The 113,681-nt window shown below is 43.5% G+C and overlaps 7 protein-coding genes across 7 annotated transcripts in view; 5 read left to right on the top strand and 2 right to left on the bottom strand.

Moving 5' to 3' along the window:
• Positions 1-10,329: 10,329 nt before the first annotated feature.
• On the top strand, positions 10,330-14,886 carry LOC139644934 (phospholipid hydroperoxide glutathione peroxidase-like). Its single transcript, XM_071520472.1, has 7 exons — positions 10,330-10,426; positions 11,520-11,614; positions 11,988-12,132; positions 12,686-12,837; positions 13,629-13,653; positions 13,795-13,854; positions 14,333-14,886. The coding sequence occupies exons 1-7, from the start codon at positions 10,361-10,363 to the stop codon at positions 14,363-14,365; spliced, it is 576 nt and encodes a 191-aa protein (XP_071376573.1). The 5' UTR covers positions 10,330-10,360; the 3' UTR covers positions 14,366-14,886.
• A 951-nt stretch (positions 14,887-15,837) lies between these two features.
• LOC139644945 (phosphatidylinositol 4-phosphate 5-kinase type-1 gamma-like) lies at positions 15,838-38,221 on the top strand. The gene is made up of 17 exons (XM_071520484.1): positions 15,838-15,931; positions 19,941-19,969; positions 20,164-20,253; positions 20,548-20,678; positions 20,801-20,918; positions 22,747-22,899; positions 23,518-23,817; positions 24,441-24,646; positions 24,786-24,869; positions 25,883-25,931; positions 26,287-26,371; positions 26,537-26,716; positions 27,857-28,013; positions 28,182-28,250; positions 28,354-28,903; positions 31,369-31,484; positions 38,155-38,221. Exons 1-17 carry the CDS (start codon positions 15,838-15,840, stop codon positions 38,219-38,221), a joined length of 2,478 nt encoding a protein of 825 aa, XP_071376585.1.
• Positions 38,222-40,715: 2,494 nt separating this feature from the next.
• On the bottom strand, positions 40,716-60,968 carry LOC139644939 (ephrin type-A receptor 4-A-like). Its single transcript, XM_071520476.1, is given in 21 exon segments — positions 40,716-40,840; positions 41,005-41,190; positions 41,626-41,813; positions 42,725-42,901; positions 43,195-43,404; positions 43,668-43,729; positions 44,121-44,306; positions 44,394-44,507; positions 44,799-44,857; positions 45,669-45,780; positions 45,901-46,060; positions 46,204-46,328; positions 47,562-47,757; positions 47,950-48,095; positions 48,911-48,934; positions 48,937-49,065; positions 56,229-56,583; positions 56,992-57,102; positions 57,413-57,610; positions 60,046-60,113; positions 60,875-60,968. Coding segments are annotated over 21 exon segments (3,018 nt in total). The 3' UTR covers positions 40,716-40,722.
• An 8,082-nt stretch (positions 60,969-69,050) lies between these two features.
• Positions 69,051-70,754, top strand: ccl20l (C-C motif chemokine 20-like). Its single transcript, XM_071520495.1, has 4 exons — positions 69,051-69,145; positions 69,383-69,500; positions 69,818-69,895; positions 70,021-70,754. The coding sequence occupies exons 1-4, from the start codon at positions 69,064-69,066 to the stop codon at positions 70,154-70,156; spliced, it is 414 nt and encodes a 137-aa protein (XP_071376596.1). The 5' UTR covers positions 69,051-69,063; the 3' UTR covers positions 70,157-70,754.
• A 7,661-nt stretch (positions 70,755-78,415) lies between these two features.
• On the top strand, positions 78,416-79,840 carry LOC139644951 (C-C motif chemokine 2-like). The gene is made up of 3 exons (XM_071520497.1): positions 78,416-78,612; positions 78,754-78,862; positions 79,414-79,840. The coding sequence occupies exons 1-3, from the start codon at positions 78,546-78,548 to the stop codon at positions 79,589-79,591; spliced, it is 354 nt and encodes a 117-aa protein (XP_071376598.1). The 5' UTR covers positions 78,416-78,545; the 3' UTR covers positions 79,592-79,840.
• Positions 79,841-85,133: 5,293 nt separating this feature from the next.
• On the bottom strand, positions 85,134-86,474 carry LOC139644938 (eotaxin-like). Its single transcript, XM_071520475.1, has 3 exons — positions 86,191-86,474; positions 85,906-86,020; positions 85,134-85,661 (listed from the first exon to the last, which is right to left on the bottom strand). Exons 1-3 carry the CDS (start codon positions 86,255-86,257, stop codon positions 85,394-85,396), a joined length of 450 nt encoding a protein of 149 aa, XP_071376576.1. The 5' UTR covers positions 86,258-86,474; the 3' UTR covers positions 85,134-85,393.
• Positions 86,475-103,521: 17,047 nt separating this feature from the next.
• epha4b (eph receptor A4b) overlaps positions 103,522-113,681 on the top strand; it is a 76,609-nt gene continuing 66,449 nt past the window's right edge. The window contains 1 exon segment of the mRNA XM_071520474.1: positions 103,522-103,636. Within this exon segment, the coding sequence (XP_071376575.1) occupies positions 103,522-103,636 (115 nt within the window).

Genomic DNA, 113,681 nt, shown 5'->3' with positions numbered 1-113,681 from the left:
TATGGATTGGTGTGGATTTGGAGCCCCTGACTGTGATTCTGATTGGAGATGCCTTTGAGTATAATAAATATATTGGGAAAAAAAAACAAAAAACACAGAGACATATAAGGAAGGCTACCCAAAGGACTGGAAGTTCCAGCATATTTGTGTTTTGGCGGTGTACAAAGGCAACCTAGTGTGAGTCCAGCTCCTCCACTCCATCCTCACCATGCTTATCAAACACGCCCAACTTTCCAGTCGAGGACACCCTACACCACCTGTTCCATAGTATGAAAGTCATCCAATGGGCCATTGAGTTAAGGACAAACCACCGATCAGAGTCTCAACTTATTGTTGAAAACGCTAGACTGATCTCAGACATGGGGCTCTCTGGAGTTTGACGCCATGGTGGAAAAAGTAAGATTCCAATATACTAATTTGAATTTTTCATTAGAAACAGTTTTTATATAGTCTCATATTTCTGTTAATTGGAATTGTGTTAACTCTGTTTGTTATTTCTAGTTCAAACCATCTGATTTCACGTTCATCCATATTGTTCATCTCGTGTCACTGAATAAATGAGCGAAAATCTCTTCAGCTTCATCCACTCTCCAGTGTTTTAATCAGCACTCCCACCAGGGTAGCAGGATCCATACAATCCACATATCACAAAGTTGCCAATGTTTTTATAGGTCCCACAGCATGCCGTCTGCTGACAAGAAGTTCATCCTCATCCGTCTGCCCAGTGAGGAGTTGGATGATGATTTACAGAGGGCTATCAAGTTACTGGTAGACAAAGCTCCTGGGGTGAAAGATGATTCAACTTCCCATTTGTTGCTTTCAAAAGGATGGATGCTGCACTGATCAATGAGCATTGCTGTAGCCATTGCAACAATCACACAACTAGAAACCACAAAAACAAGCTGGTGTTTCAGCTTGGGTACAAAGTCTGTACAGAAGAATTGTTATCCACAACGGGGAGAAGGTGGACAGAGAGGATGAGGAGGGGAGGGAGGAGAGGCATGGCTTTTTTATGGATAAGGACAAACTGCACCTCTGCAATGGAGAGATTTTCTTCATCAGAGAGGACAGGACGGTGGAGGGGTTTCTGGCTCTGCCGGGAGGCATTCACGCAGGAAGAGCTATCTGACTCTGGATGAAGGCGATGAACGCCTGCTAACGGCGGGCTACGGAGAACTGCAGAGGGAGTGCAGGCTGCAGCATGCCTGGGCTAGGACCATCCACACCTTCCAGGGCTCGGAGAACGACATCATCGCCTATGTTTTGGGAGACGGCAGTGCCTAGACCTGGAAGCTTTTCTACACAGCTGTAACTCGGGCTAAGAAGTGTGTCTATGTGGTGGCTAAGCAAAAAGGCATTGCATCGGCCATTAAGACGCGTGAAGTCCCATGCAACACCAGACTGAGAGGCCTGGTCAAGGAACTGCTGGTGAAGCCCTGTACTGCAGGACAGGAGCCTGGCAGTCAGCCCAGCAGCAGCCAAACCCAGCCGAACATGGCATACGAGACGGCCTCGTGCTTTAGGCAGTCCACCTCTCTGTCCTCACAAACCCGCAGCAGATCCCAAACATCCTGCACCCACTCCACACTACTACTACCCAAGAACTTGTGGAAGGCTGAGGGGGTTAAGGAGGAGGACGTTACAGACTCATCCCTCATGGACGACCTGGCTTTCAGTCAGGCGTACTCCTGGTTGCCCGTGGACAGTTCTGAGGAGGTGAAGTGGAGGAGAAACAGCTGAACGGTGCTGCAGCGTCACCCTGCAGCAAAAGGGCGTTCTCTACTGAGGGCCTGGAAACCCCACGCACAACACAACAGCTTTGGATAATGTCAGTCTAGCAGAAAAGATCACAGAGTCGTACCATTCACCACTTGGCTATTCAAGCCTGCAGCATTTCTTCCTTCATACTTCCCAAGGCAAGAGACTCTTTGAAGGCCAGAATTACCCTCTGAGCAAATGTTAGTCATTCAGAACTGCTGCACTGCTCCATGTTGTGGAGTGTGTATTTGCTGTGTTGTCAAAATCCAGTTCCAAATAGCTCATGTTTTTTGCTAATTATGTTTGTTAACTAACATCAACCCTCTGCATCTATAACAGTGAATGTGTTGTAGGGTTGGGTGACATACAACATTAATATCACAATTATCAATAAAGAAATTGTTTTGATAGATATATAACCATATCTGTTAGAGGGATTGTTCAACACAGTAAAACATGTACATTTTCTTATTTAGTATCACTCTTGAGTTATATGTTCATCATCATCATCATGTTTAACATTCAATAACTATAATAACATTGAGCTTTTGGCTGTTGCAAAAAAAAAAAAAAAAACTTCCTCAATATCACAAAGGTTTTTACAGTTGCAAACTATTACACCAATAAAGAAATCATGCACTTAATAGCAATGGAAACACATTTGTAAACTAAATAATGACATAGGCATGGTGTGATTGTCCCTGCGAATGCTTCAGTTTCATTGAACCATGGAGCTGCATCCTGAATTCAAAATGGTTTCAACAAAATATCCCATGATGATGTTTTTAGAACTTTTTGCAAATTAATTTAAAGTTAAATACACAAATATCACATTGTATTCAACCGCCTGAGTCAATATTTTAAAGCACATTTGACAGAAATCACAGCTTTGAGTCTGCATGGATAAATCTGTATCAGCTTGTCATATCAGGATTTGGGGATTTTCTCCCATTCTCCCTTGCAGATTTGCTCAAGCTGTTCCAGCTGGGTGGGGAGCATCTATCCCCGCCCCGCTTTAAACACTTCCCAACAGCTGTGCCTCCTCACAATTCTGTGTCTGAACAGCTATCTTCAAGTCATTCCACAGATTGTCAATAGGATTCAAGTCAGGGCTTTGGCTTAGTCACTCAAGGTCTTTTGCATTCATGTTCTGAGGCCATTCCCGTGTTGATTTGGCTGTATGCTTAGGGTCATTGTCCTGTTGGAATATAAATTGCTGTCCCAATCTAAATGTCTTTGGCAGTCTGAAGCAGGTTCTCCTCAAGTATTTGCTCATATCTGGCTCCATTTATTTTTACCCCCCCCCCCCTCCCCAGCATGAAGCTCCCCCCACCATGCTTCACAGTAGGGATGGTGTTACGTGGCTGATGAGCTGTGCCGGCTTTCTTCCAGACATAGCACTTTGAATTATGGCTGAAGAGTTCAGTTCATCAGACCACATAATCTTTGCCTCATGCTCTCAGTCTTTCACTGCCTTTTTGCAAACTCCAAGCGTGCTGTCACTGAAGTGCTGCACTGACTCTTGTCCTTCCAGTGCAGCCAAGGCACTCTGTTGTTCTGTCAGAGTGGTTTTTAGATTCTTGGTCACCTCGTTGATTGGTTGCTCTACGCTGAATCTTGGCAGTTCCATATTTTTTCAATTTTTTAATCATGGAGCCTACTGTGCTCGTGTGAACTCCCAACCAGGGTGGGAAATTAACACCCGCCACCTGGGGGGTTTTGAGCAGTGGCTGCTAAATTTGTAAGGTCCACGAGCTGCTATCTGGCAGGTGAACAAAGTTTTCCCAAATGGGGGGGAAAAAAACACCAGGTGGCAGATCCTGCAAAGCGTGCTTCCACAGTGACGCTTGCACTGCCCTCTGTTTACTGTATATGCGGTGTGCCTTCATCTCATGGCCACTCCCACGCACCCTTATTTTTGTCATATTGTCAATATTATCTGCTTTAGTGTTCTATCATTGTTAACATACTTGAATAAAAATGTGAACTATAGCCTATAACATCCGGCTTATTTTTTCATATTTATCCTTTTAAGGCAACTTTCAAAGTTGACCCCTCCTCCCTGCGGTTGCCAGAACAGTAAAAAACAGTAAAAAAAAAATGAAGAGAGAGTGACTGTGGGGTTGGATTTCACCCGTTGGTGAGTATTGAAGAAGAGGAATGTTATGAAGAGCAACGTGGAGTTGCTCTGTTTTCTGTTGGACAGGTAGGTGCCGGCTTATCATCTTTTCTACTACAAAGAAGCTACGTGCTGCCAGCTCACGATACACACTCTGACCAGAACTCCAGTTACTCAGTTTTAGAGTTCAGGACCCCTACCATAGCCATCATGGCTTCTAGATATTAAAATGATTCAGCAGTGGTTAATTAATGGTAAAGTTTCTGCTGTGACGCACACTGTGATCTGTGAGACCAGTACACAGACATTTGTTTTGTAAATTATGTCCAATCAACTGAATCTCCAATCAAGACTCCAATCAAACTATAGAGACATCTCAATAACATTCAAAGGCATTTGGAGGAACTTTAACTCAGTTTGGAGTGTCTCTGCAAAGGGAATGAATACTTGACTCAAAACAGTTGAGCTTTTCACCCACGGCGCATGTGTTCAATTCTACACACTGAAGCACTGCGACACGGTTAAATTACCTAATTCCACTGTTACTTAAATACCACAAGGTAATAACTTTACCGAGTTTGTAGGGCAGCAGAAGACGTGTTAATATTTACGAATCCTGTTACTAACACAGGTGAGTTTGGAGCAAATTGTGGAATGTTAAATTTCACTTAGTTTTCACAATGAATTTGCCTGGGTTCTTGTGTGTAGATCACTGACATAATTTAATCCATTTTTAATCCACTACAACATGTGGAACATGGGGGTTGAATAATTTCCGATGGTACTATAGAATGTGCCCATCATGGTTGTATGGCCATTTGTCGGCCATACAACCATGCATTATAATAGTGCCTTTCTTTGTTTTCATCTTGATGAAAGCAGACATGCCCAACATTTGCTGTCACTCAAGAACTCAAAGAACAGCCTGCCCAATAATAATCAAATAATGGAAAAATACCAAATTTGCATTTTACTTTCTGTGACATATCAAAACTTTGCATAACATTCGCCGTGTGATAGAAACATAGCTTATGTAAAGGCACATTAAAAAACATTTCCTGCGAAAGAGGAGAAGCTTGCAAGTTCATTTTCACTACACTGTGGGATATCAATTAGGTTTTCAGACAGCATCTTTGGAAAGATGTTGCTTGGTGAACATCATAAGGTACGTATCCCACCAAAAGACTGTGGGGTGGGGGTGAGGTTGTTTATTCTTAAAGGCTCAAAGGGTTACAATATCATGGTTGACAGCAGGTTTGGCACTGGCACCTATTATTACATGTCTTTGAAGAGAAATTGATTTTGGGGATGGATTTAAGAGATATGGGTGCAGGATGCAGTCTGTGGGCTGCCAATTGCCTGACAGAAAAAGTGGCAGAATAACTGTCCTGATGGTTTGAAGACATGGCATGTATGCCTGGCCTTTTCTTGTGTGGATACTTTCTCAAAGAAGATGGGGGGATAAGGAGGCTGATCTGGACTATTGAGATGCAGCCATGAGAAACAGACTGGAGAATCTGTTGCCTTGCCAACCGATCCCCTCGGAGAGTGTGAGGGTTAAAATGTAAAAGAGTCTCTGCCAATGCAAATATAGGTTGCCATCTGTTTTCATTACAGTTCTTTGTCACATACTCTAAAACATGTAACAAAGTACTGTATGGTGGTGTAGGTGTTCAAATCAGTAGCCTTTGGCAGCATAATCTTGCTTTGATTTTTGATGCGAGAGTAATAGGCATAGCTGGAGAATAATGACAAAACCATCCGTTTCCTTCTCAAGCGAATGGGATACGATAACAAGAAAAGTCATGTAGGCTCTCCCATATCATTACAGGTATAACATATTTATTATTGGCACCCTAAGAATTAAACAAATCAATGTGTGTGTCCACACTGAGGACACATAGGAGCCTTTTAAGACCCAAACACCTTCAAATTATATAATAATAGTAATATAATTTTTTCAGTAGAATCTTGGTGATCTAGGAATTGAAGTTTATGTTAATGTTGCACTTGTTGCGAGTCACTCTACATAAAAGCATCAGCTATTGTAAATGCCTGAAATGTAAAACATAGAAATTCAATGCGTGCAATCAAGTCATGTGTTACACCAGCATAATCAGCAAGTGTAATTACATATCCTACAATGAATGTTAGCTCCCAATGGTCAAACCCAGATGGTACCAATTGTAACTCTACCTTCAAGTACTCTCTTTCCCAATTTCTGAGAAATTGGGCAAAGTTTTGTGGTCAACTTGTAACTGTAATTCTGTCTCAGACTATTCCTCTCCAGTTGAGCCAGCAGAGATATGGCCAAGGCAAGAAGACAGCAAACTTGTTGCTTAGGAACAGTGAGAAATAACCCTAACTTTTCTTGAAGCATCTGATCTTATCTCCCAGGGTGCGGGTAGTTGTTTCTGTGTGTGTGTGTGTGTGTGTGTGTTGCAGGGGGGGGTGGATTCAGGTTTAACAGAGGTTGTTTCTAGGCAACATGTTCACTGTTTTTTATTACATGAAAGTTGTTTGTTTTTCTGTTTTCCCATCTTTTTCTATTCATTATGGCCTGCCTTTTCATTAGTGCCATTCCTCCTCATTTAAACCGAACTAACTGATTCTCTGGTTTATGACCCAGGAAAACTCTTCGATGAACAAATGACAATAATAAAGAATGATTTATGCCTTCATAAACAGACCAAGAATCACAGACATTTCTTTAGTTTTACAGCATATGGAGCAGCATATACAGTTATATCCAAGATATTATTGCAGCACCACAATGATGTGGATGCACTTTGTTGCTGTGGGAAAAATAAATCTGTTCAATATGACAATGTAATATTAATCAATTAGTGTTGCTTTATGTGTTTGTCCTTGAGTAATTTAGCAACACTCTACACTAATAACTGCTGAGTGGAAAAACACCAAACACCTATTGTTTCACGCAGATATACAGCAAACGGAACAGTAACTAATTTACATGGTCTCTACATGTCTACACACACACACTCACACACACACACCACCAATTGTGCTGATGTCTTTTTAAGTAGAACCTCCTTGATTAAAGTTTTAATTGGCTGTGCGAGGTGTTTAATTAGTGGCTTTGAACTGGGTGTTTCTAGTGGAAGCCTGTGGCAGACTTTCTGTCTTGTCATACCCTAATTAAAAGCCTCCTTCCACCAAAGATGTGACCTCCACACCACCTAAACACAAACAGTTTCTGTGCCTGTGTGTGTCGTGTGCATGTGTGTGCGTTACATGGCAGACAACCGCTGCTTCCACCAACAGAGAGGGCTGCATGCAATCTCCTGTTAATTACCACCGACAGTCATCTGCCCTCGTAACCCATAACAGCACAGTACAGTATGGCACGTGTTTGATCAAATCACCCACCTATTTATAAGTCACAGTGACAATGGGGTCCCATGACACAATGCTGCGATGAACAAGCCCATGTGAGTCAAAGGTCCCATCTGGCACATACTGAGCTTCAGGGACACTTGATAGATTCCACTGAAATAAAATGTGACATTCTGCTTGACATTGAGACATTCAAAAATCTCTTCTTTCATAAAATTTTTAAAAATAAAATGGCAAGTAAATGAATAAAAAGGGAACTAGAAAACAAAAAAGCTAAAAGACAGCTCATACTTGTCTCAGTATATTTTAAAATGTCTGAAAAACCTTTGTAAGACATGTATTGTTCTAAATCTTCAATAGCGGGTGTTGATCTATTACATGAAATGTTCTAGAAATATCTTTTTATAAATATTGTAATGCTTTACAAATGTACACATCATAGAGTGTTCATAAAGAGTTGAACAGTTACAAGCATATTTAAACACCTCTAACTTAGTTTCACTGTTGATTAGAAAACCTAATGAAGCCTGGAAGCGAAACACATTCTCACATTGTTTGCTCCAATATTGACTTTTGCTCACTGAGTGAAATACTAAAGATATGAAAATAGTGAAATAAGTCTGAGGCATCTCAGTATGCATAAGAATGCTCTCATTGGTGTAGATAATTCTTCCTGTTCTCACCAGCAACTCGGACAAGCACCATCATCTACATTCTATAGTATATACACATTTTTATATATTTTGAGACATTTTTGATTGTTTAGTTTAGACCTGAAGTAAACCTTACACCATAGTGAGGGTGTCAATCTTTGTGTGCCAACTTCATAAACAAAACTGAAGTCCATGGCCCGATTTCGACCATAGCAATGACAAGGACAAAGACACTATATGGTTTTGAATAAGCTGGTATGTGAACAAAGGCTTGGCCAAAATCATCAGTTTGCACATCAAATAGTCCAAGACTGGAACAACTCAAACCTGCAGATCCCAAACTCACGTAAACCTTCGCAGGATGAGGTCTAGGATCAAGAGCCCTGGACTGAGATGTCTCTCTCTGTCACTGAGCTGAGCTTCCTCTTGCTGTCACACAAACACACAGCCTGTTAATCAGTTTGCCTTTGCAACCTCACAAGTGAATCGGCAACATCCACATTACCTAGAAACCATAAAGACTGAGCTGTGACACAGACAACTGATATAGATTTGAGCCATGGAAGGGGCAACTAAGAAGCCAGTCACTCAAAGTTCTTACAGTTCAATATGAGATCAGCTGCCTGAGGAAGAGCTTTGAGCTTGAAACATAGCTGCATGTACGTATATAAGCCTTTTCTGTGTTCGTCCCTTGCTCACTTATGTGCTTTTGTTCACTGGTGTGCTTATATGTACAATTAATCAATTTTAACTTTTTGCATTCAAGATTCCTGTCTTTCTGTTTATCTGTTTATATTTTATAATCTGTTTATATTTTGTATTTATCTTTGGTCTATGTTGAAGACCTTCCCCACTGTTTTTTATGTGGATATGAGATTTATCCTGGCCAGTATACTGTATTTTATTCAGACATTCATTTTTTTTTTTTTTTTGCATCAGGTAAGCAGCAGTTTATCCTACAATTAGACAGCGCCCTCTTTTGGAAGAACGATGAAACTGCATCTTTGAATATACCTTGTTAACTGGCCACTCTTATTTGAAGGCTTGGGCCACCCGCCAGAGGTTGAATTAATCTATATCTCAAAACTAACTAAAAAAAACCTAGTTATCCTCATCTCTGATCCCTAGTCTGCTTCAAGTATGCATTTACGTGAGGGTAATGCGTGTGTGTGTGTATCTACTGAACAAGTCTGTAGGTAATGTAAGCAGGGCCTACTTTTCCATTGTAATTAATGAAAGATCAGCGCCAGCGCTTTTTTCACAGGTCTTTGGTGGACACAGGGCCTTAATGTATGTAAAATAAGTCAAAATTGATGTGCAATTGGATGTCACATGCTTCTTAGGTGTGTGTGTGTGTGTGTGTGTGTGTGTGTGTGTGTGTGTGTGTGTGTGAGTGATATAGGCCTAAATGTTGTCTAACAGCCTTGAAGCATAATCCCACCACACGTCTTGATTGACTTGAGACTTGCCTCTAGTGACTTGTGTCTAAAACACATCAGTCCCCATGAATATTTGCATGGAAATTTGCATGAAAATTTGCATGGCGGCATGAAAATTCAATTCAGAGTTCCAAACTTTTGGTATTGGCTGATAAAGTACCGATGCAATCCATTACTTTTACTGAACAACATAGGCCAATTAGTTTGTGTTCATTAGACAAAAATGATTGAGATGTAATCTGGGTGAAAAAGTTGCTTTGGTTTGATTTCTGCTATGTTAAATGTGGCTTTATCATATTTCAGTCATGGGGAAACTGTCAGGTACCAATAGCAATTCCTTATATTTCAGAGAAGCGCAGTCTCAGATCAGCAGATCTTTTTACTGTTCCAAAGGCCAGATTAAAAACTAAAGGTGATGGAGCCTTTATAATCAGAACTCATGCCAGTATCATGACACAACTGTAATGAAGAAGCAAGTTATTAACCTAATATGTATACATAGGCACTGTGTTAGCGGAGTGTGAATGTATGCGTGTGTATGTGACTAGAAACGTTATTCCTTCGATTTCAAGATTGAATGCACTGGCAGGCAAGGATGAATTGTATCCTATGTTGCTCGTAAAGGTACTTACATTAACCTTCCCCTAAATTATTGTTGAACTACGTGTAGGCTTCCTCCTCGTCATCTATTGTAGCTTAGCAAATGCGTAATGTTAATTACCGTGCACTACGGTTACGGTGTAGGAGACTGGCCATTCATTTTCAACTTCCGTACACAACAAGCGGACAAGGACCCATATGGGTGTCTTTGTATTGCCAGTAGCGTTATTCTTGATCAATAAATAAAACCATAACATTTTCGTGAATGATACTCGGACTGTATTGAAAATGTTAGCCAAAAAATTAACATGTACCACACTGTTAGATTTTTGATTTACACAGCAATCACCGGTGAGTGATTTCAGATGCGTCTGTTGCAGCGAAGCCCTCAGTGGGCGGGTTTAATCACGTGACGTCACACGCCGGTGGTCGCTATGTGGCTCTGGAGGCCGACAGTGTTGTTTGGGTTGTTAGGGAGCAAAGGAGTCGTCAGAAGCATGGTGAGCATTTATCGAATGATAATATATATCTGCCTGTGTTTGTATGAAGTGGACAGTAATATTAATGTGTTAACTGAGGCCAGAATTATGAACGGCAGCCAGGTCAAACTTAGGACTCCTATTTTTAAATGCAGTGCAACGTGCAAATCGGTCCGATGTCGAATCAACTAGTTAGTGCTGCAGTCCCGTTAGCTAGCAAGGCACGTCACTGTGTCTGTGAAAGTACAAGACATAGGTCCAAGAAGAGAGAAATATCTTTCTTTTTAATCCAACGGTACTCTCTTCCAGTTAGACTAGTCTGCTGAGTCATGCTTGCTGAGTCACGCTTGTTCGGATATTGAATGCAAGTTGCTGCAATTCTTATTTATGAATGCGTACTTGCAAAGTGATTGCTGCACTGACGTTAGCTGAACTGTAACGGTGATGTTAGTTAAGGGAGCAAGCTAGTTGATAAATCATCGTTATAATTTATGGGCCAGCAGGCCTATCGAGCCCAACTCCAGGAATACAACAACATACCAGCACCTCTTAATCAAGGAGGTTCTATATTAACGTACTGGCCATAACTTCAGCTTCGTCTAGCCATATACCGTTAGATCACGATTTCAAAGTGTGTGTGTTTGTATGTGTGAGAGAGAAATCACTTGATTTCCTCTTTCCTATGCAATACGGAAGCGGCCCCATTCATTTGCCAACAATCTTAACTGTTAGATCTTCGATGTTCATTGTTTGCAATCTCCAGATTTTCCCTGCTTGGGATAAGACAGTCAGGTGCACTAACCGTGACTTTGCCAGTCCAAACCTGTCCAAACCACCGGTGATGGAAACATCATACAGAACAGAACTAGCAGCAAGATCAAGTGAAGGAAATTAATGGGGACACAAGTAAATAGGGCAAAGTGTTGTTTCACTTCCCTTGTTTCACCTCCTCTGAATCTTACTCAGATCTTTATTATGGTTGCACAAGGTTTTCCCCTTTGGTTTGCTTTCATGGACTTTACCCCTGATTAACCTGTACCATCTGATCTCTTTTTTTGGTTTCTCTTTCTCTTTCTCACACACGCATACACTTTTCATTCTTTCTTCTATGCAGTGTGCTCAGGTGGGAGATTGGCAGAGTGCCAAGTCAATCTACGAGTTCTCTGCTAAGGACATTGATGGCAATGAGGTGTCTCTTGAGAAATACAGGTAAAACACAGGCAGGAAGGCTAGCTGTGTCTCATAGTTATATAGTTATATCACCATAGATTCTCACTGTTATCTGTCCCTTCCATGCTGTTATCTTCCGTGCAGAGTAAGTAACAACAACATCCTCAGAGTGAAGAATCTCTATCAATCTTTCTATCAGCAACAGCAGTCATCCTCAGCATAACATAATATCATGTATCCCTATGCTTTAAACAATTGCGTCTTAATAATCAGTGACTTTACATAGAGATTAACAGAGCAGAGAGTAGAACATTTCACACAGCCAACAGACTTCACACATTTGGGATCAGTAGTTGGGGAAAATTATTTCCTCACTTTAACCTCTGTTTTTCTTTTTTTTTTCCTCTGCCAGAGGCTTTGTGTGTATCATCACTAATGTAGCCTCTAAATGAGGAAAGACCAGGGTAAACTACACTCAGCTAGAGGGAATGCACGCCTCCTATGCTGAGAAAGGTTTACGCATCCTGGCCTTCCCCTGCAACCAGTTTGGGGGACAGGTAAGGAATACCTTTTTATAATAACACAGTGGCTTCTATGCAAATAACAAATCTTTTTGTCATTTACACTGATCAAATGTCACAAGAATGTTGTCAGACCACTCTGACCCTTGAACTGTTTACTGTTGGTTGCTCGTCTTAAACCTCAGTTATCTTAAATAGAAGGCATTCCTTTGTGCAATGCAATGTTGTAACCTATTGTGTGCAGTGCAGCATTTTTGACCATAAGGTGAAAAGCTCAGGCAGGAGGGAGTAATTTGATTAATGTCCTGTTTTTGCACATTTCAAATTACATTGATTTGGTTAAAAGTGCTACAAGCCTGCTCCCCAGGTTCATATTTGAAATATGCAAATTATTTTGTACCTGGATAGTCTTTCAAGTATTTATACAAGTGCAAAAAGCCTTAGCAAATCTTTCGGCAGTATGGGCCTCTGAAACACAAGAAATAGTTCATACTGTCAGCTTTTCGACAGCTTTGACATGGTGTACCTTTATTAATACCTTTATTTCCAATTTTCTAACTTGGATTTGTCCCATCTCTCTGTCATGCAGGAGCCAGGCACTGATGCAGAGATTAAAGAGTTTGCCAAAGGTTTCAATGCAGAGTTTGACCTCTTCAGCAAGATTGAGGTGAACGGAGACAATGCTCACCCTCTCTGGAAGTGGATGAAGGCACAACCCAAGGGCAAGGGAACTCTGGGAAAGTAAGTTATTCTCCTCCTCCCACTGTTGTCTACTTACAAGAAGGCACATGACATTGCATATGTCAAATGAGTAAGGGCCAATGAAGGAACTGCACAAAAACTGACATGAGTCACTAAAAGGATGATTTTCTTTTGGGTTGTAGAGTAGCCTAACCATTCAGGCCCTGTGCTCTATATCATGAGAAGCAATTTTGTTTCCACCTCACCTCACCTCATGTTCCCCCATTGCAATATATCTGTCAGAAGTTTAATTGTTTTCCTTGCAAAAGCAGCAGGAAGCAGTCAGCTCAGAATGAATGTGCCTTTAACGGCAGGCATACCCCATACACCATAATCATGCGCTCTCGCTCCCTAGCAACAAAGTTAAGAGCAGTGGCACACATGCAATTTCGTATGCAAAATTAAGCAATGTGGTTGAAATACGTTTCAGAACAGTGCTGCCCAGAGGATGCCAAGTGCAAATCATCATGACTTCAGTTGTTGTGTTTAGAAACCAATATGAATACATTAAATTTTCAGTGTAGTATTTTAGAGTCCCGTTAGCCTGCTGGGGGTTCTCTTCGGCTGGCAGGCTGCCGGGGCTGGACTATGGTAGAGGAAACCCTGTAGTGGCAAGGCTGCACCTTTTTGTAATGGTTGTTACTCCATCCTCTTAAACCATTTTCTCCCTCTTTGTTTGCCCCATGCCTGGGGGGAGACTGTAAAATGTCATAACAGCTGACAGTAAATTTGTTTTAAAGTCATTGCAGTCTCAGTGGTTTGTGTTCTGATGAGCTTTCCTCTCTCCACAGTAACATCAAATGGAACTTCACAAAGGTAACTCGCTAGTATAGTTGGTATCATTACTTTTTAGATCCATCTCCATTCAGATGTGTTTAAGACTCGCTAAATGATCGTTCTGCTACAACTGTATGTGGAATTCATGTGCTAATGATTTGTTGTTTTATTCCCCTGCAGTTTCTCATAAATAGAGAAGGACTGGTAGTGAAGAGATACGGCCCAACAGATGATCCCAGTGTGAGTATCATTCATAGTCTGTTTGATAACATTTCTACTTGAAGCAAAATATTGTCCTTTACTTAGCTTGAGCCTTCCAGATGATGCTGGTGGATATGGATAGTAGTTTCTTCTTTAAAACATCACTCATCTGGTGGTGTCATTGACCATACGAGTATTAAAGTTGTAATGCTGCACTTCTCATTGGAGAGGCTGACCCCTAGGGGTTTATTCAGGAAACTTGCTCATTGTTGCATGCTCATGTGTCTCGATTTATGTTGCTATGGAGAACGATAAGAATAAAAAACTGTATACATTCCAAAGCTTGAAATTGTGCTATATAAATAAATAAATAAACTTGACCTTGAAATGTGTTTACATGACGCCACATTGATCCTCTGTTGTGTATGAGCAGAGTTGGGCCTCTGTCCATGGTGCTGCAACGGAGCAATTCTCAGTCCTCCATTGTTGTCTAACTCCTGTTTATTTCTCCCTGCAGGTGGTGGAGAAGGACCTGCCCACATACCTGTAATACTGCTGTTTCTCATGTGCTTGTCTGACCCCTGACCTCTCCTATGGACTGCTGGGTATTGGTGGGTGTGTCTGGACCAGTGACGGCCTGTCTGTAAACCCACCTGTGGGGAGGGCAGGCCTGATGATCCCTAGCGTGCAACTAACCCCCAGAACCACCCACACAGTACCCTGCATGAACATAGGAGCGGACGCCTGCCAGACATGGTCACTAGTCATCCAGAGCAGAGACCCTCACAGCTTATTGTCAGATACTCAGCCATCCCTTTCCTAATAATAATGAATGCCATGTAATCCTTTCTGAATGTGTTCCTCAATGTTCAGTCACAATTTGTCAATGTGTAAACAGGCATGAATTTGCTGTAGTGACACAGGCTGCCATAGCTTTCCCATCTTTCTCAAATGTAATGCTACTGATAATATTATTTGCACTGAACTTATCATAGACCCATTCTGCTGTCTGAAGTTCATGTTTCTCCTTTTTCATTTGATGAAGTTAGAAAATAAATTGTCTCCTACATGTGTATGAGTTTGTCAATTTGTATGTGCTTATTAAACCTAACCTGAGCCATGGTAATGGTAACCTGTTGGCGATCTTTTATATTATTGTAGTAGCCTATTATGTTGTGCATGGATTACGGATCATGCAGTTCAGTTTGAACCACAGCATGATTAGTGTTCGGTGGTAACGTGTTGTTCTGTAATGCGTTACAGTTACTTTCCCCAGTAACTAGTAGTGTGCCCCATTAGGTAACAGCAGTAGGTAATATTACAGGTACTAATAAAAAAAATCGTTACTGTTAGCATCTCCTCTAAATATGAGGTTGAAGTTAAATTATCCCAAAGCTATATCCCATATAACCCGATTCAATTTTATCATAGCGTTCGTACTCTCATATAGTTTAGAAAAGGTTTACTTGCTGTGAATGCAAGTATTCTCACTACTTAAAAGGATGGCAAGACATATACAGTCTTTACCCTGATCATTACCACAGAAGCACAGAGAAGAGCAACTGGGTTACCCAAATTACTCATACAATCGCCAATTTGGGGTGTGTAACGTAAAAGTATTACAAAAATAATAAAGTGTCACGGATTGCTTCTCCAATGGAATAATAAATAGGGCTCAAAGTAATGACATTACGTATGAAATGCACAGTGTAGCGAGTATAAGTTACTTTTTGAGTAACGAGGCCAACATGATGATGCTGTAGCGGCAGGCGCATATCCGTCCGTGCGTGAGAATGACGCACCGCAGCTGAGATGAAGCACCGCTGGCTCTGGACGTGACTGACACGGCCCGCTACACACAACGACAAATACAGATCCGGAAAATTATGTAGTCGGCAATTCGATTCTAATGTTCAAGCAGTTGACATGAGAAGGAGTCCAAATCGTGTCCACGCGCATACCACCGCATCGGATTCTCATTGACGAAGGACACGGCTGCGCGTCGTCGTCGGGAACCGGGAGATGGACGAGACGACTGCGGTAACCGGGGAGGGCGGGAGACCGAGCGAGGCAGCGGCCGCCGGCCTCTCTCTACAGCTGGACCTGGGGGACACCGGTTCGTATGCATTCCCTCCTGTAACAGCTGCTTTAATTTATTTCTGGACAACGACAAATGGTCGCATCGTGTTATCATTTGAAGCCCAGTTGCCAATGACAGCAGGTGCATTGGGGATAGGAAGTTGGGACCAAGTGGCCAATACTATCTGAAAGGTGAACCTTGATGAATCAAGATCGGCAAGACAGGCTTATGATCATAGCCTCTGTATGTGACAGGTCAGGGTTTGTCGTTAGTCGTGTTCATCATAAATACACACGTGGCACATACACACACACACACACACACACACACACACACAGAAAAGGCTAGACTATATGGCGAAACAGAGATTTAGTGTTAGGATTTTAAAGATATTTTGCCACTGAGGCAGAGTGAAGAGTGTAGTCAGAGAAACCTAAGCTGTGCAAATGAATAATGAATAGCTGGATTAGATAACAACAGTGTCAAGATTCAAGTCACTACTGCTCTGTTGTAAATGGCCTACAGTGTCAGTCAGCTCACCACAGGCTGGCACAAAAACAAGGTGCACATTTGGGAGGCGTTATAGACACCCAAGCAGCTAACTAGAGTCCCCACAACAACTGATTTATTGCTCTGACACAGAGACTAGCTGTTGTGGGATATGCTATGATGGCTGCATCAACTGCACCTCATTTGTACCCACATCATCAGCAGCAGCTGCCTATATGCAAACCCCCTCACACACTGGGCTGCCCATTAGCCACTATAATCATCTTATCAGCACACACACACACACACACACACACACACACACATGCTATAGTGGTAGCTGGCATCTGCTCCACTCTTCAATCTCCATCCCTCTTCATATTTCTTTCCGTCTCCCTCTTTACCTCCCTCTTCCCTACTAAATCTGAAGAGTGCTTTATGTAATCTGATATGGCATTATAACATAAACCAGACACGAAGCCCCGGTGGGTATCAGCAACTCAAAGCATTGCTGTGAATGTCATGGCTACAAATGCGATGGGACACGCGTGACATGTTTATATTTATTTCGTTCTTCAGGAAATTCTGTCCAGACTTAGAGTTACAATAAGAGGTACGAGGCAGATGTTGCCCTCATCTTTGAGTGCTATAATCTCTCTAATATAGAGAGTGGTGTTGTAGCTCCAACAAGTTGTCTTTGCGTGTGTGTGTGTGTGTGTGTGTGTGTGTGTGTGTGTGTGTGTGTGTGTGTGTGCGCACGCATACATGTGTGCAGCTCCACTGGATGATTGTGCACAGATTATCAGATGTATCCAGAGGCTGGTGGCATTGTACTTGTGTGTGTGTGGAGAGAGTGAAACCTTTCCATTCTCGGGGCACCAGGAGCGTCTTCTCTTCTGTTTAGTGTCATATTAATGTCACAGCAACAGGCCGCCATTTTCTCAGCTGACAAGGGAGAGGTCTAATCCTCTTTACTCTGACACACACACACACACACACGCACACACACACACACACAGGCCTCCAGGCATACTTCTCCTAACACTGAGACGATTACTAGAATGTACGTTCCAATGAAACGTTCAGGAAATGTACAGTAAACTCTACAGTGTTACTACACTAACACAGTCACATATGATGTTCAAAACAAATGGGCCTGAAGCCTCTTATAGACCAACATGTAGTAACCAGACAGTGACAGCTACAGTGAGGGTGTCCTGTTGTTGTCTGCAGCTCATTGGCACATTATTCTGGCCTGACCCTAATCCTACCGGCACTGTTTGTTTGTGCGGTCGACCCAGGATGCTCCTCATTGTTCTGCCTGATAGGCTTCGATGCAGCATTAATCTGCAGGTTACAGGTGTACAAAAGAATCAGAGAAAGCAATGTCATTTTCAGGGTCCACTCACCTTTGTTGATGCACTTGCACCTTTGAGTTTGTCACTCTGCATTTGTGTTAATAAATTGATTATTTTGGCTAGATTTTTGTTCAGCTAATTTTTTGCAGTGTGCGGAATAAGTCTGACTTTTTTACTTTTTACTTCACCTGAATTTGTTCCATGCATCCACAACAACATCAGAGCACAACGACATTCTTATATATTTTTCACCTCACCTTTGGCAATTTTCATTCATTCAGGCAGAAGGAATACAGAGGGGGAGCCGGAGTAGGGGAGGCACAGGACAGAAAGCTCTGGTGGGATTTGAGCCTTAGTCAGCAGCGGCCTTAACTGCATGACTATCCTGCCACACTAATGTCGGGGTTTTTAATCAAACATGCTGCATATCCATTTGGATTTTTGACAATTCACACTGACTCATGTATTTTGTTCACTTAATCTACTGAATGTGTACAAATAGCCTTCATAAAAGTACCATCTAATATGACTACTCTTGCATTGTTGTGGCACTCAAACTGCCAGTTTTGTTCTATTTTCAATTGTCAGAATGAACAAATAATGATATGGAACCAGTCATCTGGGACACGAAAAGAAGAAAAACCGCTACCATTTGCCTATTCAATTCAATATTACATTTGTTATTAAATCAAATAGGTCAGTGTTTCTTAACCCAGTCCTCAAGTACCTCTAGTCTTGCACAACTGATTCAGTTAAGTCATAAGAAAGTGTGGCCCTTAACTGAATCAGGTGTGCAAGAGTTAACACTGCAGGATAGGGGGGGTACTTAAGGACTGGGTTGAAAAACACTGAAATAGGTTATGTGGCCACTGTACTACTAATAAAATATAGATGCATGACAGAGGGACTCTACAATGTATGGAGTACTACTACTGTGTGAAGTGTTTTCTGTTGTGCTTCAGAAACAGCAACATCTGCTGTGTGTTGTACTTGAGCATGGCTTAAAAATATATTATCCCTGCTCTGTCAGTGGCAGCATCCCTTATCCTCACCCTCAGATGACCTGGAGATTAGTATGACAATGTAAGACAAGTAGTCTTTGAACAGTCTTTGAAGACAAGTAGTATTGTGAATTGTATGGTTTGCCTCTTCTCTCTCTCTCTCTGTCTCTCCCCCTCACCTTCTCCATCCACTTCACCTTCCTTAATGCTCTCTCGTTCTCTTTTAGTCCAGTTGCATCCTTAGTGTCAGTGGCGCCTCCTAATCCTCATTTGTGATTGGCTGCTGATGATTGTCTTGAGGCATCAGCCAATGGCAGCTCGACCAGATTAGGGCGGAAGTCAATCCAATAGAGTTTCACCTTGTAAAAAAACAAATCTGGCTGCTCCAGGAATAGAAAACATTGACTGCACCTCACAGCAGTCTGTGATTGCTGATTCTCAGATTTTGGTTTCTCCTGGTATTTACTTCTTTTTTTTTCTTTTGCTGGATTATCAAAAAATTAGTAACCTGCAGACACTGAAGCCTTCTGCAGGTGAGTGAACCTCCAAGCCAGTTGGGATGAACTTGATGAAGTTATCATATGTGTGGATAAATAAAGTTGCTGGATGTAGAATGAGATGGTTCTTCGTTTCAAATAAATCTGTATGTAGTTAATTTTACATCCTTTTTAGTTGAGTGATGAATTAAATATGCATGATATTGACTTTATACATCGTACCTTTATAACAACATATAGGTTGTTGGTTTGCAGCTTCTACGTTTGTCATGGTGCTGGTTTCCTTGCGAGGTATCCCTTGATAGTCGTTCATGATATCTATGCAGGTTTCCTCTGACTCTAATAATCTGAACCACAGATTGTGGGACCATGAAGTAGGACTGGCACATCGGGGCACCTGCAGAACAAATCAGGGGATCCCATTTGTAACTAGGGATAATTTTTACCCCAATAAATGTAGCAGAAGATGAGAGATACTTGTATCAGTTAGCCTGCTGTTGAGGATAGTAGTCTGTGCCTATGCAGACCTGTTTCATACTTGACCTACCATGGCTCAAACCTGCGTGGTTAATGCCCACCAAGATGGCATTCCTTGCTAAATCATAAATTGCTACGTCACACTAAATGATGTGCTGATGAATACTCCTCTCAACCTGTCTGTTTCTCATATGTCTACTCTTCTTTCTCTGGCTGTCCACAGATCCAGCCAAGAGGGCTCAGATAACAGAGGTGAGAGGCTTCTTCACAGTATACACCTCTCTCTCTCTCTCTTTCTCCATCTCTATCTCTCCCTCTTTGTGTGTGTGTGTGTGTATATAGGTTTGCCTGTACAGAATCTTTCCATATATCCTTGTAAGGGACAACACCCGCACATATATCACACACATATTTGCTTTTTTCCCCTCTCTCTCTCCCTTTGCCAGATGCCGTCCCCATTCGGAGTGGGCGCAGCCCATGAGAAGAAGATCGGCCACAGGAGAGTGGACGCCTCTGGAGAGACAACATACAAGAAGGTAGGCTTTTTCTTCTTCTTCCTGTTCTCTCTCTCTCTCTCTCTCTCTCTCTCTCTCTCTCTCTCCCTCCCTCCTTCAGTTTCCTCCCTTTCTCAGTGTCTGAGCCCCATTCATCCCCATCTCTCTCTCCTTCCCCTTGGATCTCTTTTTTTTCTCATTTGTTGTCTACCCTCCCATCTCCCCCACATCTCCTATTTTTTCTCCTCGAATCCAGTGTGTATATATGCATCTTAAGCACTGTTTGTAGGTCTGCTTGGCCTCACAATTGTCCTTTTCTCTGCTTGCCCCCTCTAGACCACATCCTCTGCCTTGAAAGGGGCCATCCAGCTGGGTATTGGATACACTGTTGGCAACCTCAGCTCCAAGCCTGAGCGAGATGTGCTGATGCAGGACTTCTACGTGGTCGAAAGCATCTTCTTCCCCAGGTGTGTTTGTGTGAATGCGCGTTTTTGTTTATGTGTATATGCATCGTGTATAGGCAGCATCTAATATAATCTCTCTCCCTCTTTCTGGACCCTTGCTCTTGACCCCACCTTGCTCCCTGCAGTGAGGGCAGCAACCTCACTCCAGCCCACCACTACCCAGACTTCAGGTTTAAAACCTACGCCCCTGTTGCCTTCCGCTACTTCCGAGAGCTTTTTGGGATCCGACCGGATGACTACCTGGTGAGATATATATTTTAATATATAGTTATATCAGTATATTATATTATATATTATATATTATATATCAGTTGCTCCAGAAGATCTCATAGTATTAGTTAGCACCCTATTAATTTGTTGTAATTATCCTGAACGGGTCAATACCTTCCAATTCAAAAACAGCTAGAATGCTGTTAATCGCTTAATGGAACTAGAGCCTATAAGACATCGTTTGGGGCAATGTAGGTGGGCCCAATTGTGTTGACATTATGCTGTGGAAATACACAGAGATCTGACTAACAATTGGACACTTTTTTGTTTTGTTTCACTCGGTTGTTATAATTCATTTGATGGGATAGTAGTGTAGCAGATACTATATGTAGCAGATACTATATGATGATAGTACTACATGGGCTAAATATAGATTTGTATGAAGGGATGAAGTTCCCTCTGACTGATCATCCTGTGGGGTTATCAAGGAAAACCTGATCCCCTGCCACATCCACGTTCTGCTGCTCTGAGGATAAGCATTAAACACCCACACATATATACACACACTCACACAGACAAAGACAAGCATGCACACACAGATACACATGAAATTATTACTGCACATGTCTTCACATATCTCGCATGCAAGGGTGCGCACACACACAGACACACACAGACACACACACACACACACACACACACACACACAGACATACAGTGCACTCAGTCACACGTTTAAGCTCACATTCTACCTGTGCCAGATGGAGATTAGTGGACTAAACCTTTCTTTTTTAAGCTCCAAGTGATGGCAGCAGACAGTCTCAGTCAGAGGGCTGACTGTGTTTTCGTTGGCTGTGTGTGGCTGGGTGTGGTGTGTGGGTGGGTGTGTGGGTGTGAGTGGGTGTCCGCACGTGTGTCCGCACATGTGTGTCTCTGTCTGTTGCTTGTTTGTGTGTGTGTGTGTGTGTGTGTGTGTGTGTGTGTGCATTCGATTGACTAAGCTGTAAGAATTATTATAGTATTAATAGTATTAATTAATACTATGTTATACTAATCCAACACAAGAGATGTGCACTTGTCATACTCATACATACATCATGAATGGACATGCAAAATCATTATCATACTCTGAGTTGATCTCAACAATTAGGAAGCGTCTGTATCGGTCCACTTTACAGAGAGTTATTCTTACACTTGTAAAAGCATATGCCCTTTAACCCACATTTCACAACACAAAATAGTAATGTAACCTCCATTAACACTGCAGGGTGTAAGTGCAGTAATGCACAATTTACTCTCCTAGATTTCTAAATCATTCCGCCCAACCACCCCTACGATGTCTATCCGTAGCCAGTAGTATACACACATACAGTAATAAGTAATCAAACTCTTTTATTGCAGTGTAGTGCAGGCATCATCAAAAATGATTGTTTTTGATTGTAGAGTCCCTTTTACTGCTGATGAGCATGTGAGTGGGCATGTATTATTGGCTTGACCATTTGGTAACTCTATTGGAGATTCTATTGGAGCCAACATTTTGAGACTATACGATATTAGCCTGTACTGTCTATGAAGTGTTAACAGTATTCTAAAGCCTTAGCATGCACCACAGCAAAGTACAAAAATACAGAATGCACTACTCATTATAAAATTGTAATTTCAAAAAGCCTCTTTGCCAAAAGGTCAGACTATTCCTTTAAGACTGGTTCACTTGTTATAGTTCCTCTGATGTTCTATATAAAGAATCTTTTGTGATTTTGGGTCAAGTTTTTATTTTGTAGGATATGTGTCAGTGATCCCTGTGTATGATACTAAACTGGTTTAAATGTTAAAATAGGTTCTTCTGTGTCTCTGTGTCTAGTATTCTCTATGTAACGAGCCATTGATTGAGTTGTCAAATCCGGGGGCAAGCGGCTCCATATTCTATGTGACCTGTGATGACGAGTTCATCATCAAAACTGTCCAGCACAAGGAGGCTGAGTTTCTGCAGAAACTACTTCCTGGATACTATATGGTGAGTCAAATCAAGCCCCTCCCTCATCAGAATAATCTCAGTAACTTTGGGAAACTAGTTATTGCAGAAGCCCCATTTTTACTCCATGCACAGCAAATATTTAATTTCTACGGAATTAATTTTCATCCTTTGGAAAATGCAAGGAGTCATAATCCAGTTGATTGAAAGACAGATTTTGTAATACAATGTGCCCATTCAGAGACTTGAGAAACATTAGGCTGCAGTCGGGTGCCTGCATGTGTATTTGTGTGAGAGCAAGACAGTGTTTTAAGCTACTGGTCATTCTCATCCTCTTTATCCGACCCCCTGTTGTTGACTCTGGTCAGCAGTGACGCTAGCCAGTAGCTTTGTGCTAGACAAAAGGAGAGAGGTTGTGCCTGGCCACGACCCGCGCTAAGCACTCCTTAACAGGTTAAGCATGCACATGATAGGGACAGGCGGGCCGAGGCCTGCAGGTGAGTCACGCTGTCTGGCAGGTGAACGGGACTGGGGCCAAGTTACTGATAGCCCTGCAAGCAGAAATACCCTACAAGTCTTATTATCAATCATTATACAGTACCTTTTCCACCTTCACCTCTTCCTCTCCTCCCTGCCTCCTCTACTTCTGCCTCTCTCCAGAACTTGAACCAGAACCCCCGGACTTTACTGCCAAAGTTCTTTGGCCTCTACTGCGTCCAGTCTGGGGGCAAGAACATCAGGATTGTTGTGATGAACAATGTTTTGCCCCGCGCCGTACGCATGCACCTCAAGTTCGACCTGAAGGGCTCCACCTACAAGAGGCGAGCGTCCAAGAAGGAGAGGGAGAAGTCCAGGCCCACCTTTAAAGACCTGGACTTCCTGAACGATGTTCCTGAAGGTCTCAATCTGGACCAGGACACATACAGCGCCCTGGTCAAAACCCTGCAGAGAGACTGTCTGGTGAGAGAGAGAAGGGGGGTAGGGATGGAGGAATGGAATGGGAAGAGATGAGGAGAGGGTGAGGTTGGGAATAGAGGGGGCTAGTTTAGACTAGGGATATCTTTGGAATTGCAATTTATTGTTTTTTTCTTCACCTAAAACTTGTCTTATTGTGTGAAAAAGTGTCCATACTTGTCCCCATTTTTAAATGCAAAGCACCTCATGGATCCAGAAAGTAACTCATTCACATATTAGCCTATGTTCCCCTAGTGTGGTACTGTGTGTCCTTGTTCATAGAAATAGCTTGTTAGCACAGTTTGCATTTCTTATTTTAACAAAGCGGCACGGCTGGTAAATAAATAGAATAACTGTGATACAAGCGGACCAGATATTGCTTTCAGGCTATCTAGAAAGACTGATGAGAGAGAAAAGGGCAAGGAGAAAGCGATTGAAAGATAAAATAAGGGAGTAGAGGAATGTAGGGAAGGTAGGAGTAGGGAGTGGATTGGAAAGATGTGAGCATGTGTTATGCTTATGCTAAATGCTAACCCGGCTGGAAAATAAATTCCACACATAAAAATGTTGTGACTTTCTGGTCAGTGTAGAAAATGTCTTGAAAAAATCATGTATGTGTTGCGTGCCAGGTCCTGGAGAGTTTTAAGATCATGGACTACAGTTTGCTGCTCGGGGTCCACAACCAGACCCAGGCGGAGAGAGACCAGCAGGCCCAGGGTTCACCTGCAGTGGGAGACGAGAAGAAGCCTGCAGCCCAGAGAGCCTTGTACTCCACTGCCATGGAGTCTATACAGGGAGGCTCCACATGCAGGGACACACTGGACCACGATGACACGTAAGTCACACACACAGCAACGTATTCATGTACACAGACACATGCATACACACACACACACACACACACACACACCATTTCATGATGTATGCTCAGCAGATCATTAAATTAAAGTCACACCTTCTTCCTCTGTGTCCAGTATGGGTGGTATTCCAGCCGTGGGTGGCAAAGGAGAGCGCCTCCTGCTGTTCATTGGAATCATTGACATCCTACAGTCCTACAGGTACACATCACTGTTGGCTTTACAGGTGCTATAAAGGTATAGCATTTTAATATCAAATCAACACTGCATCAATTATGAAACATTGATATAATTACTATAAACAAACGAGACCATCGCAGAGAAGATTGCAGCCTCTACCAGCCTAAGCTTTCAGAGTTTCTCACAATGCCAGATGGCAGAATCAGTGAAAGGCCGATGGAAAAATCACTTCCAACATGTTTATCCTCTTTAATAAACCGAGGCCAAGTAGCAGCATCCTCGGCCTGAAGAAACAGGGTTTATGGGACATGTGGTCTTAATTTTGAGAAACACAAGCACTAAAAATACCAATGGCCAGTTGCATATACAAAGGTATCACAATTTATTTTACTAATTATATATTAGTGTTTAATAATGCTACACGTAGCACCTTTAACACCTACTAACCCAGTGGTTCTCAACCTTTTTGGCTCGTGACCCCTTAAAACACAGTGATGCCTACTTGCAACCCCCCCATTTCAGGCTGCATATGCAGAGTGATAAATAGTTCAGCCTTTTCTCTTTTCAGGTGTTGCTTCATTTGATTGTCAGAGGAAGCCTAGAGGCTGAAAACTAATCAGTATTTCACGAGAAAAGTAAAAAAGAATTGCGAAAAATCTGAAAAAATTGACATGATAATAAATTTGTATAGTAGATATAGTAGAACATATTAAGTGACAGGTTTAAATGCACAAAAAATGTATTTTCTCACACTGGCATCAGATCTTCTATCAGAAAGGAGGAAAAAGTAATTCAGACACAAATTGAAATAAATATACAGCCATAGGAGACACATAACCTCTATTTTCACAGCAAGTGTGGCTATAGAGAGATGTGAGAGGCCTATCATAAAATCTGATCTTTTGAATCAGATCTATTAATCATGCCAAAATGACAAGTGGAGCCATAGCTACTGATCCCACCCTCTCTTGCCCGCTAATAACAATGAGTCATTGAATGAGTTGAATGAAATCATTTAATTTCTTGTCTGACAGGATGATTAAGAAACTGGAGCACTCGTGGAAGTCCCTCATCCATGACGGAGTGAGTAGCTTTCACATAATTGATAAAAGTCTGTCCAAGCAAACCACACCTAGTTAAGCCAGATCAGAATGAGCTGAGCTGTTTCATAGCGGTTTGGTCATGCGTGTGTGAAGTTACAGAAACTGTTTGGGCAGGACATTCAGTCAGCATCTGATAGGCGCTGTGAAAAGGCCTCTGCTGCTCCTACCGCTCTCTGCTGCTCTGCTTACAGTTGAATAATTCAGCAAACACGCATCAATGAGTCATGCTTTCTGTCTCTCTCTCTCTATCTTGCCCTCTTTGTTGCTCTGACTCTTCACATGTCTCTTTTCCTCTGTTCTCTCTTTGTTTTCTCTTTTTCTCTCTTTTCTCTCAGGACACAGTGTCGGTTCACAGACCTGGTTTCTACGCTGAAAGGTTCTACAAATTCTGCAGCTCCACTGTGTTCAGGAAGAGTTGCTGTGAGTTTACACATGAGCATGAGCCACACTCTCATACGTTACGCTCGATAACAACAATATTAATGAAGGAATTTTTTTGTTTTCTTTTGTATTAATTATCATGACATCTTACTTTTTTTTGAATGAGCGTACTAGTAACCTGTCCTCTGCCCTCTGCACTCACAGCACTGCGGTCGTCTCCGTCTAAGAGGGGGCGAGGGGCTCTGTCCATGTCCAAGAACAGTGGTCCTGGAGCAGGCTCGTCGGGCGGCCAGCGTCCCTCAGTGAGTGACGAGAGGCAGGAAAACCTGGACAACTTGGAGAACTTACGAGGAGCTCGTGGCTTCCCCATGCTGGAGGACGACGGTACGACTTCTTGTAAACTCCGTTACACTAGACTGTATTCGAGATGAAATGAGGCGATATATCCAGGAAAAAATTCCCCACAGGGATCATTAAAGGTTCTCCTGATTTCATAGCAAGTGAAAATGGCACGCTCAACTTATTAAGCTAACCTTGTTATTATTTAACCTGGCACCCTACTAGATTTGGCTGTTTGGAGTTGACTGTGCCATTTTCATTTTCTATGAGGTGATGAGGAGCATGACAGCTCGAAATGTCACTTAGTGGTATTAATAAAATAGACCTCTGGGAGCTATACAGTGTGCAGACTCCATCTACTATGTCCTGTTTTCTGTCTGGCACCTGTTGACATACAGGATGTGCCTGTTTTTCACTCGTTCTCCATGAAATGAGGTGCACCTTTAATGATCCCTGTGGGGAAATTGCATTGTTGTGGCAGCAGAATCAAAGTAAAAAAAACAACAAATCAAGACTAGATATAGATAGATATAGCAGAACAGGAAGAGAGCAAGGTGTTCACACCAATACAATAAATAAAGGTGCTATAATACATGCAATAAAGGCAAAGAGGATAAGCAGCATCCTTGCCTTGCTACCAAAACTTTTACAGATACAAGGGCAGTCAACCAGTACACAGATATACAGTTCAGTTCAAGGTCATATGTGCAGGGTGTGCAAAAGCAAATGTTCATCATTTACAGTTACTGTCTGTATCTCCAAAATGTCAACTTTTCAGGAACTAAGAAAAACAGCCTTGTTTTAGCTTGATCACAATGCATTTCTGACTTTAGCCTTTGAATTTTCTTTTGGTTTCATAAGCCCAAGAGGTCGGAGAATTTTCTCAACCCTCTGAGGAGCTTGTAATCCTTCAACTGAAGTGAAAACATGAAAATCACCAAAATTGGAGTTACATGGTTTTCACAGGACAACAGCGATATGAGGTGTATAGGTGTATAGTCCAGCTGAGCGTAGAAGCAGGACAGTAGTATGCTCCATGGTACAAACACTGATACTTTCTGTTGCTCAGATATTTTACTATGACTGATTCTGTTAAAGCACCGCATTTCCTCATCTTGCCACATCACGCATCACATTTCAGACCTCACAATCTATTTATATCTGTCATTTTATTATGCTAATCAGGGAGAGAGCTGCCCTGCACGCCTCCTTCCTTTGAAGATGCCACCACAGTATCCATCGCTACCACCCTCTCCTCCAACAACTCCTTACCCACCACCCCCTTCGACACGCCGGAGCACCCACGCTACAGGAGGCAAATGCACTCCCCAAGTGTGGTCAGGTGAGCATCATCATCTGAATATGCAGTGTCATATCCAATCAGTACAAAGACATAAAGACACAAAGCAGCATTGCATTCACTCACCAAATAGCTTCTGCTGCTTCTCACCATAACGCTCTTTCCTTGCCTTGCTGATGTCACATCCTGTGTTGTCCCATGTGCTTCCAGGTCACAACAGGAGGTAGTTGAGGTGCATGAGGAAAAGCAGGAGACCATTACAGTGGAGGTGGAGCTCAGGTATACACACACACACACACACACACACACACACACACACATAGCATCCATAGCTCCCTGTGTGACAGTGTTTTGACAGCGTCTCTTCTCTTGCTTCTCACAGTAAAGTCCCAAAGAGCACGGAGCTCACACAGATGACAGAAGTGACGTCGTCCACCTCGTCCTCTGCCATCCCTTCATCCTCCCCTCCCTCTATTGGTCCACCCTCAGCACATGCCTCCTCCACCCTTCCTCCTTCCTCCGTCTCTGCCGCTCCCAGCGCTCCCTCGTCCGGCCAACCGCCCTCCACCCTTCCTTCATCCGTCCATCCGTCCGCTGATCCCTTCACTTCTGCCGCAGCTGCCCAGTCCTCCACTCTTTCCTCTCCGATCCCTCGTTCGGCCCCTCCATCCTCCACTCGTCATTCTTCAATAACTCCTTCCGCTCTAAAAACCTCCACTCTCCCTCCCGCCTCAGCATTTACTCCCATCCGCCCCGCGGCTCCTCACTCCTCCGCCCTCAGCTCCTCTCACCTGCCCTCCACCCCTCCCTCCTCCCTCCCACCGAGCCCCCAGGTGCCCCGGCAAGCGTCGCACACACCGTCCAATCAGCTGTCTGTGTCCAGCAGCCACAACTCCTTGGATGGGGAGGTGCAGGTTTCCGACATCTACTTTGTAAGTCTCTCCCACTGTTGTGTGGGGTTTTTTGTTTTTTTGAGGATTTTGAAACTGAGATAATAGGCCTGTTTCGCATGACTGAACCAAACCAAACTGAGCTGTAAAGTGAACTGCCTCCAGCCTGGGGACACACTAGAAGACTTTTAAGGTCCTGACCGCTTTTGAAAACACTTTGCATCATACACATAACAACGGATTTCACAGATTTTGTTGTCTTTCAGTCGTGCTCACGGTCACACTAGACAATCAGGCAAGGACGGGGTTTCACACATTTAACAACATTTAACGACTTTTGTCAAATAAGCCCCGTCCTGATAATTTTATATTATCGGGGCAGCTCAGATCAGTCTGCAAGTCGATTGGGATGGTTGATATTGAATCTGTGGACTCCTCACACAACCAGATCATCTTTGCAGACCCTCTGACCCAACCAAGCCTCGGAGCAGGGTTTCCTCTCCTGATTTTCTGGCTGGCCAAATATGGTGTTAATCGGCCCAATAATCCTCTAGTGTGCCCCCAGCCTCACTCAGATAAACTCATTGAAACCTTAAAAAATCCCTCATGAAAATCAACCTTCATGACTGCTAACTGTTTCATTAAGGATCTAATATGTGAACAGCACCATGCATTTTTTTTATTTTATTATTGGGTCAGTACAGTTCAGGCATCGTTTGGCACTGTTGTTTTAATGTCAGTCCTCTTCCAGAGAGTAAAGATGCTTTTTCCTCTCTCTGTTTTTGTCCGGCTTACTGGGTCTCTTCCAGTGGCCCAGTCAGGACAGCGTGGTAGAGTTATGAGGGTGAGGGGGGGAGGGTGTGTGTTGGAGTGTGCATGTAATATGGGGTGCTTTCACTGACCAAAATGTATTTTCTTTCTGGAGCACGAGGCTGTCACCAGTCATAGTTCATGCTTTTGAATGTATCAGCAATACATCGGGGTTGTGTGTCCTGCACAGCATGATGTGTGTGCATACAGTATTTATATCTGTCAATCTGCATTCATGCACCCTGTCATCATCATCTCCATAAAACTGCATAGTTCTCATCTGATTTATTTTGTGTGAATCATTTTATATTTTACATAATGTCATTCATTCTCCATTCTTTTCCTTATTCTTTCCTTGTTTTCTCTCTCCTCCATCATACCCCTCCTAATGCCTTCCCCTCATCTTTCTCCCCTATTGTCATTTCCCTTCAACTCTCTCCATGCCCACCCTTCTCCTGTGCACATATTATATGCGTATGTGTGTGCATCTGTGTGTGTGTGTGTGTGTGTCCATCCATCAGTATGCAGATGGCAGATATTGGGTGTACTCTCCAGTTCTTGGCCGCCGTAAGCTAAACTCTAGCTCAAGTTACAATGTAAGTCACCACCATGGTAGTGAGAGTCATTTGTCATGCTAGGAGATGTTCGTTTCCATGTACCATCGCACTCCTGGTAGCTGCTCCATTTTGGGATTGCCACAAGCACAGCGGCTTATGGACCTTCAAAAGTCATGTCAGTACAGTAGAACACAGACACCATGCTTTTCACATGACTTTGTGTTTAAGTCTACACAAAAGCACTGCAAATTCAAACTGTAACTTTTGAAGGGCCATGACTACATGCATTTTAGCGGAGCATGCAGCTACCAATAAAGGGAAAATGGAAAATGTTTGAGCGTCTTGGACCTGCACTTATCAGGAGCACACTGCAGCTTGCACTGGCTTTGTGCTCCTAGTGATGAGTTCCCTCCAGCTTACGGCCCGTAGCACTCGGGTATAATTAGTTCTGAGAGCTGACGAGCTGATTAGTGTTGTCGTGCCTGGCTGGAATGAAATCTCTCTGAGTGACATTGACAACCTCCTGTTTATTAAAGCTGCACTAGGCAAGATTTTGATGTAAAATGACACCTTTCTTATCAGCGTAAACCACAAAGTGGGGCTGCAGTAGAGAGGAGCGTCCCACCCCCCTTAATTGAGACCCTGTAGATTTGCCCCATTTCAGGCAAATTAAATTCTGATGCGCGCACTAGAATTTCAGAATTGCTCACCAGAAGTGTACACAACTTCTTAAAAGTGTACACAAATGCAAAAGTGAAATATAAACTGAACTTAACATCAGATCTTTTGCCTCTCTCGTCCCTTTGGTTTCCTTTGGTATAAAGCATCACAGACTGTCTGGGTTGGTAAACATGAGCGTGCTGTGTGCAGTTTATTGACGTCACGTTACATGATTTCTGAGTGTTGAAGTTCGGATTTTTCAAACAGTTACCTCTCAATGCTATTTGGAGCCACCAATGTGCAAAATTGCGTAATGCAGCTTTAAACTGTCCAATGTTTGGGGAATGTCTTTATACATGTGCCTCTCCTCTCCTCTCCTCCTCCTCCTCCTCCTCTTCTCCTCTCCTCTCCTCTCCTCTCCTCCTCCTCTCCTCTCCTCTTGTGCTGCTGCCCTCTGCTGGCTGTGTTTGGTAACAGCAGACTCAGGAGGATCGGAGCTGGGTGTACTCTCCTCTACACGGCGGCTCAGAGTCCAGAAGGAGCTTGGATGGGGAGAGTGAGACAGTATGTACACACTTCATTCATGCTTTATCTAGGTGCTGCATTCATGTCATAATATCACACGAAAGAGAAGGGTAGATACCTGCATTTTCTCTTACGGTGTATTCTCTCTCTCTCTCTCTCTCTCTCTCTCTCTTTCCTCCAGCAGTAACTTGTCAGTGGGAATGGAAGTGATGGGTGGAGCCAGAGCCTGACTCTGCACTGATAAGCTCTGACGTATCATAAAGCCACCAGGACACTATGAAGTTTTGATCTTTATTGCCGGTTGTCCAAGCTGCATGTGGAGGCTTGCTTTGCCAACTGTGAGGGAGACCAACGAAAAACACACATGCAGGAACAAGTATATAAGCATACAAACATACATGCGCAGACACACACTTGTTATCTAAATAGTATGCAAAAAAAAAAAAGACATTCAGCTTCAATTCCTGGAGTTTGTGACTACCATCAGGAAGAGAAATAAACTAAAATCACATACAATCAGCTAAGGTAGAAGGAGTGGCACTGTGGCTGGTTTTGTTGTGCTGTGGAACGTGCTCCTCCTCTGTTTTGGCGTCCCAAAGCCATGTCCTGTCACCAATATCATGTTCTGAATATTCTTTTCTTGTCTCTTGGTGAGCAAGCTTTGGTCTTTTAGTTAAAAAACAACAAAAAAAAAACAGTCAGGTGTTGTTGCAGTCGTCCTGCCTGGAGCGGAGGTTTCATAGTGTTTCCATATAGTGTTCATGGGTGAGTAAGTCACGCTACACTGTACCAGCTCTGGCTATGCAATATGGACAAACATGTTACCTTGATTTCCCTCCTTGACTAATGCTCAACTACTTTAGCATTGATTCATGTATTTATTTTTATTAACTTTTCAAAAAGGGGGGCGGGGGCATGTCTTTTCACAAAATCTAAAATGTATATAATTTTATTTTTAGCACTTTAACAATGTACATCCAGCTGAGGTCTTTTGAAACTGTACATGTTTTGTTATCTTTCATCTTGCTTTCATCCATTGTTTGAAATTGCAGTCAGTTGATGTCTTTGTGTGTTATGTATGCACAGTATTCTCTCAGTGATCTGTTTTTTTTCAGTAGTGTCTGGTGGTCCACTTAAGAAACTTTGATCTGACAATGTATGTTTGTGTTCATAATGCCTTACTGACTCACTCATTTTCAAAATTGTTTTTGGATCACGCAGAATGAAGAAGAAAATAAATAAGAGATACATATATACATTTTTTTTCCCATTTATATGCAAATATTTTGTGAATAAATACAGAATCTTTGAATCAGAGTCAAAACAATAGGAGCCATGCAATTACACCTTTTCAGGATTTAGGAAGACAGGGGAGATATTTAAAAAAAAAAAGTGAATCTAATTATGTTTTGTAAATTGTAGATAAAGTGTGTGTGTGTGTGTGTGCTTACACTCATGCATGTAAGTCTGTATGTGCCCGTATGTCTCTGTGTGTGCATGTGAGTGTTTGCATGTGTATGAATGTGTAGTTGAGAGACACGTAAATGTTACAAATAATGTTTTTTTTTTGTTTTGTTTTTGTCCTGCCTAATTGTCAAAAGTGTAAATTCCATATGTTGTTATAGGCCGTGAAATTCTGCTACCAGCTATAAGCATGTTGGCTGTGTGAGAACTATGAAATATGCACATCCCCGCTGTCTGTACTGGCACTGGGACAATCATGAATAAACAAAATAAAATAAAGAAATGAACTAAAGGAAATAACAGTTTTATGTACAGAAAGTCAGAAAAGAGATCTACATACAGTACTTGCTATAACCACATCTTCCTTCTTCCATACATGGGAATACTTGTTGCAACAAGATTTACCATAGACTTCGCTGTCTTTGTTGAGCACTGCTGTGACATATTACTGTAATATTTGTGTCTGCTGAAATCAATATGCCTGTTTGTAGGCAACAGTGTTTATAGCTCATCACTGTGTAAAAGAAAATAAAGATTATGTTGTGTAAAAAAAAAAAAGATTTTGGTGGATTTACTTTACATATTTTTCATAAAATGTGTAGCTTTCACACACCAGCAGCAAAGCACAAGATCAGCCCTCTCACCTGGTTGAATAATAAACTTGTATTTGCATAATCAGGCCACTAGATGGCAACAGAATATCTCAGAAATAAAGTGTTTAAATTCTGCTACAGCTTGATTGAAATCTCAATTTAAAATCTTGAATACCAGAAGCTTCAAGACTCTATAAGTGCACTGGCATATTAGATTTCATGAAGGCACATCCTTATATATGAGCTCCCTGTTGGGCCATAATTCATTTTGGTCTGTTCTTTGTAAAGATCACATCGTGTCAAAAGCCTCCATTGGCCCTTCTCTCACCCCTCCACATCTCACTGACATTCTAACACCCATAACCATCATGGTATGAATTCTTCATGTCTTCACAGAAAGAGGGAGAAGAGTTTATATGCTCCGGTGCTAAAATAAACCGTCAGACATGGATCAATATGGCTTCAACCGAAGCAGTCCTTCGGGAAGTTGGTTGAGTATCTGCGGTAAAACAAGCTCTCTCTCTCTCTCTCTCTCTCTATATATATATATATATATATATACACTGCATATCTCTCTATCTCTCTCTCACACACGCACACATGCAGACAGAGAGAAACCAGAGAACAAAAATCAAAGATGAAATATGAAATATATGGGAAAGTACAATAGAAACTACGCAAGGAATTATCCTCAGAAAGATGTTATCGGTATAGGTGAGAGAATACATGCAGTGTGTTTCATGAGCCCACCTGCAAAAAATGACAGTGAGCATAGTGTGTGTTCACCTGTGTGTGTGTGTGTGTGTGTGTGTGTGCGTGTGTGTGTGTGCCCTTGTGTGTTAAGTGTATGTGTAAGACAGTGTTGCGAATGTCACTCAGGGTGACAAGTCAGCCATGTCGGGCCATGATGGAATGTGTGATGGACAAGGATCAGCAGCCACCTGGCCAATTGTCCTGGAATGAAATTGTCCCTCTCCTTCTTCCCTCCTTCCCCTCCCCATCCCCCCCACCCTCCCACCACACACACACACACACACACACACACGCACACACACACGCACACATACACACACACAGCTCTCTCGCACTGACTGTGTGGAGTTTGCATGTTCTCTCCGTTTTCACGTGGGTTTCCTCTCACAGTCAAAAGACATGCAAGTCAGATGGACTCGAGACTCTAAATTGCCCATAGGTATGAATGGGAATGTGAGTGTCTGTCTATCTGTGTTAGCCCTGCAATGCACCGGCAACCTGGCCTGGCTGTCTCCCTGCTTTCCTCCCAATGCATGCTGGGATAGGCTTCAGCAGCGGCCTGTGACCCTAAATAGGAATAAGCGGGTAGAGAAAATGAATGAATGATGGAAAATAACAACTGTCAAAGGGAACAATATTATTACGGCTATCAGAAAATACAGCTTAACACAAAGTAAATAAGAAGAAAATATACTTATCATAGTAAAAGTATTCTAAAATCCTCTCTTTCAAAGGATTTCAGAGCTTGAACTTAAAGAAAAATGATGGTGCACCGGCATCTGTACCTGGGGTGAAATGGGCCGTCACAAAGCCGAGCTTTCATCTGCAGGAAACATAAACAAATGCCTTTGTTCTTTCAAAGGAGACAGGGGAGAAAAGCAACACAAACAGGGAGAGTGTGCAGTGTGTGTGTGTGTGTGTGTGTGTGTGTAAAGGACAGAGAGTGAAAGAGAGGGAAGGAGAGAGAGAGAGAGAGAGAGAGGACGGGGGAGAGGGAGAGGGAGAGAGAGATCAAAGCAGGGGGTATGTTTTTGAATTTCTGTGTGGGAGTTAAAGCCTCACCTACCCAGAATGCCTTGCCTCAGCCCTTGCAGCCCACTCAGGTTTTTCAGGAGCATCGCCGCTCTTTGGAGCCGGCGTATTCCGATATCACCCCTCCACCAGTCATCTCCAGCTATTCTCAGAACATCTTGAAACATTACAACAAGCCTAGCATGGTGGTGTGCTGAGGAAAAAGTCTACAAAACACGAGCAGAGTCTCTAAAACCTGTTTACTTGGATCCGAGCCCATCCCCCGCTTCTCCCAATCTAGTGAAAGGGATCGAAGTGCCTCTCTTTAACGGGGTGTGAGAAGCTGTGAGCAGATGCCTGCCTGTCCGCACAGCGAGAGCGCCGTGCCCTCTCACACACACACATGAAACGCTGTGAAAGTCTCTGCGTTGCCTTGTCAGTGTCTTAAGGCAGTGTTTATCTTTGGCCGGCTGGAGAAAACAAAGCCATCGATTTCTAATCCTAATCCCCTTGCACTGCTTCTCTCCTATTGATCATCTATCCATCCTTAATGAGATGGAGGGATAGAGGGATGGAGGGCTGATGAAGGGCAAAACTCTCCTTGCCAGCCTGCTGGCGCCTTTTTCCTCCATCCGTCTCTCTTAAATCTCCCTCTCTCTCTCGCTTGTGGGGCTTTTTTGCTAACTTGATGTTCTCTATAGAGGTATGGAAAATGAATGCCGCCTGCTGCTTTTGTAGAGGTTCATCAAAACCTGCAGGCTTTCATCGCGGTGCAGAGCTGTGGAGGAGCTCTCATGCGTTTTGGTATCCCCGTCTGTGTCGTGTGAGCCTGGATATTGAAATTGGATGACTTGGATGCTTGCGCAAAACACACACACGCACACATAGACAGCGAGGGTGTATTGAGTTTCAGTCAAAACACCAGTAATGGTAGTTCTTTCTGTGTGGTACCATGTCTCAGAGTCGGCGATATTCAGTGATAATTACCCATTTCCCCCTCGGCTCTGCTTATGTAGAATCTACCCGTCATTCTCTTATCCACCTGATCTTAAGAAAATATTATTGAAGCTGTGGAGTTAGATTTTCCTCTCTAGTGGGTAATTGTGCATAATGGTCAACTCTGTGCTGTCTGCTCTGTGTCTGATGCAGAGTTTGGTGCTCATATTAAGTGAACTCTGTCGGGGAAGGGATGCCTTGACAGTAGAGCTTCACTTTGTTATTTTGTTCACCTCTAAGTTGTGGTGAAAAAGTATCTCCTTATGTCTTTCAGTTCCCCCAAAACAGCTTGTTAGCACTGTTTGCATTTTTGGCTGAAGGCTCATATCCCAAATGAATTACAGTACAATGAGTCAGCAGGTAGGGATTCAATGTCTCGATCAAGGACATTTTGACAGGACGCACTGGCTGGCACAAGGATCCAAGTCTCTGCAGTCTGTCAGACCTCTAGGCCAGCTTGCCGACATTCTTACTTGGAACTGAAGGGCTATGAAATTCTCCACTTTCCTCTATAGGCTTGTTTACATGTGTTGGTTTTGACATGGAAGACCAGATTCCCATTCTAATCCTCATGGCAATCAGTGAAGGGATGGTGCATGAATGCCGGATAATCTTGATAATCCTTTAGTCCCTCAATACTGTGGGTACGATTTGTGTCTGGTGAAGAAAAATAACTAAGTATAATTCGATATGTCAAGTCAAATTCTCCATCACCAACCTGTGACACTTTCCTCTATTTCCTCCTGTAGTTTTGGTTATGACATGGAAGACCAGATTCCTATGCACTCATAATCTTCATGGCAATCAATGGAGGGAAGGTGCTTGGTGATCCTATTCCTCAATACTGTGACCACGGTACGGTTTGTATGTTGTGGGGGGTGGGATGGAAAAATTTTGTCAACTGACGATGACCCTTTGACAGACACAATAGCAAAAACTGAACTGGATTGCGAGTAGAAGAGGATGGAGTCGGAAAAGCCTGCTGGTGAGGTTGGAGGCTCTGAGATGGTGTCTGAGTTGTTTGTGAACAGACTAGTAGGATTAATGTTAATCACAGTGGTATTCCCCTTGGGATCATGGGTCAACAATGAAGGAGACGTGGGAGGTCCAGTGACCACACCCCCGCTCCTTAGTGACCTCTGAGTCCAACCCGCAGACAACCTGGAATCTTACTGTTAGAGGTAAAGAAACGTAGAAGTAAAGAAACAAGGAAATTTCAATGAAACCAAACCGTGTATGACAGAAAAACAGTTTGTTTTGCTGAACTTTGAGGAGGCAGAGTGTGTGCACCCGTATCTGGAGTTGGGATAAAATTGGATGCTTTTGGATATAATGCATGTCACTGCAAAAATGCCACCCTGGGGTGTTTCTCCCTAAGTGTGTGATAATGGCTGCAGCAGAAGTCATTAATAGCAGGCTAATGTGTGTCAGATGCTACCTGTCCAGCAGCAGCAGCAGCAGCAGCAGGGGAGAGGGAGCCAGGACACGAGTGACTGGCCAGCATAATGAGAGGGACATGGCCTGCCAACTTGGGCAGCTGCTTCTCTAGAGGGACTGGAGATGTGTGTGTGCGTGTGTGTGCGTGTGTGTGCGTGTGTGTGTGTGTGTGTTTGTCTCTCCTCTCATTTTCGCTTTGCTTCTCTTCTCTGTTTTTCTCCTATGCAGAATTTAGAAATGCAGCCACACAAACACATACAAACACACACACACACACACACACACACACACACACACACGCACACACACACACACGCACACACATACAGGCCAACCTCGTCAGGGTTACCGTGGGAATGCCTGTGGCATTATGTCAGTCATTGAGGTGATGCCTTTAATCCTGAAACAAATTTAGACTTTGTGTTGTGTGTCTCAGGGTGTGTGTGAGTGAGCGTGCTCGCGTAAACCCCAATCTCACACCCATTAGAGTACGGCTGGCCGCGCAGCAAAGACACCCCACTGCCACTCCCACATGGAAGAGCCGGCAGGATTAGCTAGCTCTATAACCGCCCTAATCTGGGGACAAAAACCCACAATCGCCTCCCACTGAGACGCCGAGACAGAGAAAGATTCAATTTGAGCTGCCCTCCTCAATATAACAAGAGTGTCTTTTAGGGTTAAAACCACCACTGCTCAGTCTGGAATGAATCGATGTGGATTCAGCCCTAAACTGTGTCCTTTTTCATCCGTGTGATCGATCACTTTCCTTTCATCCGAAGTTGAAACACCTACAGGCAGTGCTCTGTGGTGGTGAATGGGAACGGAAGAGCTTGTCGTGACACTAAGTCTAGGTATTTATCAAAGGTCTCGCGGTGTAGAGCTGTGCTGCATGTGGATGTTCTTTGGTGAGAGGGGAGACAAGCAGCGTGCCAAACACAGTTACAGGATCAACCATTCATAAAAGACTACTGCTATGGCCTATCTCTACCACCCAGTCCTCCTAAGCACTGCAGTGTGTATATGTGCATGTGTGTGTGTGTGTCTGTGTGTGTTTGTGTGTGTGTGTATTCACATAATAAAATCACACAACAGTGTCATGCCATGGTGGGTGCAGAGTGTGCATGTGTGCAGTTATTTCCCACAGGGACAGATAGCCTACCACCCCGATGATATGATCTGTCATTTCCAGTAGAGTTCAGTGTGATGCATCATCACAAAAAAGTTATCTGCTAAATGTAGTGCCAGTGCCTCCCTCTACCACCAAATAGTCTCATTATTTGACAGAAGCTGCCTGTTTTATTGCCCCAAGCCTGGCCAAGTCTTTCCCTCTCTTCTCCTCTCTCTCTCCCTTCCTCCCCCTCACTCTCTCTTTTTTTTCTCAGGCTCTGTCTTTCTGTCTCTCTCTCTCTCTCTTACTCAGAGGCATCCGCCTCATTAACCACCATCAGCATTTTGTCTGCTGTGTGTGATTTGGATGCATTGGAAGAGAGGCAGGGGGTTGTGTGTGTGCACGTGTGTGTGTGTCTCTGTGTGTGTGCGCGCGTGTGTGTGTGTACATGTTGTGTGTATGTGTGCAATATAACTCTCATTAGGCTAGAAAAAACATTGACATTTTTGCCAGAATCCAGATCATGTTTTCTCCTCCTTTATGTATCAAAGGCTTCCTCCAATCAACTCCCCAGTGTGTGTGTGTGTGTGTGTGTGTGTGTGTGTGTGTAGATATGTGTGTGGTAGTGTACTTGGAGACAGATGTTTGCTGATTAGACAAGTTCCCACTGCCAGCTCAGCCCAATTCACCCCTGACAAAAAAACATGACGGAACACAGACGCTCATGGTGACACCCGCCCCCAACTCTCCTTTTCTCTTTTTTATTTCAAGCTCTCTTTCTCCCTCCATTTTTTCTCTCCTACTCTTTCTTTCTTCTCTCTTAGTCTCTCTCTTTCACACACACAGAGGAACCCAATACCGTGTGATTGTGGCAGCAGTATTTCAGCTGGGTGTTCTTCTGGAGTTGTTTTCCTCGTTACAGGCACCTCTGACTGAGTCTGAAGTTTCACAGAGAGCGCATTATTCTGCCAAACTCACAAATGATGAACCTTAAAGCGCTCAGGGCTTCACTTGATACTCTTTCTACATTTCAACCACACAAGTCCCATTCAAACAAGATTAAAACTTGCATACATGGCTGGGTTTTGGCATTTATTGCAATGCAATATGGCAATCATTACAATTTCTCCTCAGTGTTTCTATTTTACAATTTTACAAACTAGATAAAAAAAAGACCATAAATAAACGAAATGCTTCATGTACCTACTTCTTAACATCAGACGAGACATATGCAATAGACACAGATGGACAACACTCTAATCTAAATGTCTAATTCAACAGAAATAAGAACAAGCCATACAATAAAAAAAAATCATAATAAAAACGACAACAAACAAATCATACAAATTGTTAGTATGATCTTCCAAAATTAAACTAGTAAGAGCTCGGAATGATACATTCTGTCTGGCTCCTCCCACTCTCTCTAGTCACTTTGCATATTCAAAATATTCAAAGATAGCTAATGCCTTGACAAGGGAGATACCATGTTGTGCGCATTCACATTGTGCACACACCACACACACACACACACACACACACACACACGCACACACACAAACAAACAAAACCACATTTTATCATTTTTCAAGTCAAGCCCAAAGCAGCAAAAGAAAACGTCGGAAGCCATTCTGCTTATGCACAGCCTTACACGTCAGCCTTCAAAAAACAGATAATAAAAGAATGAAAAACAGAAATGGATAAGAGGATGAGGCTTCAGCCCAAGCCTTCAGTAGCTTATGCTATCTGGGTCCACTTCCAGATCATAGTTCTACAAAACTCCGCGGGGTGGAAGTTTACAAAAGTGCTGCTTTTCTCTCTCTCTTCTTTTCACTTTCTATTCATTTTTTTCCTTCCACTCCTTGTGTCCACTTTTGAAAAGTCCCTCTAAAGTGCATGGATGAGGTAAATGAAATTCCTCTTAAAATAGGTTTGTATCCCTTCTCTTGTTCAGACGGGAACCATTCTGTCCTGTATGTGTTGCATCTGGGCCAACATTTCATGCTGCACACTGGCAATAATTATGTCCTGGTGTGGCAGTGTGATGATTCCAATCCTGTCCATCTCCCTGTGGGCACAGAGACAAAGAGATAAGGTCAAATACTCAACAAGCCACAACAAGCAGTATTTTAATAGGGGAATGTGCCACTGGTTTACAAAACAGAGACTTCAGATTGTGTAAATGCCACGGTGATTTTGATTGTAATTTTTTTCCCCAGTAGGAAAACTCACTGGTGTGTGAGGGCCAGTAGGCTGTCGAGGCTGGTGTATCCCGCCGCTGCCAGGGTGTCTCTGTACCTCTCCATCCCTATGGCCTGCAGCCACTCGCAAACCGACCACTCTGGCACACACACCTCCGGTACCACCGACACACACACCTCCGAACCCACTCCTGACTCCAGCATAGTGGGCGTGGGTCTGGAGAGGGGAGAGTGAGAGAGAAAGTTAGAGTTAGAGGAGAACTTAAATAGAAGTGTGAAATTATAGTTGAACAAACATTGTGCAGTGGCATATACTGATGAGAATGAGGAAAATCTCCTTAAGTGAGTCTTTACTTTTATGAGGTTAAGATTTAGATTATTTTAGGGTTAGGGCTTGGTTTTAGGTTAAGGTTAGGATTAGGGTTAGGTTAGGTTATGGGTAAAAATTAGGGTTACGGAATGAATGTATTCAATGGAAGGTCCTCAAAAGTATAGTAAAACAAACCTGTAGCTGTGTAAGTATGCCTATGTATGCGTGCATGTGGGTGGGTATGTGTTGCTATGTAACTATGTCTGTCTTAGTGGGTGGATATGTGAGTGTTTGTGTGTGTATTTCTATGGAGATTATCTGTATGTATATGCATGTGTCTACCTGTCCCCTCCTGTCCTGCGCAGAGTCCCGGGGTTGCGGATGAGTTTATCCAGCATGTTGAGTATCTGGCTGAAGGTGGGTCTCTCTGCTCTGTCCCTCTCCCAGCAGTCCAACATGAGCTGGTGCAGCACCATGGGACAGTCCATTGGAGCAGGCAGACGGTAGCCCTCCTCTATCGCTTTGATCACCTACAAGAGGGGGACAGATGTAGCGGAGAGGGGTAGAGTGGTTAGTAAAGTACATTTGCACTTCTTAAACAAAATGTGTCGGAGTCTGATGGGTCTGCACCGTGCAAGAGATATCATATTTTCAATAGGCTTGGTTCAAAGGCCACAGTTTTCTGGTCTGAAAAAGGTGTAACTAAGAATAGCACTAAGCAATAATTCCCATTCCTTTTTATGGATTCTTAGTGTTTATCTTCTACAAAATGTATTGGGCCTGGTGAACAAAACCTTGTCTTGCCTCAAACAGCCCCTGCAGTGGGGGATTTTAGAGCAAAGAAACGTGCAATTTTTCAAACGGTGCAGCTGTCAAATACACCGACTCAGAATTCAATACATCACACAGCGAATGGCTCTCTGCTCCATTTTGCAAGTGCGTGCAGGTCTCCCCCCCCCCCCCCAGACCTCCTCTGTGAAACTGTCCTAAAGAGGTGGTGTCTGTATCACATGATCTATACCAGTGTTTCAATTGGGTTAATTCTTTGGAAAACACATATTTCATGTACTGTACTAGAGTAAAATCTTTCATCTTTCATCTAAAAAATATATACAAAGGGACATATATTAAGTTTTATTTAAGTGGGTTTTTTTTTTTACTAAGGTAGCCCTTTAAATTAACATTATAATTGATGTCTATGGTACAGGTTGTCAGTGTTTTCAGTGACTGTGTGTGGTAATTAAATGTTGCTTGGATAGGTAACATAAAGCCACATACAGTATATGAGGCCCTGATTTCCTTAAATTCATTATATTTCATTCATGGAGATGATGCAGTAGTTTTGTATGAGCAAAATTTGCAGCTGCAGGTTAGCTCACTCAGTGGTGAGAGAGAGTGAGAGCTGGTCTGTGAGGCAAGTCAGAAATCAGCGATTACTCACATCCTGGTTATTCATGTCCCAGTAAGGTCTCTCTCCGTATGAAACCACCTCCCACATGACAATGCCGTAACTCCACACGTCACTGGCCGAGGTGAACTTCCTGTAAGCTATGGCCTCTGGAGCGGTCCATCTGATGGGGATCTTCCCTCCAGGAGAATGGTACGTCCCAGTGGCCTCCTAAAACAGCAGAGACAGTCATATTGGTTCAGTGAGTAACGGGGTTTGTCCATTCCATTCATTCATTTATTCAGTTCCCTGTCATTAATCAAAAAACATGTGAATTTAAGATGTGATAGCAAATAAAGGACAATATAAATGCTCATTTCAAAAAAGAATAATGAATTTGGAATCAGGAGGTTTTTCCACAATAGCAGCAGACTGTCGGTATATGTACACATAGTTTTTTGGTGTACAGTTTATGTGTGTACACGCTTACATGGGTGCTTATCATGCATCTGTGTGTGTCCTACCCTTGTAGTGTACGCAGCCTCCGGGTCGTCCTCCAGAACCCGACTCAGGCCGAAGTCAGACACCTTACACACCAGGTTGCTGTTAACCAGGATGTTTCGAGCCGCCAGGTCTCGGTGAACGTAGCTCATGTCTGACAGGTACTTCATACCCGAGGCGATGCCACGCAGCATGCCGACCAGCTGGATCACCGTGAACTGGCCGTCATGTTTCTGCAAAGACAGAGAGTTGAAATTATAAAGACAGCAGACACACAGTGTGGACACACACACTAGTAGTAGAGCCATGAGCGAGAACAAATGAGCTAGGGGGTGGAACAGTTCCTACAGCTCACATTTGACTATGTCTCTCTGCATTGTGCATACATTATTTGGTGCATTTTCAGTATACTGGGGAAAAAATGCCAACTCAAAATTAGATTTTATGTTCATTCATAAAACAAACATGATAACACGATAAAAATGCATGCGTGTACCCTGAGGAAAGCATCCAGGGATCCATTTTCCATGTATTCTGTGATTATCATCAATGGCTTACCTAAACAGATTAAAAGGAAATTTCAGTCACAAGCATTAGACAGAAATTTTACCCAATACATTCCAGAAGCTATAGCTCAAATACTAGTACTACTACTACTACTACTACTATTACTACAACTACTACTACTACTACTACTACTACTACTACTTCTACCACTAATACTACTATTACTACAACTGCTACTTTTAATACTACTGCTACTACTACTAAAAGTAAGACTACTACTACTACTGCTACTACTAAATAATAATGTGATACTTTATTGATCCCATAGGAAGATTCAATGTCTATATACTAGGAAAAAAAATGTTTTCCCTTACTGTAACCTTGCTGTACAAACTTCGTATGACAAAAAAAACATAAGTCATAGGTTCAGTCTACTACTCACATCTGGTGACCACGCCCTCCAGCCTGATGATGTTGGGATGGTCAAACTGTCCCATGATGGAAGCCTCGGACAGAAAGTCCCTCCTCTGTTTGTCGGAGTATCCGGCCTTCAGGCTCTTGATGGCCACGTAGATCTCCCTCTTTCCCTGGACCCGCAGCCGGCCGCTGCACACCTCCCCAAACTCTCCTACACACAAAGCATTCAGCCATGTCAATGCCAAGTAAGCATGTGTGTGTGGGTTTGTGAGTTTGTGTGCGCTCATGCCAGGCTTACCCATGCCAATAACCCTCTCAATGTGAATGTTGTTAACATCAATCTCTTTCGCAAATTCGTGGATGGCCTGATCTGGGTCTTCATAGGTGAACGGGTCCACGTAGATTTTGACTCCTGTCATGGAGGAGAGAGGGAGGAGGAAGACGAGGAGGAGGAAGAGGAGAGCAAGGAGGGTGAGAAATACATATTACTAGGTGTATCATGGCTGCATATGTTATATGTTTATGCCAATATATGTATGTGCATGTGTGTGTGGGTATGTGTGTGAGAATGTGAGAAAGAAAGAAAGAAAGAAAGAAAGAAAGAAAGAAAGAGAGCAAGAGAGAGAGAGAGAGAGAGAGAGGGAGAGAGAGAGAGAGAGACTCTGTGTGTGTCTCTTTATGTGTGTGTGCTGAAGCAGCCTACCTGGGTTAAGATGTTTCTCCTCCTCTGAGTCCTGCTTTGTCTTACTGTACTTGCTCCTCCTGAGGAGACATAAGAAATTAAAGACATATAGAAAGACAGAGAGGTAGAAGTGAGTCTATCAGTGCATTTCTATCATAATTTCTTTATACCTCTCACATGTTTTTGTTATTTTTTACAGTTATGTAAACTGATAACAGGGCATATGTGCCACACTGCTTTTTTACATCGTTTTTTTTTCCTGTTCAGGATTTACCGCGATGGAGAGAGAGATGAGAATGAAAAGAGAGCAATGGGCTGCAGAAGAGACACCGAGGAAACAGATGAAAGCATTTGAGGGAGAGAGGGAGGAGGGGCAGTGCCTCAGGTAGCGCAAGATAAAAGGTGTTTTCCATTAAACAAAGAGACTGTCAAAAACACCTTTGTGGGTGAGCAGGTGTGTGAGTGTGTGTTTGTGTGCATGCGTGCATGTGTGTGTGCATGTGTGTGTGTGTGTGTGTGTGTGAGTGTGTACACGAACGGAAGCTGACACAAGAGCTGTGTTGCTGAAGAGACAGTAATGACAAGTCAGGGACAAAGGGATTATCACTGTCTCCACTCTAATCCCCTTTAAAAGCCCCAGGTAACACACACGCATTATTTAGCCACATAATAGCACGGGAATTGGGTATGTGTGTGTGTGTGTGTGTGTGTGTGTGTGTGTGTGTGTGTGTTTGTGTGTGTGTGTGTCAAAGGCAGTAGGTAAAGGTGGAGATGACTAAGATGCAATGTCTTGGGAAACTAGGTGTGGACTAGGTGTGCATGCATGCAGATATGGATGCTTGTATATGTGTGTTTATAGGTGTGTGTGCATGTGTGTGTGTGTGTGTATACCTGCGGCTAATGATGAAGACAGCTGCAGAGATCAGCAGTAAAATCCCAACCCCACTGACAGACAGCAGCAGGAGGGCAGAATTCACTCCTTCTCCAATCAGAGGGAAGGGATCTGCCAGGGAGAAGACACAATAAGTCACCAATTAAGAAGCTGCAGCCTCTTCATAACTAACTCAAATTACAGGCGTGTCTCAAAAGTACTGAACAGGAAAGTAGAGTATTCACAGGATACCTGAATTGGTGGAGAATTCAAACGGGCCGCTGAACTCCCCGTAGCCAGCAGCTGTGCGAGCGCGCACGTGAAACACGTACACGGTGAGGGCGTTGAGTCCGGTGACATCAGCACTCAGGGAAATCGTCCTCATTATGCGATAGGACCTCTCTCTCTGATCCTGATTAGACAAGAAAAAAAGAGGGGCTCTTGTCAATACCTGACTACAAATCCATCTTCGTCATCACCGCAATACAAACAGCATGCCGATATATTGACATTCCAGACAGCCGCCCGAACTGCATTAACCTGGGGGCAACTCACCTTTTCATAGAACTTGACCTCGTATTCCAGGATGACGCCGTTGGGTCGATCGGGCTGTTGCCACGACAATGACAAACTGTGCCTGGTGACGTCGGTGGCTTGGATGGACGTGACGGGAGACGGAGCTGAGAGGGCGAGAGAGGGAGAAAGAGTAGGGAGAGAGGGGCGTGGTCAATTCCAAAAATCATCATGGCATAACTTTCTAGCATACCATTTTATGATTAAAGGGGCAGGTATGGTGCCTCCATCAGAGTATGTTTGTCAACAATCCCAGTGACCCAGTGCTCCTGAGAACCGACCTAAATCTCATTCCTTCCTATTCCACAGGGACATGTCTCATTCTCCACTCCCTCTCTCCCCTTACATCCCTCCCTTTGCTATCGCTTTATCGCTGTTTTTCCTCTTTTTAGGGCTGATAATATGATATCAGGCCATATGGCGGTGCAGGCTGGGCTTGATGCATCCCAGACACGCACTCACGCTGTGCACACACAGCTAAGTTATTTCCCCGGGGCACCTGGAACCGAGCAGGTGCGCCTGTTTCTAAATGCCACCGTAAAGACTTAAAGCAATGACAGTTGAGATGTAACAGCGTGCACAAAAAACACCCGCGGAAACTAATGGAGAGCATGTGTGAGAAACGCCGCACACCGCCTCACACTTTCACAACTAAAATGAAACACATCATAAAGTGGGGGGGCTTTTTAAAACACTTCCATGGTCAAGTGTGTTTTCCTAAAGGAAAACTCCACCCTCACACACTCACACTGTTATGTAAGAGTGTACCATTGATCTATGATATTCAATGCATTTATTTTGTTATTTTGTGATGAAGCATTGTAATTTACTTTCTAGTTGCATCCACTTTCCCTCAACCTGCCTTGTCTACTTCAGTCAGTGATTTCCTACATTTCCCAGAATGCCTTTCTACTTGTCAGCCATTGGTTTTAGGTGTTGGAGTAGAGAGCAATAACTGTAGTGACTATGACAGAAAAATGCACCACCAAACAACAAAATGGACCTAGAAATGCAAGGTAGGCTACTGTACGTCCACAATAGCTGTTTTTTAAACAGTTTTTAAGTGTTTTAGGGTGGATTTGTCCTTTAACACACAAGCATTTACATGCAAATGAGCATGCAGCCGCCCACCCAAACAATGCTTGTTCATATCTTGCTTCCTCAGTTATGAACATTGCTCAAAGGGCCTTGCTTCCCTGTTGGTACACATGCAGTGAATAGCAGTTTGTATTGAGCTGACCCACTTACAGACAGAGGCCGTAAACGGGTATTGTGCTACAGCAGCACTCAACAATCTGACAAACACATTCATCGCAGCACACACAAACACTCCTTCTCACCAGCTTGGTTGGTGGTGACAGTGACCGACGCGCTCTGCCCTGCCCCTGCACCGCTGGCCTGAGAGACCCCGTTGCGTGCGTGGATGATGAAGGTGTAGTGGGTGTGGGCCCTCAGTTCGCTCACCACCACCCTGGTGCTCTTCAGGGACGTCCGGCCGGGGGAGAAGAGCACATCGGGCCCGCAGGGCAGGCAGAGCTGCGAGGCAGAGACGGAGCCGGAGCCGGAGCCGGGTCTAGGGAAATCACCAGGTAGCGGCCGGCTCTGGAACACACCTCTCCCCGACTGGACTTCGGATCCCACAATCCCCTGGTCGGACTGCATCCCCAGGTCAGCGTGTGGAGCCTCGGGCTGGGACAGGGTGTGATTCCTGGGCAGGGTTTTCCCCGCGGTCTGACTCCCGGTGCGACAGATGAGGCAGTCCAGGCTGTAGCTGGTGTCACTTCGTCCTCCCAGCCGGCGGGGGGGGCTCCACTCCAGAACCACAGAGGTCTCGTTCACCACCGAGATCAGCTGCTGCGGGGCCGTCGGCGGCTCTGAGCGAGGGACAGGGAAGGGCAGGGGCGTAAATAAAAACAAACTACATTAAATGCATAAGGGAAATGTGGTGGGATGGGGAGGGGTGGGATGTGGATGGGGGGGGGGGGGGGGGTGCGGAGTTGTTGGCATGGCTTGAAATGTATCTGGCATCTGGCATCAGAATGAAAACCATACTGTTGGGAGATTTTTTGATGGGTTGGATGTTTTCCTCTGTGGTATTTTTTTTTTGTTTCTATGCACTGTGTGTCTGTATGTGTGTGTGTGTATGTGCACGCATGTGTGTGTTTTCAGTTTTCCCAGGCCAAGAAAACCATGTGCTGTATATAGGCATAATTAAGTTTATGACATACAGACCAAGGTCTCAGTCTGTCACACAGAACCTACTCAGAGACTTAGAGGGAGAGAGAGAGAGAGAGAGAGAGAGAGAGAGAGAGAGGGAGAGAGGGAGAGAGAGAAAGAGAGAGAGAGAGAGAGAAAGAGAGGAGAGAGAGAGAGAGAGAGAGAGAGAGAGGAAGAGAAAGGGAGGACATTTATTCGGTTCTCAATGTTCTCAATTTAGTTATCACGCCCAGACAGGACATAGATGGTGGCTTAGTCATAAGTAATGGGATCAGAAATAACAGGGGTGGCATTGAGACAAGTTTGTGTCCCCCTCTGTTTGGTAGAGATAGAGGGGTTGGGATAGAATGGGTATGCTTTTCTTGCTTTTATTTGCAGACAATGCACGCACACAATGTGCATGTCTTCACTCATGCATTTGTCTTGCTGTGTGTGTGTGTGTGTGTGTGTGTGTGTGTGTGTGTGTTCTTACGTGTGCAGGCCATGGAGCCAGGTCGGTGTCTGCGCGGAAGTATCCAGAGTGGCAGTTGCAGACTGTAGCCCCCTCCCTCACAGAGTGGCTATGTAGGGGACACTTAGAGCATCCTCCATCTGAAGACTGGGCCTTGTAGAACCCTACAGCACAGGCTACAGAGAGAGAGAGAGACAGAGAGAGAGAGGGAGAGAGAGAGTGAGAGACAGAGAGAGAGAGGGAGAGAGAGAGTGAGAGACAGAGAGAGAGAGTTGTGAGAGAGTTGGGACTTTGATTTTTTGATTTTGAATTCATATCAAAACAGAGGGGAAAGTACCTAAAAAACAAAAACAACTTAAAACTCATCACCCCCCCCCCCCCCCCCCCCACACACACACACACACACACACACCAGCAACAACACCAGAACTGAATATCAAAACTCCACAGTGCCAGCAGCCCACACAGAAATAATTGACATTTAAATACATGGAAGATGAGAGAGAGAGGGAGAGAGGGAGAGAAGGAGGAAGGGAGAAAGATAGAGTGAGGTAGTGTCCTTGTGTGTGTTGAGAAAAATAGAAAACTGAGGAGAAAACCTTGTCTTTGTATACTCAGGAGTTCATACAGTGACTGAGTGACAATACAATAAACAAATGCATAATTATACGGCTTGACATCCACTGGCGAAGCAAAGGAGACGGCGGAGCGTGGCGGTTAAGAGCAGTTCTCTCTCTAATTTCAGAAGGAAATCCTTCATTTGTTTCCACCGCAATCATTTTTTCATCACCTTCTTTTTCATCATCACTCTCTATTCATTCTCCTTCCTCAATCCCAACCATCTTTCCCACTTCTCTCCTTCTTTATCCCTTTCAGTCTTTCCCGTTTCCAAGGGAGATGAAGACATCCCAGTGGGAGTGGATTGGAATGTGGGAATGGTGTGTGTGTGTGTGTGTGTGTGTGTCAGGATGCTTTATGACACTCTCATCAGTAGATGAGAGGGAGGAAGTCTCCTCTGTAATCTACTCACACCAACCATCCTGTTCCATCTGTGTGAGCCTCCATAGATTTGCTCTTTCACACACTCTCTCCCGTTACCCTCCCTTTCACATTTTCACAACCTCTCTCATTGGCTCCCCACGCACTTCCTCCTCGACCTCTACTTATCTCTCTTTGTCTCTCTGATAACTCTCTCTCTCCCTTTTTCTGTCTCCATCTATCCCTCTCCTCCTCTCTCCAAGTGTCAAACACAAGAATGCTTTGAAGCTTGTTAGCGGCTTTTATAGCTCTGTATCGATACCAATTGAAATGCGACGGCACAGGACCACACACACACACACACACATATACACACACACAGTTGAAACCTGTAAATTCATAAACACATTTACAGCTGATAGGAGTCACTTTCATCTGCTCAGTGACTTTCATCATCAAGTGTCAGCTGATACAGTCCAATACAAGATAAAATACAATATTATCATTCTCCTGGAGCGCTCAGCACTGCTTTGTTTCAATCCTCAAAGTAAGTAAGTAAGAAAGTAAATAAGCCACGGACGGGAAAGTGGGAGAATTGAACGGAGAAAGACAGAGAGAGAGAGAGAGAGAGAGAGAGAGAAAAGAGACTGGAAAGCATTGTATGTGACCTGCTGAGGACTCTTCTTAACAGGATAGGGTTAATTATAGGGCTTACAAGACTGTGCCAGGGGGTAACACACACACACACACACATACACACCACACAGGCACAATGGTCAGAGCTGCCTTTGTCCCAGTTCCACCCAATCCTCTATCCTTTTCTCCAGCACAGAGGACAGCATGAAGCAGGGAGGGAAATAAAGAATGAAAGAAAGGAAGAAGGGAGCGAATAGCTGAAGCCATAAACTTCCTTCAGCTCCCTCTCATGTCTCTATTCTCTCTGTTCTCTGTTGCCTTTTGTCTCTGTGGCGTTGGTTTTGAAGGGGAGCGAGCGCTGACCTGGAATAAGAGCTCATAAGGGTGTCATTAACCCAACATTAACCCTGCGCCACCGAGGGCTGAGCAGAGCCTAAACTCTACCAGCTCCCCGGTGAACACACACACACACACACACACACTGATAAGATAAGATGAAACCTTAAATGATCCTTGTGGGGGAAATAGGACGCAGAAACATGCACACACATACATACATAATACTGGTGTGAGCGAGTGTGTGTGTGTGTGTGTGTGTGTGTGTGTGTGTGGGTGGGTGGGTGTGTGTGTGTGTGTGTGTGTGTGTAGTGCGCACATCAGTGTGTGCGCTCTAAGTTGTTGACTATTCACATCCTGCCTGCGTGCGGGAGAATCCGGAGGAATGAATACACAGTAATCAGTTGCTTGAGACAAGTGAGAGAAAGCGAGAGAGAGTGTGTGAGAGATGGAGCGGGTTAACAGAGAGAGAGAGAGAGAGAGAGAGAGGGGGGGGGGGAGATAAAGAGGTAAAGGCAGAGTGGAGAGAAAGCGAGGGACTGAAGAGGAGGGAAAGACAAAGACTCGGAGGGGAAGGTGCCCTTTGATTACTATCAGCGTTGTCGGCATTTGCATATGCATTCTTCTGCTACCTAAAATGCAAATACAGCTCATTGCGAACCCAACTAAAAGCCTCGTCGGCACACTGTATGTGTGTGTGTGTGTGTGTGTGCGTCTTCTCCTTGACCCCGTGTTATCTGTCATCGTCCCGTGTTTCTTGCCAGCGGAGGGGTGTGGATGAAGGAAGCACCCCTGACCGCTCCAGTCTGACACCTGTCTCCTTGATGGATGGAGGGAGGGACGGAGTGACGGATGGAAGGACAGATTGATAGACTGTCACTCGAGAAGGAGGGACACTGTTAATCACGGGGGTCGCGTCCTCCCTAATTAAAACTCAGAGCGACACTGGGGGGGGGGGGGGGGGGGTTGGGTTGAGAGCGATGACACTCTCATCTCAACCTGCATGCCTCTTTTCAAACGGGCTGCTCCAAAAAATGGAATTGGCAGTTCCACGAAGCTCGGTAACAAATTCATCTGGGGCGTAATGGTTTGAAATAGAAATACATATGTATGTGCACTAGCTTTTCAGTTTGCACTTTAAACCTTTGGAATGTGCTACCGCTTTAAGTTTGTCTAAATTTAAATACTCACAAAAACACCCTAACTAAGCGGTGGTTAGGCGAGAGACGTGTGTGTGTGGATCTGTGTGTGTGTGTGTGTGTGCCTGCCCAAAGCCAACAGTGACCACATTAGCATGTGAAAGGGCTCTACGACAATACCCCCCCCCCCCCCCCCCCACCTCCCCATCACCAACACCCCCTCCCCCCAGCCTCCCACCCCCTGACCGGAGAACAGGGAGAGGAGTTGGAGAAGAGAAAGGGGGATAATGAGAGCAAGACAGAGAGAGAAAGAGAGCAGAGCTTGTTCCTGTGCCAGATAGCTGCAGACAGCCTGGTGGAGCTGGCAAACGCTCCCTACATCAAGAACAACCTGGGAGAGGGAGACAATAGCTCATGCACACACACACACACACACACACACACACACACATACACACACACTGAATGTGATGGCGGAATGCGAACCATTCCCCCACCTGGGTTTGGCTCGCTTCAGACAATCAGTTGCACCGTTCCAATGTCTCTCCTTGCTTTGTCACCTGCCATACATGACACACACAGACACACACACACACACACACAAATCTCCCCCTCTTTTTGCCCCGCCACGCTCTTCTCTAGGCATTCCTGGGCAGTCCTCCAAACTGTGAGTACATGGGGGGCTTACAGTCCTCTGTTACACAGACACACACATTCAAACACACACAAACACACGCATACACTCACACACAAAAACAGTGATACGGCATGTCCAGAGTCCAGAAATGCGATGCAATAATTAGAAGGAGTGAATGCAGCGATTATACACTCTTTCTCTCATGTTCTCTCTCTTTCTTTTTTCTCTCTGTCATCTCTCTTTCTATTTTCCCTTTCTCTCTCTGTCTCTCTCTCTCTCTCTCTCCGTCTCTCTTGTCCAAACGCTTTCTACTGTCGATGAAACACTGCAGGTGCGGAGGAAGGAAGCACAGCCATGAAATCTCTCTGGACACAGAGAACACAGAAACATGCGTACACACACACACACACACACACACACACACACACACACAGAAACATTCCAATCCTCCCAGGCAGCGAGCAGAATTGAGCAGAATCAGACGATAGAGAAAGGAGGCCAGCGGAGAGACAGTGAAACAAAAAGCAGAGGGCTCCTCTTTCATTCCGCCTCTCCGCCCGTTCACATTTGAAATTCTCTCTGTTGTTTCTGCTCGGCTCGGCTCTTGTCTCTCCTCCCTCGTTTCCCGATCCTCCCAGCCGGATCGCAGCTGTCAAACTTTTGACGTCTTCATCCACCTCGGTCATGACCCTGCACTCTACAGCTTAACTCTATGTGTATGCGTGTGTGTGTGTGTGTGTGTGTGTGGCTGTCAGTCAGAGATTTTGACGTCTTCATCAGGCTCAGTCATGACCTAGGTCTTAACCGGGGGTTTAGAATTGGGGGGGTGTTGCCTCTCTCTTGTGTTCCTCTACTCGTCCCCTTTGCACCCGGTGACGAACCCCCCGGCGGGGGAGGGGGGCGGGTGTGTATTGATGCCTTCTGCTGTCAGTGGCCTCCTCTCACACCCCTGCTTACCCATTCACCCTCTAATCCCCTCTTCCTCTCCTGCGCTTCTCCTTTCGTCCTCTGCCTCCTCCTCATTACACAGCCTCAACGCTGAAAGTGAACTTTTCACGTTTTCCCACTCTCTCTAAGTCTGCTCTTGCTTCTTGTCAATTCAATCTATTTAATTCAAAAGGTGTTTTTATTGGCATGGTAAAATGCATGTACAATGCATTGATGAAGGAGACACCATGCATACGTGCATATATGACACCCCTAACTACAAAGACAGATATGAACATATATATAAATGCAAAATGATTCTGCACAGCTCACAGTAAACTTTAATTAACAATTGACTGAAAGAGACATCAATTTAATCAAATTTATTATCCACTGTTGATATTTGATATTTGAGTGATATTTTGATATCTCACCAAGGAGGTATGATCGAGTTGTGGCATTGCTTTTGAATTCTTGATATATGTGGATAATCTTTGGGAAAGAAATTTTCTCTTAAACGATTATGTTTGGCACACAAGGTGAGAGGTGAGGAAGTGTAATCCGACCTAATTTAGTGTGCAGAATGAACATGGCCTGTCCTCCCTGGAAAGCCAAGTCTATCTGTTCTCTCTCTGTCTTCCTCTGCATGTGTGTGGCATGCAGACAAGAGTCAAGGCACGTGAGTCCTGGAAGATTGATCTAAAACCTTTTGACCTTAGTGACAGGAGGAGACGGGGCCCCTCTATCTCTAAAATCTCTCGCATCTATCTGCGTTTTCTTCCCCATCTCTCTCGGCTTCGTTCTCAGCCCACCCCACCCCCCCCTCCTCTCTCTGAGAATTTTCTAACTTAAAATGGGAGAAGCACTCTATACGGCATCTATCCAGCACTGCAGGGTCAGAGTTTTCGCTGAGTAGCATTCAGTATTCATCCAGACTGTGATGGATTTCCACTGAGGCAGCTGAGCCCGGCCAAGAGCCTGACAGGCAGAGAGAGACAGAGAGAGGGAGAGAGAGGGAGAGAGCAGCAGATAGATAGATGGCACTTCACATCTGTTGAAGGTTCAGCAGAGTCAAGGGTCTCTCTTAAATCTAGTTGAGGAGGAACATCTTTCAGACCTCAGAGACCACCTCCTCCTCTTTTCAGACGGAGTGAATGGGGGTGAGGGAGGGTGGTGGAAGTGGGGAAAACCTTTGCGTATGTCACACAGACTGTTGTCGTGACTACTGTTTGTCCTATTGCAGGGACGCAGGCAAACATGCAACTCAACATCAAAGTTATTTCTCTGTATCGCCAACTGGCACCGTACTCTCTTGCTGTCTCACTGTCTCTCTCTCTGTACCTCTCTCTCTTTTTCTTTCTCTCTTTCTCTTAATCTCTCTTCTTCTCCCACTGAATTATGGCCCTGTTTGTTATACAATTAGCCTGCTGGGATAGGCTTCATAAATAAAATGGAGGGAGCAGATCAGTGAATCGCTCTCCTCTGTCTCTCTGCTGCGCTTTCTCCATCTGTGTGTGTGTGTGTGTGTGTGTGCGTACATATATGTCTGTTGTGCATGCGATTGAATAGGGGGAGTGACGCCATGTTGTAAAACTGTCTCCACCAAGTCTGTTGTCCCCCGTTCACCCCACTTTCTCTATCTCTCTCACGCATGCACATACACACACACACATGCACACACACACACACACACACACACACACACACACACACACACACCCTTGTAATCTTCAGGGCCACCAGTCACATCCAAACGTTACACGTCATGTACTCCGCATGTATGTTAGCGAGAGCTGTGAACAGCTTGCACATTTGCTCCCACAAAGTTCAGGCCAGATTTGTAAGTGATAGAAGGACATTTTTGTCCAGATGGCTGTTGTTAATGTCAACGCACCACATACTGAGACATGAGATCTTCCACTGATACTAAAAACACTTTTCCATCCCACTTTACAGCTTCAATCATACTGTATGCCATGCTACCTAAACAGTGAATTGTGAATGTATACATGTGGAGTGATTTGTGCAGTCCACTCACTATATGTGCATTGCATTGAATGTGACGTCCTGTACCATGTTTACCTGTATGTACTTCTGTTACTATGTTAGTTATTGGTATCTCATGTACAAATGCCTCCAACACAATTTCCTGTACATTCATTGTATTTGATGAATAACCCAATTCAGATTTTCTTTTATTCTTTTAGGGGTGATGTCATTGTAATGTCAAGACATTTTTCAGATGGGTTTATTAATAGAATGGAAACACTGAATGGATGATGGACACTGAATGCATAAAGGATACACCTTTACAGTGCTATTTTTTATCTTTTATGTGATATGATGAGCAAAAAACCTATTAACAGCATTGGAAAGGTTACTTTCAAATGTAATCCATGACAGATTACTGGTTGCCATCTTGAAATTTAATCCTCTGGCATTTTCAATCTCAGTAACATAAACCCAGCATCAAAACTCCAAATGTCTTTTCCCTTCAAACATCTATTCAACAAATAGTTCCCGGTTTTAAGGAAGTAATCTTTCTACTGTGTTATGTACACTCACTGTAATAGATCACAATTAACTTTTACTGTAATGGTAATTGTAATGTAACGACTATCACTGTATTTCTATTGCACCCAAAATCATACTTCACACGTGAGCTGTTATGACAACACAGACTTACCTTTACATGTGCCGCCCTTTTCTTCGTATCCTGGGTTACAGAGACATCCGCCAATAGGAACCAGCCACTCTCCATCAGCGCCACAGTACATTTTAGGCTCCTCCCTCTCTTCCGATTGGTTGACACAGGACCCCCTGACCTCCACTAAGGAAGAAGTGTCGGCCCCGGTGATGGTGTCGGGGAAGGTTGCCAGGTTTCGGACGGTGAGGGGGCAGGTTTTATAGAAAACCCTTACAGAGACCAAGGCGATGCAGGCACCAACATCCTGGAAAGCCAGGTAGAAGCCCTTCCGGGTCGTGACCTTTACGTCCCGCACCTCAGTGTTCAGCTTCATAATGCGGTCTCCGACATCCACCTGGATGGAGAGAGAATGCAGTGAATTGAATCACTTGTTCAACCTGCACTTTACATTTTCCACATTTGGCTGAAAGCAGAATAAGCTTCAATTCCTAGACCACCAAAATTACAAGAAACCAACAGTAAGGAGTGCGTGAGTCAGAGCGAAAGCGCCCTGACAACATTCCTGGGACCATCGAATGATCATCTAAGAGTGCAGTGAAAAGAAATAAAAATAAGAGCTAAGTGCTAGAAGGGATTTTTTTCAAGATAAGAGCAAATTAAAGTGAGTGGAGGAGGAAGATACGGGAGGGGATTTGGTTCAGGCGGGGAGACGGTGACGTGATGCGCTTCTAGAAGTAAGTCAAGTATGCACTTATGGTGCAGGATGAAGTACTGAAAGTCAGACTGTGTTGTTTGCTGTTACCTGGGTGAAGCTCTCGTCTGCAGCCACAGTGTCCACCTTGATGAAGCTGCTCTCTCTGATGTAGCTCTCTCTGTCGTCGTTGGACTCGTGGTAGTACAGATTGAATGTCTCCTAGAAGACGAAAGGGAGTCGCCTATTTGTCATCTCATGTCGATCGACCATGCTTTTCTTATCTTTTCTCAGAATATTTGATGAGTCAAAGGGAGGTTTGTGCTTTACAGTAATAACCAGCGTAGATGCAACACTATCTTCACTAAAGACAATGATTTAATACCAAAAAAAATTCTTAGTCACGGTAAATAAACTTTCATCAGAACTCTTTGTCATCCAATTTTGTTGAATATTCCTACTGTACACAGACTTTACCTCTTGTGTTCCTTATGACAGTTCTCATCAGTGTGTGTTTAAATTGTTCCAGTACCTTGCAGGTGCCGGTGACGCCTGGCAGGCTGTTACAGTCTCTCAGGGTGAACTTGACTTCGACGTAGACCCGCTGAGCTCCGGACCGAGGGATCCAGTCGGTCCTCAGCCAGTTGTTCTGGCTGGGCTCTAGGACGTTACACACCTGGTAGGTTCGGATGGGGATGTTCTTCTCATCCATAATACTCACCTCCTCCCACTGGGAATGCACACACACACACACACACACACACACACATTTATGTTATTGAGGATCTCCATTGACTACATTCATTCTCTAACCCCTAACCTTAAAGGCATAGTGAGCAGGATTTTCACCTTTGAAATAGCATTACTCAACCAAATATTACTCAATCATTACTTATGGCCCACTGGTAGGGTGACAGTGTGTGTGTCTGCAGAGACCCTGCCTTCTGCCTCGATTTTCTTATTTCTGAATGTTTGGGAGTTTTCTGGGCGTCAACCTTTTGGCAGTGGGTGTGTCCGGCTGCAACCAAAACCACTGCTGACACTGCTAAAAGCCACGCTGGCTATGGTGGCGGTCCCAAACTCTAATACAGAGTAACTGGAGTTCTGGTCAGAGCTTGTGTGTCGTGAGCTGGCAGCTAGCTACCGTTGTTAGTGTAGCTGCCAGCTAAGCTCACCAATACCTACCTGTCCAACAGAAAACAGGCAGACTCCATGTCGCTCTTCATCCCCATCCTCTCCTTCAATACACGCCAACAGGTGAAAACCAACCCCAAATGAACTCCATTTTTGGAACGAGCATTGTCTGCTTGGCGTTTCGCCTCGCTGTACTTTTTTTTTTACTGTTTTTTACCGTTCTGGCAACCACGTTTACGTCTTGTTGAGCTAGGGTGGAGGGGTCACCTCAGAAAGTTGTACTTACAAGCCACAACTGGCAAAATCCTACTCAGTATGCCTTTACCCCTCACCACTACATGCATAACATAAATTCTTACCTAACCATAACTCTAACCTTAACCCGAAACCCAAGCCCTAATCCTGAAATAGCCCCTTAAAAAGTGACCACTGGCAAAATGTCCTTGCTTTGGAGGGTGTTTCTCATCTTTCTATCCTTGTGAGGACATTTTTGTCCTCATAAGAATAGATATATACAAGAACATAAAGAAACACAGATACATCTAAACATAGGCAGACACGCACATAGGCACAAATATACACACACACAGGAGAAGGGAACATGCAGATGGCGGGGTGAAGCATTTTCTAATTCAGATGCCACTGGGAAACTCACAATGCTAAGATTCATTCTTGCATCAATATTCTGCACTGGACAGTAGTTTGGATTTGTAGCGACTTCAAGGTTTTGCAGCACATCTTGATAGAAGTGAAGCAGGCCCAACCTTCACTGCACCATCCATCTCAATAGAGCTGACTATTTGCCTTGTACTGTGACCCTTCAAATGAGGCCTCCTAACTCTAAATTGCCTTTTTATTGGCGCTGAATAATAATCTGCCCTCTCCCTACTAGTGAGAGTTGTATACACTCTAAATGTTCCGTGTCGAAAGAGAGAAAAGGAGAGGGAGAGTCAGAGAATGAGAGAATGTGTGTGTGTGTGTGTGTGTGCGCGCGTGTGCGTGTGCGTGTGCATGTGTCTTTGTGCACTCCTGTGTGTAAGTGTATGTGTGTGTACGTATGAGCACATGGTTGAGCAAGATGGCCGTGTCTTTGTAAGTTTCTGTCTGTATGTGTGTCTTTATGTGTATGTTGTTTGTTTGTTTGTGTATGTGTGTGTGTGTGTGTGTGTGTGTGTGTAGAGGAAGAGAGCACTAAAGAAGCTGTCATGGGGTATGATGCCTCCTTTTCTAGTCTCCTTTGGAGTCTTTGTCAGCAGACAGAAATCACAGCTGTCAGAGGAAAAAAGCAGTGCACCCGCGGCCCAACCATGCAGAGATGGTGTTTTTGTGTGTGTGTGTGCGTGTGTGTGTGTGTGTGTGTGTGTGTGTGTGTGTGTGTGTGTGTGTAGTTAAGGGATGCAAAGAAGGGGGGTTGCCTATAATCAAAAGCTCAGTGCGTGCGGACCAGGACCCCGTCAATCAAGCGACATGTGAGAGAATGAGAGCATGGTGACTGGAGAGAGAGGAGTCAAGTTCACCAATAACTCCTAAACCAACAAAGAGGTGAGAGAGACACTGAGCAAAGAGAGAGAGAGAGAGAGAGAGAGAGAGAGAGAGAGAGAGAGAGAAAGAGAGATGGCACATGTAGACCAAATGACAACCAAAAAGCACAAGATATGAAAGGTAATGAGAGGATGTATAATAGCCTATACAATAGCCTATTTCCATTTTATTGCACCAGGATTGATCCAGGCAGCAACATGGTAGTAAAAATCCCTTAAAAAAATGAACACCCACCACCAAGCTGGTTTATGCCTTTTCGTGTGCCAAACACGAAGCCAGCAATCTCATAATAGCACTTAAGCTTGGTGAACAACAGCTCATTTCAAAATCTGTGAGATGATTATTTACAACCAGAATTGGTTCCAGACCAAGTGTGTGGGTGTGTGTGTGTGTGTGTGTGTGTGTGTGTGTGTGTGTGTGTGTGTGTGTGTGTGTGTGTGTGTAAGAGAGAGCAGGTTGTAAACAGTATATGTAGGAGCTCTCACTCACCCCTCCCTCTGAAGGACTGGCTGCCCATTTCAGCTCTCCTGGCACTGTCCTGGTATCCAGTAGGGTCACTAAAACACACACACACACACACACACACACACACACACACACACACACACACACACAGGTGGCTTAAGTGAAAACAGCCTACAGTGCTCCAACATAACCTCAATTTAAAATCCCTAAACAGTATGCATCAAGTTAAATCCTTTTCGCCCTTGAAACCAAAAGCAATCACGACACAAAATCACCACAACATGAACAGCAGTAAGGTTGGGATACTTTCAGGGATGAACATGGAATTAGCAGGATGTAACCTATGCACATTTGATTTCATTGCTAAAACTTGCAGTTAGTTCTGATAGAAATAGCCTATCAGATTCCAATATATTGACCTAACTTTCCGACAATAACCTTTTCATTAAAAAAAAAAAAGCAATCAAAAATAAAATATTTTCGAAGTTGAACTGATATTGAATAAAGGGTCAGTGTTTTCTATACTGTAACAACTAGCCCTGATGTGAAAATATCAAAGAAACAAAGGTTTTCCTGACAGCGCAGGGAAGAGAGAGAGAGTCCATCCAGCTGAACTCCCTGGGGCCACAAGAGCCGATCTACGCTACAACTCTGCTAGAAACAACAAGAAAAACAACAACATTTCTAACTTTTTGTTCTTTGCTGTGAGCAATCCTTCGGAGGCATCTCGCAAAACTGCCCCGCTCTTACCTATCGTCCTAGGACGCAAACGGAGCGCCAGTGTCTCGTAATGCGAAGAGTGGAAGCCCGAAAGTGCCGTACAGCGTAGCCGCCTCTACATTTCCCCCCTTACCTTCATTTGGTGGATAAATCCTTGTCCGCGAACTTGAAACCAGAGTTATTATCCAGATGGACGCGGAAAATATTCGCCATAAATTTGCAGCCATTTGTGCCGGTTGGAAGCGTGTGTGTTCCCCGTTGGCTCTACGCGCTGGCTGAAGCCGCTCCATCCCTGTGGGAAAAGTGTGTGTGAATGAACCGAAGTGTGAACGCGAGTTGGATGCAGCGGACACTGGGGCGGTCTCTTGCACTCGGATGCTCTACTAATGATAAATCAGATTACTTAAGACAAATGACATATATTGATCTACATCGACATTAATACAACAGTTTTAGTCTCAGATGTTGGTTAACAATGTCTAAGGGAAGCTTCTCAAACATTTTCATGTCAAGGACCCTCTGAGAACATTTTTGTCGTTTGAATATGATTTGGTACAGAACAGGGCGACTGTTAGTACTGTAGGTATGTGGAGAAAAAATCATTTCCTGCAATATCCCCTCACTGTCCTAACTTCAAATTAATAGTAAAATTACCTTTTTTTCTAGAAGACCCTGGAACTCTCTCAAGGACCCTAAGGGGGGCCCGTACCTCACTTTGGGAGCCACTCATCTAAGGTAAACAACCGAGGATGCAGTATGTTAATGCACTTCCCCTTTCAGTAGTCTGTGTGTCCCATGTACGTTGGAAGTGACATTTAGCAGTGACAGCACCATGAACCGTGAAGGATCCGAGCAGACATAGGATCATAAACGTCTTTGTAGTGATTTTATACCACATGCTATACGGCATCAGATTCATGAGGTCAGTGTGTGTTTTTTAATCACATAGCCCAGTGCCACATGGAATCAAATGCGTAAAAGCGTCAAAAGCGGCTGATATAGGTCAGCTGTGATAAGGAGCAATCACAGAAAGAATTGTCTTGCTTGCCTGTGGGCACTGACTTCATAGTCAATATAATAAGCTTATGGCTGTTCTGTCCCTGGGAGGCTGAGGCTGTTGGAAGCTCTTTGTCCTGCCTGCTGAATGTTTTGTGATGAGCACAAGAACAGAACAGTGTGACTATAGCGCCACCTGTTGATGTGTATAAGTGGGAGTAAGTCTGTGATCAGGGATCTTTCACTGTATGCTCTGAAATATTTAAAGGCTAATACGCTAAGGATGAGGAACTTCTGTTCAGAGTCTACCCTTTTTCCACTATTTTTCTCATAGATTTTCCATCCATAAACCTTCATCCTCTATTTATTTCACGTATTCAGGCCTGTTCAGATCTGTGAGTGCCATGTGTGTGAGCATAATCAAGGAAAAGCAGTGGGGAGCAAGTGGTGTGATTCATCCTTTATACTTAATAAGGCTCCAAGCAAGGAGAAACAGTCATGAACCAAAATGGAACAGGACCACGCATGCCCTGTTGTACAAGTGTGGTGGAGCGAACAAAGGACAGGCTCATGACCCGTCCTCCTACACCTTCCCTCTCTCAAAGACATGGTGAACAATCGCACTCAGTGGATGCCTAGCTTAAAGGAGCAAATACCATCATTCACAGTGATCCAGTGGCCTTTTTTTGTCCCTGTCTGTTGTGTATTATATAAAAAAAATTACGGCAAGGTGCAGCAGAGATGTAGTGCTACTGGTTTAGTCCTTGTTAACATGCCCAAAGGTAGCCAGGAAGTCATGTGACACCTGCTTCTGATAACCTTTTTCTCAAAAAGAACAGAGAGAGAGTGCTGAACAGTGTGTGTTTGGTGTATTCTCAGTGTGTTTAGGCCAAAGGCTGGTTTGGGTGGAGCATTCCCAAGTAGGGGACTGTATGTTTTTGTGTGTGCACGCGTTTGTGTGTATGTGTGTAGGTGTGTGTGTGTGTGTGTGTGTGCAGTTGCATGTGTGTGTTGCGTCGGCCTCCATCTCGGTCGGTCTCCATCTCGCTTTGTGTCTTCGCAGTTGCTACGCCGAAACCATCCCGATCCCCTGTAAGGCTCCATAATGGACCCAGGAAGAGCATCTGGCGCTTTGAGACGCCAGAAACGATCTCCCTACTCCGACCTGCCACTCATCCCCCATCCACCATAATACCGTTTTCACGTCTCATTCTCCCCCAATGCCACGACAGACTGCGCAATCACAAAGACCCAATTAGCTGAGAGGGGGATCACGATTTCGCTCGGGGACCGATGGACCAATGGCGTCAGGCGGCGGAAGACGAGGGCCTATGGGGCGCCGGCGCAGGTGGGCGGGACACGGGCGTGGGGCGGAGGTGACACAGTGACATGGATGGAGAACGGCCCGTTGTTTCTGGTCATTTGTGTCAGAGGAGTTTTGATTGATGACCGTCGGGATGTTTTTCCCACTCTCCCCTGAGATTCCCAGCTCTCTGGAGGGGGTTTCCACAACGGGACCCCAGCCTCGGACCCCCAGTTTAAGTTTGGCCCCTGGCCCTACGCTGCACAAACACATATCTACACACACAAACAGAAACACACACACACACACATGCACGCGAGCACACACTTTTTGTTTCGTTTGGGGCCCCAGATGGCTGCTGCCCACACATCTGTATTGTAGAGCACTAAATATAGGCTCTAGTGTGTGTGTGTGTGTGTGTGTGTGTGTGTATGTGTGTGAGTGTGTGAGTGTGTGTGTGTGTGTGTGTGTATGTGTGTGAGTGTGTGAGTGTGTGTGTGTGTGTGTGTGTGTGTGTGTGCGAGTGTGCATGTGCACCTGCATGCACACAAGTGTGTCTAAGTGCGTAATAGAGATAAAGAGAAAGGAAAGGACAGGGAGAACAAAGAACAAAGTCCATATAAAGTAGCCGAATGTAAATGTGTGAGTGAGTGTGTGTGTGTGTGTGTGTGTGTGTGTGTGTATGTGTGTGTGTAAAAAGAAAAGCCCGAGGGACGTTAGGTGTGTGGGTGGCTGAGAGAGATGAACAAAGGAAGCAGAGAAGAGAGACGAGGAGCAGCGCATTGCCAGTGAGGATTTGATTGGGTGGGTGGGTGGGTGGCGGGGGGTGGAGGGTGGGGGGTGTTGGGTGTTCAAAAAGGATCTTCCCTCAAAGCCTCACTAAGATACTCCTGGAGCGAGTTAGGATTTAATTTGGCTTGGAGTCATACAGCGAGTGCTTAGATCGTAGTGGGACCTAAAACGATTTAATATTCTCACGGCTGTCGTTTGTTATTCTCTGGGTTGTATGACAGATAATTCTGTGAATTCTGTGTGTGTGTGTGTGAGAGAGAGCACGTGTGGGTGTATGTGTGTGTGTGTGTGTGTGTGTGTGTGTGTGTGTGTGTGTGTGTGTGGTTGGACAAAGCGTCATTAGCATGTCAGAGGCGTTTCGTTAGTACCCAGTTCTCTCCAGAGCAGCTGCTAGTCTGGCGAGTTCCTCCAGCACACACGCATGTTCACCTTCATCGCGTGTGTGTGTGTGCGTGTGTGTGTGTGTATCTATCTGTGCGCCTACGTGGATGTGCCTCTGTGTTTATGTATGCATGTGTTCAGTATAAACAAAGCGAGAAGAGAACAGAAGGTTTCATCAAAAACAGGAGGCACCAAAAGTGTGTGTGTGTGTGTGCATGTGCTCGCTTTGATGCCTGAAGAAATAACCATCAGCCCCTTCCTCCAGTGTGTGTATGTGTGCGCACACTGTGTGTGTTTGGGTGTGCACGGTGTGCGTTCATCGTGTACTTGCAGTGTGTGTGTGTGTGTGTGTGTGTGTCTGTGTGTGTGTGTATGTTTGTGTGTGATTGCATAAACATGGTGTCACAGTGATGAGATGTTCTCTCCATCCATCTGTTCTGCTGGCATTTACATCTTCAGAGGGCTACAATAGAGGACAGAGAAAGAGAGAGAGAGAGTGAGGGGAAGAGAGAGAGAGAAATAGGTAGAGATGGAGATGAGGAGAGAGATTCCACGACGGTCTTGGTTCTGTCTGTCAGTCACTGGAGCAATAACACACTCTGAGGTCACCCGCTGACCCCCGAGGCTCCAGTCTGACTTGAACTCTGAACGCGTCTGAGAGTGTTTGTAAGTATCTGTGAGTGTGAAAGAGAAGCTGCAGTGTGTCTTCCTGTGGATGTGGCTATATGTTTCTGTGTGTGTGTGTGTGTGTGTGTGAGAGAGAGAAAGAGAGAGCGAGCGATAGATCTCCACTACCTTATCTCCAGTCCCTGTGGAGAGCCCCGCGCTGTTTCTCCCTGCAGCGATGTGACCCGGCTGTGATACCGCCTCGACCTCGTCTCCACAGACCCAGATAACAGACCACCCTAAAAATACTCCTCTCTCCTCCGCTCTCCTCCTCTGTTCCTCTCACCTCTGCTGGCTCGCTCTATCCTCCGGAGTCTCCCCGGCCAGGAGAACGCTCTGCCAGACTAAAATACCTCTGGGCGCTTCTTAATGTCAGAGAGGTCTTCTATTCTATATCCCCCCCCCCTCTTCTTCATGTTCTTCCGCTCATTCTGTCGCGGGCCGTGGATGTTACAATGTCAGCCGAGCAGCAGAAGTGCAACTCAAGACTGTTACATCACAAGTTTTCTTATAATTTTTCACAATAATTCCCCCCCCCCCTCCTTCCCCCGCAGCTACTTCAATCACCCACACTCTGGACACGCAGGGCAGATGGGATGTGGGAGGAGACGGCGAGGACAGAATCTGCCGGGCTCACATAATTATATATCAAGTAATTCCTCATAACTTCTCAATAAAATATTGAAGAGTGCGTTTTTTGGTGCCTCACGGGTTTGACAGTCTTGAACAATGCTAATTATGATAAACTAGGCATTTTTTTGAAGATCATGCCACAGCCAAGTGCCTTGAGAGCTTTTCATCTCTCTGCTGCCTCCCTCGCTGCCTAAATGTGAGCCGCTTTTAAGAGCACTGACAACGCCACTGTCTGTACTTTCAAGGAAGTTTCTTACTAATTTAAAGCTTTTTTACTCCAAGCTCTTGCGCCACATTTGACATGGGGGTTAGACCGCTTGTCTTTTTATCTCTGTGTGTGTTTGTGTGTGTGTGTGTGTGCGTGCATCCTCGCCTTCTGTTGGCCCAAGCCCACGCAGGTGACCAGAGGGGGCTTTGTGTGGGTGGACAACTCAATGGCGACCCCCCCCCCCCCCTCTCTCTCTCTTTACCCTCACCCTCCCTCCTCTCTCCTCCCCTTCCTTCTTTTCTTGCCATCCATACACCATTATGAGACCAAGAAGTAGGAGAGAGGCCCAGGAGGAGAGACAGGCTTTGGCCAAACAACAGACAATCTATTTATTCTCTGTTTCAACCCTTTCCTCCAAAATAATACACCCAGTAAATGGATATTGGATAATATTGTAATAACAGTAAATAGTAAAAGTATGTTTGTGTATATTTATTATGATTATGCACAGTGTATTCATTGTTATAATACCTATATAAGAAAATGTGATTCAAATATTTCCTTTGATCATGCAGTAGTAGCTTCCATATGGTTGAGAGAGAAAGATGAGAGAAACTGGTATCAGCATGAGCGATGGTTACAAGGTGTTCCCTCTGAAGTCTCCCCCTATTGCTATTTTTGAGTCAGTGAACTGCACATGGGAAGCTGTGTGTCTTTGTGTGTGTGTGTCTCTGTGTGTGTTTGTGCATGAATGTGTGCGCGTCGGTGTGTCTCTGTGTGTGTTTGTGTGTCTTTCATAGAAGAAGAAAGAGCGAAGATAAGAGGCTGTGTTATAGGGAGGATTACTAGGGATTAGGCTGTAAAACCAGATGATTGCTCAGTTTATCATGTCACCTTTGCTTTATCAGCAGACGCGATAGGTCACACACATGCACACACACACACACACACACACACACACATCCGCACAAACACACAGAAAAAGACAGTGAGAGAATGAAGTAGAAGCCAGGACATAAAAAGCTGCTGCAAAACCTGTAAAAAGAGTGTCCCAAACAGTGTTTCTGTCATGATTTCTGCTTGAATAGTTGTCACAACATGGGAGCACCTTTGGGTGACTCCTAATCTATTGCAACTCTGCTGCTGAATTTATTGCTGCTCTGTTGCTCAATGTATTTGTTGGAACCATGTATGCGCTTATTCTAAAGTAGAATTCTAAGAAATAAAAATCATGAGTTCCATTTTGCATATCACAAGGAATTCCTGATTTTGTGATGGTAGATATTTAGGTTGATGTGCGACACAAGAAGAAGCCAGAAGCCCATTTGTTACACATCCATTTAATGCCTTGTGTGACAATGCTGTCAATGGACTAGCCCATAGCAACATTGCCACCCTCTGGTCTAGATGGTAATAACAACTACTGTTGGACAACATCAAAAGCGGCATGAGTTTGTGTGATGTACCAAATTGAGTTGTGTTGGTGGGCCTGACTGCCAAGTGGGAGGACATAGACACTCAGAGAGGGCAGAAGATGAGCCAGTCATAATGAGGGCAGACTGAGTCATGATCTCAGAAACTGTCACAAAGTGACAAAGCGCGGCCAGACGAGTCATTATTGGTCCCACCAGATCAGACGAGGTGATGCATGGGCTGCATGGGCTGCACACCTCGTATAAAAACGTATAAATGCACAAATATAGACCAATGCAGAAAACATGCTACAGCTATCAGGGTGTTTTCCCTACTACATTTTTTCCTACAGGGAGCCATACACTATGAACACAGCATCAGCAACTCAGCAAACACTTTTTCTAAAATATTGCTGCAAATTGACTATTCAGCTCGTTCCTTTCCTCTCTAATTAATTCAAGAGGACTCCTCTATACTCTAAGGGAGGCATTCATTTCAGAAGAAGAAAAAGAATCCCCCCAGCTAATGTCTGGGGATGCAGGAGGACTTGTATGGCAATTCAACTAATTTCCTGCATGTACAGTATAGTTCCCATTTACACCTAATAATCACAGTTAAGGTGGGGTAGTGAGTGGGGAGACTGTCCTTCAAGTGGAGGTTCAAGCCTATGTGACAGCATGCATCTGCCCTTCTGAAGTGTCCTTGATCAAGACACTGACTCCCTACCAGCTCTAGTGGCGCTGATGTAGCTGACCTGCACTCTGACTAGGGTAAGGGAAAAGACACATTTCTCCTGTAGGGATCAAAAGAGTATTACGTTTAAGTGTAAACATGTACACATGATTGGGTACAATGTGGTTTTTTCCACTACCTCTATAAGAACATCATCATTTATATGTTGCTTGGCACACTATTTAGATGCAATTTAGATGTGTTTTTTATCACACACACATCTAGTGTCAGTGGAATAATTGCATGACTATGTTGACTGTCGTCTAGAACATTCCTGATAGATGCTGCAGAAGCATTAACAGAACCTTATTGTGCAGGAACCTTTTATTTTTTACAGCCCCTTATTTACAATGTGTACATCTAGTTTTGGAGATGTATAGAGTGTTGATAACTTAAAGATGCTGTGCCTATCTAGGTCAGCTGAGCTGGATTTGGAGTTGTCAGCTTTCTGCAGAGTAAATAGGTCATGCTAACGAGGAGGGGGGTTTTGACAAGCCTCTCATACTTCATCGCTTCTCACCACAAAATCTCAGATTGCTGATTGTGTAAAACATGCTGGCTACAGCTTTACGCTACAATGTCAAATTATGACAATGGGTATTAGAGTCATTATTGTAAACACGAGACAATCTAGGAAATACGATGAGCACGATATTTTGTGCAACAAATTGCATTCACGCACAATTACGTGTGCATTTGCATTGAGATCTAAATATGCAGTAATGTAGCCGGGGAGAAATCAAACTGCAGAAATGAAGCAAAGAGTGTGTGCAGATTAGGATGTGCTGTGCTGTACATGAAGAACTTCACAGCAAGTTTATTAACCCAGAAAGCATAAATATAGATGAGAGCCCAAGGAGATTATATGAACCTAATGCATCAGTGCACCAGCTCCACAGCGAGAGTCTCATAGGCCCGCATGCCCACATAAACAGGTCTTGGCATTGCATAATGGCACAGTAGAGGCTTAATTTGTGCAATGTGTGCACAAATTTGTCAGCCATGATGCAATAGTAGGCTTCCTGTCCTCAATTAACGAGCCACAGGTTACAGCGAACGTAAGAAGTGGCACACACACACACACACACACACACACACACGTGCACACACACATGTGTAGGCAGGTAGGAGGTAGGGGTATATATGAGCAGAGAGCAGGTATTTGGTAAATTCTCTTCTGGTCCTTCGTCTTGTCAACATGGCTCCCAGAGGTATGGTCACCGTGACAACCGCGCTCCTCTGCTGCATACTGGGCCTGCTCAGACCGACTCCAGCTGCCTGTAAGTTTACCTGGTCACTTTTACCTGCTTATCATTTAGGTTAATATTAACTATGGATGCCAAGAACAATAATTTAGAGGTGTTAGTGACCTGTGACACACACTGAGGGGGATTTCATTGGGATTGGGATTTCATTGGGATTGTGAGGGGAAAAAAGCTAAACTGACCATTGTGAGATGTAATTGGTAATGTGACGTGTCTGTTTTTGTGTGTGTGTGTGTGTGTGTGTGTGCGTAGCTGCTCGCATGAGCAGTGCCTGCTGTATGAGTTACACCAGGACGCCTGTGGCCATCCACTTTATAAAGGGCTACAAAGAACAAACCCCCCGGGAAAACTGCCACATCGCTGCAATCATGTAAGACAATCCGTCACCACTCCACCCCCACTCGCCATCCGTCTCTCTCTCTCTCTCTCTCTCTCTCTGTGATATTTGAATGTAGTGATATTTGTGCACATACTGCCTGTTTTAATGCCCCCGAACCAGCTGCCTCTCCCTGTCCTCTCTCTCTTTCTTATCTGAATAGCAGACACTGTATCTCCCTCTCTACTCTCTACTCTCTCTTTCAAACACACAAACTTCACCCACACACACACACACACACACACACACACACACACACACCTTCTCTATCTGTGTGGCTGAAGATGCTGTGTGTGTGTTCACTGTTACAGTTTCTACACGATTAAGAACAAGAAGGTGTGCGCCACCTCCAAGGATGAGTGGGTGAGGAAAGCTCTGGCCCAACTCAGGTATGACAACTACACTCACTCTGAAACACCAACTAGTTTTAGACACAGAGCCTTTAAACAAGTGTTTTTAGTGTCTTTTTGTCGTGTCTTTGGAGCAGCATCAGTGAAACGTCTATATTTTCTAGTGCAAGACTGAAGAAGCTGTCCAAAGCCAATCCTACCGCAGGTGGAGCCGTGATGATGAGAAGTGCTGGAAGTGGATCTTTCTTCAACGGGACCAACGAAGGCATCATCTCCAACAGCACTGAAACTCTCTATTAGCCCAACCTCGTTCAAGCTGACTGGCAGCAGCACCATTCTGTGAAACAGCTCGGTTATGTCTTGTGGTTGATGTTGGTCAGTAGTTCCCAAACTGTGGTCCGTAGCACCCCTGGGGGGCCTCTAAACATGTCATGTGGTGTAAGGCCTCAGAGAATTGTAGTTAAAGAAATTATGTTATGGAAAGACCGATGTAAGAGACAAACTTAGCCTATTATATGATGAAATGATCCAATTAGTTTGGGATGTTATCTCAGAATGAAGAAAAAAGGCCCTAAAGTTGTATTATCATGACTCAAGGGGGCCGTGAGAGGAGAACAGCTTGGGAACCATTGATGCAGACTATGTCCTCAGTCATTTAACAAATGTTTCGGTGGAAGTTTTTTTTTTTTTTAATCATGCTTTTAGAGTGCGCTTCTTCCTAAAGACCTTAAAGCCTTTAAAGACACAGGGGTAATGTAACCTAAAAACTGTGAATCTGCTGATTCAAAATATGCAAAAACATATTTCTCAAAAAGAGAAATAAATATTTCTTTCACAGTACTATTATTGTCCGCATTTATTTAATCAAATCAATGTCAAATCTACCACACTAGCTCACTGAAAGGTATCTTGTAACTTACAATGTAACTGTGGTTCATTGCTTGCAAAAAAAAAAACACATTTTCAGCAATGGTTGTGGAGCTCTTAGTATTTTCAACAAACTTTAACATATTACTGTAATTTGACTCTCTCTAGGGAAGGCACAGCTCACTGTAACTTCAATAGATATTATTCTAACCCAAACACTAACCCTACAACAGCTGAAAAACCTGTGCAACCTGAGTGAACTACTGCTTTGCATGGTGCATGGTTTATTTTTTGTGGCGTTACATGTGTGCCTGCCGTGTTTAGAGGAGGTTGCAGCCAGCACATCTGCTGGAAGGTGTCTAAAACCTTTTTGATGAGCTGTGTTGGTGAATCCCCCCCCAAGCTGATGCAAATGCATGACATGAATGACAGGGAGGCAACCTCTTGTGCTATTTCAGAGCGCTGCCCCAAGGGGTTGGTGCTTCAGCCAGACAAGGTGACTTCTTCAATGACACACGCTCTCATCAAACTGCACTGCAGTAACATCGACTTTCCACTAGATGGCGGAAACGATCTTTACCAGCCAGTGCCAGTCACATTACATTGATTATGATCTGCCGATGCCATGATGGTCATTTGATGTTTAAGAGTAGTGAAAATAAGAGCATGGATACCTTTGTTTTCCAATATTGAGCAATACAAATGACAAGTGTGGACAGTAAATAACAGCATTTATTTAGTCTTATTTAGTCATTGTTATGTACTTTACACAGAAGCTTTTTGCATCTTATATCCTTGTTAGGCCTGATGTTAACACTGAAGAAATAGCACAGGCAGGAAATCATCAGGAAAATTACAAGAAAAGCCAATAAATATTCCCAGCAATAAATAATAAATATACCAGAATAACATTAAAAAGCATTTTAAATAACTTAAATTAATTCAAAGGCGGTTGGCTGAAGATATTCATGATGATCAGGATGAAGGTGAAGAGTGGTTTCTATGGGGTAGAAGTTGTAGTGGCAGCGGTGGTGTTCTTCTTCGCTCTGCGGGCCTCCCTGTAAAACACACAAGCATGAGCATCAATGGTCCATCAACTGATTTTTACATATTTGATTTATACAGCGATGCTATCTGTATTAGTATGAGCTGGCCGTCCATACTGGAGACTGGCAGAAATACCAAAGGCCTACTCACTCGAGTTCCTTGATCCTCTCATAGACCCAGTCCTGTTTCCAGTGGCTGCAGATGTCACCGTCTGTGGTCTGGAAGCTGGATGGAAAAAAGAAAAAATATCAGACACCATGACCTTATAAATGTTCTAATATAGCAGGAATCCAAAACTCTCATGGAGATACATACTCAGCAATAGAGCATAGGTTTTCAAGTAGTATGGTTCTTACATGACAGCGCGGACACAAGGTGGGTTCTTCCTCTGGATCCTGTAGCCGAGGATGGGAGCGGTGATGTTCATGATGGTAACCTCAGTGCAGCAGTTGTGCACTTTATTTCCCGCTTCTGATGAAACATACAAGGATTTGCCATTATGAGCACACACGCCTCTTTCATTTGCAGCATCAAAACCCTTCTCCCCTTTCTATTAGAACAAATAGGTTGATAAATGAGTGTTGGCCTGCATTTTTCCCAGAGCTCAACCACTTCAGATTCTCATGCAAAAGTACTATTTCGTGTCAAATGAGGATAGAGCTACACGCCTACTGCAGCTGTCCTGGAGCAGGTTACTGGAGTGACTTACCGGATCCTGTTGCCATCAGTGCCAGAACCCCAGTGAAGAGAGCCAGGCATGACAGTCTAATGACACACAGCTGCATGGTTCAAGTCTGAGATGTTCCAGAGGTTCTTTGCAGAGGCAGAGGGTTTGAACCGGCCAGATGGAGATGACTGATCTCCTTTGACCAGAGCCCTGGCTTAAATACCCAAAAAAGAGGAACCAGGTCAAGATAACCAGATCCGTTCTCTCCTAGGGCTTTCTGAGTGTGTGTGTGTGTGTGTGTATGTGTGTGAGGGTGGGGGCTAGGACTTCCTTGGGTCACTGTTTAGTCAGCTATTTCCCCTATGTGATTTCATCATGCCGTTGACTGAGAAATTCACACAGAAAGATTGAGGCCTAAAAGGTGTAGCCATTGTAAAAGATTCACTTTTTACTTGTCCGCTGCCTAGCTGCAGCAATGTATGTCCAACTCTAAAAGGAATTGCAAAGTAGAATTGGAATTGTACATTTTAAATAGTCATTTTAATGTTCAAGTGAAGTAAATCAAAGTAGGTATAGGCCACATGGTACCCTATGTGTAATATATTTACATGCATATAGTTACAGTTATGTTCTTTGTTGACATGACTTGTGAACTATAATCTCCAGCTAATGGTGTCAAACATGTAAGTGAAACAATCTGTCACTGTGGTGAGATAAGTTCACTTGTTGAAATTGCAACAAGTATTTCATTTTCTTGATAGTAGTGCAGTGATCGGCCTTATTCTGACTTGTTTGAAGATATTGGCACTCGTTACCTCCACCAAGGAGGTTATGTTTTCGGTGCCGTTTGTTTGTTTGTTAGTCTGTTAGCAGGATTACGGAAAAACTACTGGCCCGATTTTCATGAAACTTAGTGGAAGGGTGTAGCATGGGCCAAGGAAGAACCCATTACATTTTGGAGCGGATCCGGATCCGACTCACAAATAAGCAATAATAGCACAAACCTTGGCGGAGGTCTGCGCTCTCCAAGTGCCCTTCTAGTTTCTAGAGCGATCTCACCTCATTGGCAGAATTTTTATCTTGGTTTAAGAAAAATAAGATTTGAAGGCTGAATATGGGACTAGCAGACTAAATGACTTGTTAAAATGGAGATTTTTTGTCTTAAGTGATTGCATTTCATTTGGTATGAATCATGATGATTTCAGCAGACATGGCATTCATCCTTTGAACTGACAATGTCATGTGCTGATCACTCATGCGTCATCTCTCTCTTCCCACCCCTCCCCTCTCTCTGGCACTGTCTCTCATGGACAGTGCAGGATGGAGAAAAGGAGAAGGAAGGAGGAGAACCCAAGGTCTTCTGCCACAAACCGCAACTTTCCGCACATCCTCTTCCTCCACCCAAATATGGGCAGTTGTCCTTAACGCTCCACATCATCTGAGTTACAAGCCTAAACTTGTCTGGGGAGCCTATGAGACAATTTGGAAAAATGTAAAGTCAAAATTAAATCAAAATGACCTTTTATGCAGAAATGTATTCCTTGACATGTTAAATCTCATTCACTATGAAGCATGTCAGGAGTTTTCTTTTTTCACTCACCTAAAAACCTGCCAAAAGCCAAAAAAAACTGCCAAAATAGAACAGTGTGATCTGTTATGCGGTGGTTCAAACTCTGTGTGCCTCTGCAGTTAGGCTTCTTGTTGCCAGCAAAACAATGCTGCAGTTTATTCATCATCCCACAAGACAAGAGTTGGCTCAAAAAACAAAATAATATTGCAAATGACTCCTTGAGTGTAGTCTGGCCTCCATTTGCTTTAGATAATCCTCCATAGCTTTTCCACTGTAGAATATTTCAGTGTTTCACAGAATTCTAAGTATTGGAAAACTATTAAAGGTCTTAAAGGGGCATTAAGTAATTAAGGGGCAAATATCTTAAAGGGGCATTAAGTAATCTATGACCTTTGTCAACCTCTATCGACGACCAATAGAAATTTCAACGACATTGCTAGAATTTATCTCCTCCTACACAAGTATCTGGCACAGCCCCCACCCCTCACCCCTCTGACCACCTTGAATTACGGTTGTCTGTAATTGACAAACAAAATAATATTTTTAGCTGTGACCAGCTTTAGCACAAGTCATTCTGATGGTCGGTTGGTCGGTCGGTGGGGTCGGTCGGGTCTGTTGGTCCAGAAGTTAAATAAAACCTCACTGCACATGCACAGCCACAAGATACAGAGATATAATGTGTATACATGTCTCAGATAGGCAGACTGGTGCCTTAGCTGACTTGATAGGGCAACAGACTTTTGTGTGTCAATCCTGAAGTTGGTCAATTCGGCCTCACAGAGCCAAATAGGTCGCAGTTTATCATTAATTACTTGCTTGTTACAACAGAGACAATACGTGAGCTAAGTAGAGCTAACAAAAAAGTCTAGTGAAAAGGTCATCAATTACAATGCAAAATATTGTAATAGCAATACTACAATATGATAGCTTTTGTAATTGAAATGTCTTACAATGTCAGTCGCTGGCTTGTAGCACCATCCTCCATAATCAAAATGTTTGAAAAGTAGATGGGAGGTGGGATTGATAATGTTTTGAAATTCCAATGGGCAGTAAGTTTTTGTTCTAAAACAGAGTACGGGCCAGAAAATGAGTTTTGAAAGCCAGAAATCTCTGCACCTGGTGAAGAAATCATTGAGTCATTGTTGTGATCAAAAATCCTATCAACCCCCCACAGATATATTATGATAATTTTTTGCTATGAGGCAGTAAAAGCCTTACTTATTTACTGTAATTACAGGTATAATGTGGATGGCACCAGGAGCTTTGAACAAGAAGGCCTCGGAGCAGCACTGGCTGCTGCGGGACTTTTCCTCACTGTACCCATATTATCATTTTGTGGTCTCTATTTTTCTCAGTTTTTAGCCCACCAAAGGTCATCAAGCAATAAAGGAGTGGAATAGTACTGCAGTGATTATTAAAAGTTTCATTGTTACAAAATATGTCACTGCTAATATGTAGTTGTTGCGGAGAGGCTGATTTAGCTGATGTATTTGTAATGAATGTGCTCGATTGTCATGTAATAGATGACATTTGGGATTTGGCTTGTGGGCTGATAAACAGCACACGCCATGTGCAACATACAGAGTGGTGAGACGTGGTTCTATTATTCACAAATTGGTCAATGACTATGTGTGCACCTCAAGTGGGGTTAAAGTATATTTTTCAATAATTTGAATTACTGTATTGCAAGCCATCTAAAGACTTATAGCTTTATACTGTGTAGAATTTAAGGCCGCCATAAAAAAAAACAGTCTCTTGTGATGATGTACTTGTTAGCTGTGTCAGCTGTTTCATACTGAAATTGCACAAACATATTTACTGGCTTTTGAGTCTGAATGAAACATTAAAATTCCTCATCATTGAAAAGCAGAAACGATTAAACAAAATGAGGAAGGAAGTGCGATCAGTGTGATCTGCTTGGCTAAAATGAAGATATGATTGCGAAACATATGCATTTTTTGAATTGTGGATTGGAGCGAGGCAGGGATTGAAAGAGAGAGAAGTTCTCCTTTTTATTTTGCATTTCATTCATTAGTTGTTTTTTGTCCTACATCAAGGTTGTAAATCTAACAAATAGATACTTTTACTGTAGAGCTAGTCACCATTTCATGCTTGTAGGTGTGCTGGTGTGAGGATTTTTCAAATTAGACAATCCAGGCAGATACTATGCTGTTTGATATCCTTATCTTTATCGGACCCAACTTGCTGCCTAATGATTGAACAATGTACTGGGAGACTTGATAGAACAATATTAAATTGAGTCATTGCACTGCAGACCTCAGCAATTTCACTTCTAAGGAATGTAATAAGTGATTATTCCTGAGTCATTATAATAGGCTGTCATAGAGGAGGGAGAAGATAGAGTCAGTTAAACATAATAGACCCATCCAAAGAAAGTCATTTTAAAAGCGATGGAACGACAGCTCCATCAGAGCTTATTGACTGTAAGATATCTTCAAAAGACAAATTGTGGCTGGTGGAGACTTATATATATATATTTTATTCTGTTCATTAAGTTACCTTTTATCTTTCTCCTTTTGTTAAGCACTTTGTAACTGTGGTTTTGAAACGTGCTATATAAATAAAGATTTGTATTCACTGTTTCCACTGTAGAACTATCAACTGATTTTGCCCCTGGGCTCATGGACAATATTTAACTTTCTGCCCAGCAACATAATAGAAAAAAAACGTTTATTAGTAATTAAACTATCTGCTGCTATGTATGTCTGTCTGTTCATATGTGTGTGCGTGTGTGTGTCTGTGGATGTGTGTGTGTGTGTGTAATTTGGATGACAGATAGAAGCTCAATCAAAGGAGTGGAAGCTTAACCAACTCCAGCTTTGTTACATACATGTGTGTTTGTGTGTGTCTTCCTATATGTATTTCATGAGTATCTTCATATTCTCCTTTAGTTTGGCTTGTGTTTTGGTGTGAGATGCAGTGATGTACCCACTATAAAGCTCTGTATTACAATCATAATGTACTGCTTTCATAACTATTACTGACTACTATTTTTGAGTATTACTGTATTGTGATCACTGTTGGGTGTGGGAATACTCGTAGCACATATTGTACCTTCTGTGTGTGCATGTGCTGCCCATGCAACTGATGATGCTCTCACCCAGACTTTAAAGAAAAGGGAGTGTCCAGTTTATCTTTTCCTGTTAGCTCCGCCCCGTTTCTCTCTCCTTCCACCCTCTTTCCTCTCATGCATTCTAAAGACCACAGACCTTATGACATCATCTCATAGGTAAATTATCTAATCTAAATCTAAATCCGATCTAAAATATCTAAATCTAAAAATAGAAAGCATTCACTTTTGGAAAGACTGACTTATATTAAACCTGTAATAAGTTATATCAGACCTTATAACCAATCCTGAAACTAATGTGTGCTATGTGGAGATTTCATTGAGACATAATGATATAAACCAATATCCACACAAAAGCTAAAGCTTATCGTCAAATTCTGGTCTGCAATGAAGCTCCTCCCGGTCCATTCGGTAGCTTTTCATTTTTTAAAAACTAGGTTGGCTCCTCCTTCGCTGTTTAAAAGCGACACTCACCCTCTCCCATTCTGGCAAATATTCTCGTAATGGTGGAATCGAAGAAACAAGGGAGTAAATTTAGTAAACTAGTAAACTTGCTACCTACCTCTTCACTTGTTGTCGTGGGACACAAACTTCAGCGGGAGACACTGACGAGACTTCTCCTTCTAGCTATGTTTAGCTTAGCTATAAGCTTTGCAATGTGTGTCCTTGGTAGGCCTCTGTAGTGCAGTGGCTTTACTGTGCTTTATTTACAAATGTGTTGCGGTTTCTGTCGCCCTCTAGTGACCATAGTTTTCCTTTTTATGAAGCCATGATAACTGTATGGCCAAAACCTAGAGCGGCATCATACAATTACAATATGCTTATGGATCTTGTTTCACGTTTCAAGTTTCCTTCTACAGACCTATCTCAAGAAAATAAACTCTGGGAAACAGAAGAACAACAAGGAACCAGGACTCTTTTTCTTCTCAAACTCTGTAACAAAAATAACCCTCAGCTATTTATCGGCCGTTTGGACATTCAGAAATATTAAAAAACAAAAATAAAATAATGACTTTTAACAAACTGCTCAGGAATTATAGTTTTATAGTTAAGGCCAGTGGATATGCCAACTAAAGCTGGGTCCGTAGAGAAACAAACGTGAATTGAATATTGCATGTATAAGCACTAATTGTTAATAAAAGGTATTATTTATATAATAGTAAATGTTATAATATTGTATGCACGTGTTCGGTTGAGCCCACCACCTCATCCGCTGGAACATTTAGTGACACCTTTAGACCAATAGTGAGTGAGTGGAGCGGAGAGGACTACACTGGTGAGGTACTGTGGGAGGAAATAAGCATGCTACTTTCCAGCCTGTGCATATCTGTGGGTGCATGCATGAACTGTGAGCGACTTGAATGAATGCGTTTGCCGGGTTGGAGGGCTTAAAAAGGGACTACAGCTCAGACACACACATCACATCTGTCCTAGCCACAGTGACACAATGACAAGCCTCGCCTTTCTACCACTTCTCCTCATAGCTATTATGGTGTCCACCACCGCAGCTCAAGGTATGTGCAATATGATAGTTTTGTGCATTTTCTTTGATGATGTATGTTGTATATGTCACAAATGATGATAAACAAGTTAGATGATGGAGATGATGATAATGATGATGATAATCAGGATGAATCTTGTGTCTCTTCTAACAGGTGGATTGTCAGATTGCTGTCGCAGAATCACAAGGACTCGAGTCCAGCGAGACATGCTCAAGAACTACCATGAACAAAAACCACCGGCATGCCCTATACATGCAGTGGTGTAAGTCTTCTAAAGTATTCCTTGTTGGATTTGTGTGTATAGTTTGGCTTAAAATGGTCTCGGGTCTTTTGATAGCAATAATGAATTGTGCATGCCACGATGCACTATACTTCGAATTAACCATAATTTTTGATATTCGACAATTCAAAGGTTTTTTTTGTTTTGTTTTTTTGGCCAATTTTTTGTTGTGGTCTTCATGGTCATTATCATATCACATATCAATTAGGCCTATACAAATAGAAAAAAAGAATAATTCATTCAAACATGAACATATCTATACATAGAAACATTTATATATGTGTATATACTTTTATATTCACATAAAATAGCTTAAAATAAATAGAAACAATACTATTTAAACCCACTTGCTGCCACTCTTAAATGCGACCCTGCCCTTAACTTCCTGACTCCTAATCCTATCCCTCCGTCTCCCATCCCTCGCTCCTCACTCCTCTCAACAATTTAAAGTTTTGAACAATTTTCTTCTTTTTAAAAATGTGTCATTAAATCTGTATTTTCTGTGTTGTGACCAACCTCTCTCTTGTCCACAGGTTCACCACAGTGAAAGACAAGCGAATCTGCTCTGACCCCCTCACGCTGTGGACAAAGACCACTATGGCCTACCTGGATGGGAAGAACTGGCATCGCCGCCATACCAAACCTTACACCACCACCAAAAGGACAATATCAGCCTCCACACAGGAACACAGCGCTCACAAATCCACTTAAACCCAACTTTTGTCCGGAACTAGAAGGCCATAGCTCCCGGCTTACTTACTCTGCCATTAGTTCTTTGAATGTTTTCACAGTCCCTGCATACATCTTACCTCACTTTTCTGAAGATATATTGATATCTATTATATATATTTGCCTTTATATATAAACGGGTAATTCATGTTTATCTGATATTTAGAATGAATGTAAATATGTAACTTACTTTTTCTTTATATCATATAATGACTGTAACACTGAATGGTATCGGTTAATAAAAACTATAATGTTATATGTAACGTGATGAGTAAGTGTCCATCATTGTGATTTTTGTGGTAGATTACTGTCTAAGTGGGTGTGAGGGGAAAAGCTGACATTCTGGAGGGGTGAGACCGTTTCTCAACCTCAAGAAGCCCCCTCTGCTCATCTTGCTCCCTCATCTCCTTCATCTAGATAGTGTAGAAGGTCCACAGCACCCACGTTCACAACAGATTCATCATGCTAACATAGCGGAGTCCATGTGATAGATAAATGTTAAAAGAAGAGGAATAACAGGCTGCTTTCATGCATCGCAAATTGATAGCGATAGCAGCAGACAGCAGCGTTACTGTCTGAAGCCTTGTGTTTACTTCTATTTGTTGTCATTTAGATTTATTAGATAGGTGTTTTATTGCTCTACAACTTCAATCTCATTATACATGCCAAGCTCCAATACACAAAGCACTCAGCCCAGCTCAATAGAAACACATGAGAATTACAAGGTCCTGTCTGACTTTTAAATACAAATTAAATTATCCACATATTCATGAATATTATTTTATGCTTGTGTGGTGTTTCCTTCTTTCTTTCTTTCTTTCTTTCTTTTCCGGCGATAGAAGATAGAAAGTATATAACAGTTTTGCCAGCTGGTGTGTCAAACGTTTGATTTCAGAACTACACTCCACCCCGATGCAACCGTGTAATTCCAAGCTCAGGAAATGTTATCAAAGCCACAAACGAAAATGCCAAACCAAAACCAAAACTCTGCATACAAAAGACTACATAAAGTTCATCATAAAGACCATGAGTGAGTCATGTAGAATACTCTCATTTGGTCATTGTCCATTCTAGTGGCAGCCATGTTCCACCTCCCCATCCTTGTGACAATGTGGAAGGTGGGCTTTGGGTAACCAGGTGGAAGCTTTCGGGGGCTTCCAGCTCGTATGTTTCCATCATGTCATCTTGCAAACACCATGCTGTGTGAAAAGAATAAAAAAAAAAAACAGTTTACTATGTGTGGGTAGAGAGCGAAAGTACAGCTCTGTCACCGCTTGCTATAACTGGGGCGGCGGAGAGCGAGATGAGTGTTTGAGGTTTATTCAACACTTGCTTGAACCACAGCGCAATGGTTTTTCCCCACCCCTTGCTTAAATAACTGGCCCACCAGCGTCGTTCCACGCAGTCACTTTAACAGAGAGTAGAATGTATTCTGTAATATAAACATACAAGTGTGATATAAGTGATACTATATTTTTGTTGCATGTATTTACCACTGACAAAGCTCTGTCTGCTTCATACCATGCATTGTTTTATCATATCAACTATCAATGTTTAATGTAATTGCAAAGGATTGTGGGTCCTCTTTAGCTTTGCCTTGTGTTGTGCTCCCATCGTCTTCAGGTGGCAGCTTTAAATGGCTGCAGTCACAGCAGTCACGGATTATTATTCATAAGTACATTGTGAGACTTGTGGTTTGGGAATACTTGTACCACATACTTTCTGTGTGTGTGTGTGTGTGTGTGTGTGTGTGTGTGTGTGTTTAGGTGTGTGTGTGTGTGCGTGTGGAGACAGTAGGAAGGTGCCAATAAATAGTTCCCATGCCCCAGTGGGTTAGTTTAAGTCTAATGTTGTGGGGAGCTAAGAGAAGTAGTGGGAGATTGCACTTTCCTCCTGATGGGTTAACCACAACACCTCCCCAGTGCTTCCAACTGACACATCGTGCACATCCGCACGCATACGCACACACACACACACACACACACACACACACACCATGTCGCAGGAGTAGAATATTGTAAAATTGCACTAACCCAAAAAATGTTGTGTTGAGTTCATGAACACACTCCCCCGGCAGAGGAAGAGGAGATTATGCTTTGGAAGAGCTTATAGTCATTTCTAGCGAAAAAACAAAAACAAATGAGTCCATATATCTGTGTTTCTGAGTTAATCATGGCCCTCAGTCCCGAAAGCGGCACCTCCTAGTATCCCATATAAGCCTTTATGAAGTGTCAGTGTTTTCTCAGAGCAGCCCTTATGTTGAAGCATGTTAAGTCAAATACTTCAAGGGCTCTTCACACTGACAGTTTCCTCTGCAGCTTTTGATATTATCACTCAGATGAATAGATATACATGTGGAAATGTTTGCTCACCTAAACAGGGTAATTCACATTTTGAAGGGGCACTTAAAGTCTTATAAGTACTGTGCAAACAATTTGGAAGTATTCTTATACATCACACAAATCTTGAAATATTGGTTGGTTGTTGTAAGACTCTTCCCTCATTCCTTTTCACCCGCAATAGAACGACTTTGACGCACTTTATAAATTCACTGTGGGCTCGCTGCAAGATGTCATTGTCACATTTTTTTTATCTTTTTATTTTTCTAAGAAGAGAGGAAACACTGCCACCAATAGTTATCTGCTGAAATTAGGCCACAAGCACACACACACATACACACACATGCACACATGCACACACAAACACACAAACACACACACACAAACAAACACAAATTGAGAGTTCAGGAAGTGGTACCTGCTGTGGCTGACTGCAGCATGTCAGTTCCAGAGATACACACTCTGAAACAGAGAGGCCAGCAGAGAGACTTTCTATAGTATCATCATCTACCTTCAAATATATTTCAGATGATATTGCCCACGTCAGGGTTATTATAGTTTTAAAATTTTCATTCGTTTTTATATTTATATAGTGTTCAATTTGCTTTCAATTTCAGTTTCACTTTAGTTTAGTTAGTTTTCAGCATAGGTTTGGTAGTTTTAGTTAAGTTTGTATTTTATGCAAATATTTTGTTTTTATTTAGTTTTCATTTAGTTTCAGTTCTAGCTTTAACCAGAGGTAGAACGTAACAAAGTACATTTACTCAAATAACCTACTTAAACTACTTAAGTACAATGTTGAGGTACTGCCACTTTACCTTTACTTTTCCCTTATATAAGACTTTATACTTTTTACTCCACTACATTTTTCTGATGGCTGTAGTTAATAGTTACTTTGCAGAGTAAGGTTTTACATGCAAAACATACGATAAGCTCAGAAAATATGTTGCTTTCTTAGAGTTTAAACAACCCAACAGTATATTGAGTAGTTAGACCTAGTGCCACCTGCAGCACCTACAACATTAAAATACGTCTTACAGGTTGATGCATCAATAATTTAACACTCTGAACGGGACCATTCTTCAAAATGAGTACTTACTGAAGTACATTTTAGTGCTAATACTTTTACTTAACCCCGGCACCCTGACTTTCCCCTTATATTCCCCCTTAAGTAGCTTCAAAATCAGAAAAAACATCTTTTCCATAGGTGTCTCATACATATCTGTATCTGCCTGTTCCAATGCTGAGTGACTGTTACCCCCAGAAGATTCCCTAGTGTTTCCTTGTGTTTCCCCTTCCCTGTGTTCCCAGTGCTCCCCTGTATGTCTCTCTCTCTCTGTCTATGTTTTGTTTGTGTGTGTATTGGCGTGGGCGTGGTCTCCCTTCCTCGTTCTCCTGGCTCCCGGCTCTGCTCATCCTGCACACAGTAGCTCACCTGCCTGCAGTATATCTACCCCGGCTCTTCAACCATTCTTCGCCAGATTGTTGTTTCAACCACAGTAGTAGTTACGCTTCAAGGCCAATCTACTATAGTTACAAATCCCATGTGTCTTTGTCTCTTCGTGTTTCCTGTGACTAACCAGCCTCTCTTATCCCAGGACCATCACCCCCCTGCCTGTCTTCCTGCTTGTCTCCCTGCCTGCCTGCCTGTAACCTCCTAGCCTCCAAACTACACCTGCCTGCCACGCTTCCCCTCATCCCACATTCACACCAAGCCCCGCTCCTCCCTTACAATAAAACCTTTTCCTTACCCACACCACCCTGTCCGTGTCCTGCGTTTTGGTCCCACCTGTGTTCATAACAGTGACATTGTGAGTGAAATATTCAAACCCAATGGCTGCACCATTACATCAAGTGGAAAAAATCTACAAGCTTAACCGCAACATGTAATAATGGTCCTGGGACCAGCAAGGTGGAAAAGTTGAGTAAAATTTTTAATGCAGGACTTTTTCTTTTAATGGTTTATTTTTCCATTATAGTATTGCTACTTTTCCTTACAAGGATTTGAGTACTTTTTCCACCACTGATTTTAACTAGAGGGTGGTATTTTTTAAAGGTTTATTGTTAGATGATTGATCAGCTGCATCCTCAGCTAACTTAAAGTTGGGACCACTTGGTTGCATGCTGCACAGGTGTTATGTAGGCTACTTGCAGACTCTACAGCAATCTGAATTCATACCATTTAGCTCAAAATAATCCCAAACAGGACTCATTTCCTCCCAACTATTTTTGATGACACTGGCACTTCCTCCGAGAACCAGAGGGGCTCATGGGGGCCAAACAACCCGGCCTGCAGGATATCACCATCTCATATAGTTAGGTTTCAGAAACAATAACCAAACACTCCTTCCTTAAAATTAATTTTACCCTGCACATAAACAAAAAGACAACAACTAAAAACATTCACATATATTTTTATTTTATTTTTTATTATTTACAGGTAGACAAGATAGTTTTAGTTCAGTTTTAGTTTCTTCCACAAAGCCTAGTTCTCGTTTTTCTTTCAGTTTACGGCAAGGTTTTTTAACACCTTGTTGTTGTCTTAGATTTAGTTTACAATAAAACCCTTGGTCCAAGTGGAAGTGATGTTTGAGATTAACTTTAGCTTCCAATAGCACGTAACCATTAGACATGAAAATATAATTGACCCCCAGGAACTAGCAGTAGTGCATATCTACTATAAAATAGCACAGATTTGACTCAGCAGTACATCTAATAGCACTTGCTTTCGGTGAGTGCATTTTTTCCTTTCCAACTTCAGTGTCTAGTGTGCCATTACTAATAAATGTTTTAGAGGACTGTGACATTCAAAGAGGTTTCTGTGGTTTTATGTGTGTGTCACAGTACAAACATCAAGATAGTGTTTTCAGAGGCATCATGGTGCATCATGCCTGTGTGTGTAACCCTTCACGTCTACGGAACCCTCTGCCTCCTCACCACTATATCAGATTAGTTAAATTTGCGATGTAGCCTACCGTGAAATCTTGACTCCAAAAGAAAAAAAGTAATACCGTTTCACTCTATAGTATCGAGGCCTACCATAGTGACTCTTAATTTGGCAATGCTCAATAATAAATAAAAAAAAAACTCTGGGAATAAATGTATCAATTTCCAAACATACTGTATGTTCCAATTGTACACAAAAACACAAATTGTAACAAAAAAATTGTAACAAAAACACAAAATGTATTTTAATATCTTTTTATTGGCTATTGACAAAAGCAAATGTCAGAGTGTAGGCTCTCTGTTACTGACATGCACACACATTTATGAGAATAGAATATGTTCACTGCATATTAAAATATGTAATATATATTGAATAGTCAAAGCAAAACTCAGTATCTTTTGTTTTGTTTTTGTTTCAGGTCTGTTGGCTCCTGAAGTGGCGAAGCAGGACAAGTCTATTTGGCAGGAGTTTGATGTCTCTGAACTGTCTTGTGCTTCCTCAAACATTTTTCCTCTGCCCCTTCCTCCCTCTCCCATTCTTTCTCCTCCCTAGCCTCTTCCTTCCATTTCGGCCTCTCTTCTGTGGTCTCTCTTTCTTTGGTCCAGTGCAATCTGTTGGTCCCTTGTTGTCACTGCTTGACTCTCCCTCTTCGTCCTGCCCCTCCTTCAACATGACTCCCCTCTCCTCATCCACCTTTCTCATGGCTTTCATGGTCCAGTTACCGCTAGGGTCGGAGCAGATCCTCTTTCCAGACTTTGTATAAAACCTGCAATTGAATTCGTAGAGGTCAGTGAGCTGTTAATGCACCAATATCAGACATGTAAGTTGTGTCTCAGTCCATGAAGTTGTGATAAATAAATTCTTAGTTAAATAATCTGATCTATTGGGAAGTACATGTGGACAAGTTAAATTAAGACTTAGAGTTAAGTGGAGACTTAAGAACTTAAGTCAAGTTCTTAAGTCGAGACACAACTGAACTCTATGCAGTGTGAAAGGGGGTGGGCACTTACACTACGGCTGTGATGGGACAGACTCCTTCAGACTGAATGCGGTAGTCCAGTATTCTGTCCACACGGACTTTGGTGTTGGACCACTGGAGGCAGCAGCTGGACACTGGTCCGTTGGCTGGACAAGACAGACACAGAGCGAGATAGAGATTTACCATTGTGTTCATCCATCACACGTTTCCCCAAAAAGCAGTTAGATGCACACGTGTGCTACTTTGACAGGCACATACTCAAACCACATGTATGCAACACTTATTCTAGAATCCAGTACATTATATAAATACTCACTTGTATGGACAGAGCTCATCCACGTAGCGAGGCAGAGGAGAGTGGATAAGACCAGGCTGAGCCTCATCTTCACAGTGACACCTTGGCTTTCTCAGACACAAAGCTCTACTACTGCAACCTGAAGAGCTCACAGAAAATGATTTTTATCCTCACTGCTTGCCTGGGTAGGTATCTATTCCAAATCAAGCCAGTCCTACTTACACAGGAGACGTTATAATCACCTGGTGCACAGGCTTCAGGCTCAGAAAAAAACTTTCTGTTTCTGTCTGTCTCTCTGATCAGTGTTGGTCTTTGGACTTATAAAACACAAGCCCTTCCGCCTCTCCCCCATCTCAACTCCACCCATAACCGTGGATGATAATTAGTCTGGCCGCACTATGGGTAGAGGAAACTATGAGTTTACCTTTCACAGGAAGTTGAGAAAAAGACCCTTCACCACAGTTCTGCCCACAACAAAAACAACAGTAGCAGCACACGGAAGTACAAGCACACATAGGTACATGCATGTACACACACACACACACACACACACACACACACACACACACACGCACACAGCCACACCACTTTCCACTCACTTTGAAAACCATAAGTTTATTCTAATTTGAGACACCAACAGTATGCAGTTGAGTAGTGGAAATATGCAATGCGTGACATACTAGCAAGGTTTGGGTAATTACTTATGAGTAATAAGTTAAAATGCATGACACATAAATCATACAGAAAAAAAATGTCCCTATCACACACATACCAGATCATCAGCATCAGGGTAAACTCAAAATAGCCTTCCTCCTGTTGTCTCACCCACACATATTGACTGGTACACAGCATTCTCACCTGATTTGTGGTACAACAATAGTTCAACAACAATTTAAACATCTGCATGATGGAAAAAAGGCTGCCCATTAGAGGTGCATTTTCATTTTCAGTTCTCCATGATAAAATGCCAGCCAATACCTTGCAGGCAGCAAACAAAGAGAGTGTGTTTTTACATTTCGGGAAAGAGGCTTGTAATAATATAAGATTTAATGTAAGAGATGATAGTTTCGGATGGAGGCAGGCCACTGTATTTTTTCATTTACAAGGCAATAGAAATACCCAGAAGAAAAGGGGGAAAGAAAGGAAGAGGGGGGATAATAATATGTGCCGTAAAAGGGAAATGGTTTGGGGACACAGAGATGGAGGACAGAGGATGAAGAAGCGGTGGAATCAGTGGGAGGTAGAGGTCCAGTCCTCAAGTCTGAACACAGCAACCACACAAGGGGAAATAACTTAAACCCAGACAAACCGATGACTAGACAATAGACTTGATTTAAAGCCAAAAGAGAGATAGAAAGAGAGGAAGTGAAAGATGGTGAGATAGATATAGAGAGAGGGTGAGGGCGATGGCTGGTGAGAGAGACAGAGAGAGAGTCATTAAGGAAGAGAGAGACAGACAGAGAGGCTGAGACAGGAAAATGAAGCACAGGTGCGAATGAGGCAGCGAGAGAATAAAGAAAAACAAAGAAATGGCAGCGAAGTAAAAGCGATGTGTTTGGGGGCCCTGGGTACTTTTCAGCCAGCATATCATTATTCCCACACAGTTCCACAATGATAGCAAGAATAAACACCTGATTGGCCCTCCACCTGGGATCAGCCTGAATGGATAGCAAATATTAGTTTCCTGCCTCTGACTCTTTCAGTCAACAACAACAAATCCCACGGCACACAAAAGCCTGTCGTCCAAAACATCCAATCATTAAAGTCAGGAAAATCTTGGCTGGCTTATGTTTTCACCAGGCAAAACGCATACAAATACACACACACACACACTCGCGAACATACAAAGGCAAACACACACATAATGACCCGCACACACACATTTCTCCACACCTAATATCCCAGCCTCATCATTATCATCCCTGTGGCAACCTGTTTATCAGTGGAGAAATGCCTCGTTGGATTATTCATTTCTTTCTTATTCATTAGCTGTTGTCCTGGGCAGCAGGCAGAGCTGCTGGTGGGCCGACAGCGTGGCTGATAGGAATTAGTCTCCTGATAAAGCGGGAGATTGGAACGAAGCGTCGCAGGAAATTACAATCAATACTGACTCTCATATCCTCATCCGATATCGATCGCAATGGGAATGAGAAGCACATTGTCAGGCCCTATACATGACCATGAGGGCATGTGTGAGGTATTTACATATGCATACATGTACAGGCACACACACACACACACACACACACACACACACACACACACACACACACACCTACACACACACACACACACACACACTACAAAGCAGCATTAATGAGAAGTTATTTGCACAGAAATGCACGTACACACACATCAACAAAGACACGGACACACACACACACACACGTTGTAAGGCTGCATTAAATGTGCTTATTGTTTTACAGAACCCTGGGGAGAGCCAAATGAAGTGAGGGCAAGACAAATCATCTGATAACACAAAGACATACATTCTTTCAACATTCTCTCTCTCTCTCTCTACATATATATATATATATATACATACATATATATATATATCTGTCTCTGTCTCGCTCTGTTCATGGCAAGCAGAAGAAAGAAGGGAACCAAACTCTTCCACCTCAAACCATAACTTTCTGAGCACGCTGCATGCATGCACATTCGCTCATGCATGATTCACTTTCATAGCACCGTGTTTTGTGTGCGCTGTGTATTGCGTCTGCTACAGTAGATATGGGGCCAGTTTAGGGCCAGACTGTGAGGGAGAGGAGAATGTTTTCCCGATACACAACCCATCACTGGACGAATCACTGGCTGGTGCACGGCTCAAGGCGAAACACACAGGCATAGACACACACACACTGTGAATGGCATGTAGCGAATGAGACCAGCAGTTGAAGAAATGTCTACTCAGACAGATATATTTGGCTCCGTCTGCTCCCTCTGTTTAATAAAGCTTCGGCTCTAGACAGATCAAGGTTTGATGTTATCCTTTATCCAATACTGGTGTATTTTATTGATGAATGTTGGAAGATAAAGGATTTTTTTTTCTTCCTTTGCACAGACTTATAATGATCAGACAGCCTGATTAACTCAGTCTCTCCCTTCCTCCCTCTTCCTCTGTGTGTGTGTGTGTCTGTGTACTGATAAGTTCATCTTGAGCAAGAAAAACAGACGGAAAGTTTGCCCACATAAAACTTGTGTAAAGGCCAGGTACGCTGTAACAAAGAGCTATGTGTCTGTGTTTGGGTCTGAAAGAGGCTGGCGCTTCAGTGTGACAGAGACAACGGCTGTCTGGGGATGGACTCTGGTAAAGAGCAGCACACTCCAGGTCATTTCAGAGCTATGAGAAGTGTTGAGATGAGCAGCGATGTTTTGATATCTAACAGTGGAGCCATACACACCGATCAATACACCGACCTTTCTCAAACTGATTGCATACACACACACACACACACACACACACACACACACACACACACACGCCTCCCAGATCAACCATCAACCAGTCTTATTGTTTTTATTCTCTTTTTTTTGCTTTGCTGTTTTATTTCACTTCAGGACTTTTCTATTGCGTTATTCTCTTTTCATTTTCTCTCTATTCTCTTTCTCTCTCTAGTATAAACACACACACACACACACACACACACACTGCTTGTGCAAGTTTATGACGAATAATTCAAATGTCTAAACGAATCCAGCCAAAGGTTGGTCATCAAGAAATGAAAGCCTCAGGCCTTTTCCCCTGGGTGGGCCTCTATAGGTGGATCTCATATCTGTCAGGTCAATACAAATCCCACTTGGAGTTGAAGAATGTCATTTGCTTTCCAATTAATATTTGAATTAACAGAGTCATTTTCAATTCATTTCCTGAAACCGGTGGAGTTGAAATGAAACTGACCTCGTGCCCCTGTATTAATCTCGTTGCTATTGACCCCTCAGCACAAAGCCTCAATTGTGGATCAACCGTCCATTTAGGAAAGCGTCAATAATCGACTTAAACCGCGGGCTATATTACCATATACATTAGCATAGACATAGCTCTCATGGCTCAGAGACGATTTGAATGTCTATGAGAGTGAACGACCCGCCCTGCGCCTCCGGTACACGGTCCAGAGCCCGCAGGAGCGCGTAAAGTCTAATCAATAAGCGCTTTAATTATAGCAGCGCTCGGCGCGCACTTCTTCACGGTTGAGAGGCGCGCAATGCCACAGCTGATCCAGGACGATCATTTCAGATGGAGTGGGTTTTTACCGCCTCAGTAACCTGTCTCTCGTTGGCCAATGCCATTCAATAGACAGCAAATTGCCCACACTCCTCTTCTTGGCTTTGGTAAAATGGGCCGATTAGTAGGGAGGTGATAGTCACTTTTTTCTATTGTGTTGCGGTTTTGTGCTGTTGGTGTCGATTGAACCTGTACTTTCTTTGGCAAGAAAGTGCTATACAATTTAGAAGGGTACTATACAAATGACAGCCAATGTGATAGCTACCATAGGAGATAAATCAATCCAAGTAAGATAAGGTCCCTATAAACTCACTGACTCCCACAGATACAAAGTTCCTATAGGAATATTATAGTGATTTTTCGTTAGGGTTGGATCACACAGTTTGTTAAAGCCTTGTTGGTTTAGCTTTCAAATAAATATTAAGGTTTCAGATGAATGATGTTGTTATGATGTCTGAAGTTGATGTAGAAGATTCACATCCCACATTATTTGGTTTGGTCATAACGTGCATCTTCATGTGTAGGCCTATTTGCTGTTCAACAACTTCAAAGTGAACTTATTCCTAACCGCATCTCCAGGCTCTAGTTCTCTAACTTTACCGAAGCAAAGCTACTTTTTCTTCTCTGTTATTTGTCTCTTTTCCATTTGGGATATTATGTCCTTAAAAGAATATTGAGCTAGCAGAGATCACTCCATTTTTCAAACTCTCTCCCCTCCCAAAGACAGAAAATCAAGACAAGCATTAAGGATTATCATCAAGAGACATTGTGGACAGAACCCAGCATACTTTCACATTCACACTTTATTTGTCCATGAAGCCAGCATCCCATTCATTTCTACAGCTGTCCCATTGACAATGTATGGGATGCTGAATGGGATGCTGAATGTGATGGCATCACAGGATACAGTCTTGGGTCTCTTGTTTGCATCCTTTGGAAATTATTTCTTCATCTAAACTGTCCAAGATCAGAGGAGTGACATGTGATTTCTGTTAGAGTGGATTTTCACTTCATCCAACTGAAAGCTACTGTATATCTGCTGCACACAAAGGATCTGCAGCTAGTTTCCTTTGTGAACCTATAATCTGGGCCACTAGATGGCGTGCTTTGCCTGCAGTGAGTGAATGGGAAGAGTGAGCATCACAGGCTCTAAGAGAGTCATCCAAATTTAGCTCAGTAGTCTAGAGTGACATGAAAAAAATACAACTGCTGCATTCCCGAGGCTAGAGCGCACATTATTCTGCCCTCCATGGCCATACAGTAAGCTGCGAGGCTAAAGAGATAAAATGTCATTGAATAATTTGCACTTCCCAATCTAGACTAGACAGAATATAAAATTTCACTAGCTTTAACATTCAAAACAGCATGTGGGAGTGATGATTTTATCCCAAGTGGCATTTCTTTTGCCAAAAACCTGGTTCAACTCTTTTCACCGGCCGATGAAGAATCCATTGATTGATTTTGTGGCTGGTCATTAGTCACTGTGGCTCCCTTTGGTGGTGGCATTTCAGATGAGGCTGTGCTTGAGAAACATTATTAGAGGAAGATCAAAGAGCCTCCTTTCAGACCACCATGCTCATTCATGACTCATTGCAGCAAGGTCTCCCTCTTCATCTCTCTCTTTATTTGTCTGCTTTGATCATACAGTCCATCCATTCAGTCCATATCTCACCCTCTTGCTCTCCCTTCCGTCTTTTAGCGAGCACACACTACAGCTTTCTGTCCATGTCATGCACATATCCCATGATTGCAACTTTCACTCCCCCAACACCCAAACACACACACACACACGCACACACACACACACACACACACACATACACACACACACACACTTTTGTCCTTCTGCTTGCAAACCTCCACCCCCCCGGAAACTTTCTCTCCTGTGTTTTACCCCCCCCATGTGTCACCCCACCATTCGTCCCCCTGTTGGGTTAAGCAGGGTCAAATCAAAGCCTTAATCCCTAAACGTCTTTGTGCGTGTGTATGTGTGTGTGTGTGTGTGTGTGTGTGTGTGTGTGTGTGTGTGTGTTAAAGCAAGGCCCCACTGTTTGAGCAAGATTATTCTAAGTTCCTGACCTCCGGGTGGTGAGAGGGGCCAGTGTTTGGAAACACAGGCCCCGTCTTTGTCTCTCATGCCCAGCGGGGGGCAACTCGGCCCGGGCCTCTCCTCTCAGTCGAGCCCCTGGACGCTCTGGGCCTGTTCTGCTGCTGCGAGTCTGCGGGATCCTGATGACTGGCTTAATAATAATATGCTGTGAACCAAATAGACAGCTGGTGGGACAGGCAAAACACTCCCTGGACACACACACACACACACACGGACACACAATAACAGGATGAGTTAGGCTTGCAAGCAAAACATTGATTCTAAGTCCCCCCACAGTGAGTCAATCTGGCCCCAATAGCCATTCAAGTGTATCTGCTTGATCTGATGTTTCCCGATAAGAGAGATTCCTCCCAGGGTGTGTGTATGTGTGTGTGCGTGTGTGTGTATGTGTGTGTGAGGGAGATATTGATCGTTGACTGACATGGCACTATAGATCCAAGGCAGCTGCTAAGAGTTTAAATGAGGCCTAGCGTATCATTAAATCTCTATGATAATGTCAAAGGAGACTCCGGTAAAGCTTTTCACTTTTCTTTTTTTTTTATCCTCCAGACGAAAGCAGAGTGCCTCAGTTGTTTTCTGACTGCTAGACTCTCCTACAGTAAATATGCATCCACACAAGGGTTGGAGGTTGGACTGCTGGAGGTGGGGAAGCCCAGCTCAAACTGAGGTCTATCAGATCGATCGCCCCCTGTCTGATGCGGGTGCAGCGGCCCCGGCCCCGGCCCCGGGCCTAGTCCTGGCCCCGGGTGCAGGAGTTCAGTTCCCTCTGGCTGCCCCATCAGTTCCTCCACTCAAAGTGCAGCGCACATAAAGGCTCTGTTCCAGATAAAGTCAAGACAAGCATTAAGTCTTTCCTCAGTGATGATGGCTCTGTACTGGCGAGCAGCGTCTTTCCTGGCATGGAATCAATCCGGTCTTCTTTCAAATCATTGTGTTGTTTCTTATGTTTTTGTTTTCCCAAGCACTTATCTTTTGAATGTTTCCCAATTTTTACCTCCTTTTGACACAGTTTACCATTTAGTGTTTTATTCCCTTTTTGTAAAGCACTTTGTGAAACGTCTTTTTAGATACACTACCCGTCAAAAGTTTGGACACACCACTTTTTTCCTTATTTTTACTATTTTTCACATTTTAGAATAATAGTAAAGACATCAAACTATGAAATAACACAAATGGAATTATGCAGTGACCAAAAAAGTGTTAAACAAATCAAACTATCTTATATTTTAGATTCTTTAAAGTGGCCTCCTTTTGCCTTGATGGAAAGGCAAAGGCTTTGGAAAGAAATTCATATATAGATTAACTTCACTATTTATATTTGTCTAAGAACAAATTTCAAGCATTTAAGCATAGGCCTTTAGATCAAAATGACTTTAAGAGAATGAAAAACATAGTACATTCAATCAGGTTTGTCCAAACATTTGACTGGTAATGTAAGTATATAAATAAAAGTCACAGTTAGGATTAGAATCATTAGCCGCATGTTTATCACAATTATTATCATCATCATCATTATTATACGCCTGCTAGCATAAGAATTCTGAGTCATTCCTTCCCATGATCCATCTCATAAGAGAGTGGTGTCTTTCAGGTTGACAGGAGGAAGTGGTTCTCCATTGGCTTGACGAGCATGACCAATAAGGTTAGCTGTATGCCGGGGCCTTCCTAATGGCCAGATATGATTCCACGTGAGCGTTTATGGGAGCCTCTGAAACGATGTCTGAGATTGCATTTTCACTGCCGTCATAAAGGCAGGAGGTCCAGATGATGAATCCAAATTGATACAGCATGTTAGTGGTGATATGCATCGACCTCACTCTCTCTCGATTGTATGCGACTGTAGTAATGCCAGAGAAAATATCCAACACCAGCACAGTGCCACCATCACTGACAGGAAAGTCTTTATGCTTCTGTTTCCATTCACTCTGACCATACTGGGAACATTTTTTACATATATTCATATGGAGGGATTTGTGCACATACACACACACACACACACACACACACACACACAGATGGCGGAGGTGCTGTGGTTATGAGTGGCGTTACCACAGGTAATGTGATCACGGCGCAGACAGAATGATGTGTTTATATCATCAAGGGGGAGACGGGATGCAGAGAGGAGTGGGAGGGAGGGGAGGGGAGAGGAGAGGAGCGAAGGGGAGGGGAGGACAAATGCGATGTTAAAGAGAGGTGGAAGAATGGATGAAAGGGCTAAAGGGGAAGGATGAGGGAAAGCGAGGGGTGGGTGGAGAGGGAGAGGGCATAAAAGGAATGGAGGAATGTATACAGCAGAGCAAGGGATAATGAGAGAGAATGAAGACGGATGATAAACGATGAGGAAGAGAAAAGAAGGCAGAGGGGAGAGGTGGGGGAGGAGGGTGTCTGCCTGTCAATCAGATTATGAACCAATCATTTGACGGAGAATCGCTTTGACCTGAAACCTGGCGGATCACATTCACTCCTACACACATACACACATTTGCAGATGCACTCAGTATCACTTGCACTCGGTTGCATGGAGATAAATGTGTCTAGCTTGCCTCCAGTCTAGTGTTAAGTGCACGTATTAGGGTGTATCAGCATTCATGTATGTACTGTGTGTGGCTGCACGCGCGTGTGTGTGTGTGTGAGTGTAAGTAAGTGAATGAGTGAGTGATGGATGGATGATAATGCGCATTTACCCTCTCTCACAAGGGCTTTAGTGTTTAGATGTCTAGCCTGTGTGGTGGCTCACACACCCACACACACACATACACGATTGTGCTTGATAAGCCTGCTTTCCCCTTACTCATTGCATTACCATTCATAAATCTCTTCCCTTCTCTCCTTCCTTTTTCTGTTTACCTTTCACTCCTCTGCATTTATCTTCCTCGATATCCCTTATCTTGGACCTTTCTCTCTCTCTCTCTCTCTCTCTCTCTCTCTCTCCTTCTCTCTCTATCTCTCTGTCTCTCAGTAATGGGACTAATTTGTTTAGCACACAAAGAGTGTCTGTCCATTAGTGCAGGCCTGTCCATGCCAAGAGAGATGGTGACAAATCACACATACATGTGTATTTGTTGTGTGTGTGCACCTCCACCATCTGTGTGTGTGTGTGTGTGTGTGTGTGTGTGTGTGCGTGTGCGTGCATGTGTGTGTGTGTGTGTGTGTGTGTGTGTGTGTGTGTGTGTGTAATGGTAATGATCTCTGTGCTCATGTATCCTTTGCTGTCTCAGTCTATACTTTCCAGGACACACTGATGTGATGGGGGCAAATGAATTGGGAATCCACACTGAAGTCATTTCCTTACAAGGTGTCTGTCTGACATCTCAAAGACACCATGTGGCTAAGTAATGCTACTCCAGAATCTAAACCAGCAGATATTTTTAATGATCTTTTTGTCTTAAACCTGAAGCTTCTTTCCTAGTAGCTGCCATTCATTCTCTGTAGCCAACATTATCTATAAGCCTCAGGTATTTACTTCATGTTTTGCTTCCTGGTGCGAACTTCATACCGTCTCTTAGCCTATTTCCTACAGTGGCCTTGGCCTAGTGTGCATGTTATTTTATTTTTAGTGCATTGTATGAAAGCTTAGACAGTTCACTCAACATGAACATCTCTCTCCCTAAGATAGAGGCTGGAATTCAGATACAGAATCCAGCCCCTTGTATAATTTTATCAAGAGGAAAAACCAGAAGCTTCATTGACTGCGTTTACATGGACTTGAGTATCCCGGTTATGATTGGGTTTTTGAAGTATCCTGTTTTTGTGTTTGCGCGTGTAAACATCATATCCCGATTTCAGAAACCTGGATAAGCCCTTATCCCGGTTTTGAGAAACCTGATTATGCTAGCTGGAGTACTCCGAAAGAAACCGGGATACTGTTGCCTGTATAGCCTACATCTTATCCCGGTTTCTGACCGCTGCCGACTACCTGCGCAGGCGCGGCTTCAGCCAAGAGACGTTACACAAACAATGGCGGCAATGAGAGCGTCTCACTTCTGGAGCGATGAGGAAACAGAGTTTTGTCTTTCGGTGAAGAAAGAATTAAATATACTTGGCAGTTTAGATGGGAGAAAGCATCGAAATGCTGACCTATTCAAGTCTGTAGTATGCAGACTACAGGACGCCGGTTTCCCAACACGTACAGTGGAGTAAGTCAGGTCACGGTGGAAAATACTAAAGAAACATTACTACGTGGCCAAACATCAAAACAAAAGAAATGGCTCTGATCCAGCAACTTTCAAATATGACAAAATTTTGGACGAGATGCTTGGTCAGCGTTCGCTGGCCACTACAGAAGACGGTGGTGTTATATGGATGCTATATCAGATTAACAATTTCAAAATTGCCGGTTTGTGTTGTAAACATCACAGGCGCCTGCGCAAATATCATGCAGTAATCAGTAACCGGGATACTAGTATTTATCATGTATATGGGTATATGAATAACCATATTTTTCTGTGTTCCATGTAAACGCCATATCCCGAATATGATCAAAACCGGGATAAGCCTGATAACCGGGATACTCAAGGCCATGTAAACACAGTCACTGAGAATGAGTCGGACTGTGTATAGGCCTACTCCCAAGTATTCATTTTAGTAGACTATTAACAACATATGAACCATCTCCCTAGCCAAATGATATCATTAAACAACTTTTTGGAGAAATTCCAATTAGGTTTTAAAGCTCTAAATGACAGGAACAGCCCCTCTTAACCGTGAAACCACTATTACAATATTATCCTGTGTGTGTTCATAGACTGGCTGTAGGGTAGTTCCTGGATTTCTGTCTCAATGACATCACCCAGAGAGCCGAAACTCTGTTCTCTTTAGCTTGGAGGAACTGTTGTTCTTGTTTACAAATCGAAACTCCTCCAGTTCATGGGAATATTGTCTGTTTGAAGTGGGATCTTCCCTCCACTCTTTTACCCATGTAACTGCATGCAGTTTTGAGCGCTTGTGGACCTAGGATTAACTGTAGCTGAGGCATCAGCAAATGCGGATCCTAATGAGAGCAGAGGCCTGATGACAGAATTTCTGTGTGATCCATATGTATGACTGTGATGCCTAAATCCCTATTCATATCCTCCTTGATCTCAGCCAGCCTATTGATATAAGGCTCTGAGCAAGCAGCAAATGATTGAGTTCTGAGCCGGGCATTTCTCCCTCCTCTCTCTGCCAACTGACTGTCACTGTCTGGGCGAACTCCAATTCGTCACGATGACTCCGTCCTTCTTTTCATCCATCCATCCCTCTCTCTTTTAATGCCTTTGATATGATGTGACATTGGCTGCAGCGAATGCGTAAATGTCCCAACTGGCTCCCATTTATATCTGTTAGATTTGTGATAAGTACGAGAATCTGGCGAGGGAGATAGAGATGGATAGCTGGCATTTGCTTATTTAAAGGAAATCATTTTTGCAAATCACCTTGTTTTGCTCCTAGATGCTGTTTCGCGTTGTTGCTCACCTTATTTCCCCACTGGTGAATCTGCATGTTTTCTCATCATTAGCTAATCCCCGGGTCAGTTCCTGAGGGAACGTGATACAGGAAGGCAAGGTCAGTTTTCATTGATTGTTAAATCATTCCTCCGTTTGAGAAGGACACGATTCAGATGGTAAGACACTGCTCTTCCCCAGCAGACTTACGGTAAATATCCTTCCTCTGGGCTCAGCTATATGCCAGACAACACTCACTTTGCCTAAGAGTCAGCATTTAGTCTGTGTGTGTGTGTGTGTGTGTGTGTGTGTGTGTGTGTGTGTGTGTGTGTGTGTATGTGCGTGTTTGTGTGTGTATCCCCCATATTTGGTCTCTAGCAACCAAAGAAAAGCAGGTGCACACATAAAGCCCAGATGAGAAGAAGACACTTGGACGAGTCTGAATATCCTGTTCTCTCTCGCTCTCCCCTATCTGTCTCTCTGTCTGTCTGTTTGCTTCGCTGTCTGTAGCGCTGGCGTCAGTCTCAAGGAGATCCTCCTTTTCTTCCCCTCTCTCTTTTTGTGGGTAGAGCTGGCAGAGACTGGCAGATTTTCCCTCCCTGAATAGCAGACTGTCTCGCTCTATCTCTCTCTCCCTCGTCCATCTCTTCCTCCCTCTATCTCTCTAGTTGAATAGCTGTCTGGACTGAGCTAAAGAGGTTGTTTTTGGGGCGGATGGGAGGGGGGGGCAGAGACCTGAAGAACTGTTACCCTTGACAGAGTGAGTCAGACACGGGCTTGTCTCATTAGGGAAGGGCCTGAAGAGGCTAAGGCATACTCTACTGGCATGTTGGAGATATTCAGTGGGCAGTATCATCTATGAACGCATAATTTTTAGCATGTGTGGCCACAGCGGGGAATCGAAACCCCAGTCCTGGCAGTGTTAGTGCCACGCTCACATCTTGGAAATGAATATGCAAGCTGGGGGGTTTGAAAGTATAGGTCTATAGGTTTAGGGAGATTGGTTGTGTTTTTGCAGATGGGGGGCCTAGGAGACTGGAGGGTGGATGGGGGGGGGGATGCTTGAGGGGCTGTAGGCCTGCGTATGCCACTGAGGCAGGGAGGCAGACGGGGGCAGGGAGGGCTTTGTGCGCTAGCCCTTTCCCACACTCCCTTTCACCTTTTGTTGTATGGCAGCAACCAGGGCTCTCTGACATGACGAATCGCTCTGTCTGCCTAACTGAGACTGTGGCGGTAGGGAAGTAAGAGTGGACTGGGACTGGAATGATATGTGTGTGTGTGTGTGTGTGTGTTCTGGTCCTTTAATCTTTGTGCCTGGATCTGTCTCTGCTTCCCGTCCCCTATCCTCCGATTCTCTGCTTGTCTGTCACTGGCCCGGCGCTGAGGAGTCGAGGTCTCAATGCCCCATGCTTGAAGCCTCTAGATAGACGGGTGGATTCCACAGCGGATGGGACACACACACACACACACACACACACACACACACACACGCTAACATGCACACACTTCTCGGCCCCGAATGCCAGCACCAAGCTGTTGCCCATAAAGCGCTGGGGCTGTCACAATAGAGACATTACCACATGAGTGAGTGGCTTTGAATGGGGCCGATGGTGTGTGTGTATAGTGTGTGTGGTGGCTGTGGGGGGAGTTCCTGGCAAGGCAGACGACCCTGTCATCACCTCTGCCCCTCGTCAAACAAGTGATCGCCGCCAACGGCACACACACACACACACACACACACACACACACACACACACACACACACACCCACACACTTGCTCCTCTGCCTGTTGCTCCTATCCAAGTTCCTTCTTCTCTGCTTTTTAATTGTCTGCTATTGTCTTCATCTTTGGAGACAGGCTCTGTGACTATATATGTATGTGTGTGTGTGTGTGAGAGAGACACAGAGAGAAAGAGAGAGAGAGAGAGAGAGAGAGAGAGAGAGAGAGAGAGAGAGAGAGAGAGAGCAAGCGATAGATCTCCACTACCTTATCTCCAGTCCCAGACCAAGACAGAGAAAGAGAATAGCTGACCCGACCAGGCCAAGCAGGGTGAGGGGTGAGAGTCTGAGGTCTAAAGAGGAGGGAAGAGTAATAGAAAAAATGAGTGAAAGAAGAGTCTGAACTCCTTTAGAAATGAATGACGGGCTAGGAACAGATCAGCACTTCCTTCTGGAAATAAACTCCGTAAGCGTTAGTGTGGAGAGAGAATGGGGGAAGGAGCAGAGGACAGATACAGTAATTGAGTTTAAGAAGCATGAAGAAACTCAGGACACATTTCAAATGTTTTGTTGTAGGCTACTGTCGCTCCACTCTGTCAATGGATTTGTCATTGCATGTGTTTGTGTATGTGTGTGTGTATGTGTGTATGCGCGTGTGTGTGTGTGTGAAGCCCTCTGTAGCCTTCAAATGTCAGTATGCAAAAGCAGCACTTTACACTAGTCTAGTGAGATTACTCTTCCATAGGGCATGCTGTGTGTGTATTTGTGTATGTGTGTGCGCGTGTATGTGCGTGTGTGTGTGTGTGTGCGTGTGCGTGTGCATGTGCGTGTGTGTGTGTGTGTGTGTGTGTGCGTGGTGGAGGGAGTGACAAGGGTTTAAGGGGCCGTGTCACGCTGTCACTGCCGGAATGCATGGCAGCACTGTTTTGTCACCGTACGGATGAATGCAGCTTCATGGCAGCAGAAGAAGAAGAAGAAGAAGAAAGAAAAAAGAAAAAGAAGGAAGGAGTTGAGAAGGAGGAGAAAAAAAAAGGACTAGTAGTGTTTTTTTTTTTCTTCTCGCCACACTCAATGAGGAAATTAGGTCATCCCAGTAAAGCCGGTGCAAGGAACAAATCATCATCATAATTGGACCCTTAACAAATCTGTGGAGGTGGCTGCTTCGCACACACACGCACACACACACACACACACACACACACACACACACACACACACACATATAGACAAAAACACAAACGTAGACACACACGGCTGGGAGGGGGTAAAAGAAAATTCCAGCATAAATCAGGGTATGTTTGACAGTTTTATGGCTCTTTCAGGAGCCTCATTTGGGACAGAAGCGCGATAGAGGAGCGTTAGTCGTGGTAAATATAATTGTGGTCATGATCCTTCTATAAATCACGGCATGGTCACATCGCATTCGCCTGTTGGCTACAGGGAGAAATCCCCAAGTGTCAGCTGACCTATGGGATCTGTTTACCCCGCTCATTCAGCAGCGCTGAGCCACTGCAGCAAGAAAGATGCCAAAAGGAAAAATATGAAAAAAAAAGGATTCTAATTTCACCCAATTTACATCCAAAACCTAAAGCCCAAACAGACACTAAAAAGGTTAAGAATTAACGCTTTTATCATGATAAAGCTTTCAAATAAGAATGCTCCGACCTGCACTAGAACCAAACCTGGGATCAAAACAAAGATAGATGTGGAACTAAAACCAGGATCACCCTCCAACCTCCGCTGTTAATAAAAATGATGAAAGACACAGCGATACATAGGAATCACATGCCTCAATTAATTGTCAACACATTCAATTTCATACATCCTTACACACCATAAACGCTTTGAGTGTGTCTATAGTGAAACGTTTTTATTGTGGTGACCTCGGCCTGCAGGTTGATTACATCGGTTTGAGCAGATGGAGAAGCAAACAGTTACTGCATGGGTGGGATGAGATGTACAACACACACACACACACACACACACTCACACACTTGAGCAGTTAAGCGAGAGAGGTACCATGTCCCGCTATAAGGCGTCCTCTCCTGTCAGGGGGGAGGGTTTCTCCACGCGCGCTCCGTCAGCGGGCCGCGTTAAAGAAGTGGAAGATTGAAAGGTTGACCTTGCACACTCTCAACCCCTCCTCACACATTTCATATGACAGGCTGCACACATTATTTATTCATGTTTAAAGACAGTCCGCTCGAAACATGCCAACAGTCAGATTCACACACACACACACACATACAGGCACACACACACACACAGTCCTGACAACATCTAAACTGCAGTCAAATACACATCGACTGAATAAATCTCCATAAAGTGTTTGATTGGAATCTGTAATGTGTGACAACCTTGTGTCTGAGAGTGGCTGCTGGTGTTCTGCATCGCAGTAGCAGCAACCATATCAACAACTGCATGGGCAAAGACAGAGAGGCAAGCCTGAGTTGACACTAATCCAGTAATTGCCATGTGCCCGTGTCGCTTATCAAAATAATTGACAGTGTTTTCTACAGTGAGTTGGGACTGTTTACCCCGGTCCTAACCAGACTGTCTATTCTGTGGTACCCGACAACTCTGAATCAGTAATGAGGTGGTTGGATTTATTGTGGTTGTTGTACTCAAGCATGTAATAGAGGGTAAACCCACCTAAACTCAGTTTTAGTCTGTTTTAGAGATACATCTTCATGAAAAGTATACACCATTGCAAATAGAATCAAATTCATGTAAGTTAAATGGGCCTTTTAAAGAACAATATAAATTGATGTTTTTATGGAAATATGATACATTTTGTTTATATTGGTGGTTGTTTACTTTTTGATTATCACCGATTGGAGGTCATAGTTTAGGCTTCTCACCTTTTAATGTTTCACTGCATCACATGTTTGCTTGACATTGATCTGAGACTGATGGGCGGGATGCACATCTGTCACTGTTTGCATTCCAATTATTTAGCCATCATTTAATCACAAAGCTACAGTTTTATAAATATAACAGAGCAAAACAATAGATAACATCCCTTCTTGCTAGACTTCACTGTATAGTGGCCTTGCATTGGATCTGTAAGCTTTGTTCTCCAAAGAAAAATCACTGTATTATTCCTAAAATATTATATAAGGACCTATATCTGTGGTACTCAATAGTGAGTTTATAGTGACCTAACAATGCTTTATGGTATTATGCCTAGAAAGTTGCCCTTATATTAATCCTATTGGATTTTTAGTTTTGCTGTGATATTTGTTTCAGATCCTTGTAAAATTCGAGACTAATGCCCATTGCCTTCAGGCTAAAATGGCCTTGGAAGGAAGCAGAAGTTTTGATTGTGTCCTTGAGGCATTGATGATTGATTGTGTTTGTGTTAACGTGGGTTTAAAGAGGGCTGGAGGAGAGATGCGGATTTGCTGTCCTCAAAAAGGCTGAAAGACCTTTAATATCTTGAAATAAAGCAGAATAAAATCAGCATTGATTCAAGGAAAATTGGGAAAGTTAATTTGCATTGGAAACAAATCTCGCCCCATTCGCATTTTTTTTTAAATTATTATTATTATTATTATTATTTTGCTTGTTTTAAGAAAGATAAGCTTTGAAGACTCAATAGACTAAATTACTTGTTCAGACGGATCTTTTTTTTTGCAGTGTAGGCTTATCTGTGCAGAGTCTCCAAAGGCCTCTGTATACCACCCCAGAGCCAGGCGGCTGATTGACAGGACTTGGCTGGCCCTGGACCCTCCTTCCCAGCGTCTCCTCCTCTCTCCCCTCTCCTCCTCTCCTTCTCTTCTCTCTTCTCTCTCTCTCTCCTCAATCGCGGGGCTGCGCTCACCGACTCGACACCGCCAACAGGGATGCAGCGAGGGCGCAGCGCAGCCTGAAAATGGCACCACCACGCGTCCTTTGGATCTATCCATCCCTTTTCCTCCTCTCTTCCCTTCTTCTGTTTGACGCGCTGTCGCCGAGCCGAGCCGTACGGAATTACCCGGAGAATGAAGGTGGGTGTCCGGCGGGTTGGGAACCGAGGGGAGTTTACTTGGTGGTGCGTTGTGCTGGTAGGTGGGGAGCCCCATCCCCCGGTTCCACTTGCCGGGGATGGAGCGGAGCGGAGCGGCGGAGACTCCCGTTAAGTGCTGGGCTTGGTTATGAATCATGCATAAAGAAAAGCGGAGAGAGGGAGAGAGACGGGAAAAAAACTGTTCGTCACGTTTTTCTTCTCCGAGCACATTGACATTAAATTTGTATGGCATATACACACAGGCAACGCTGCCATGCCGGAGATAGAGTCGGCTGTAGATGTAGTCATTTCACTTTTCAGACGTGCTTCTTCACATTTTCGAGCCGTTTATATCAGTCTATGTAGGCTAACTATTTAAAATCCTGGTATTGAAGTAACTTATAATAATGGAGGCAAAATAACATTAGTAATTGATACATCCCTCAAAATCAGTGTTTCCCTCGGATATCTTCATTACAGCACATTGATGAATGTTGTTTTTTTTTCCTCCAGTGGACTGTATTGCCTCAGTCTCGCAAATGAGGAGCAGCAATTACATTAGATTTGTCACACGCTGCTGCTGAGCCTCTCTCAGTTATTGTATTAACATCGATGCTCGGTCTGAAATTAGACCAATGCATTTACTTACTAACTACTCCTGACTGGCTGACTGCTCGGCTGGGCTGAAACATGGGAGCTGGCTTGTTTAATGGGAAGTTGAACTTGCACTAAATGGAGAAAAAAAAATAATTGGGGTACAGGCCTACAGAAGGCCAGTGTGCGCACACGCTTTATCCAAAATAACTGATGGTCAGGTTGTGGGCTATATGACCCAATTCTGAAGTCTATATATGATGTTGTTTTGCTGCCCGGCTGCCAGAGTGTGTGACTCGAGATGGTGATATAGCTGTGACTTGATTGTCATTCTGTGAATCATTTCATTCTGTAGTTCCCCAAGCTCCAGTCAATCTTGTTATGTTGCTAAACAAAGCTCTCCATCTCTCCTATGAGCTAGATGATTTGCCTTTTATTGATAATTCTCTCTCTGTCTCTCTTGTACACACACACACACACCACCCATCACGAGTCTACAGGCTGCTGACAAGTGATACATCAGATACATTGAACAATCAAATGATTTACATTGAACACACACATACACAGTGACAGGCCACACTGAGGTTTGATGGGACCTGTAATTCCTGGCTGTCTCTGGCTGACTAAACAGCGAGCTGCCTGTACATTGCACTGAATGTATGTCACAACCCTGAGGAGTTCATACAGAAACAAGACTCAGGAGGATAGATAGGGAACGAGCGAGAGGGGGAGAGAGAGAGACAGAGAGAAAGAGAGAGAGAGAGAGACAGAAGAGGAGGAGGAGTGTTTTAACAGCAGGAGACAATGCATGTGAGGGAGAGACAACACACTGCTGAAATATTCATTGAAATGAGCATGAATGATGAAACCAACTGGATGCCTAGGAAACTCCTGTTGATTTAGATAAACGTACAGGGGTCTCGCTGTGGCTCTGCGTGTGTGTGTGTGTGTGTGTTATCTGACTTTGTGGGTGATCTTGGGGCGACTGACAGATTAGACTTAGATTTCATGAGACTCGGACACACTTTTCACACACAAAGTCTGCCAGGTAGTGTGTGTGTACGCGTGTGTGTATGTGTGTGTAACTTGCTCTTACATCTTCCAGTCATGTTTGTGTCCTGCTGTTCAGACTATTGGCCTAATTGGCATAGCTAAGCACAGCACTCCGCTTTCTGTTTATCTGTGTGTGTGTGTGTGTGTGTGTGTGTGTGTGTGCGTGTGTGTGCGTGGACGGTGTATGCACACATGTCCTGTAGGGACAGTAATCCAATGAAGCCGTTTTTGTAAGCCACTGTATGCTCTGCTTTGTTTTACCTTGCGGCCTCTCTCTCCCCCTCCGCCTGTTTTCATGCTGTGATTGCACGCTTAGCCGAGGGATTGCTCTGTTCTTTGTGCCAGCGTGTGTGTGTGTGTGTGTGTGTGTGTATGACTACCTTGTGTTTGTGTATGAGTGTGTGTATTCTCCACCCACGCATCGCGGTAGTCGTGTTATTCCAGGAAATCCTCCATCTGAGTCTGTCTAGTAGCAGAAGCGAGACTGTCATAAAAAGAGAGATACAGCTCTCAAGGCTCAATTAAGAGCACAGTCCTTTTGATAGAGTTGATAGTGTTAGTAGGAAATAGTGTAAAGCTGTCAACTGGCTTAGTTTCCCACCAGAGCCATTGATCTCCACCGAAATTGTCAGCATTTACAAGAAACGCAGCTCTGTGAGTGAACTGGGGGAACACGGTGCTTTCAGCTGAATTGATAGAATTGGTTGAAATTGCTGCTAAGCTGCAGTCTGGGGCAGTGATCCCCACTGGAAATGGGTTCGTTCTCAAGTTGTTGTGGCGAGGAGCATCTTCCAAAGGTCTTTGTTTTCAAGGCAGGAGGGCGAGAGGAGCAGGAATAGGAGTAGGATGAATTGTTGTGCACCAGCAGAGGGAGCCCAACACCCCCTCCGTCTGAACCCCGAGGGCATACTGATGTAACAGCAGGGTGGATGCTCACAGGTCTTCCCTCGGTTCCCTTTTCTCGGTCGTGTCTTCCTACCTTCCTTCTCTCCTCTCCTCTCTGCGTCCTCCCATCTTATACAGGACACAGGTGTCACAGGTCTTCCCTCCGTTGCTTTTATTCCTCACGTCTTCCTCTTTCCTTTTCTCCTCTGCTTCCTACCGTCTCACACAGGAGAATGTCACAGGTTTTCCCTCTGTTTCGTGTTTCTTTTTACGTACTTCCCGCTATACTTTTTTCTCTGCATTCTCCCATCTTATATAGGAGCATGTCACAGGTTTTCCCTAGGTTTGGTTTGTCTTTCCGCCTTCTCTATCTCCATCCTTCCTTCTTATAAAGGAGCCGGTAACAAATCCTCTTCCTCCTGTCTCTACTTTCCTCTCTTCAATCCTAGAAAATATAAGAGCATACAAATGAAAGGTGTCTCCCATTAGACCTTTTGTTTCCGATATCATAAAGAGGAACTCTTTGCTCCCTTTCAGTGCAATCTAATGGGGAATTAGAGTATACTAGTAGAAGCTAATAGATGAGCTAACTCTGAATTTCCTATAAGAAAGATGTGGATACTGTGTGCAAATGCAGATACCGTCAAATTAATGGCCAACCAATGGTGGCAGATACAAAGAAAGCAAATAAGTATCAAGTGAATAAACCCAATTCACAATGATGTGCATTACAGCCTGGAGGTTTACTGTAATGTGCAATTGGTCTTGGAGCTGCGCTTGAAGCTTTGAACTGGATTGGCCTCAGGGCTTTGGGGAAAAATCGCTGTTTTGCTTCTTAAGGTTAACATGAGGGTGAGCAGTTAGTGCAGAGGCAAGCATATGTAAAACATGCCCTCTACTCACACACACAAACACACACCCACTCATCCACCCACCACACACACACACATTATGATTCACACAAGATCCCTTAGCATGGTATAATGGCGGGTCAAAGGTCTTCTCTGGTTTAATTGCTTTAATCTATAATAGTTGTAGTTATCGGCAGAGCCATACCTCACTACATGTACAGTATGTGCGTGTGTGTGTGTGTGTGTGTGTGTGTGTGTGAGAGAGTCCAAGAGATTGCTCTGCTCCCATGTAACAACCATGACCTTGGACAGATGAGGATATAGATCTTCCCTCTCATCAGAGAGCGAGACAGAGAGTGAGAGAGAGAGAGAGAGAGCAAGCAAGAGCTATTGTCCCTCTCTACCTCCTCCAATCCTATCTATCTTTAATCCCCTTCTTTCATAGCTATCCTTCTCTATCTTCTACCCATCTCCCTCCTGCCCTCCATCTCTCTCTCTGTGGTTGTTTTCACCCTTTCTCATCTTTCACTGCTTCTCTCCTTCCTTTTTCTGTTTACCTTTCACTCCTCTGCATTTATCTTCCTCGATATCCCTTATCTTGGACCTCTCTCTCTCTCTCTCACTCTCTCCCTCTCTCTCCCTCTCCCTCCCTCTCAGACCTATTCCTGCAGTAGCAGTGTAACAGTTGGATAGGAGCCTGGAGCCACAGTAGGCCTTCTGTAATGAGGTGGAACCACCATAGCCGCTTAATACTGGTCCATACACACACATACACATGCACGTGCACACACACACACACACACCACACACTCATCACAACCTAATGTATGGCTAGAGGGCAATTTGCTGGTCTTGGTCCACAGAAGAGTGTGTCACGTATTCCCAAGGCAAGCTGATAGATGGGGATATAAATACAGCTCACTGACAGAGAATAGTTCTGCTGTGAGGGCTACACCTCATGGACTCATTGTGTGTATGAAAGAAAAGGAGGGTGTGACAGAGAGAGAGATCTGGAGAGAATGAAATAGTGAAAAAATAAAAGAGATAAAGAGAGACAAATATGTGAGAGAAAATGAGAGAGAAAAAAACAACAGTGATGAAAAAAGAGGGAGATAGAAATATGTGATTCTGCAATAAAAGAACGATCCACCCATAACTCTATGCTCTAGCAAGCACCCATAACAGCACCCATAGAGCCTTTGTGTTGCATTCGATGATGGCCAGTGAGTGCTAAATATGTCTTTGTATTCGCCAGCACCAAATCAAAGGTCAGGAGGGGTCGTCATTGTTGCACCCTTACTGAGCGTGTGTTTTGGTTGGGGTCTGCTGGTTCCTTTCACTCATCATCCCCTGGTCAGGACATGAGCTGTCTCAAGCCGTCACCCTTGAAAGTCCCTATATCAGGGTTTCAATTCTGATGCACTGTCGACTTGAAAATGCGGTAAATATGGAAATGCATCCGACCTTGCTATCTTACCCTCGAATTCCACTAAATGCGTCAGTCGCCATTAGTGTTTCATCAATGTGTCGTTGTAGCGGCTCAACAGAGTGTGCTTTTTTGAGAAGAGGGGCAGAGGGAAAAAGAGACTGGACCGTATTCATCAATAAGTATAGCTTTGGTTTCTCTTCAGTATGTGCACAAATGTAAACAAAAGATGAGTTGAAACTCATCAGCCACAGACTATAGACACTTGTAGGTTATAATTACCTGCTTTTTGAAGAAAAACATATAGGCTTGTTTAATTGAACACACCAAAAAACAACCATTACCACCTTTATTTCTCATTATTTCAATGCACTGCATGAGGGTGAAAGTACGCATCAACCTCAACGAGAATTGAACCTTGTCGATTTTTGAGCTTGGATGCTTCCAATCAAAGGAGGCATTCCCCTGATGGCTGATGGCTTAGTAGTGGAGTTTGGGGGTAAGTGGGCTACCCCCAACCCCACCCCCACCCCCATCCCACCTCTAACCCCCTTCCCCCTCTGAACAACTCCCCCCTGTCTAACTGATGGTCAAATCACTGATCACTGGGCCTTGACCACTATCTACCCCCCCCCCCCCCCCCCACACACACACACACACACACACACACACAGACACACACCACCATCCTACTATGACCTTTAATTTGGTTAAATTGAATTTGGCTGTTTGTTTTCCTCTCTCTCTCTCTCTCTCTCTGTCTTTCTGTTTTTCTCTTGTCGTTTACTCTGCGGGCTCGGCTCGTGCCGTGGCTGTGAAAGGCAGCATTAGCCGGCTTTACAAATAAACAGCCAGGGATTTGGGTCAGGTGTTGATATAGGATTTATGCTGACCAGTGCTCCCATCCTTCCCCTGCTAATAAACTTCCCTCCTATGCATCCTTTCTTCCCCCTTATCCAGCTTGTCCTTTCCTCCTCACAACCTGTTTTACCTTATCCCTTTCCGCCTCAGTGTTATCCAGGCTCTGCTTGTTCCGTCTCTCTCTCTCTCTGTCTGTTGTTTACTATTCCATCGTATCTGAGTCAGTGCAAATTAGTTTAGCCTCGACTTGATAGTCTGAGGCAGGCAGGCAGGCAGACAGACAGACGGACGAGCTATCAGACAGGCAGTCAGACAGACAATTAGATGTGTTGTACTGACAGGCCATCTTGAGGTGTGTGTGTGTGTATGTGTGTATGTTATGTGTCTGTGTGTACCTACAGTAGCAACCTGTCGTAAGTGCACTTTTATCTGACATGTGATTTCCTATCCGTCTCCACTGCTGTGGCTCGCTCCCAAGATTCCAGGCCAATTTACCCTCCTGTGACCAACCACTGTGTGACAGCTGTGCGTGTGTGTGTGTGTGTGTGTGTGTGTGTGTGTGTCTACAGGATACCAGAGCTCTTGTCCTATGAGGAGGAACGTCTTTAGAATTAACAGAGCACAAAAAAGGTCAAGAGGAAGGCAAAAAAAAACCTTAAACACACAGACACACAGACACACACACAGACACACACACTTATAGAGGCAGAATTTTCAGACACTCCTGCAGCATTAGCTGCCCTGTGTCTTATTAAAGAAAAAAAGCTTTATCTGTCACTGCTCATTCACTCTATTCATTCCTCACTCCTTATTTTAATTCAGTTCTTTAAATGAATGGTGCTATGCGTCACAGTCTGTGTGTGTGTGTGCGGTTTGCATGTGCGTGTAGGCGTGTGTGTGTATCTGTGGTTTGTACTGCACGTTGTTTCTGTACGCTCAAGGTCTTCAGTGGTGTAACTGTTCATGTGTATGTGTGCTTGTGTGTGTGTGTGTGTGTGTGTGTGTGTGTGTCTGTGTGTGTTCGTGTGCCTGTGTGTGTGTGATGTGTGTGTGTGTGTGTGTGTTTATTGCCCCTTGCCCCCGATGAGTTGTTGGCATACTGGTGGAAGAAGCTTATTAAAAAAACAAGTGTCTGCATCTGACTGGGTGTCACAGTTCAACACTGCAGGCATTCAACCATCGCGCACAGACAAACACACGCACCTCACACACACACACACACACACACACACACACACACACACACACACTCCAGAGTCTCTTCAAGCGACAAACTAGGGCAGTGCTCCTGTCATAGACTGTCAGACTGGCATCTTTTCCATTCTGCTAGCGCTGCCAGTGTATACTAAATAGCAGAGTAGGCTCCTTCTAATGTGTCCTCTGCCACAGTGGGAAGGGGAGGGAAGTTCAAATGTGCTAGCTCAACTAGATAAAGGCAGAATTCATCACATTCGTAAATATGTTCATTAATACCTCTATATCTCGGTTTTTGTCATTGAAACAGTTTTGCACAACGGGGTTTTCAGTGCGCCTTGTGCATTTCTTTTAAAAATCACTTGAGTAGAGCGATAGCCTTGAATCAATGCTTCTTAAAAGACAAGATTCGTCACATCACATGAGCATATTGGCCCATTTGCGACTGCAGTGTAGATGGCCTATCGTTCGTGTATAAATGATGCAAGAGGAAGTATTATTTTATGGCTGTGGTGTATGTCATCTTGAAATATAGACTTACCTTCACCAGAAATTGGGTTGGATGTATCTTACTTTGCCTCTGGCCTATCCAGGAAAGTCCAACATCACAATTTAGACCATAGGGGCTTTTGATAAATGATGTAGGCCTATATATTAGGCTGCTTGGCTTTCATTTTTATACAAAAGACAGGCTAGGTCTGTTTTACTGAGTTTAAGTGAAGGACTCGGCTATCTCTTTATATCAGTTTCAACTGAGAGACACATTGCTGACCCGGTCAATCCATTCTACAACGCAGCTGTGCTTGTTAATAGACTATTGACTTTGATTTTTGTATTTCTCAGAATCAGCTACTTTCAGTAATCTGCTTCTGTCTAACACTCATTTGTATAGCTTTAGGCTACTGTATAATTATTTGTGAGAATACTTATTTGTAGAAATTAATTTAATTTAACTTGATCTAACCCAGAGTGCAATTTGATTTTACATAATATTTCTAGCATTTCACAGAATAGGCAGTTAGGACGCAGGGCAATTGAATTGAACTGAAAAAGATTACCTGAGATTTTCTTTAATTTGAATCAAGCAAATTGCCTTATTCATTTGCACAATTTGAGCCTGCTATCACACAGAAAAGAATTACACTTTTCTAAAAAAATCTTGCTAGATTCCACCACCAAGATATCATATATGAAAAACAAATTTAAAAGAATTGCAGCTTAGGATATGCCTGTGTTTTGGAGGAACCCCTTCCCACACACACAAAGAGTGCTTAATACTAAAGATAAGTTTATGGTCTGAATACAGACGTATGCAGTTTTGGTGTTAAATCCCTGCTGCGCTGACTTAACTCAAGCATGAGTGGAAGCCAAACCTACTTTCCCTGAAATGTGGTAACTGTGCCTTTAACTGCACTTTGACTTGCGGCCCTGAGAATGACAGGCTGATTATAAAAGACTGGACGGAAAGGCTGTAATGAGTCCCAAACAAACTTCAGATTTAGGGATTAATAGGATGGCCAAAGGAACAATGTTTCAAAACACCGGCCGTCACTGATAGATAGTTGAATATGTTCATGTGATCAGAAGATGAAGAAGTCATCCATAAGCTATTCGTAATGCATGTTGAGTGTCTTAATGTCTTGCTGTTACTGCCCAATATGTAATAGAAATGTTTTGTATTGCACTACTTATTAATCCCAATGATAATCTCACTCTCTCCTCCCACCATCGTCTCCTTTCTACATTGACACTCACCCTAATAGTACAAGGGATGGTTACACCAGATCTCATGTATTGGTAAATGCATGCATTCAACATTGTTCTCCATGCAAATCTATTACTTAATAACCTGATGAAAGGAAAGGATAAGAAGAAAACAAAGAGAAGGATATTAGTACTGCAAGTCTCTTTGGTAACATGGGTGAGAAGGAGGAGACAGGCAGCTTCAATAAAAGAGGGAGAGAGAATGGAACAAAAAGAGAGAACAGAGGAAGAGAGTGCAGATGGAGAGGAAAAACTAGAGGGGAGATGATTGTTTGAGAGCCTCTCTGGGTTTGTGGATAAGTGGAGAGAGGAGTGATGGAAAGAGAGAGAGAGAGAGAGAGAGAGAGAGTCCAGCAGTCTTGGTGTGACTCCAGTGCGATCCTAAAGTTCAGAGCTCACCAATCCCCCCCTCCTTCATCCCACTCTCCATCGCCCAGTGTGTTGCCCTGACAACACTCTCGCTCGTTGAACTGCGCTCTCATTGGAGTGGAAGGACTGGAAGGTCTGCCTGTGTGGCGATGCTAATACTGAGATTCTGTGAGTCTGTGTGTGTGTGTGTCCCTGTTAACTCATCTGTTGAAAGGGTACTGTATGTAGGCGCTTTCTCTGTGTGTGTGTGTGTGTGTGTGTGTGTGGGTATTACTCACTTTCAGGGACACACACCAGACTTAAGACCAGTTGATTGGGGACGGCTTGTGCAATTGGGGACAAAAGCCGTGTCCCCAGTTGGTAAAAAGCAGATTTTTGGGTCAGTGGTTAAGGTTAGGGTTAGGTTAAGGTTAGGGTAAGGGTTAGGTTTAGGCAAGTAGTGGTTATGGCTAGGGTAAGTCTCCAGGAAATGAATGTAAGTCTATGTAAATACCCCAAAAGTGACATAAGTAAGACTGTGTGTGTGTGTGTGTGTGTGTGTGTGTTCGGTGTGTGTGTTTGGTGTGTGTGCATGCACTCGCATGCACGCCTGTTTTTTATGCATGGGTATATTTGTGTGTGTTGGCATGGAGCAAACTGCAAAGCGCTTTAAAATTACAATTTTATCCCCCTCAATTAGTTTAAAGCTATTTTATCTCACATTTCCAATTATGTTTGTAATTGCTTTTTATAATAAAGTATTTTTTAAAATGTATCTATAATATTTTATGATTTTATAGAATGCATGTTGCTGACTGTTTGAACTGTATTTCGTATTTTCTTTGTCAACTTTATGAATCCATTTTTTGCTCTCTTGAAAAAGAGATTTCGATGTCAAGGAGACTGATTAATTAAAGGATGAATAAAAAAGTAGAAGCATGTATGTATGGTTTATGGCTGCGTATGTATGTATAGTGTTAGAAGCAACTGTCCCCTCATTTTCTATCAGTCCCTGCATGTGATTACATAATATTTTGTGTGTTGAACAATTGAAAAGCTCTTATAAA

The sequence above is a fragment of the Centroberyx affinis genome, unplaced genomic scaffold (assembly GCF_046629955.1).
Source record: "Centroberyx affinis isolate AG114_WGS23_722 - 3 ecotype Tasmania unplaced genomic scaffold, CSIRO-AGI_Caff_v1 ptg000804l_1, whole genome shotgun sequence".
NCBI classification, from domain to species: domain Eukaryota; kingdom Metazoa; phylum Chordata; class Actinopteri; order Beryciformes; family Berycidae; genus Centroberyx; species Centroberyx affinis.
The sequence above is the reverse complement of the archived record's forward strand: the minus strand, read 5'-3'. Positions and strand labels throughout refer to the sequence as shown.

Bases quoted from the DNA above. Each gene is read 5' to 3' on its own strand.
- ccl20l (XM_071520495.1), top strand. From the start codon at position 69,064: ATGGCTCCCAGAGGTATGGTCACCGTGACAACCGCGCTCCTCTGCTGC. The intron at 69,146-69,382 runs GTAAGTTTACCT...GTGTGTGCGTAG, and splicing joins CAGACCGACTCCAGCTGCCT to CTGCTCGCATGAGCAGTGCC. The intron at 69,896-70,020 runs GTATGACAACTA...TATATTTTCTAG, and splicing joins AAAGCTCTGGCCCAACTCAG to TGCAAGACTGAAGAAGCTGT.
- LOC139644945 (XM_071520484.1), top strand. From the start codon at position 15,838: ATGGACGAGACGACTGCGGTAACCGGGGAGGGCGGGAGACCGAGCGAG. The intron at 19,970-20,163 runs GTGAGAGGCTTC...TCCCTTTGCCAG, and splicing joins AGAGGGCTCAGATAACAGAG to ATGCCGTCCCCATTCGGAGT. The intron at 28,251-28,353 runs GTATACACACAC...TGCTTCTCACAG, and splicing joins ACAGTGGAGGTGGAGCTCAG to TAAAGTCCCAAAGAGCACGG.
- LOC139644951 (XM_071520497.1), top strand. From the start codon at position 78,546: ATGACAAGCCTCGCCTTTCTACCACTTCTCCTCATAGCTATTATGGTG. The intron at 78,613-78,753 runs GTATGTGCAATA...CTCTTCTAACAG, and splicing joins GTCCACCACCGCAGCTCAAG to GTGGATTGTCAGATTGCTGT. The intron at 78,863-79,413 runs GTAAGTCTTCTA...TCTTGTCCACAG, and splicing joins TGCCCTATACATGCAGTGGT to GTTCACCACAGTGAAAGACA.
- LOC139644938 (XM_071520475.1), bottom strand. From the start codon at position 86,257: ATGAGGCTCAGCCTGGTCTTATCCACTCTCCTCTGCCTCGCTACGTGG. The intron at 86,021-86,190 runs GTGAGTATTTAT...TGTCTTGTCCAG, and splicing joins GATGAGCTCTGTCCATACAA to CCAACGGACCAGTGTCCAGC. The intron at 85,662-85,905 runs GTAAGTGCCCAC...ATTCAATTGCAG, and splicing joins TGTCCCATCACAGCCGTAGT to GTTTTATACAAAGTCTGGAA.